This window comes from Pteronotus mesoamericanus, unplaced genomic scaffold (assembly GCF_021234165.1).
Source record: "Pteronotus mesoamericanus isolate MK-2021 breed Mesoamerican mustached bat unplaced genomic scaffold, CSHL_Meso_final contig_433, whole genome shotgun sequence".
Lineage (NCBI taxonomy): Eukaryota > Metazoa > Chordata > Mammalia > Chiroptera > Mormoopidae > Pteronotus > Pteronotus mesoamericanus.
In genome coordinates this window covers 1-144,179 of record NW_026555163.1, presented here as the reverse complement: position 1 = coordinate 144,179, position 144,179 = coordinate 1, and the positions used below count along the sequence as shown (strand labels likewise).

At 41.2% G+C, this 144,179-nt stretch overlaps 1 protein-coding gene across 2 annotated transcripts; it reads right to left on the bottom strand.

Moving 5' to 3' along the window:
* Positions 1 to 31,130: 31,130 nt before the first annotated feature.
* CRYL1 (crystallin lambda 1) lies at positions 31,131 to 143,594 on the bottom strand. 2 transcript variants are annotated; one of them, XM_054577441.1, is made up of 8 exons: positions 143,470 to 143,594; positions 135,348 to 135,455; positions 114,083 to 114,209; positions 63,155 to 63,316; positions 55,573 to 55,767; positions 39,078 to 39,183; positions 33,223 to 33,329; positions 31,131 to 31,676 (listed from the first exon to the last, which is right to left on the bottom strand). In XM_054577441.1, the coding sequence occupies exons 1-8, from the start codon at positions 143,508 to 143,510 to the stop codon at positions 31,563 to 31,565; spliced, it is 960 nt and encodes a 319-aa protein (XP_054433416.1). In that variant the 5' UTR covers positions 143,511 to 143,594; the 3' UTR covers positions 31,131 to 31,562. The 2 variants fall into 2 exon arrangements, with proteins under 2 accessions (XP_054433416.1, XP_054433415.1); XM_054577440.1 differs by lacking the exon at positions 63,155 to 63,316 and having other exon boundaries at positions 143,470 to 143,586.
* Positions 143,595 to 144,179: the final 585 nt, after the last annotated feature.

Sequence of the window (144,179 nt, the reverse complement as noted above, 5' to 3'; positions counted from 1 at the left end):
AATTCCTAATTCCAGCACATTACTTGAAAGTAATTCATGGGTTTGCCTTCCATGGGTCATTTTAATTACCCCTAAGAGGCAGATCTGGGAATCACACTGCACTGGGCAGTATGATGGTCTCCTGGTAGCAAGTAGGATGACCCCAATGCACAGGGAAGGAACCTGAGTAACTGGCAGGTGGGCCACATCCCAACACCTGTGGTGGTGACATTCAGCACCTGCCTCCATAAAGAGGCCTGTTTTCATGGCGGTTTCCTCTCCCCCAGTGAACCCTCAGACCTCCTCTCTACACTGAATGGAGTGCACTCAGGCCTGCTTGTCCCCTCTGATGACATGTGCAAGGCTTCTTCACAGCCAGCTGACCTTTTCAACTGGCTGGTTACCAAAAGGAGGGAGCCTAGGTCCCGGTCCAGCTTCTGATTTCATACTGGTGTCCTTTGCAAAGCCTCTGCCATCAGATGGAGTCCTCAAGCTTTGCTGAACAATAGAGTCACACTGAGGTCTTAAAAAACACTGATGCTCCCACTTGGGGGCTGTCAGGGGCTTTGGAACTCCCCAGGGAATTTTTTGTTTTGTTTTTTTGGGTGGTGTTTTTTTTTTTTTTTTTTTTTTTAGCAATGCTTAGCCCAGATTGGGAACCTGGGAGCTAAGCTCACAGACCAAAGAGCAGCTGCAGAAGTTGCCCTCCTTTGGACATGTGGGTCACACAGAGCACCAGCCACTGCTGCCTCCAAGAAAGGCATGGAGGGCACCTGTCATAATACCTAGAGCAGTTGGGTGGCAGTCACTGCACAAACCCTTAAACAGAGAAATGATTGTTTGGTGGTGAGGTAGATTTTTCCATTATTGAATGGTACTGTTTGAAAAGCAGGAAAACAAACAAAAACAGGGAAAAGGTGAGATTTAAAAAATTAAGATGAAATTTGCCCCCAGCTTCCACTCTTTGCTCCTGCCTCTATCTGAGCCATGTGGCAGCTCACTTTTCTTCTACCAAAATTCCTATCTTGTGGGACACCAGGAGGAGGATGTGGTTCCTGACTCCAGGGAGCTTCTAGCCTAAGAGTAGAGACAGACTCCCAAAAATGATCAATTAATTCTACATTGTCTGGGAGGTGGGAATGAGTTGCTATGAAGCAGAGGGGGAAGTTAATCTCTGTGAGACCCACTGCTCCCACATTAGCGAGGCCACGTGCTAGGAGCTGTATTTGTGTGCAGGCCACACGGAGGAAGGATGCCAGGTGGTCCCCTATCTCGTCTCCCCAGCCCTGTAGTCAGAAGCCAACTATTTCCCAGAGTCCCAGACAAATCAGCCTGTGCTTTGATCATGACACTGTGGGAAAGCAATATTTCTTCAGTGATTAATTTAGATACCAAAGATACGGTTAAATATCAGATGGAAAGAGGATTCCCCTCTCTCCTAGGCAGTTGCCTTCTGAGAAGTGTATCATTGTGTAGGCCCAAACCAGCCATGAGGCACTAGTGTGGGAGGATTATTTCACTGGTTCTACACAAGGTCCTGGTTGCACAGGTAAGAGGCTGTCTGGGCAGCTGCAGTTCTGGCCAAGCATTGTGAGGTCCTAGCTGGATGATGAACTCAGAAGCGATCATGACAAAACCACTTCTCTTTCCCAGAGGATCAATGTGTTCAGTACCTGACCTCATGTGTGTCCTCCATTGTTGAAGACAGGTACTGCCACTCAGAAAGGGTAAGTTAAGATCTCAGCTGCAGAGAAAAAAATCCACCACAGCCTAGTTTCAGCAAGAAGAGATTTATTCTAGGCTTTCCAACAGTTTACAGTATTAGGTAAGGGTTGAGGAAACAGAGTCAAGGCTCAGATATAACTCCTAAAGCCACAGCTCAGAACCACACCCCCAAAGAGGCAGCTGCCCCTGCTCAAATCGGGAAGTTCCAGCCCTGAACTCTGGATAGATCACGTTGTTGGGGCTTGCAGCAGTTGTGGGTGTCTAAGGACCCAGCTTTCCCCCTCCTCCCAGCCACTGGCTGGCCCCGGGCTGTACTGAGCAAGCAGCCCAACCCTGTGCCAGCTGCAGCAGAGAGGGCCCCACAACCACCTGGACTCCAGAGCCACTTAAGGGTGTCAGATCAACCAAACACAGATCCCAAACTGTAACAAGGCTGGAAACGACAGTCTCACATTCAGTTTCCTCTATGCGCGGGTGGTGAAAGAATGAATGCCCAATACCAGGCTGCATCTCCACACAGGCCCCTGTGAGCTGGGAAAGGACAGAGACACGCAGACCTGGCCTCAGACTTTGGAATCTGTAAAACGGGACATCGGTGTCCTGCTGCTGTCACGTACCAGGCTGATTCCCTCCTGCTTCTCTGTCATTTGTCCCATCCAGACTTCAAAGTACAGCTGAAGTCTTCAGTGAACACTCTTTGACAACTCTGTGCTTTTGAGATCTCTGTCCCCAGGTACTATGCTCTCTAGTCTCCTCCACATCTCTCAGCATGTATGTCCTGTCAGTGGTGAGGCTTCTGATGGCCCTGCAATGACTGCCTGTGTGACCATCATGGATGTCCAGTTAGCCTGAGGACTCCCATGGAAAGAACTTACATTCCTAACCACTGAGCACTGAAAACAGGAAAGTCACTTGACTCCTATCCTTAGTAAGTCTGTTCCTACATCATACAAGGGGAGAATCCTGCAGCCTTGCTCCTCTGTGCATGGGGTTGGACTTGAGATGGAAAGAGCTTATGTACAGGAAAAACACTGTGGTCTCTACTGTGACAGCTGCTGCTCAGACCTGCTCTTAGTCCTTATCACACTCCAAAGGAACCTGAGAATTTGACCAGGAATTTGGGCCTTGAATCACTTTTCAGGCTCTAAGGCCCTATGGAGACAGGACAATTTGCCTGTCTCAGTGAACAGATGAAGTGGGACATGAACACAGGAGGCAGAGATGAGCCACCTGATGTGTGGTCTGGACTTCACTGCAGAAATTAATAACAGTTGGCACAAATACAAACCCTTCTCCAAAACAAACCGAGTTGGGTAAGAGAGCCCCACCCTTAAGACTTGGAAGCCAAGATCTCTTTTCCTTCTTCTCCAGGGAGGTCCCAACTCGCAGCCACAAAAGAAGGAAATGGTCCTGGTGCTCACAAAAGCAAAGGGTCTGATGGGCTTTAGTCCTTTCATTTTATGTTCCAAGCCAGCTGTGTAGATGGTTCAGCCATGCAAGAGGGTGAGTGGTGGGTTCAGATATGACAGCAGAGAAGACATTTTTGTCCCCCACTGAGAAAAGAAGAAGGCAAACTGGTTTTGGATAAGTTCTGTGCACCTATCTCAAACATAAACCCAAATTAACTCAACATCCCTTAAATCTGGAATTACCCTAATTCCAACACCAGACAAAGACACAACAAAGAAAGAAAATAACAGGCCAATATCACTGATGAACATAGATGCTAAAATCCTCAAGAAAATATTAGCAAACAAAATATAGAAATGCATCAAAAAGATCATATACTATTATCAAGTGGGATTTATTCCAGGAATGCAAGGATATGGTACAACATTTGCAAGTCAATACATGTGATTCACCACATAAAAAAAATGAAGGGTAACAACCACATAATTATATCAATAGATGCAGAAAAAGCTTTTGATAAAATCTAGCACCCATTAATGATAAAAATTATCAGCAAAGTGGGAGTAGAGGAAGCATACCTGAACATAATAAAGGCCATCTATGACAAGCCTACTGCCACCATCATACATACTCAATGGGCAAAAACTACAAGTGTTCCCCTTAAGACTGGGAACAAGAGAAGGATGTCTGCTTTCACTTCTCTTATTCGACATAGTACTGGAAGTTCTAGCCACAGCAATCAGACAAGAAGAAGAAATAAAAGGCATCCAAATTGGAAAGGAAGAAGTGAAATTGTCTTTATTTGAAGATGACATGATACTGTACATAGGGAACCCCAAACATTCCACCAAGAAACTGCTAGAACTGATTAAATGAATTCAGCAAAGTAGCAGGATACAAAATTAGTATTCAGAAATCAGTTGAATTTTGATATGCCAATAACAGAAAGGGAAATTAAGAAAACAATATCATTCAAATTATTTCAAAAAGAATAAAATACTTACAAATAAACCTGACCAAGGATGTAAAGGCTTGTACTTGGAAAATCATAAGACACTGAAGACAGAAATTGAAGAAGATACAAATAAGTGGAAGCACATACTGTGTACATGGATAGGAAGAATTAACATCATTAAAATGTCCACACTTTTCAAAGCAATCTATAGTTCAATGCAGTCCCTATCAAAATATCAATGACATATTTCACAGAACTCGAACAAATATTTCAAAAATGTTTATGGAACCACAAAAGGCCCCACATAGCAACAGTAATCCTGAAAAAGAAGAACAAAGTTGGAGGAATCATGCTACTTAATATCAAGTTATATTACAAGGCTATAGTAATCAAAACAGCATGGTACTGGCAAAACAAACAAACAACCAACCAACCAGACACATAGATCAATGGAACAGAACAGAGAGCCCAGGAATAAACCCATACTTTTATAGTCAATTAGTATTCAACAGAGGAAGCAAGCACATACAATGGGTTAAAGATAGTTTATTCAGTAAATAGTGTTGGGAAAATTGGACAGACACATGCAGAAAAATGACACTAGACCTACTTCTTACACCACACTATCTTCAAATAAAGACAATTTCACTTCTTCCTTTCCAATTTGGATGCCTTTTATTTCTTACACTGCAACTATGGGACATTTACACAAGAATAAATTCAAAATGGATCAAAGACTTAAATGTTAGACCCAAAACCATAAAAATCCTAGGAAAAAAACATAGGCAGCAAAATCTCGAATATTACTTGTAGAAAATTTTTGTCAGATACATCTCCTCAGGCAAGGGAAATAAAAGAAAAAAGAAACAAATGGGACTTCATCAAACTGAAAAGTTTTTGCATAGTAAAGGAAATCATCAACAAAATAAAAAGACAACCCACAGAATGGGAGAACATGTTTGCCAAGACATCTAGTAAGGGGTGAGCATCCAAAATTTATAAAGTACTTACAAAACTCAACACCAAAAAACAATCCAATTAAAAAATGGGCAAAGGACCTGAATAGATACATTTCCAAGGAGGACATAGAGATGGCCAATAGACATATGAAAAGATGCTCAATGTCACTCATCCTCAGATAAATGCAAATTAAAACCACAAAGAGATATCATCTTACAGTGGTCAGAGTAGCTGTCATCAATGAATCAGAAAACAACAACGCCTGGTGAGGATTTGGAGAAACGGGAACTCTTTTGCACTGTTTGTGGGAATGCAGACTTGTACAACCACTGTGGAAAGCAGTATGGAGACATCTCAAAAAATTAAAAATGGATCCTCCTTTTGACCGAGCAATCCCACTTCTGGGAATATATCCGAAGTAACCTAAAATGCTAATTTGAAAGTACATGAGCACCTCTATGTTCATTGTAGTGTAATTTACAATCACCAAGATATGGAAGCAACCCAAGTGTCCATCAATAGATGAGTGGATAAAGCAACTATGGGACATTTACACAATGGAATTCTACTCATCCATAAAAAGGAAGAAAATTTTACCCTTTGCAACAGTATGGATGGACTTGGAGAACATTATGCTAAGTGAAATAAGCCAGTCAGAGAGAGACAGATACCATATGATTTCATTCATATGTGGAATCTAATGAACAAACTGGACTAACAAGCAAAAGAGAGACAGACTCATAGATGGAGAGGAGGATGACAGCTAGTGTTGCGGGGTGGAAGTTAGGAGGGTGGAGGGATTGAGCAAAAAGGAAAAAGGACTCATGGACATGGACAATTGTGTGGTGATAGCTGGAGGGTAGGGGTATAAAGGAACTAAATGGTAATAGAAAAAAATAATAAAGATCTTTTAAAAAGTATGTATGTATTTGTGTATAATACACACACATTTACACAAAAACACACACACATAAAGACCAAAAGAAAACATACCATATAAACGCTGATTATTTGGGGTAGTGAGCCTTTGTGATTATTTTTTTTCACTTACACTTTCCTCTGTACTTTTCATACTTCCCTGTACAAAAAAAATATTTCTCCTTCATAGCCATGGTGCTATGCATTTCTCCCTGAAAGACTGAACTTTGAAGAATGAATGGTCTGATCAAGCTCAGTTCCTACCACACTTTCATTTGGTTGAGTGCCAATTATATGTAAGTAAACCCAAGCATCCCTCAGGAACACTTTGTGTAGTGAGGGGGCACAAGACATCACCTGTGGGTGTAATTTCCTTTGTGGTTTTGCCCACCAAGTCATCCTACTCATCCTTATAGTCACAGCGATGTCCCAGTAGGAGGGGCAGAGACACAGAATGGGTGGTCCCACACCTTTGTGTGGTGGTTTAAAATTGGGAGGGATATCTTGGATGCAGAGTTCTGCCTGAGGAGTGAGGGGCCCCAGCCCCACGCCAGGTCCCCCAATCCAGGTTTCCAGTGCCAGGAAGAGAGGTCTCCATGACTTCTGGCTGTGAAAACCAGTGGGGATCGTGGCTGAGTAAGACAGAGGACTACTGAAGTCCCAGGTGATCCTCTTAAAGGGCCCATGTATAGACTTACTGAGACTCACTTACTCTGAGCCCTAGCACTGCAGCAGCCGCTTGAAAGGCACTAGAGACATATGGGAAAAACTGAATTATCTGGCATCAGGGAGAGAGCTAGAGGGGCATCTTTATCCCAGACATAAAGGTGGACAAAGGCCATTGTTCCTTTCGTGAGCCCTCTAAGTGGCCCCAGGCCACACACCTGTGACAGCTGGCCTTGGTTCAGAGCTTGGCCTCTCCTGTGTATCTCCAAGCCCAGCACTAGTAGCAGTCACCTGCAGATCTCTTTGTAGCTCATGCTGGGTGACCTTGGGCAGGGCATAGATGGTGACTGACCTTGGCTTGCACCTTTCATTAGGCCCCAGAGCCAGCACACCTGGTGGACAACTTTAAACCACATCATAGCACCACCCAAACTACTCCCCAAAGGACACACTCAAGGGGTGAACTCAGGAGGCATCAAAGCCTCCTCTGTGTGTTGGGCCCCTCCACAGCTGATCCACCATAGTGGTTGGAGGTTGGTGGTCAGAGGTCACAGCCAGTCCATGCAGCCAACTGGCCTGGCGGGAAAATCCCTCTCATTGAGGTGCCAACAGCAATCAAGGCTCAACTACAACAGCAGAGTATGTACAGCCCATAGTACGGGAAGGCTTCACCTTGAGTTCCCACCTAGGGTGATCAAGGAGGCTGTGGCACTGTGTCCTCCAGAATACCTACTAAATAAGGCCACTCTACCTAGCTTGGGAGATGTAACAACTCTACCTAATACACAGAAACAAACAGAGCAGCTGCCAAAATGGGGAGACAAAGAAACAGGTCCCAAATAAAAGAGCAGAAAAAACTCCAGAAAAAGAACTAAATAAAATGGAGACAAGCAATCTACTAGATGCAGAGTTTAAAACGTTGGTTATAAGGATGCTCAATGAACTTAGGAAAAGAGTAACCTAATTCAGGACTTCAGCAAAGAGATAGGAAATATTAAAAATGGAGATAGAAAATATAAAAGAGAACCATTCAGAAATGAAGACTATAACTGAAATGAAGAATACATTACAGGGAATCAACAGTACAGCAGATGAATCAGAGGATCAAATCAGAGATTTGGAAAATATGGGAGCAGAAAACACCAACTCAGAATAGCGTACACACACACACACACACACACACAAAAAGAATATAAAAAACTGAGGCTAATATAAAGAACTTCTGGGACAAAATTCAAGTGTACTAACATTCAAGTCTTGGGGGATGACAGAAGGAGAAGAGAGAAAACAAGAAATTGAAAACATATGTGAAAAAATAATGATAGAAAACTTCCCCAAAATGGTGGGGAAAAAATAGACATAGTACAGGAAGTGCAGAGAATCCCGAACAAAAAGAGCAAATAGGCCCACAGTAAGACACATCATAATTAAAATGCCAAAGGTTAAAGACAAAGAGAGAATCTTAAAAGCAGCAAGAGAAAAGCAGGCAGTTACATACAAGGGAGCTCCCATGAGACTGTCCACTGTTTTCTCAACAGAAATTTTTCAGGTTAGAAGGGTTTGGCATGAAATATTCAAAGTAATGAAAAGCAAGGACCTACAACCAAGGTTACTCAGCACAGAAAAGCTATCATTTAGAATTGAAGAATAAATAAAGAGCTTCCCAGACAAGAAAAAACTAAAGGAGTTCATCATCACCAAACCAATATTACAAGAAATGTTAAAGGGTCTTCTTTTAAAAGAAGGAAAAAATTATCAAAAATATGAATAATAAAATGACAATAAACATATATCTATCAACAATTATTTTAAATGTAGTTGGATTAAATGCTCCAATTAAAAGACAAATGGAGGCTGAATTGATAACAAAACAAGACCCTTACATATGCTGTCTACAAGAGACTCACTTCAGATCAAAATATATGGACTGAAAGTAAAGGAATGGAAAAGATATCTCATGAAAATGGAAACAAACAAGTAAATAAAAAAATTGGGGTAGCAATACTTATACCACACAAAATAGACTTTAACACAAAGGCTATATAACAAGAGACAAAGAAGAATATAAGAATTCCACTTCTGAGTATTTATCTGAAAAAACCTAGAAGGGTAAATCTCAAAGATATGCATCCTTATGTTCATTGCTGCATTATTTACAATAGCCAAGATATGGAAACAAGCCTAAGTGTCCATCAACACATGAGTGGATGAAGAAGTGGTGCATATGAAATACAATACAATGGAATATGAATGAACCATTAAAAAAATGAAATCTTGCAATCTGCAACAACATGGATGGACTTAGAGGGTATTGTGTTGAGTGAAATAAGTCAGACAGAGGAAGACAAATGCCATATCATTTCCCTTATATGAGGAATCTAAAAAACAAAATAAATGAACAAGCAGAACAGAAGCAGACTCATAGATACAGAGAATATTTTGATGGTTGCCAGACGGGAGGGGATTGGGGGGATAGGTGTAAAAGGGGAAGGTATTAAGAAGTACAAATTGGTAATTACAGAATGGTCACTGGGATGTAAAGTACAGCATAGGGATATAGTCAATAATATTCTAATAACTATGTATGGTGTCAGGAGGGTAGTAGACTTACCGGGGGATCACTTCATAAGTCATACAAATGTCTAATCACTGGGTTTTACACCTGAAACTAATATAATATTGAATGTCATCTGTAACTGAAAAATAAAAAGTTATTTAAAATAAAAAAAAGATAAAGTTGTTCTATTTGTCTACTTCTAAAACTGTTGAAGAGATAGGGGATGTGATACAGATAGACAAACATACACAGAATGTTATATATTATATATAATTATATATGTTATATATTATATTATGTATATTATGTATATATAATTATATATTATACATACTGTATATATAGAATGTTATATAATATACTTATATGTTATTTAATATAGTTATATATGTTTTATAATATGCTATATATTATATAGAGTTTTACCCAATATATATTTTTGTATTTGTTAAGTTATATTTGTTTATTATAGAGTATTTATTATATATTATATAGAGCTTTATATTTATTTTTCTATATTACAGGGAAAGAGAATATGTGTATCATGAGATCTTCAACTATTGGTGAAATTGAATTAAATGTCACCATCCGAAAGAGTTAAGCATCTTTCTAAAATGCTCAGCTAGGAGTAGTTTGCTCAGCTGTAGATAATATTTCGGTGGACTAAGCCATTTTCTGAAGTATTTCTTGGATTAAGCACAATAATAACAGGGGCCCTAATCCTTGGAAGGAGGCCTAGCTTAGGGGGGCTTGTATCTTTCTACATCATGTCAGAGACAGCGTTCCCAGTTCCCAGCATTATGGAAGAATTGCTTAGTTTTCAAAGGTTAACCTATGGAAGCTTTTCTTATGAAAGATGGGCTTTCTCACTTCGCCAAGACTGTTTTCTTAGCATGGCACCTGCACACTGGTTTCCAGATCCCAGACTCATAAAGAAATACACTGCTTCCTTCTGAGGTCATGTTGCCTGAGTGGCAGTTCTCAGATCCTGTAACTATTCAACTCTGAATCAGATCCAGTTGGATAAGGCTTCCACGGCAAGTTTAACATGACGTGACTAAAGGTTTCAAAGGTGCTCCATGTCCTGACATCCCACATCTGTGGAGAATTCCCTTTTCTTCTCAATAGAAAATACCATTTTCTTGAAACATAGTTACCCTTCCAATTGCGTTTGGGAAATCACAAAATCATACTAGAGGGAAAGTCTCAAGCCTGTCATACAAGAAAAACTGCAGGACTGGTTTACACTCAACAGGACATAGGAGGGGTTAAATGACTGGGAACCAAGGCAGAGGCTTCAGGACATGACTTGACTCAACATGAGAAAGAATCTCTTAAATCAAGGTTACCTGCACATCAGCTAGGCAACCTGGATGGTGGTAAGGACTTGTCTTTACAGAGATTTGAGAGAGATCTGATGGGTGGTTGGACTAGAGTGATTAGTGGCTGCTCACCAAATTTACCTGAGGATCCTGTTTAAAATACAAATTCCTGGGTCCTGCCCCAGAGTTTCTAATTTAGTTGGTCTAGAAGATAGGGAAATTATTTCATTTATTTATTTATTTATTTATTTATTTATTTACCTACTTATTATTTTTTATCCCCACCAAGAACTTTTTCATTGCTTTAGAGAGAGAGGGAGAGAAAAAGAAACATCAATGGGAGAGAGAAACAGATCAGTTTCCTCTCATACACACTCTGACCAGGGATCAAACTTGCAGCCTAGACATGTGCCCTGACTGGAAATCAAACCCACAACATTTTAGTGTACAGAATGATGCTCTAACTGACAAGAGCCAGGAAACTTGTATTTTTAACAAGTGCCCTGGTGGATCCAATTCACTTTGGGTGGTAGTTTTAGAACATTGGTTGGTCCTTTTCTTCTGGAAGGTTTGGAGGGTACTGAAGGTTGGACTGGTGGTTGCTAACATGGGGACAGGATGAATGTGTCTGAAAGGAGTGGTGTCATCTGGGATCTTGGGCTCAGCAATCCTGATACCAGGAAATGGGGCATGACTCGCAGGCTGGTGTCAGCTTGTGGTGTACTGATGAAGGTTTAACCACAATCACCACCAAAACAAAACAAAACAAACAAAAAAACACCTAATTTTTCAGCCTTGCCAAATTCTGAATATCTGTACATGCAACACCTTGTAGTGTACATCACAGCCAATTTCAGTTTATCAATTTGTCATCAATAAACATAGAGCTGCCCACAGCTGGCTCACATGGGCCAACATGAGCCAGCTCCAGCCCACGGCTGAGCCAGTATAGCTACCAGCTGGTCAGTGGGAGAGTCTTGGGACCTGCCGTTCATCCAGGAAAGGGTATTGAGAAGACAGCTAAAAGCTGTGTGTTCAGGACTACTCCAGTTGGAGCACCCCAGGTCCCAGGGGGGCTTGTTGTCCATTTGTGTGTGTTCATGTATAATAGGTATGGTTTACCAACACACAAGAATATAACATTTATAACTGAGATGAAGGTGGGACTATGGACAAAAAGGTGAACACAAGAAGTTCTTCTTTAAGGATGGAAGGGAGATCTGAAAAATCTTGAAAAAAGCAATTAAGAGGCAGAGAGTAGGAAACCAATTCTTTGAAGTGGGGTGGGAATAAAAGAGAAGGGCAAAGCTGAACAAGAGGGTCCAGATGGCCTAATACACCGGAAAGAGGCACACAGAAAAACAAGTGATTCAGGATTGAGGACATGTCCAAGTATTGATAAATACTGAGGATAGGTACAGAATGGGAGTACACATAGCTCATCACATTATTTCCATGTTTGTGTATATTTGAATTTTTCCACAGGAAAAAGTGTTATTAATCCCATAGATATACTCTTAAAACCTTTTTATAGGTGAAATACAACCTACATACAGAAAACATAATAAAACAAATGCATATTTAGTATAAAAAATAACTGAAAGGTAAACACACCTATGGAGTCACCACCCAAGTGAAGAACTAGAACATTGATGGCACTAGAAGCACTTACTCCACTCTTTTTTTAATGACTTGTAGAAGTTGCTTATACAATTCTGAACATAAGTCTTTTGTCAGTTTACTTGATTTGCAAACATCTTCTCTCATGGGGCTTGTCTTTTCACTCTCTTTTGGAGTCTTTTGATGAACAGAATGTCAGAATGTTAATGTAATCAAGCTTTGAATCTTTGTATCTTCTTTGTTATTGTTAATATTTTTGGTGTCTTGTTTAAGAAATACTTCTATCCTCAAGATCATGAATATAAGAATATTCTGTATTACCTTATAAATGTTAAATTGTTTCACTTTCACATTTATTTGTATTACCCACCTTTAGCAAGTTTTGTGTATGGCAGGAGTAGAGGTCCAATGTCATTTTTTCATGTGGGTTGCCCAATCTTTCATTTTCCTGTTATTCCTTTATGCCATAAATCAGGTGCTTGAATCTGCTTCTGGGATTTTATGCTATTGCAGTGAACTGTCTATCTTTATGCCAAAATTATGTCATCTTAATTAATAAAGTTTTATATTCATTAATGTCAATACCTGGTAATGCAAATCCTGCTTCATTTTTTAAATGAGAGTGACTTGGGTTTTCTTGTGCTTTGCAAGTACAATTTGAAAGTGTGAGGAGACCTTGACCCGCAAAGTCCCCTGGAGCCATGGATGAAAGAAATCTACCAACACATGATCTATGTGGGGAGAAAAGGCCAGACAATCCGTCAGAGGAGAAGGGCCCTGATCTCCTTTTTCCCTAGGCTTTTATTGAGTTTAGCAGGTAAGGGAGCACACAGCATGCGCATATATCTCATTAATCATTGTTACATAGTGTTGATCAAAGGTGAATAGATATTGTTCAGAAGTAAAAATTGCAAGAACATAGGGGTCTCTTTAAATCAGGGTCTGTTAGACAGCATGATACTAGGTGGTCAGGACAACCTTGTGCTTGGAAACTAAACAACCAATGTTACATTAAGTTGATTAACTAGAAGACATTATTCTCAACAGGACAGGCTTCAAAGGAAATAATGCATTATTCTTCAGGCCTGATTTCCTGGGGGTTCACATGTGCCCACATCACTTCATGCCTCTGCTGGCCAGCATTCCTGGTTTTCCAGTTGAGACTTATAGGTCAGACCTTGCTCATGTGGGGCTACAGTCCCCAATACCAGGCAGGGCGGTTCCCCATATCTCCCCCATTTTGTTTGTGATTGTGGATAAAGTGGTCAAACCAATGAAACCAGCAACCTACTCCTCTCAGACACGATCATGAGAGAATAATTTACATATGCATCGTAAAGTGCATAGGAGAATTAGCACAAGGAGACACCCAAGAGCTCCCATGACCCGAATGTTCAGTCCATCAAACCAGACCTTAGGGTTCAGCCACTGCAGGTTATTACGGAGTGTCTCAAACACCTTCTGTTTGGTCAGGCGTTTGATGTTGCTGAGCTGCTGATGGAGTTCTAGCTGGAGCTGATCAATCTGGCCTCTGAGGTGGGTAGAGAAGGTGTCTTGCAGGTGACGATGGATGTCTTCTTCCCATGAGTGCTTATCAAATTACACATGTACACACTATGCACACAAACACACCTTGACACAAACATTGGGAAGACATCAAATCTATAAGATAAATCTGGGGAAAACTATTACAATATTGAGTTTTCTATACATGAACATGGTATATGTCTTCATATGCCACTAAAGTCTTCTTTAATATCTGTCAATAATGTTCTATAATTTAGCAACAGAGGTATTTCATACCTTTTGCTTGCCTCTTCCTAGAAACTTTACTTTTTAAAATTTATTTTTCAACTTTTGTATTTTTATTTTTTTGAAATTTTTTTAGTTTGAGACAAACTGATGAAAACAAAAGCTCAAGTGCTCAGAAAAATGATAGTTTTGTGGTTTTTTAATACATTTAAAAAATTTATTATTAATCTTTATGCTGTTACAGTTGTTCCCACTTTTTCTCCCTTTCCCCATCTCCACGCAGCCCCATCCTTTCCTCTCCCCAAGCCAATCCCCATATTGTTCTTCATGTCCATGGGTTGTACATAAATGTTCTTTGGTTAATCCTTTCACCATCTTTCATCCTATCTCTCCATTTTCTGGCAGCTGTTAGTCTGTTTTATGTATCTAAGCTTCTATTTTGTTTGTTAGTTTATTGTGTTCATTAGATTCCACATATAAGTAAGATCATGTGATATTTTTCTTTTATTGACTGGCTTAATTCACTTAGCATAATTTTTTCCAGGTTTATTCATGCTGTTGTAAAATGTAAGAGTTTCTTCTTTTATACTGTTGTGTAGTATTCCATTGTGTAAATGCATCACAGCTTTTTTTGTATAGCTAAAGAAACCATCAGTAAGACAAATAGGGAACCCACTGTATGGGAGAATATTTTTGCCAATGATACATCTGACAAGGGTTTAATCTCTCAAATATATAAAGAACTTACACAACTCAATATCAGGAAGACAAACAACCCAATAGATAGTTCTCCAAAGAGGACATACAGAGAGCCCAAAGACATATGAAAAAATGCTTAACATCACTAATCATCACAGAAATGCAAATTAAAACCTCAATGAGATATCATTTCATATCTGTCAGAATAGTTACTACCATCAATAAATCAACAAACAGCAAGTGCTGGTGAGGATGTGGAGAAAAGGGAACCCTGGTGCACTGTTGGTGGAATGCAGACTGGGGCAGCCACTGTGGAAAATACTATGGAGTACCCTTAAAAAAATTAAAAATGGAACTCCCTTTTGACCCAGCAATTCCACTTCTGGGAATATACCCCAAGGTTCTTGAAACTGCACTAAAAAAAAAAAAAATGCATCCTTATGTTTATAGCAGCACTATTTACAATAGCAAAGAGTTGGAAATAGCCTAAGTTCACTCCCCTGAGTATATGAGTGGATAAAAAATAAACTTCACATTTTTGATCCTATGACAAATAATACATCTCCTGTTTAATTTTCCATTTGTGGCTGTTTATGTAAGTACAATTGTATATTGATTTTTATTTCCAGCAAACTTGCTAAACTTTCATTAATTCTAAGCATTCTGTAAATTCTTAAGATTTTCTACTTATACAGTAATATCTGTGAGTAATGGCAGCTTCACTCCTTTTCCAGTTCTTATATCTTTTATTTCTTCTTCCTAACTATATTTGTGAGGATCCCAGGAGCACATCAAGTAGACGTGGTATCCTTGCCTTATTGTCAATCTCAAAAGAAATGCTTTCAACACATCACCTGCTAGTATGATATTTTCTCTAGGCTTTTGTTTATCTCCTTGTGGAAGTTCCTGTCTACTTGTTTGCTAAGAGAATTTTATCAAACACATTTTCTGCAACAATAGATAATCTTCTCCTCCTTTTACCTGCAAATGAGGAAAATGACATAAGAGTATATTGATTTTCCAGTGTTACAACAACCTTGCATCTGTGGGACTGAGTCAGCTTGATAGGGTACATTACCCTGTTCATGCAGCACTAGCTTGGTTTGCTAATGTTCCTGTACTGAGACTGGTAGAAATTTTAATTTTCTCCCACTCTCCATGTCAGGTTTTGGCATCAAGGTTATTTATCTTTTAAACTTTCCCCAGAATAATATATATAAGATTGAAGTTAGTTCTTTCATGAATAATGACTAGTTCCCAGAGAAGTCAGTTAGGCTAGTTAGGCCTTTTGGGAAGGTTTCCATGATTGACTCGTTTTTAATGATGGACTTCAAGATGGCAGAGGAATAAGTGGAAGTCACACTGACCTCCTCCCAGGAACAATCTGGAATTACAACTAAATTGTGGAGAAATCACCTGGAAAACAACTGAACAATAGCAAAAGAGGAGCCTTAAAATCTCAGACAGACAGAAGAATCGGCTTTAGCACAACTTAACTGGTAAGGAGTGCAGTAGAGGCTCGAGAAGGTGGACTAAGCACCCACAGGCAGCAGAGCTAGAAGGATACTGAAATGGCCAGTTATGGTTTAGATCCCCCTGAGAAGAGCAGGGTCTAAACCATAAGCAGGGATCTCCAGCCTACAGCAGAGTCTGAAAAGAACACAGATAACAGCCAGCTGTAAAAAGTGGCAGGGTGCTCTCTGCCAGAGATAGGCGGCTGGAACACAAAGAGCCATTTGAAGGGCCAATGCAAAAATTTGTAGTGGCAGTCACTTACCCTGGGCTCTGACAGAGGTAGGGACAGAGTGGGCTAGAGCCACCTGAGGAGAGGCTGGGGAAGGAGTCTTTGGGAAAAGAACTGAGAAAGTGGACGGCAGGGTCCCGGTGCTGACTCACCCCCCACTCTGCAGCTGCCATCTTGCTCAGGCAGAGGACTCCACTGAGCAGCAGCAGCGTGAAAGGACACAGTAGCCCTGCCCCCAGGAGGCTCTGTCCTGGCCGGGTGTTGCACAGGCCTGGTGCTGAGTGCAGAGCAGCAGTCACAGGTAATACATCCCTGGCTAAAGGGGGCACAGAGTGGTCTAGGGTCACTTGAGGAGAGTCTGGATACGGATGCATTGGGGAGAGAACTGAGGGAGTAAGCTGGGGAAACCCTGGTGCTGACTCCTCCCTCATAAGGTAGCAGTCATCTTGCTCTGGGAGACCACTCCCCATAGCAGCAGCAGCATGAGGGGGAACAATAGCCCTGCCCCTAGAAGGCTCAGCCCAGACTCAGGTGGTGAGCAGGCCCGATGGCTGAGTGAAGAGTGGCAGTCACTGATAGTAGATCCCTGGTTAAAGGGGATGCACAGTGGTCTAGAATCGCTTGAGGAGAGACTAGAGATAGAGGCGTTGGGGAGAGAACTGGGGGAGTAGCCAGGGAGATCAAGATAAATAACCTCCCCCATATGGCAGCAGCCATCTTCCTCAGGCAGACTACTCTCGTGAGTGGCAGCAGTGTGAAAGAACACAATAGCCCTGCCCACAAGAGGGACTCTGCCCTGCGCTGACTGCAGAAGGCAGAGTGGCTAGATTAACAACTGGAGGAGACAGCCACAGAGAGTAGATTGCTGGAAGTCTCTTAAAGACTGCAAAAGGTCAGATAGGGTCAACATCTGACATGATCAGAGGCAGATCCAGAAAGAACGAAGGAAAAAAAAGCAGTCTCCTACCATAGAAGTTTGCATTACAAAGTCAGGAAGTCAAGACAGATCAATTTAAGGAGCGGAAGCAAAAAAGAAGGGTCTCACAAATAATGTGCAGACAAAGAAACACCCCTAATCGAGGGGAAAAGAGGAATGCCCACAAAGAGAACTAAATGAAATAGAGGCAAGTAAACTATCAGATATTGAGTTCAAAACAATGGTTCTAAAGCTCAGTGAGCTTGGTGAGCTCAGAGAGAATTACCAAAAACTACAGGGAAACTATTAGGAACTTACTGCAAATTATATCGGCATGAAAAAGGACATAGAAACTATCAATAAGAGGCAAAGAAAATAAAGAACACAATTTCTGAATGGGAGAACGCAGTAGGAGGAATCAAAAGCAGGCTAGATGAAGCAGAGGATCGAATCAGTGAGCTGGAGGACACGGTAGAAAAAAAGCTCCCAGAAAGAACAAGAAAATAGAAAAAAGACTAAAAAAAATGAAGAGGCATTTTGGGAAATGCAGGACAACCTGAAAGATAATAATATCTGCATAACAGGGATACCAGAAGGAGAAGAGGAGGAAGGAATAGAGAACCTGTTTGAAAAAGTCATGATGGAAAACTTCCCTAGTTGGAGGAGAGAAAAAGTCACACAAGTCCAGGAAGCACAGAGGGTTCCATGCAAGAGGAACAAAGGAGGCCCACTCCAAGACACATCACAATTAAAATGGCAAATATCAAAGACAAAGAGATAATCCTAAAGGCTGCAAGGGAGAAACAGGGAGTAACATACAAGGGAGCCCCAATACGGCTAGCAGCTGACTTCTCAACAGAAACACTACAAGCCAGAAGGGAATGGCAAGAAATATTCCAAATAATGAAAAGTGAGGGCCTGCAGCCAAGACTGTTCTACCTAGCAAGGTTCTCAATTAAAATGGAAGGTGAAGTAAGGAGTTCCTCAGACAAAAGAAAGCTAAAAGAATACACCTCCACCAAACCAGCACTACAGGATATACTAAAGGGACTGCCTTAAGAACATGAAGAAAAAGAGTGAGAAAGAGATCACAGGTACAAAGGGAAAAAATGAATAAGTACCTCTCAATGATAATGTTAAATGTAAGTGGATTAAATATCCCAATCAAAAGACACAGGATAGCTGAATGGATAAGAAAATATGAGCCACACATGTGCTGTCTACAAAGACCCACCTCAGAACAAAGGACCTACACAGACTGAAAATAAAGGGATGGAAGAAAATATTCCAAGCAAATGGACAGGGAAAAAAAGCACGGGTATCAATACTCGTATCAGACAAAATAAGTTCAAAACAAAGGCAACAGAAAGAGACCCAGAAGGACACTTTATAATACTCAAAGGAAGAATCCATCAAGAAGACATAAGCATTGTAAACATACATACATTCAACATAGGAGCACCCAAACATATACGGAATTTATTGGAAGACTTCAAGAAAGATATAGACAGTAACACACTGATAGTAGGGGATTTTAACACCCCACTGTCAACAATGGATAGCTCTTCCAAACAAAACATCAACAAGGATATTGTGGAACTGAATGACACGTTAGATCAAATGAACTTAACTGACATATATAGAACCTTTCATCCCAAAGAAGCAAAATACACATTCTTTTAAAATGCACATGGAACATTTTCAAAGACAGTCCATATGATAGGACACCAAAGAAGCCTCAACAAATTCAGGAAAATCAAAATCATAACAAGCATTTTCTTGGACCACAAGGGCTTGAAACCAGAAACCAAACTCAAGGAAAAAACTCAAAAACATTCAAACTCATGGAGACTGAATAACACGCTATGAAAAATGAATGGATCAATAATGAGATCAAAGAAGATGTCAAAAAGTTTCTGGAAACAAATGAAAATGAACACGAAACAGTCCAAAACCTATGGGACACAACAAAGGCTGTCTCAGAAGGAAGTTCATAGCAACACAGGCCTACCTCAAAAAGATAGAAACATTTCAAATAAACAACCTAACCCTCCAGCTTCAAGAATTGGAGAAACAACAGCAAACAAAGCCCAGAGCAAGTAGAAGAAAGGAAATAATCAAGATCAGAGGAGAACTGAATGACACAGAGACTAAAAGAACAACTCAAAGGATCAACAAGTCCAGGAGCTGGTTCTTTGAAAAGATAAAGAAAATCGACAAGCCTTGAAGCACATTCATAAAGAAAAAAAGGGAGAGGACCCAAATAAATAATACCAGAAATGAAAGAGGAGAAATAACAACTAACACCACAGAAATACAAAGGATTGTAAGACATTACTGTGAACAGTTATGTGCCAAGAAATTTGAAAACCTCAATCAAATGGACAAATTTCTAGAAAAATATAACCTTCCAACACCCAATGAAGAAGAAGTAGAAAGCCTGAACAGACTGATAACAGCTGGTGAAAATGAAGGAGTAATAAAAAAACTCCCAGCACACAAAAGTCCTGGACTGGACGTTTTCACAGGAGAATTTTACAAAACATGTAAGGAAAAGCTAACCCCTGTCCTTCTTATACTATTCCAAAAAATCCAAAAAGAGGGAAGACTCCCAAACTGTTTTTATGAGGCCAGCATCATCCTAATCCCAAAACCAGATAAAGACACAACCAAGAAAGAAAACTACAGGCCAATATTGCTGATGCTAAATATTGGCAAATTGCATCCAGCAATACATTAACAAGTTCATTTACCATAATCAAGTGGGATTCATCCCAGGGATACAAGGATGGTTCAATATTTGCAAATCAATAAACATAATACATCACGTAAACAAAAGGAAAGACAAAAACCACATGATCATATCAATAGATGTAGAAAAAGCATTTGATGAAGTACAGCACCCATTTATGATAAAAACACTTAGCAAAGTGGTAATAAAGGGGGTATACCTCAATATAATAAAGGCCATATATGATAAACCTATAGTCAACCTCATACTCAACAGGCAAAAACTAAAAGCTTTCCCTCTAAGATCAGGAATAAGACAAGGATGTCTGCTTTCACCACTTCTGTTCAACATAGTATTGGAAGTCCTAGCCACAGCAGTCTGACAAGAAAAAGAAATAAAAGAGAGTCCAAATTGGAAAGAAGGAAGTAAAACTGTCATTGTTTGCAGATGACATGACAGTGTACATAGAAAACCTCATAGGCTCCACCAAAAAACTACTTGACCTAATAAGTAAATTTGGCAAAACAGCAAGATACAAAGTCAATATTCAGAAATAAAAGACATTTTTGTACACCGACAATGAAATAGAAGAAGCAGAAATCAGCAAAAAATCCTTTTTGCAATAGCAACAAGAAAAATAATGTACCTAGGAATAAACTTAACCAAGGAGGTAAAAGACCTGTTCTCAGAAAACTACACAACACGGAAGAAAGAAATTAAGGAAGACGCAAATAAATGGCGGATACCGTGTTCATGGATTGGAAGAATTTACACTATCAAAATGTCCATAATACTCAAAGCAATTTATAGATTCAATGCAATTCCTATTAAAATACCAATGACATACTTCACAGACATAGAACAAACATTTTAAAAATTATATGGAAACATAAATGACCCTGAATAGCCACAGCAATTTTGAGAAAGAAAAACAAAGCAGGAGGGATCATAATACCAGACATGAAACTATATTATAAGGCCACTGTAATCAAAACAGTCTGGTACCAGCACAAGAACAGACACATAGATTAGTTGAACAGAATAGAAAGCCCAGAAATAAACCATGTCTCTATGGTTAATTAATATTCAAAAAAGAGCACAGAAGCATAAAATGGAGTAAAAATAGCCTCTTCAACAAATAGTGTTGGGAGATCTGGACCACTACATGCAAAAAATTGAAATTTGACCACCAACTTACACAATACACAAAAGTAAACTCAAGATGGATAAGAGATTTTTATATAAGTCACAACACCATAAGAGTCCTAGAGGAGAACATAGGCAGGAAACTCTCTGATATCCCATGCAGCAATATTTTCACTGATACGTCCCCCAGAGCAAGGGACATAAAGGAAAAAATAAACAAGTGGGACTTCAACAAAATAAGAAGCTAAAGAAAACATCAGCAAAATGAAAAGGGAGCCAACCACATGGGAAAATATATTTGCCAATGTTACTTCAGACAGGGGTTTGATTTCCAAAATATATAAGGAACTCACATGACTCCACTCCGGGAAGACAAACAATCCAATTAAAAAATGGGCAAAGGACCTGAACAGACACTTCTCCAAGGAGGACAAACACAGGGCCCAGAGACATATGAAAGGATGCTCATCATCACTAGCCCTCAGAGATATGCAAATTAAAACCACAATGAGATACCACTTCACACTGATCAGAGTGGCCATCATAAATAAATCAGCAAACAACAAGGGCTGGCGAGGTTGTGGAGAAAATGGAACCCTAGTGCACTTTTGGTGGGAATGCAGATTATTGCAGCCACTGTGGAAAACACTTTGGAATTTCATCAAAAAGCTAAAAATGGAAATGCCTTTTGACCCAGCAATTCCACTCCTGGGATTATACCTTAAGAATCCCAAAACACCAATTCAAAAGAACATATGCACCTCAATGTTCATAACAGCACAATTTACAATAGCCAAGTGCTGGAAGCAACCTAAGAGGCCATCAATAAATGAGTGGATCAAAAAACTATGGTACATTTATGCAATGGAATATTACGCTGCAGAAAAAAGAAAGAGTTACTACCCTTCTCGACAGCATGGATGGAACTGGAGAGCATTATGCTAAGTGAAATATGCCAGGGGGTGAAAGACAAATATCATATGACCTCACCTATAAGTGGAACCTAATCAGCAAAGCAAGCAGCAAGGAAAATATGACCAGCAACATTGAAATAAAGAAGAAACCAACATGGAGAGGAGGGAGGGAGGGAGGGAAGGAGGTATCAGGGACAGGAAGAGGAAGGGTCAGATCAAGGAACAGGTGTGAAGGACACATGAACGAAGCCAAGGTGGAGAAGGATTGGGGTGGGGAGGTGGGGATGGGTGGTGCAGGGGAAAGTCGTGGCGGGTAAGTGGAGGCAAATGTATTTGAAAAATTTAAAAAAATAAAAAAATTTTAATGGTTATACTAGAACCACTTGTTTTTTTGTTTTGTTTTTTTTTTCTGTTTTCTTCTAGAGTGAATTTTGTAAATTCTATTTTTAGGAAACTGTTCTTTTCTCCAAATTTTCCATTTAGTTGGCATAAGCTGTTCTTAATATTGTCCTATTACCTTCAGAATGGCTGCAGACTCTGCAGTGGGGGCTTTTCTTGGGAAGCGCTGCTAAAGGAACCTCATCATAAGTGCTTACATCTATTTTCACATTAGGGTTTTTTTTTGCTGGATGGTTGTTTCATAATTCCATTCTTAAATTAGCAAGTTGAATATATAGAGAAAAATCTACCCTCTTCTGCTATTTGGTTACCCTCAGGCATATATGTGTAGGAAAAGCAGGGGAAATGTTTGAGTTTTGATCATGATGCTCATAATCTCAGTGCTCTGTTGCTTCTCAAAGAACCAACAACCACTGGGGATTGTGTAATATTTATTTATAATCCCTGTCATTGTGCTTTTGCTATTGTGTCTTCTTACAGCATGACACTTCCTTCCCTTCAGAAAGTGAAATAAATAATGCTCTGCCTGTCATCTCAGAGGTGAACTGTTGGGCCATGTCCTTTGGCAGCATTCACAGGGCATGTGACAAGACGTGAGCTCGGCTTCTAGAGCTGAGGTCAGGCACTCCATGCTGCCTACCCAGTGCTCCCCACAGTGAACCTTGGAGGTCCACCGCCCACAGGCCAGAAGATCTTTTTTGTCATAAAGATCAGGGCAGCGGTTTAGCCCTGATTGGTGTGGCTCACTTGGTTGGGCATCATCCTGCAGAGCAAAAGGTCACCGGTTCAATTCCCAGTCAGGTCACATGTCTAGGTTGCAGCTTTGGTCCCCCATGGGGGTGCATATGAGGGAACTGACGAATGTTTCTCTCTCACATTGATGTTTCTTTCCCTATCTTTCCCCTCCCTCTAAAAAAAATAAAATAAATAAAAATAAAAAGATCAAGGAAGCAGTTTAAACCTTCAGCCTCTCCCAGTGCAAACTGGTCTGACCTGCAACCTGGATGCAAAGGTGCTATGGGCGTATCACCCTCCTTCCCACACGTCAGCATCCAAACCACAACTCTGTCTGCACAGAAGCACCCAGTCCCTTCCTGTTCCCTGCGCCCCTGGCCTGGCCTGGCCTGTATCACTTGCAGCCTCCAACATACACCCTAGGCCGTGCTGCCTCTGTAAGTCCTCCAGGTGCCAGGTCTGCCTACCACAGCTTCTGCATGTCCTGTGAGTTAAGAATGGGCTTTACATTTAAACGGTTAGGGAAAAGATCAAAAGAAAAAAACAAAAAAAAGAAAGAAAAAATGAAAAAAATATTTTGTGATATGTGAAAATTCCATAGGACTTCCAGTCAGGGTGGAGTAGGTAAATGCTGTGCTCACCTCCTCCAATGACCACATCAAAATTATAACTACATTATAGAACAACCATCATTGAGAACCACCTGAACAGTAGCTGAATGGAACTCCTTTAACTAAGAATATAAAGAAGAAACCACATCAAGACTAGTAGGAAGGGCAGAGACACCAAATAGGGTTGTTCCACACCACAGGTAGTGTTTGAGGCCACTTTGTTTCTTTTCAAAACTCAAAGCAATTAGATTATACCATTCTCAGGCCTTCCCACTGGAGTTAGATGAAATCCTGAGCTAACCTTAGGAAGTTAAATGAAATCCTGAGCTAACCTAGGGAAGTGCCCAGCCCCACTCTGTCTCCCCCGACACTGCCTCTCTGCAGCTCCTGCCCCTGCTGGGCCCTCCCTTCTGGCATAGGCTACTTCAGAGTGAACAGGGATGTCTCTTTGTCACTCAGGTCTCAGAAAATCTTTCCTAACCATCCATATAAGGCAGACATTGGGCACACACTGTCCCACCACTTGATTTCACTCTCTAATGAGCTCTTACCACTTTCTGGATGTTCCTGTGTATCTATTCTTTTTCAGTCACCTCATGTAGAAAACAGCTCCATTGAGGCAGTCACCTGGCCTTGTTCTGTATTGCATCCCAGGACTGGGCAGCAGAGCCTCAGGCTATTGAGGAGGAGGTGATGGCAAACGGGTTCTAAGAATTTATCCTTCGTTGTAGGCTATCCAATTTATTGGCATACAGTTGGTTTACAGTAGTTTCTTATGATCCTTTGTGTTTCTATGACATCAGTGTGGTTATTTATTTATTTTTTGTTCTGTTTTCTTTTAGAAGCATCTTTCTTACAAGGGTTCTTAAACACTTCTCTACATGCATTGCAGAATGGGTATAACTTCAATTCACTGATATAACACATCAGTTTTAATGTCTTCTCTTTTGTTTGTTTTTGTTTTATCCCTTTTTTATTTAACCTAGCTAAAGATTTGTCAATTTACTTAATCTTTTCAAAAAACCAGCCCTAAGTCTATTGATTTTTTTCTATTTTTTTCAATTCTCTATATTATTTATTTCTGCTCTAATCTATTTCCTTACTTCTGCTCACTTGACCTTAGTTTGTTCTCTTTTGAGCTCCTTGAGGTGTAACATTAGATTGTTTGACCTCTTTCTTTCTTTGTTTTTAAAGATTTTATTTATTTTTAGAGAGAAGTAGACAGAGAGGGAGAAAGTGAAGGAGAGAAACATCAATGTGAGAGAGAAACTGGAGAGCAGACCCACAACCCAGGCATGTGCCCTGATGGGGAATCGAACTGGCAACACTGGGCCTTGCAGAATGACTCCTACCCAACTGAGCCACACTGGTCAGGGCATCTTTCTTCCTTTCAAATAGAGGCATTTATTGCTATAAACTTGATTCTGTACTGCTTTTACTGCATCCTATAAGCTTTACAGATGACATGATCTCACATATAGAAAATCCTAAAGATTCTATTTAAAAAAACTATTAGAACTAATAAATTCAGTAAAGTTGCAGGATATAAAATCAACATGCAAAAATCAGTTGTATTTTCATACACTAGCAATAAACTACCTAAAAAGGAAATTAACAATCTTGTTAACAATAGCATCAAAAAATAATATACTTGGGAATAAACTTAATCAAGGAAGTGAAAGACCTGCACACTGAAAGCTATAAAACACTGATGAAAGAAACTTAAAGACACAAATGAAAGAAAAGAGAGCCTATGTTTGTTGATTGGAAGATTTATTGTTGTTAAAATGTCCATTCTACCCAAAGATACATAGAGTCAATGGAATCCCTATCAAAATCTCAAAGGAATTTTTTTTACAGAAATAGCAAAACAATCCTAAAATTGATATGGAACCACAAAGAATTCACCCTGAATGACCAAAACAATCTTGAGAAAGAACAAAACTGGAGGCACCATACTTCCTGATTTCAAAACTTATTATAAAGCTATGGTATTTAAAATAGCATGTAGACATATCAACCACTGGAATAAAGTGTCCAGAAATTTGACCAACAAATAAAGTGTCCAGAAGAAGACCAACAGGTACCTGAAAGGATGTTCAACTTAATTCACCATCGGGAAAATGAAAATTGAAACCAGTGAAGTACCACCTCACACATGTTAGAATGTCTGTTATTTAAAAGAAGAGAAAAAGAAAAAGGGTAAGTGTTGGTAAAGTTGTGGAGAAATTGAAACTTTTGTACATTGTTGGTGGGGATGTAAAATGGTGCAGCAACTATAAAAAACAGTACAAAGATTCATCAAAAAATTAAAAATAGATTTACCATATGACCTAGCAATTCCACTTCTGGTTATTTATCTAAAAGAACTGAAATCAGGATCTTGAAGAGAAATTTGTACCCCAACGTTCACTGTAGCATTACTCATAACAGCCAAGATGTGAAGACATTCCAGATGTCCATCGATAGACAGATAAGTGGATAAAGAAAATGTGATATATACATACAACTGAACATTATCCATCCTTATACAGAAGGAAATCCTGCCAATATGCTACAATGTGGATGAACCCTGAGGACATTATGGTAAGTTGAACAAGGCAGTCACAAAAAGACAAATATGTCACAATCTATTCATATAGTCAAACTCATAGAAGCAGAGAGGATGGTGGTTGCCAGGGGCTGCAGGAGAGAAAAAGGGGAGTTTCTGTTCAATGGGTACAAAGTTTCAATTATGCAGGATGAATCTAGGGACCTACTATTCAACACTGTGCCTATAGTTACCAATATTGTACTGTGTACTTAATACTTTAAGAAGGTAAATCTCACCTTGAGTTATTTATTCATTACTACAAATTAAAAAAAAATGCTCTCTCCCTAGATGGGTGGCTCAGTTGGTTGGAACATCATTCCATGGAACAAAAGGTTGCAGGTTTGTTCCGCTGTCAGGGTACGTACCAGGGAGAGGGAACAACTGATTGATGTTTCTCTCCCTCTCCCTTCTTCTCTCTCTAAAATCAATTGTAAAAAACCCAAAACTCTCAGATCCTCAGGTAAGGATTGAAAAACAAATTTTAAAAAATAAAATAAATAAATTTTTAAAAATCTCTCTGTCCTCTGTTCTTGTGCAGAGAAAAAGCCAGTCTTCAGACTGAACTTCATGGCCGGAGCTTGCCCTCGGCCTCATCCCTGCTGCTCTTCAGCCCCCAGCCCTGGGCCTATGCACTTTTGTTCCTCTTCCCTGAAGCATTCTTCTTTAGATCTCTCCATGGTGTCATCACTCACTTCCTTTGAAGGTCTCTGCTCAACTGTCATCTTCTCATTGTGCCTTCCTTGATTGCTTCCCCAAAACTGTATACATCCCCCCAACACACACACACTACCTATTGTGCTCCCTATTGTTTTCCCCTGTTGTATTTTTAGCCACATAACAGATCACCTTCTGACATTTTCTACACTTTGCATATTGACTGGTTTATATTTTGCTGTTTCCTACTAGAACTACAGAATAAGCTTCATTCAGGCAGGTAGTTTTTGCCTGTTTACTAGTGTGTCTCCAGCACTTAGAACAGTGCCCAGCACACAATAGATGCTCCATAAATGCTTGATGAATAGATCAACTGAAATCGAATGAAACAACCCTGGCTGGTGTAGCTCAGTGGATTGAGCGCTGGCCTGCGAAGCAAAGGGCTGTTGGTTCAATTCCCAGTCAGGGCACACGCCTGGGTTACAGGACAGGCCTCCAGTAGGGGTCACATGAGAGGCAACCACACATCAGTTTCTCTCCCTCTCTTTCTCCCCCCTTCCATCCTCTCTAAAAATAAATAAATAAAATCTTTTTTAAAAAAAGAAAATAAATAAAAGAGGCATTCTGGTTTTTATTTCAGTCTTGCAAGTTTGATTAGCATGGGAAAAGCACCTTGTATTTCATCAGCTACACATGCACCTACAAACCAAGCAAGACCCAGACATGAATAAGGATCCCACTGTTAGCTCCACCTTTGGCATCTTTCTGCGACTTCCACAGAAACAGTCTGAAATCTGTTCCTTTGAACCTGGAACTGCCTTCGGCCCTGCAGGAGCACTAAGAGGCTAAGCTGAAGCAAGCAGAAGGGGAAACCATGGGTCCTATATTCATGGAACTGGACTGGGGCTTTGGGGAAAAAGGCATTTGGAAGCAGAGATCAACCTGAGAGAAACTATGTATGTATTACACAGGGGATGAAGACAGACAGCTTTGGAATTCTGAGAAAAGGACTCAGAAACCAGTTAGGACAATATCCAGCTGGGCTGGTCCTTCTGATGGCCCCAGAAGTGTCACATAGCCCCTCATAGAAGACACTTCACCTCTGGGGAATTCTTCCCAAAATCTAATTCCAGTGTAGCTAACCATGAGAAAACATCAGACAGTCTCACACTGGTGACATTCTGCAGACTACCTGGCCAGGACTCCTACAACAATCGGGGTCATGAAAAGCAAAGCATGACTGAGAAGCTGTCCCAGACCAGAGAGGAAGAGACAGCAATGAAATGCAGTGTGGCAGAATCCTGGTACAGAAAGAGGATATTAATTGGAAAACTGGTACATGAGCTTACACAGTTGCTAAACTCATGTAAGCAAGTAGCCCCCAAGGATGATAAAATGCAGAGCAGAAAGGAATCCTGCAAGCTGAAGCTGCCCATTTGTCTTGCAATTTATTTCAATGGTTGCTTGGGGTCCTTGGGAGGTCACGTTCACACACCTGGCCCTTCCTTTAGCTCCCTGCTGGACTCATTCCTCACTCTATCCAGCAATTTCCATAATTGTCTTCCTGCCGCTGGTCCCAGAGCCACAAATATCTTCTATGTTGTTCTTGCTGGGAAGGTCCAATTTTACTGCCCTTAGATCAGAGTCAAAACACGGGCTCTCTGGCCTTCTCTCAGGCCATCACTCTCAGTGACTGCCTCATTACACCTTGTGATGGCTACAGGCAAAACCGAGAAGCACTTCTGCTGGTGTCTCTCAGAACAGACCTGATATGCACACAACAGCACTGCACAGCAAAGGTGGGGAAACAGAACTTAAACACATAAATGAATGTGATCCAAACTGTCTGCACCCACCTCACCACAGGGACCCCAGCATGTGCCGGCCTTGCTCTCCTACTGGCCTGGACCACCTTACCTGGACACTCCTTCTGGGATCCGTGTGGCTCATCAGTGCTGAGACACCAACGAGTCATGTCTGTGTGGCACCCGCTAACACCCCATGTCCCCCAGTTAGGTCATCTGTATATCGGTGATCCCAAACCTGGGTCTAGGGTCAGGGGGCAGCCTTTGTGTGCTCCTAAGGGAAGGAATCAGGCAGGCACTGAGCATAGCACAGAGATTTTGAGGAGACAATAGGGGGAAATAAGCAAGAGCCAGAAGCTATAGGGAGAAACAAGGGCTTGACTGTGGCCCAGAGAAACAGCCGGCCAACAGGCCACAGAGGGAGAGACTGAGTCTTCAGAGTTTAAAGAAAATCTACAACTTAATCAGATGAAGAAGGACCCTTTCAGGACTGACAACCTCCTTCACGTTTTGCCGCATCTTTTCCAGGAAGTTTAATATCTGGGACATTCAAATTTCCTGGCCCTCTTGTAACATGGTATTGTATCTGCACAGTGGCAGGAGCTGACACTCTTTGAGGCTCTGATGTCACCTTTCTCAGATTACCTGATGACTCAGTCCTACCTCTGGGATGCTTTCCGCATTCACGTATCAGCCCCCAGGTGGACCACAACTGGCTCTGCCTCCTGCTCAGTTCCTTCCATTGTCAGAAGGAACTTCCTGAAATCCTGGTGACTGGATCACTTGTGACCTAGACTGTGTAGGCTCCCCAAAGCTCTATGTGAGGTCTGACCATTGATGCGGCCCCCAAGGATCTCTGTTGCCTGGGTCTGCCCTACTCCAGCCTCCCCTCTTTCAGGCTGCAGCCACTCCCCCTCCCAGGATGCCTAGCACTCTTCCTTGCTCCCTCAGCCAGGAAGGCTCAAGACTCACCTCAAAGGTTGCCTGCTATGAGGGCTTCCAGGAAACACCCGGGGGCAGGTAGTTGTGATCTCCTGTGAATATGGCCCTGTAGAGCACCGTCCTATTTTATTCTAATGTTTGATGTCTTACAACAAACTTCTGAAAGGCAGTGACCATGTGTGAGATTCCTTGTGCATCATAGCTGCTCAATGGATGTTGTTTCATTAATGGATGTGTGTGGGGAAGGGTGTAAAAGGAAGGGATTAAGAAGTACAAGTTGCCAGTTATAAACACAGTCACAGAGATGTCGAGGACAACACAGGGTAGTCAATAATATTGCAATTACTATGTATGGTGTCAGGTGGGTACTAGACTTATGAGGGGATCACTTCGTAAGTTATATAAATGTCTAATTACTATGCTGTACACCTAAAACTAATAATATTGTATGTCAACTATAACTGAAAATTAAATAATTTTTTAAACTAATAAAATAAAATTAAACAAGTAAGTACATGTGATAGGGGAGTGATGTGCACACTTAGTTGGAAATACCACTTCCACATGGTTCCCAGTTGGGGATGCTGGTTCCAGCACCACCGCAGCCTTGGCTCCAGCTGGGTTAAGCTGGGAAGCTGCTCATGCAAAATAAAAAGGCTGGAGCATCATTTGGGCTGGAAGCTGTCGGGGGTCCTGCAGAGGCATCCAGTGATCGAAGTTACTGTGATCGAAGTTACTATGATCGAAGTTACTGTGACGTGCTGGCCCTATGTGGTGGGGGGACTTTTGTATTATTTCCCAGAGTATTTGGAGAGCTAGTGCTAGGAACAGACTTCCATATCAAAGGAGATGACAGGGTGTTGGGTGAAGTTAAACAGGTATCTTGCCCTTGCTGGGTGGCTCAGTTGGTTGGAGCATCATCCCAGACACCAAAAGGTTGTAGGTTCGATCACAGTTCGGGGCATGTACAGGAGGCAACAGATCAATGTTTCCCTCTCACACTGATGTCTGCCTGCCTGCCTGCCTTTCTCAGATCTATAAAAACATATCTTTGAGTGAGGATTAAAAAAAAAACCAGGTCTTTACTCAGAAGGTGGAGCCCTAAATTCCAACAGATGTGAGTGCCCACGGGCAGGTGGTCCATGGTTTCCCAAACACAGCTGACTGCAGAGCCACAAGGCACTGTGGAACATGCTTTAGGAAACACTGGTCCAAATGCATGGATTTTTCTGAATGAAAGAGAAAGGACCCAGAATGGAGTATTTGCTTCTTAGTCATTCATTAGGTCTCTTTAAAACATGTCGATCATCAGGCTCAAACACTGTTTTTCTCAGAAAGATAAGAAGAAAAAGCACAACTATATGGAACCAAAAACTTTTATTCAGAATAAGCATTGGCAAAATGAAGGTAGGTAGTTGACTCAAAAATGCAGGGCCACAGAATACTCAGAGAGAGATTAGAAATAATCATAAAAATATTTTGCTACAGATTAAAATGATTTGAAACAATCATTAGCTATAAAATGTAGGCTGCATAATCACACTGAAAAATAAAATGTGATAATCTTGCGACGATTTGCTTGCCCAGGTGGCAGGAAATCAACAGCCCTCAGAACCCAAGTGCTGCTTTGACACCCACATCTAGGGCACAATCAGAAGTGACTGGACTAGTGCTAACCAGAGACCAGGTTCAGAACTTGCACATTAAGGCATCTCCGTGGCTGCTACTGTTTCAAGCAATAAGATTAAGTCCTTATAATTCAATCAGCTAGGACTTCCTCTGCGGGGAGTGACAGCATTATAAAATACTTCACTGGGACGGCATCTGACTCTTCAGTTTGGCAAGTCTCATGAGGCACTGCTCCCTCCACTGCCTCCTGGCAGCCAAGTGCTCAGGGTCAGCTGGGACTTTCACACACATGGCCTGGGTACAGGGAAAAGACAAGACAACAAGAAAAAAATAAATGGGGCTATATCAAACTAAGAAATTTTGCACAGCAAAGAAAACCATCAAGAAAACAAAAAGACAATCTACCAAATAGGAGAACATATTCACCAGTGATACATCTGATGAATATCAAATTAACATCCAAAACATATAAATGTTAATATCCAAAATTTATAAAGAACTCATACAATTTAACGCCAAAAAACCCAAATAATCAAGTTAAAAAAAGGGCAGAGGACCTGAATAGATACTTCTCCAAACAGGACATGCAGATGGCCAAAAGACATATGAAAAGATGCTCAACATCACTAATCATCAGAAAAATGAAAATTAAAACCAAAATGAAATATCACCTCATACCTGCCAGGCTGGCTACCATTAATCATTCACCAAACAACAAGTGTTAGTGAGGATGTGGAGAAAAGGGAACCCTTGGGAACTGGCAGTGGGATTGCAAATTGGTGCAGCCATTGTGGAAAACAGTACTGAGGTTTCTCAAAAAATTAAAAAATGGAACTACCATATGACCCAGCAATTCCACTTCTGGGTATTTACCTGGAAAAAGTCAAAACACAAATTCAAAACGATATCCTTATATTCATTGCAGCATTATTTACAATAGTCAAGTATAAAATCAACGCAAGTGCCCATCAATATACGAATGGATAAAGAAGAGATGGTACATAAATACCATAGAATATTACTCAGCCATAAAAAAAAGAATAAAACCTTAGTATCTGTGACAATATGGATGGATCAAGAGGGTATTATGCTATGAAATTAAGTCAGACAGAGAAAGGCAAATAGCATATGATTTCATTTACATTTGGAATCTAAAAAACCAAATAAACAATATAGAAAAAAACTTATAAAGATACTAAAACCATTGGTTGCTAGATGGGCAAGGGACTTAGGGGATAGGTGAAAAAGATTAAGGGGTAAGAAGTAAAAATTGGTAGTTACAAAACATTCATGGGAATGTAAAGCACAGCACAGGGGATAGAGTCAACAATAGTGTAATAACTACATATGGTGTTAGGTGAGCACTAGACTTACCAGCGGGATCACTTTGTAAATGATATAATTGTCTAACCACTATGCTGTCCACCTGAAACTAATATAAAATAATATTGAATATCAACTTTAAGTAAAAATTTTTAAAAATAAAAAAGAACAAAGCAGCATGAAGAGGAGGTAATTTAGCAGGAGTATAATTGTTGGTCCTACTTGTACAAACTGAATTTGCTTTCAAAGACAAAAGGAGAGAAGTCAACCCTCAGTGAAGAAGAGCTTTCTGAATCCAGAGACTCCAGCTCCTGAGAGATACAAGTCACAGTGAACTCCAAGTTCATTGGTCATACTGCTCTGAAGGTCTCTGAGGACCATGGCAGAACTGTGGAGGGCTAAGTTAGGGATGAGGGGCCATCAAAACCAAAGGCAAAGATTCTAGCTGCACATAAAATGTCCCTCCACACAGAGCTTCTGCTCAGCCCACATAACTTTCTGTAGTCAGTCCATGTACCTGATGAACTTTTTCAACTGTGGCCCCAGAAAACTCTGGAATGGGTCCAAAAGTCTTGAGGACACGTTTCATGCTTTCACCATATCTGTCACAGTAGCTTAACATACCTGAAACCATATGAATACAGTAATTCACAAAATTAGCCAGAACATTAGAGAACTCCCAACTAAGACATTCTTTTCCTCCTATGAGTGAAGAAAAGGAGGAGATGGGCAGTACAGAGGATTAGCTGGCCCTGGGGACTGAGGGCCCTCACCACAAGTCAGTCACTCACCAAGTTTTCTCTCAGATCCCAGAATCCTTGGGGCCTGCTAGTCTACCTTCCTCAGTGTACTCAACAGGATTCCACTCAGACTAGTTCCTGCATTATCCCATCAAGTCCTATGTTCACCAAGAATGTGACCTTTAATAATGCATCTACGAGGTTACTTGTATAAATGACTTGGATATATTTTCTAAGAACCACAGGTGTCCCAGCGTACAAATCTTTTCCCATTCCCCTCTGTTCTCTGACTTCTAGTTACCACTTGGTTGGGTGCCTATGAGGCAGTGGATTCTTTTTTTTAAATTTTAGTTTATTTATTTAGTTTTAGAGAGAGAGGAAGGGAAAAAGAGAAGGAGAGAAACATCCATGTGGGAGAGAGACATTGATCAGTTGCCTCTTGCACACCCACAACCGGGAACCTGGCCCACAACCCAGGTATGTGCTCTGATTGGGACCTGAACTGGCGACCCTTCAGTTCCCAGGCTGGCGCTCAAGCCACTGAGCCACACCAGCCAGGGCAGTGGCAGATTCTTCAATGCAGGCTCAGAGTGTGACCTGTGGATGACAACCCTGTCACTCAAGCCCAGGCTGCCCCTGTACTGCTCTCCAACTGCTTCTGCAGCTGCCTGGTCCTGGGGAACCCAACCATGTTCTCAGATGCTGAGATACAGCCCTAGGATTTTGATGGAGAAACCCATGAAGAAGAGGCTCATTCGTACAGGAAAGAGGAGGTAGGAGGTAGAAGCTCAGTAACTTAGAAGCAGCTGTGGATTGTGTGTGGTTGAAGTTGAGTTCTTCAGTTAAGATTCAGATATGCACTGAGAGGAAAGCAGTCTAGTGGCCTCATCTCCCAGCATGTGGAGCAGGCATGCCAGGACAGTCTGCTCTTGGTGTTGCTCCTCTTCCTACCTGGAAGGCAGCAGGGCTGGGCCAGTCTAGGCATGTGTGGGAAACAAGTCCCATCAGAAGCCAGCCCTGCGTGCACATAGAAGAGGCATCTCTAAGTCCTGGGCCTGCTGGGGACACGGCTAAACCACTTGCTATGCCACCCTTGGCCTAGTTCCAAAATCTTTCACAGCCAGAAAGGTTGGTCAGTCAGGCTAAAAGGTAACACAGGAACAAATGAACAGCAGAATTGGCAAAGATCCCCGAGCTTGGCTTTCATCAACTCCAGAGAAGCTGTTTTAAATTAATTTTAAATAAAAATCATCACCACACGATATTCTTAAAAAAAGAAAAACACAAACCTCTTTGGTGTTTAGTTTTGGTGGACTCGCACTATTGTGGAAGCCTGAATTCACTGAATTTCAGTTTTATTTTCCTTTTTGTTTAGTATGCTAAAATAATATCACCCTTGCTGTTAGAAGAGAAATTGTTTTGAAGGGCCAAAAATTCAAATATATCAATATTTATGACATAAGCACCTATAATTAAGTAGTGAAAAATCTCTTGTTAAAATAAGGAGTTTCATTTCATTTAACACAAGTATAACCTGACAATTCAGGATTCCAGAAGACTTTCTAAAGGTTTCAGCCCTGGCCAGTTATCTTAGAGGGTTCAGCATTTCCAGAACACACAAAAAAACCTTTACATTTATTTCCTTTGGAAATTAAGCATTTTTTTAAAAAGATTTTATTTATTTATTTTTAGAAAGAGGGGAAGGGAGGGACAGAGAGGAGAGAAACATCAATATGTGGATGCCTTTTACACGCCCCCAACTGGGCACCTGGCCCGCAGCCCAGACATGTGCCCTAACTGGGAATCCAATTGGCAATCCTTCGGTTCGCAATCCGGTGCTCAATCCAAAGAGCCACACCAGCCAGGGCAGAAATTAAACATTTTTTTTACTTCATCTATGTGTTTGTTTATTCAAACTAAAGGTGGTAAAATTTAGACACAAATACAGCTATTCCTTTTGTGGGGCAGAGATCACAAGAATCAAATAAGTTGTAAAGATATTAAAGGAGAAGAAAATGGGAGGATTGGCTGGAGCTGTGTATGCACCCATGTTCAGGGAGACAGAGGCCTACTGGGACCTGCCTGGAACCAGTTCCGTCTCCTTGTCCTCCCTGAGCAGCAAGACACCATGGGTGTAATTCAAGGACTGTGTTTCATCTCTGGATCACTTCACATTTTCTGAACAAGCATTTACCTTTTAGTGTCCCTGTAGAGTCATCTGAATCTCCCAGGGGCTTTTGAGAACTCTTTCCCCCTGCTTTTTATAAAATATGTGGCTTAATTTAAAAGGGCATTTATTTCTTTAAGATAGAATAAAACACAGAAAAGCTCTTTATAGTGTAATTCATAATTCCCCCGCGCACTTTTCCAGGAAACCAAATTAAAACTTCAGTCTTACAAGTATAAAAACCTCTTCTATAGACACTCAGGCTCATGGGGGGACAAGCCCCAAGTTCATGGTGATGGCAAGAAGCCACACAGTCAGAGTGTGGGTGGAGAATCAACACCGCAGGATGGCTCTCCCACTAGTTTAAACGTACAAGTTCATGGTGACTTAGTATCACAATTATTTACCTTGTCCGAGCAAATTCCTTACCATACTAGTATTTGCAATATCTCCCCTTCCATTAGAGCAGTATAAGAGGAGGACTGAGTGGGAACGTTCTAGAATAACAATTTCAGTGGAAATGAAAAGAAAAAGCCACGTTACCTTCTATCCCACAGCCTGTCCCTCCTCTGTATTACTATGAAGTGAGCCTCCCCTATGTTTTCCTTTTTATGCTTTCGTGCCCTCTATTTTGTTCAACCATGTCCAGTACTTCCAAAAACTCTCAGGAGAGCTTAGCTTTTTAGAAGACTTTGAACCTAATTTCTTAAGAGATGCTTATATGGAATAAGGAAAAACAGGAGAAAGAATTATCATGAGATTGGATTTAGCTTCTCCTGCTGCTTTCTGACTTGTTATTCTTTGGCTGTGAGCCCTGAAGGTGAGACAGTGCCTTGAGCCTTCAGCACAACCCAAGGTGATGGAGTGGCGGAGAGCCTGTCTGCATTTACAGAGCAGGCACCTGTGTGTGTGGCCAATGCCACTGTGGAGGCAGCAGCTGGGACATGACCTGGTTGCTGTTTTTTGGAGAGCCCTCATTGCTACCCACACCAGAGAAGTCTGGTTTTCACACAGCCTACATAGCCACACTCACGTAACTTCACCTGCCTTTAAGAGACAGAACTTAAAAGGGAAGATCAAAAAGGTCCCAAAACACAGGAACATTATCTAAGTGGGTGTTACTTTTAAAAAGTAGCCAAAAGGCAAAGGAAGCATGCTGGCCTCCTCTTTCTTAGGTGCTATTTTATTAGATTAAAAACAAATCGTCAAATATTTTTACCCCTCTTAGATAAACTGTAGCTTTTAAGACAATAACTAGCCTTAACCTGAGATGCTGGCTTTATGAAAATAACTTCAGAAAAAAGAAAACTCCCCTGACTCCAATCTTGATATATCCTGGGTGACACTGTTAAGAATTATGACCATTTCCAATGGCCCCGAGCCCGATCTTATAACTGTCTAACTCTGGTCCTTGGAATGCTCTGAAGTTGAAAACTACATCCGTCCACCATTATCATATTAAGTCAATTAGGTTTTCTTATCAAATCTGCTTTGTGTGAAAAATTGTTATGGTCCACACTGTTTGATTCCTGAGTTTCTGGTTTCATCAGCTTCAGTTTCTACTTGTTTAAGAGTCAAAGCAATTCTCAGGTCTCTCCCGATCTGCTTCCCCTGATACCTGAATTATCTTATTTTTCTCAAGAAAAAAGAAAAACATGGTGATTTTCCAGCAATGTGCTCACATATCTCAAATGCTTCAATATGTTCATCACTTTTAAGGTTCTGGTTGAAAAACATTTAAAAAGTACCCAAGACTTTATTTTAATGACATTTCAAAACTCTGGTTTCACTTCTGCCCTGGCTGGTGTGGCTCAGTGGCTTGAGCACTGGCCTGTGAACCAAGCGGTCACTGGTTTGATTCCCAGTCAGGGCACGTGCCTGAGTTGCAGGCCGGGTCCCGGTTGGGGGCGTGCGAGAGGCAACCAATTGATGTTTCTCCCCCGCTTTCTCCCTCCCTTCCCCTCTCTCTGAAAATAGATAAATAAAATCTTTTAAAAAAACACACAAACTCCAGTTTCACTCTTATGAAGTCTGTCTTTACATTATCCTCCTACACGCAACTGTTATCCTACCACAAAAGTAACATGCAGGTGCCAGATGAGAATCCCTGTTCCCTTCAGCTGGGTGTTAAGGAAGAATCAAGTCACCTATTAAAACACATTTGCATGACACATGACTAATCCACTCAAGGCCCCAGGTGTACACCTGCTCTGCACAAGAATATAGCTGGTAAAACTGCTTGGAATTATCTATTGGAAATTCTATTTCATTAATTACTGTGGTGGAAATTGATCAAAGAATTACCCAAACCTCATGAAATTATAAAATCTAAGGCAGACACTCAGAGGTCATCTACTTAAACTTCTGACCTCAATGCGAGACTCCTGTGAACATCAAAACATCCCACTCACAGTGTCACCTCTCCTTCCACATCAGTTCCACTCACTAGAAAGTTCTCCCTGCCATGTCTTGACCCCAAACCTCTCTGCCTGCCATTTCCAGTCTTTCGCTCTGGTTTAAGCCCGACAAAAGTCATGAACAGACAGATATGCATACACACACATACTATTCTGGTCACTTCTTCTGGACCGTGGAGGTGAATAAAATATTCCTTTTCTCTTTCTGCATATGTTTTACAAGTTTACAATTTAATCATGAAAAATAACATACAATAATTACAGAAATTCATGACAACACAAAGTAAAAAGGTAATAAAAGTTGCTTATAATTTCAACACCAAGAGACAGCCATCATAATACTATTTGAGACACTTCCCCAGATTTTCATCCATAGCTTTTTTGATTCATTATTTTAATTGGGTGTAGGTTTTATTGCCTGTTTTTCAAATGATGTCTTCTTTTTAAATGGCTTAAAATCTGGTGGACAGTTTCATTCTTAGAAGCTTCTCACCTGTCTCAAATGACTCTGCTTTTAGTGTCACCAGATCATGAGCTCGCACCTACCTCCTGCTTACCCTTTAAAGTGGCTTCCAGGGTAACCAATGGCACAACCTGGCCACTTCCCAGTAGAAGCCCCTCCTTCATAGCTCCCCAGCTTCCAGAAAGAAGCCTACAGCTCAGCCAATCACACTTATAAGCTGCCCATATTTAGGCAAAATGTAAGTCTAGCAGAGGTTCATGTGGTTGCTTCTATACTTTTCTTTGTCTCTAAATAATTTCATTATCTTTCTCAGGAAAACACCACTTTATCTTCTCTCAGGCTGGATGATAGGCAGCAAAGTCTCCACAACATCCCCCACCTCTCCTTCTGGTCCTCCCCTGAGTGCTGTCCCACATGGAGCCCGGGACACAGCCATTGTCCCACCTCGACTGTGAAGACCAGGGCTGGCCACCATCTCTTGTACATGATACTGTTTCTATTCAGTTGTAAGAAAAGGCAACCTGTGATTGTTTATGAAACCCATAAAAACACTACACTGCACAAAATTCCCACCTGAGCCCCTACCTTCTGCATTGAGATGCATGGTTTCCAGGGGTCCCATGAACGCATACCGCAGGCCCAGGCCGTGAGACATGACGAGGTCCAGGTCACTCGGAGACACTATTCCTTCCTAAATGGAGGAAAAGGGGCAGTACATGGATGAGTCCCCTGGAAAGACCATCTTCCTATGGTCACTCCCATTATAACGGGGGCAAGATCCTAACATACTCTTCAAGCACTCTAATAGTGTTTTCATTGAATTTTGCATGACGAAAACATAATATATAACTGAATCTTGAAAAGAGATTTGCGAAATGTCAAACACCAATTCACTTTTTCCATAGCTGCAATCAACCTTCTCCCATACTGTGCCCAATTCCACTGTCAATCCCTCCTCCAAGCCACAACCCATGTCTCACTGGCAACTCTGGCAAAGGGGGAGAGGATGAAGGGAAAGGGAAGAAATAAACGGAGTACTGGTGGAAAAGGCCAAGAAGGCTTTTCTATCCATTTGCTAAGATCTGGGGCTGTAAGACTGGAGCCATCGAAAGAACTGCAAAGTTGCTCTTCGTGCTGCCTGCAACCCTTGCCTTGTTTAGCTTCTAATGAGTTGGTAAAGAATGATATTCTTTGATGAAATGCTGCTTAGAACTGGGTGTTTGTCTGCAAAGGTGAGGCCCTAGAATCTTCTGCAAATGCGAATTGCAAAGCAAAAGGCTCAGTTGTTAGGCTTTGAGGTTGTATGTCAAATTGACCATTGGTGTGACTTGGTCTGTTCCTCACATCCTTCTGGAAGGAGGAGCGATGCATTAGAAATATTTGCATCATTGGGTCCTTCACTGGCAGCTCAGTCTCCTTCGAGGGTTATTTTCACCTTGGCCTGTCAGCTGCAAGAAAGACAGACATAGGGGACACTGTCCTGTTTTTCCCCTAGGTTGTTGTTGGTCAGAGAGGTGGAATGACTGGCACTCTCCAGCTCCTACCTCCTGGGTGGTCTCTGTCACACAGAGTACTGTGCACACAGATGTGGCTCCTGTCCAGTAGCCAGGCTAAACCGCTTCTGTAAGAGACCACGCGCTGTGCTGCCATTCTGACGCCTCTTCCACTGGCAACCTGGGTGGCCCTGGTCCCCCAGCGAGAGGAGGAAGAGCTCGGCTGTGAAAATCTCAGTTTTGCCCCTACCCCAGGGCACAGCCACACACTCTCCATCCAGCTCCTTAGAACAGATTCAGACACATGGCCTACCCTACATGGCCTGTAATTCTGAGTTACAGAGCAAAGCCTTTACCTTTCCTTGAAGGGTCGTGTTGTTGGGGACAGTGTCTGGGGTGGAGAGGGGATGTTCATCACAGGTTTACCATGGTCTTGGGGGTCTCCACCCAGCCCTGGGGGGGTCTCGGCCAGGTAACTTCTCAAGTCCTGGACTTCAAAGTCACCCAAGAGGCAGAAAAAGGATTTGTACCCCCGACCTCCAAACTCCATGACCTGCAGCCCAGCGGCTGAGGGAGAAACACCAGACCTCCCGAGTGGTGAGGTGGGGAAGCAGGGGGTGGCTGGACTGAAGAACCACGGAGACAGAACCACCCACAAGGGGCAAGTGTGGTTTAGGTGTAAGGGGATACTTTGTTTGAGGGAACCATTCTCCATCTACTTTTGTGTATGAGAAAAACAAAGACGTGCACAAACCATGAACATGTGGTTCAGAGAATAATTACAAAGCAATCCCTCCAATCACTGCCATGTCTACCTTCCTGATCATATCATTCCCAAAGGCAAACATCTGACTTTTGTAATAACCATTTCCTTTTAAGATCTGCCATCTATGTTTACATTCCTGAACAACAGGGTGTGCTTTTCACCAATTTTCATCTTCTTCGAAACTGAATCACACTGCATTCTTTTGTGACTTGCTTCTTGCATGCAAATTCATGCTTTCAGGCTCTGCCATGTGCACAGCTATAGTCTATCAGTCCTCACTGGTGCATGAATACCAGAGCTGAATCACCCGTCCTGCTGTGCATGTATCTCTGGCTTATTTCTAGTTTTTCAAGTGCTGTCAACAGGGCTACCGAGAAGGGTTCGTGTCTAAGACATAACTGCTCTCCTCAAGTGCACACATCACTGGCTGTGTGAGATAATGCTGAGCTGCTTCCTGAAGCAGCCGCACACATGTGCCCTGCCTCCAGCAATGCACAGGTGGTCCCATCACTCCACATCCCTGCCAGCACTTGGTGGCCTCATGCTTACAAACTTTTGCCAATCTCGTTGGCTACCGTGGTACCTCACTGGGTTTTCTATTAGTTCTAAATCATCCTACCATGAGTTCTTCTGGACTGCTCATGAGAGCAAATTAATTTATTGTTTACTTGAATGCTGACAAGTTTCACCTCCCTTCACTTCTGATAGCAAAGCTGTAAGGAGGGAAGCACAACAAAGGGAGGATATAATACGCAGAAACTCACAGTGATGCTCTAAGTCCCGGGGGCAGGAAGGGTGGCTCTGACTGCCTCTCCAGGCTTCTCACAGGCATCTGCAGTGACACCCAGCCCCCATGGGCTCCAGAATGCTGGGAAAGGCAGCCAGGCAGGGACCCTACAGACTCTCCCTTATCCCTGGCTTCCAGGCCTACATTCCGCAGCCTGAAGTTCACGATGGCATTCAAACTGTGAGGGATGTACATAGGAAAGCTGTCTCACAGTTGCAGTGCTGTTTGCCTTGGCTTTTTTTATAATTGTGCTTAGTGCTTTTAGGGTTGTCTTCAAAAGGATTTCAAAATATCCAGGAAGGGAACCACCCAAGGGTGGTTAGTTTTTGATTTGTAAGTATCATGTGAACTAACAGTGGCCCCGACCACAGAAAGCCTCAGAGGGACTCTCTTCCTTGTATCATCATGCAGGGGACGAGCCACTCCTTTTCCCAATTCCCAAATGTTCTCTGCTCCCTCCTGGCTCGTCTGTGAAAGGGCTCTCTACTTTTTTCAGCTACTATTCATTAGCTGAACAAGTTAAAAAAAGGAAAACATTTTACTATCTTCTCTTCCTAATTCATTCTTTCTGCTGCATTTGCATTGTTGAAGTAGATTTTTCTAAGCGTGAGTGTTTACACAGAAACTAAATCCAGAGAAAAGAAATGGAAGGATTAAGCTGAGATGCTCACTCATTAGGATCTCACCTCACTGAGGCAAACAGTTTACCCTCACTACACTCCGCACTGAATGAAAGGGTCATGGGTGGGAGGTTTTGAAGCTCAAGTCGCTTAATTTTGCCATTGAGCTTCATTCCTCTGTGTGGAACCAGTTTGCCATCCCAAAATATACCTTTTGGGATACTGATTATTTTAAGCCAATTATTTTTAAGAAACAAAAGACTCAGAAAGAAACTTTGATCCTCCCCTTTGAACTTCTAAAAGAAATTCAGATGGGAAAATCTGCTTCGGGAAGGGACCCTTAGCATATGAGCAGAGTCACCTCAACATATGAGAAGTTGGCACATTTGCTCCTTTTCATCTAACCTGTGAATTGCCTGCTTTCCCTGTGAAGTCCCAGACCCCTGCTTCCCTTTTCTTGGTCCAGAACAGCACATAAGCTGCACTGCCCCATGTATCTTCAGGTCCCACATTCTTGTGGAACCCACATATGCACACCCATACTAAATCTGGTCATTTTCTCATGTTAATCTGACTACTAGGGCAGCCAGAAGAACTTAGAAAGCTGGGAGGAAAATTACTTTTCCACTCCCACAGCACCGAGAGCCTTAATGACGTCTAAGGCCTAAGTGTTAATATTATCAGGATTAATTACAATAAATACTCACAGTGGTATAAAAGGCAGAAACAAGTGCTTGAGCTGAGCCCATACATCTGATAAATGATTCCTTGGAAATACTACACTTTAGACTGTTTGAAGGTTAAAACCAGACCTCACTCCAGGGTATCTGTGATTCAACCAACATTTGTCAGTATAGCTATCAGTAGTTCCTCCATTCCATGGTAAAATTCTCAAGTCACCCGTACAAAGAGAAGCCCCATGTGGTTAAAAGATTCCTAAAACTCATACGGAGTGACCAATGCTAAGATCACTGTTAATTCAAAACTTGGTTGCAACACATCTCAAAAAATCACTATGCATAGAGCCTGGCCCAAGTGGTAAGGAATCGCCTTTATTGAAAAAAATTCTAACTTCTACTTCCTTTAGTTAAAATCTAAGACTTACCACAATCAATACAAACTCATGATCGGAACACATGCTTTGCACCTGGCATGCTTGGGGGAGGGGAGGAATGGCACAAAATTACCACCCATGAGTAAGGAGGAAATTTAAGACGCTTAAAAAAGTGCTCAGTTACTGTGACACAAACTTTAAGTGTAATTTAAAGTCTGGGGGTGTATCGGTCAGGGTCCTACCAGAGAGAAACAGTAGGTTATATACATGGAAAAAGATTTATTCCAAGGAATTGGCTTTTGCAATTGCAGGCACTGGCAAGCCTGAAATCTGGGGCAGGTACTGATGGTTGAAACCTCAGTTATCCTCCTTAGGCCTTTCAACTGATGGGATGAAGCTTGCCCAGATTACTGTGAATAATATCTTTTAATTAAAGTAAATGAATTATAGAGGCACTCTAGCCTAGCCAAGACAATTGTCACAAGAGACAGAAGTTCAAACACAGTCCTCACCTTCAGGTATCTTGGGTCTAGCACTTGGTTTGTGGGGGCGGGAGAGGAGGAGAGAAGACGCATCTAATGATTACCAATAGTCAAAAGGATGATGGGTGCAGTGGTTCTTGATCTTTCGGATGGACACAGAGAAAAGCAGAGGCGAGGGAGTCTTGCAGAGTTTAAGGGTGTGATATTTGATGAATGAACCTCCTGTATTTTATTTCCTGTATTGATTATAAACTCCACAGAATTATTTCCCCTTCTCTCTAATCATCCTATCCTCATATTAAATTTTCTTATTCACTTACCATACTTTTTGCATGCCCTCATTTTCATTTACTGTTCTCATGTTTCTTCATGCCATCTTTCCTTGTCTAGTTCTTTTTTCTTTACTAACCTCCAGCTTTTGATCTATTTTGTTTCACTCTACTTTTTACCACACTTCCACCAGGAACACAGTCGTGCTTCCCAGGAACGTGGACTAGGTCATGTACAAGTCCTCCCACTCCTCCCAACAAGAGCTGCCAGGCATCAATCCATTGTCCTAACTGATAAATGGGAGCTAGGAAAAGCTGTATCTCAGGTAAATGTTAGATAATGAAATGTTACATACAAAGGCATGAAGGAGGCAATGGACTTGTTCAGTGTCACTGCAGTCAGAAGCCAAGGAGAAAGGGGCTACAGGAAGAGAGCTCAGCTCAGTCTCTGGTTACAACAAGGATTAAACAAACTAAAACTTGGGTGAGCTTCCCATCTCCAAAGACATTTCAAAGATGGGCTGGGTGGGAATAATCACTGGTGTAGAAATAACTCAAGTAGGAGTGAGGGGTGCTGGACTCTTTTTTGAAAATATCCAGCCCTGTGGTCAGAGATAATACAGTTACAGATCTTGATATTAAATTAAGAATATCATGACGATTCATGGCTCTTCTCATGAGAAACTAACTAGAATGTGAGTCCACTCCCCCGATTTACATAGACTTATTAAAGATCTTTTTTCTATGCTCCTCACCAAGCATTACTTCTCCTACAGTCAATCCAAATCTGGTTGCAAGCGAGAGTGAAAAGATCTGATCCAACCCACCTACCCGCACTATCTTCCAGGTGAAGGTGAGGCAAAAACAAGACTTTAATAAGCAGAAAAGACAAGACTTTTAAGTGCTGCCCACTGTTGCTCAAAGCCTGTGGTTGGGCAGGCGAGCTGGTCAGCCTCATGCCAATGCCTACAAGTTTTCCTAGATGTGGGACACAAACATTCCTGCCGAACAACTCAGGCAAACTTTGCTAAGTCATAGGAGAGCTGACTGAATACCCCATTTAGCTGACAGAACAGGATCCTGAGTCAGAGTCAGGAAACATCCACTGTCCAGAGACCAGGGAGGCGCTCAGGGAAAGAGACGGAGTGCGAGATGGATGTGCCACCAGGCTATGGGACACTGAGGCACATATTCCACTGACGGCCAGAGGTGTGGGTCAAACCCTCTGCAGGCATTTTGGCTATACCTATCAAATCACAGAAATACCACAGGGAAACTCACTGCCAGGAATTACTCCTTGAGAAGACTCTAGAAGGAGAGGCTGTGCCTGCAAAGGGGCTCACAAAGCATTATCAAAGCAGAAGACTTGAAACTACCTTAAAACAAGATTAGAGTTTTTAAAAAGTCAACTGAGTGAAATTCATGAAGCCATTAAAAAAAAGAATACCTGAGAAAAGTATTCTTAATAGAATCTAGACAGGAACACAGGAAAATAAAAGCCATTTGACTTAGGCTAGGGAAACACAGGTGGTATTTTTCTCTTTGAATATTCTTTAAAATAAAGCTCTTCACAGAAACAAATCAAAAAAGGAAAGGGAAAAAGAGGAAAGACTTTGTCCTAATGCCAGGGTTGCTTCAGAGCTCTTTAGGCCCCAGGGGTCACACCTGGGTGTGTTTTTTCGTGCTATGCTGTGCTTGCAACAATGCTTTCAGGGAGAAAAACAGTACTATAGAGTCCGAAAGAATGGAAAAGGTCTTGAACTTAAAAACAAACACAGCAAAGAATCCATCCTTTTGTGCAAATGTGAAGAAGGACACGACCGTTCAGCAAGGGCAGGGATCCCTTCATTGGCAGATCTTCTGGGAATAAAATGTCTTACAAAGCTGTCTGAACCAAAGCATATAAACCCCACTCCAAAACCGGAGGCTTTGGACTGGGTACATCCCCCCTCTGTGTACCCAGTCCCAAGTCCCAGGCCATAGAAGCAAAGAGGACCAGGCAGTTAGGCTGCACAGCATGAGCTGTCACCTGCAGCTGCCCTTCTGGGCCTTTTCTTTTGAGAACCTCCCGCCCTCCTTCAATCTTCAATTTCAATGGCCCATTGCCTCCTCCTGCCTGTTAACTTTCCAACTCACAGTGGAGGAGCTGAAATCTACTATTTATACTCACTGATGAATTATCTGTTGGTGGTTATTACTAGTCAGGTGTCAGCATAATGGTCTTTTCATTTACTTTTGTTTTAGAGTTAAAATACTAACGTAGAAGCTCTAACTTTAAACACTACTAAAGCAATCCCAGGCAGGCCAAGCAGGTTTTTTAGAAAGATGTTTTCATTAGGCTTGTCTATTAATGGGACTGGAGGTGTCTCTCAAGTAATAACTCTCCTTTCAATAGGGCTTTGTTGCTCACCAATTTGGCTACTGAGAAAGTTACCGCCCATGAAGTAATAAATACAAATGGTCTACTTCTTAAAGACACCAGCTACCAGAAGGAGTTCTAATTGACTGATGACTTCCAGCCAGCAAATCATGTTTCTAGAGAGAAGAGAATTCATTGCTGCAGCACTCACATCCTCGCCAACCACTCTGGAGAGGAGTCACACGCTATGCACACCTTCTTCAGCCACTGCCACCAGCCTTCTTGGGAGAGTCCAGCGCTCCCCGAGCTCCACATCCCATGCATGGTTTCATATCTTGAGTCCCATCTAGAATGGGTCTTCCCAACCACACGGCTGACTCCACGTTGCCTATGAATGGCCTCTACTTAACTGACTCCCGTCCAGTGATCAGAGCTGCACCATGGGTGTGGGTTCTGATACAGTTCTGAGACTTCTTAAAATGCCAAGACCCTTGTTGTACGTTCAGTGCTTCCCTGTAGATGAAAAGCACCACCCTCTCTTCGAACAAAAGGTCATGGATAGAAAGCTTTCTCAATTTGAAGCCAATGAGGAAGCAGGTCTCAATCTATGGGGAGGGTGGTCATGGAGACAGAGGTAACATATGTTCTCCAAAGGCCCTGAAGTCCACAAAGGTATCCTGATGGAGCTGGAACACAGAAGTGGGCGGAGCTAAGGAAAAACAGTCACGATGGGCGGGCTTTGATAAACTGCGTGGCCTGAGAGAGCTGGAGGAGTGAGAGCCAAGAGAACTCCTTAATGTCCTGGGCTGATGAACTCGCTGCCACAGACAAGCCAGGCCCCAGGCTCTGACAGCAAGAAAGATAGAGGCCAGGTGAGCACAAGGACAATGGACCCAGGGGTGTGAGCGAGGCAAAATGGTCAGCATGTTCCACATGCTGGACAGCTGGAGACAGTTCCTTCAGCCTCATGCATACCACTGTCTGGGTATATTTCCAGGAGACTGAATACATAATGCAGAAATGGCAGAAAAACATCTTGGAAAAGGTTTTTCTGGTGAATTTTTGACCAGGAGAGAAGAGGAAAAGAAAGGCATGGTAACCTACAGCAAACAGAGATGGGGACTTGGAAAACTCCAAGTCCACTGTTCCTGAAACCTGAGCAGAAGAACACAAAAGAAGGAACCACACAAAAATAAACAAACAACAACAAAAGCAAAATGAATAAAAGCAACAACAAAAAAAGAAACAAAACATAAAAATAAAGAGACAATATAGAAAAAAAGAAGGAATCACAGGCTATGGACAGGGCTGGCAAGAGTGCAACAGGACCCGAGTTTGGACCCAGGGTGGGACCTACTGCGGGACCAGAAGAGAGAGAACACTTACTGCCTTCCTTCAGAGCCCTGTGTGAAGCAGGGACAGCTGCTCAGGTGGATCCTAAAGGGAGGCCCCTGCCAGGGCTGGAACAGGGAAACAGAGGTGACTCATTCCTAGGACATGCGGCTTAGGGCAGGGTAAGGGAAGGTGCTCAGAGATTCCCACAGCTCAGTGGGCAAGTCTGCTGCTGGCTAGCTCTTTCAACAACTCGAGATTCATTCGGACACTTTATATATGACTTCTTTAATAAAATTAAAACCTTAAGCTCTTAGGTTTAAGTTTTAAAATCCACAATATGCAGAAGCTCCTACAGCTGAGGGTATGGTGTGGGGGGCCTTGCTTCTCTCTTGGCTCCTTTAACTCCCTGTCATGTCCTAGCCAGTTGTTCCACATGCCTCTTCTTGCCAAGCACATAGATGTTGCCACTGTCTGTACCATAATATTTAACTCAAGCTTCAGCTTTTTCCTGCTGGACACGTGCCAGGGTAGCCATAGGTGATGGGTTTCTCCATCACCTCCCCCCAAAGAAAAACTTCAGCACAGCCCCACTTTCCAGCTGCCTGGAAGCAACGGGCTGCCTGGAATGTGCTTTCTCTTGTTGAGACTCTGAAGCCACAGGACAACTGCTGACTCCTTGGTCCCAAAATCTGAAATAAGTGACTGAGCTGCTCTAATTTCTTCTTTTCATCCTCCCTGCCCCATTTTGTACTGTTTTTCTTCCAAGAGTAGAAGCCTGAGTAATGGGCAGGTAATGTACTTAACTGGGTCACAAGGCACCTATACTCAGGGTGATATTTAAGAAAAAAATGCCATCAATGGAATGATAGGGCCTCCCCAAACTGTCAGAAAAAGACAGGCCGTGAAGGGAGGCAGCATGCTGTTGGCGATGTGTGAGAAGGAAACATTCTGGGGATTAATGAGAACTGGAGAGCTGGACACAGCTTGATACTGGTTTATGAAAGGAGAGAAGACCAAAGACCGCCTACCTCTAGGTGGCCTCAGCACATGTGAGGGGAAATGTTAGAGGTCATGATAACAGTAAATTTACAATTTTAGGTCATCTTACACCCCTGAAATACGTTCACCTCAGTGGTCAGCACCCTTTGTGTCACCTCCCCTCCATAAAGAAGTCCGTCGTACATTCTAACTTAAGGGTAACAATTCCTAATGTGCAGGTTGCTCGTTCCCTGGCCAACAACATACGACACGAGGGCACCTGACCCCCAGCCTTGCAGCAGGGGGATGCAAGGCCTCTTGAATACAAGGACACTGCCTGTTCCACCTCATACCCTGGAGGAACCTGCTTCTGTTCACACAGGCCCATGACTAATAAGAGGAAACCTGACTACAATTCGTATCCCTGTCCCAGAGTCGAAAGGCTAGATGAGGGTGGCTGGTAGTGAATGTGCAGCCAACATGACAACACCATTTGGGGCCTGGGGAGGCCAGTTCTGGTTTGGACCAGCAATTCACATCCTCTGGGCAGTGATAGCCTCACATTCGTTTGTTCTGATGTGTTTGTTTTATTCAAGAGTGAATTAAAGAAAATTTTAAATTGCTGTTCACATCTTGGGGGGATAACAAGAGGTATTCAGTGTCATAAAACTAGGACTGAAAATCATTTCTCTAAAGTGACCACATGAAAGCCTTTCTACAAAGCAGAAAGAAGCTGGTTAGAGCTGCAGGTTTATCTAGCATGAGCCTGAGTCAGAGGTAAAGAGAATCATAAACAAGAGATACACAGACACAGGAAAACATGGAAGAAGAAAAGAGAAATAAGAGATGGCAGAATATACAAATCTCATTGAAATTAAGATTAAGACTCAGGCAGTTGAAAGTTAAATTGGTATTTAATGTTCCATTAAGGAAGAAAAATGCTGCCAATAAAACTAAGATGTTGAAATGTAAAAAAAAAAGAAAAGAAAAGAAAGAAAAGTTTATCTTAGAACAGATGAAATATAATACATTGAGACTTTGAAGCCAAGATCTCCCTAGGCAGCGAGCCAGGACTTCTCTGACTTTAATATGCACACAAACCTCCAGTAAATTCATTTCTGAGCAGACTCCGATTCTGCAGGTCTAGGGTGGGAAGCTGCATTTCCAACAAACTCCCAGGCCAATGCTGCCATCTAAAAGCCTTGGACCTCAAAGGTGTAGCACAGATGTGAGCATTTCAGGTCAACGAAACTCACAGGTGACAACTGTTGTACACACACACACAAAATAACACTGTTTTCAAGGACTCAAAAAACACTGTCATCACCATGATCATGATAATCCATAATATTTACTAAACTGTCTGATATGCCAGGCATGTTCTCGGCCCTTTACATATAATAATCCTGTCCAATCTTCATCATATCCCAAGTCCATTGTCACATCTATTCACAAATGAAGATACAGAAGCACAAAGGTGCACAGGTTTGAATCCCTGACTGTCTGTGGAATATGGATCAGACCGCCAAACTTCTCAGGCTAGTGTCTTCATTTGTAAAGGAAAAAATATCATGGTTACAGGATTGGGTGATTGGAAAATATCTGAAAATTCTGAGAAAGTAAAGTACTCTGTAAACTCTGAAGATGCACAGGCTGAAGTCACTGATGAATAAAGGATTCAAGTCCTAATTCCTAGGTCATTCTCATCAGGTACACTCAACAGACAACCCAAATGCATGTACTACCACCAGCCTCACTGTTAGTATCATTGCGTGATCTTTGGGATCCACTTTATTAACTGGAAAAATTCCTCATAACACTTGACATTCATGCATAAAAATAAAGCTCAAAGACAAAGTTCTGGAATCTCAGAGTCCCTCTGGATCCCACAGATCCTTCCCTCCCTGACAAGAAACCAAGAGCTGAGCTTCCACAGCTCAGGACCCAGGAAGCAGAGATCCAGCCAAGCAATCCCATCACTCAGAAGGATGACTAAAACCTGCACTCAGACCTCTCCACATACCATCACCAGCAAGCACATCCACCAGGCTGAGAACCTACTCATGGCACCATGACTCATGCCTGCTCACCTCCACTTACCTATCTTCCATGGAACAAGGATTTATGGGCAATAAAAGTTCAGCTATTGTCTGGGTGTTGAGTTCATCACTACAACACAGCTTTCCTAACTGTGCTCATTTGCTTAAGAACATCAGTGTAAAGTCACATTCCTGGCCAACGGGGTCCTGTCACACAGTGACCCAACCTTGGGCTGCTACACTGTAGCCAGACTTGTCCATCTGGCATTTCCAAACCTGCAAGGGCAGTTCCATCCTATTCTAAAGCCAAACTGGAAGGGAAAAAACAGAGTGAGTGTCTGTGAGACAACAACACAACCCAGCTTCCACATACCCTCAGATTCTTAGGTACCACTTTGCTTGTGGACAGTCCCTGCGTTTGCAGAGCTGTGTGGGGACTGACATATGCACAGGCGATCACAGGATAGTGTGTCATGGTCTAGAATGCAGTAAAGACAAGGTGCCTCATATTTCCAGCACTTTCCCTTTCTGATCTAGAACTGAAACCTGTGGCTTGGCTACCCTCTCAAGCCCCACAGCTGATAGGCCAGCATAAGAGCCTCCCCAACCTACCTTTCTTAAAATTTCTCTTCCATGGTTGGCTGCACGTATTAAAATATACCCTTTACATTAGTAAGTAAACTTGAAAACAGGAAAACCATTGAGCAAGCCAATGAAACAAAAAGTTGCCTCTTCGAAAAAAAAAATTAACAAAATTGATAGATGGACAAAGATAAAGAGAGAGCAGACACCATCACCCACTTCAGGAATGAAACAAGGGCCATCACTGCAGCCACGGAAAGGGTAATGAGAGACTTTCACCTATAACTTTACGCTCATAAATTCAACAACTCAGAAGAAATGGACCAAGTCCTCAAAAACCACAAACCACCAGACAACCTGAATGGTTCTAGAACCATTAAAGAAGTCAAATTTGTAATTAAAAAGAATTCTCCAGGCCCAAGTGGTTTCACTAGAGAATTCTGCCAAACAAAGAAGAATTAACAGAAGAGGACAGAAAACTTCCCAATTCATTTTACACATTATCACCTTAATATCTATGTAGTACTACCTTGATAGCAAAATAAAACAAAGATACTAAAAAAAGAAAGAAAGAAAACTGCAGACCAGTATCTCTTCCAAACTTAGATGCAAAAAAAACCTCAACATAAGCAAATCAAATCCAGCAGTGTCTAAAAAGAATGACACACCATGACCAGGTGGGATTTATTCCAAGCATGCAAGGCCGTTCAACATGGGAACTCTGTCAAAGTATTCTCCATATCAACAGAGTTAGCAAGTGGCAAAGCAGCTTCCTCTGTTCCTCTGACACCCATATGAGGGTACCGCAAGGGCCGGGTGGGAATGTAGGCCATCATTCTGGCCAGGCTACTGCCTGTCCCACTCCAGCTTTATAACCCAGTGGCGGGGTGGGGCCCTCGGAAATCCAAGGTTGGATTTGATTTTTGCAGAACTGTTCACACAGCCATTAAGGAACAGTATTTCTTGACCCATTGCTGACCCAGCACCCGAAAAGTCAGGACAGAAGCACACAGGCTCCTGCCCACACAAGACCATCTTAGGGCTCTGGAATCAAGTCACATTGTACCCTTCCTACACAGGCTGGATAGCATACCAGCCCTGGCTGAGGTCAAGGCTCTGCCAAATTTCAATGTGCTTTGTGAATCTAGAAAGTAAGGAACTAGAGGCACCCACAAGTCCTCAAGTGGGGTGACTCCTGCCCATCTCAGCTTACTCTCCTCACACACCCAGGCTGAGCCACAGGGGCTTCCACCCATGCACAAAACCCACCCCAGGAAGAGCATATCATGGAAAGAGATACTCTGCAAGGTCTTTGGGTCTTTTTAACTTAAAATACATAAAAGTCTTCAATTTTACTACTGTAAAACTTCCCCAATATTGCTCCTTCTTCCAATAAAGCTGCCCTTAAATGTTTTGAGATGAACTTGGAACACCCTAAATCCAGTCAAGTTTAACTGGTTCTGAAATTGTGAGTCAAAGGGGTGTCATCCACGCCCAGCCCTGGCTGGCCCGCTGCACACATACAGATGTGCTTAGACGAAAGGGCAGCTCTTAGGCCTTCTCATCTTTCCTCACTCTCAGTACTGAAGTGGAAAAAGACCCCCCCAGAAGCAAAGGTTTTCTTTCAAGAAATTCATGCAATAAAGTCAAGAATTAAACCAGTCCCTCTAATAAGCAGAAATACTGATTTACTCTTCCCGGGGGAGTGAAGCAGGAGGTGGTTCCCCTACTTGGGTGCAGGACCCGGAAGTGGCCGTATGCTCAACAGGAGCTATCCTGCACTAGTGGAGTAAGACCCATGGCTTCTCTGCCCTGGGAAGCAACTACTTTGGTAACAGGTGCATGTCCAGTGTGCTACTGGCCCTCCATGTCCAGGAGGCCAACGGAGAAGTGGCCCCTGAGCAGTGATAGTAAAAGCAGGTATAGTACTGGTGAGCCCACCCTGCTTCCATATTCCCTCTCCTTGAGCCCTGGCCCCCACAGGAGAGACACTTCACTGTCACTGTAAGTCTTCCCAACAGAGCTCAGGGATGCCCCACAGCTCTTCCATTCCACCCTCACCCCAACCTAGACAGACGGACCTCTGGTTTCCACATCTGCCTTCACTCTCATGGTCTGTAGATCAACTTTATTTTTTTATTTAGTTATTGTTTTTTAATCTTCACCCAAGGAAACATTTCCATTGATTTTTTAATAGAGAGGAAGGAGGGGGAGGGGGAGGGGGGAGAGAAAGAGAGAGAGAAACATCAATCAGTTGCCTCCCATAAGTACCCCAACTGGGGATGAAAACTGCAACCTAGGTATATGTTCTGACCGGGAATCGAACTAGCAACCTTTTGCTGCATGGAACGATGCTCCAACCGAGCCACACAGCCAGGATTCAACTTCATTTTTTTAAATGAATTATCTCCTAGGCTTCCACCAAAGGCAATTCTTTGAGTTCTATTTGCGTCCTTTGTTAATCTCATTTTTGCGGCCTCTTCTCATTTTGCCACATTCACACTGAATGTGTGAAAAAATCTCCTTAAAACCACTCAGCATTTGGTTCCTACAGGGACTCCAAGCACGTGAATCCCACAGCGGCCACTGTAGAGACACATGTGGGACTCCCTTTCTCAAAAGGTGTATCGCCCCTGAAAACCAGCAGACCACACTCTGTCTGCCACTAGCCCCTGCAGACAGGAGAGTCAAAAGAAAGGTGGGCAAAATGAGGCAATGAGAAGAACTGACGAAGCAGCCATTCTATGGCCACTCTACCTTCCCACCTCTCCAACCAGTGAAGGGGACAGCAGAACCCTCTGTGGCTCTTCCAAGCTTAGGGCTTCCAAATTGCAGCCAGTTTCACTTTGAGGTCAAAATAGAATCCTTTGTGCATGACTCCCACCCCAGTTCCCTTACCAGACTCTCCAAGTTTTCCCTTGAGGTGTCTCACATCTTTCAGATTGGAGAAAGCAGTATTTAACTCAGAGCTTTTTTTCCTGTGTTCAGGGCACTAAGATACTGTACAAATAAAAGTAAAAATTACCTTAAAACTTCCCACAATGTTTTACTGTAATACTGAATTTTTCCTAAGTCTATTATATTGTTCCCCTACTCTAGACAAGTAGAAATAATTTAAATAGATCTCCAAGTGGGTGATCTGAGTTCAGCGTTTCTTTCAAATACTCTACCACCAACTGATGTTCAAGACATTCTACAATTGCTAAGAAATTAAAACTGCAAACTTAATGATGGAAACCCCAAACTCTTGCAGATATAAAAGAATTAAGTAGATTTAAATTGTGAAGACACAGAGTTGCAGCTGTCATGTGGCAAATGTACTGAGCAATGAGGTCCAATGAAGAGCTCCACAGGGCTGTGGCAGAATGCCGAACAGGGAGGTGGGAGGGTCACTGCACCCTGCACTGGGTAGCTGTGGAAGTGGTGTCCTTGTTCCTGTCACAGGCTGGGACCCGCAGGCCTGCACAGGAGTCAGACAGGAGCAGTGGGCACACTGCAGGTGGCAGTGCTGTCATCCTCCTGAGCCCAAACCCAACCCTGCACTCTGAGTCCTGGGGTACAGTGTCCCCATACAAATGTGGTTGGGAGTGTGGGCAGTGAGGACACTTCTTAGGTCAATGCAAGATCCTTCAATTACAGAATGAGGTTACATGTAGATATAAATAATGACTGTTTCTATGCAAGACAAGCCTGTTACTAACATGTATAAGGATTATAATTCTCTCTTCCTCAAGCTCTTGAAAAAAATTTGGTTTCTTTAGTGGACACACGTGTACTTTACTTGAAATACAATTTTTTTCCTCCCAAAAATTATAACACTGGAGGCATGGAGTCTGAGTCTATGGGAAATAGAGGATGTCTCCTGTAGACAACTACGTGACAATGACAGGTAGGGGCAGAAAAGTCCATCATCGTGTCCGGTATCAGATGATTCCATGTAACAGAGTGACTTTGAAACAATGAATACTACACTGATGGTTTATTTTTGTTGCTTTTTCACTACACCTGAGAGGACAGCTGGCTGTCAGTTTCCAGAAATAGTAAGAAGACCTGAGCGCTGACTTCCCACAGCTAAGGCAGCTAGGAAGCTGTTTTTGCTCTGCTTCCACTCTTGGCTAGAAACCACCTCCAATTCTGCCCCTCGCTCATCCCCACTTTCACTTCCACTCACACTGGCCAGGCTTCCGCTCTCCATTCAGACCATTCCGACTTCGGCCCTCTGCTTATCCCTGCTCCCACCCTCTACTTATCCCTGCATCTGCCCTCCCTCAGAGTGTCCCTACAACTATTCCCACTGGTCAGCACAGCCTGCGCACCTGCACCAGCCGCCAGGCCTCACTGATGACCGCAAACTGCAGGCGATTCAGGACAAAGCCATCGACCTCCTTCAGGATCCTGACCGGGGACTGTCCGATCTTCTGCATCAGGGCATGGGTTCTATCCACTGTTGCAGGGGCTGTCTCTGGATGCGGGACCAGCTCCACCAGCGGGACATAATATGGCGGGTTTACCTTATGAGACACAGGAGGGGAGACAGTCAACAGAGCTCCAAAGTTTGTGCATCGTTCTTGCAGACCCCTTTCACCTATATCGTGTGGTCAAACAGGCAGATCCCTTACTGGAAAGGCCCCTGGACTCAGCAAATCTGTTGAGAAACAGAGTAGTTCACAACAGAGAGAGGGAAAAAAAGGTACCCCAGCACCAGACTGTATGGTTTTGTTTAAAGAATCATGACCAATGTAGGAGTTGAAATCTGGAGGTTCAGACTACCATCCTATCCATTACCAAACCCCTGACCTCTAGGGGCTTTCAATGCTAATAGCTGTGTAGACTTTACATCAATCCCAGACACCCCTGTTGAGTCATGTCTTCCCAGGACAGTCACTGCAGGTCCTGTAATGCTACTGTGTCCGTTAGACACAACTGACAGCATCTTCCCAAAACGTGGTGTTTCCTTAACCTTCCCATGTTGAGTCTTAAACATCAGCCTCCCCATTTGGATCTCAGCTACACATTGCACAGCCCCAGAACCCAACCATAGTATTGACCTGGGTTCACGGTCTGGGACAGGAGGGCCTGTCCTCAGGATCAGGTCCTGACAGAAATGCGTGGCTAGGCCAGCACTGAAACATTGGGCTTTGGTTTTCTTGGTTGACTTTGAAGATTACCAGAGAATTATCAGATGTCTAAAGACAGAATCGCTTAACACAACCCAACTAGCTTAATGCACTGCAGTAAACTGTTTCCCAAGTGCTGCTTGTAGGTTGTTTTTCCTCTATACATGGGTAAAAATTGGTAGAATCTCCTATTACCAAAAAACAAGAAGCATCCATTTTAAAATGACACAACAGAAAAGGAAAAGAAAATATATTTCTCCTAGAACACTGCCTAGAAGAGGTGGCTCATCCACACACAGCTATACTTCAAAGGTTCCTGTTCTTGGCCTGTCCTGGTCACACTCCCTTCACCCTCTTAGAAATGCAGATGCTCTAACCAGGTAGCTTAGTTGGTTAGAGCATCGTCCCAATATGCCAAGGTTGTGGGTTGATCCCTGGTCAGAGCACATACAAGAATCAACTAATGAAGGCATAAGTACGTAGAATAACAAATCAATATTTTACTCACTCTCTCAAATCAATAAAAAATAAATAAAAAGAAAGTGAGAGAGGATGGCACCTGTTTTCAAATAAATTAAATCAATGCCTCACTTGAGTCACTTGTCTCCTGTCTTAATCATTGAATTCTTATAAAAAAAAGTTTTCATCTTGCCTTTTCAAAGATCAGAATTACAAGAAACGGAAGCACGTCTGTGTCCGATGAACTTTATGTCACTGTGCAGCAGGGATGCTGAGCTTACGGTCTCTTCAGAGTTGTAAGCTTCATGTAGCAAAACACAAGTGGAGAAAAACAGATAAAAAACATTACATAAATTTGCTAGTTCTGGTCTCCATCCTCCTTGTAGGCTCTCCTCCTGCCCACACTATCTCTGAGTGATGGTGCTCCAGTTTGCATCCCTGGCCTCTCAGGAGGGCTTGTCAGGGTATCAGCGCCACCATGATGCTGAGACCTCACATGGAACACACCTCCCACTCCAGGCCCACATTTACAATTGTGTACTGAATACCTTCCCTTGGGCATCTTACAACCTGTCATAAATTAATCTCAAATCTCCCCATCCCAACACACGTTCCTCTTCTTAGCTCCCTATCTTGATAAGAATACCCAACTTAGTACCACAAGAAGCATCCTTGGTCCTTGCCTCTCCCTCACCTCCCCTACTTTCTATCAGTGACAAAAGTCCACTCAATTATACTCACATCTCTCAAAAGAGCACTCCCTCTGCTATACACTTGGCTCAGGCCATCACTTCCAACTTGAGTGCTGGCACTCCCCTCTCCTCACTGGCCTCCCTGCCCCTGCCAGGGTGACCCTTTATAAGGTGGAGCTGTTAAATCCATAGGGAAAGAAAGAATGGTAGTTGCCAAGGGCTTTGGGAGGGAAATTGGGAGTTGTTTACTGGTGACAGAGTTTCAGTTTTGCAAGATGAAAGGAGTTCTCAAATTGGATGGTGGTCACGGTTGCACAACAGAGTGAATGTACTTAATGTCACTGAACTGAACACTTAAAATGGTTCAGATGGTAAATGTTATGTTATGCGTGTTTTATCACAATGAAAATGTTTTTAAAAAAATTAAAAGCAGGACGCTGATCACACCACCTCCAGCACAGAATTCTGCAGCTGTTCCCCAGCACCCACTATAAAAGCCACAACTACATGATTTGGCTCTTTGCTGTGTCCCCAGGCTCAAGCTGATAGGCTGCTGAGAAAGGAGCCTGAGGTCATTCTTGCCACAGGACCTCCTCCTGAAACAGGAAATTTATCCTATTCAAGGCTCAGAGGAGGATCCTGACAATCATGACAGGTGCCCCTTAAATTTAAGGTAGTTTAGATGAGAGAAAGGAAGAAGAGAGAAAACCAATGTAAGTGATTCCTCTAAACAGGAAAGAATGGCTACTTTCTGAGATATTCTTCCCTTTCTGACAGGGATGCAGGACAGGCCTGCTGCTGTCAGCTTATGAGGAAGATAGAGAAACAGGCCCTCAAGAAGTGGGAAAAATGGTCCTGACCGGGTGGCTCAGTTGATGGAGCATCACCTCGTATACCAAAATGTTGTGGGTTCAGTTCCCCGGTCAGGGCAAATACGGGAGGAAGCCTATCGAAGTTTCTCTCTCTCCGCCTTCCTCTCTCTCAATAAACATATCCTCAGGTGAACATTTTTAAAAACTTGAAGGAAAAAAAAAAAGAAATGGGGAAACAAAGGAGAAAAGAAGCTGATGTCTTTAAAGGTTAACCACAATGGTCTCCAGGCTGAGCCCTGCTGAACGCACAAGAGGGGACTGTCTGGGAGCTCAGGTTGAGCTGGGTGGCACGGGGGCCCTTCTCCATTCACCTCGTGAAAAGCCTTGCCTGAATCTGGAACCGAGCCAGAGGCATGTGATCGGGCGATAGCACAGCCCAGACACAGAGGCCTGTTTATTCTCTCTGCAGCTGATTAAAGACGTTAACCTCACACAGGAAAGGCAGGCTGTCCCTTCTCCAGAAGATCCACTCACCCCCCCAACGGTGGGGGCACTCTTGTCCAGGTGGAACTCCTCTTCCTCTTACGACATGGGTGCAAAAACGAAGGGGTTCTTGTTTATAGCTGGTTCAGAGCATTTCATCTCTCAGTATTTTGAAAATTTACACAGTGAAGTCCTTTCATCAGTGACAACCACCCACCTTCTGAACTTGCCCTACACAGAGCCAAAAAATAAAGGCAGCCCCTATGACTAGAAAGCTGGAAATATGGAACAGGCAGTACTGTGCAGTATGTGGGACACAGGCATGCACCCCTCCGCACACAGCAAACCCAGAGTGCAACGCTTCAGTGACCACCACACGAGAACAAACAGGCTCAGGGCCAGGAGGGAGAATGAGGCAGAGGAGGTGCATGCATGGCAGTGAGTGCTGGGTGGGAGCCCCCTGGGCGCCTGTGCAGGCCAGCCTGATTGAGTCCCAGCGGCAGTCCAGCTCTAGCCTGGTACTGAAGTTAGAGCTGTGCCTTTGGAAGCTGCTTCCCCGCTCAGGGCTGAAATCCTTGTGGACCGACATGCGTCCTTCCAGCTCAGCAGCAGGGTGGCACTGAGAGCACTGGGTGCACTCACAAGGCCCCATAAGCTCCATGGAACCATTATATCCCCAACTGGAATAAGGAAGAAAAAAGGGAAAGCCTTTATTAAAGTGTGGCTGAAATCCTCAGTGCAAACCTGGGCTGTTTTTGTGGAATCTGATGTAGATTCTAAGTGCCAAGAGAGACTGTACCAAACTTGACCTCCAGAGGGTCACTAGCAAATATTTCCCCACTGCCAAATGGCCATCCCCAAGCCCTCTACACCTCTGCAGGAGGACGGGCAGATAAGGAAAAGCATAAAAACATCAGATAGGAAGAATGTCAGGATCTGGAGAACGGCTGTATCTTCGCCCCTCTGTACCTGTTACTGTTCCCCCTCTAAATCCCATTTTCAACTACTTGGGAGCTGAGAGAGCATTACCCTCCACCAGTGCTGAGATGCCCACCAGAAAGGTGCCCAAAAGAACATGTGTGATGTCAAAACTGGCTGGCAGGTGGAAGGGTGGAGGCGACAGTGTTTCAGGGCATGAATAAGTTTCCTCTTCATATGTCCTATTCCCCGTCGGTGCAGAGCATCCCAGTGATGAGCAGCGAGCTGAGGGCAGTGGCCTGTAGGCTGACACTCTGAGCCACTTCTGTCTGGACAGCAAAGCTGAACAGAAAACCCTGTAGCTCCTCAAAGGTGACCAATATTCTGGGTTCTGTAGGTACTGCCAGGCCAGCTAAAATTGAATTGTCCAAGATGCTTTTTGTCCTTTCCAGAGGTCAGTGGAATGATCCAAAGGTAGGTGACACCAGCACAGAAGAAAAAGGTGGTAAAATTCTAAAGACGGTCAACCTGGGTGATTTGATTTGCTCTAGTAATGTCAGTTTTCATTTAAAATAATTTATAAAAGTAATGAGAAGATAGTTTTTACAATGATGTCTGGACTGACTTTGACTATGCTGTCTGTCTTTGAGTAAATGAGTAAAGCCAAGCAATATTGAAACGGTTTGAAGAAGAGAAATGTCATTATTATTCAATAGTCACTGACCAAGCAACTAGTCAGAGGTAATGTGTTGGTGGGAAAGAATAAAGTAAGGCATGAGTTCACCCACTGGTAGTTTAAAACGGAACAGATGCGATAAAAGTCTCCTTTAAATTATTCTTTATTTAAGTATACTTGGTATACAATCTCATATTGATTATATTAGTTTCATGTGTACAACAAAGTGATTCAACACTTTTATACCTTACAACATGATCACCCCACTAATTCTGGTAGTTACCTGTCACCATGTAAACTTACCATAGTATTATGACTATATCCCCCTCACCCTGTTCACCTCCACTCAACCCCCCCTCCTCTGGCAATCATCCCTTTGATCTCTGTTTCTTTGAATTCGTTTCTGTTTTGTTTGTTCATTTGTTTTGAAATCATATGGTATTTGTCTTTTCTGCCAGACATATTTCATTTAGCACAATGCCTTCTAGGTCCATCCATGCTGTCACAAATGGCAAGATTTCAATTTTTATGGCCGAGTGATGTTCCATTCTATATGTGTGACCATACCTTCTTTATCCTTTTGTGTACTGATGGGCACTTTGGTTGCTTCTGTATCTTGACTATTGTAAATAACGCTACAATGAACACAGGGGTGCCTATATCTTTTCAAATTACTGGTTTGGATTTCTTTGGGTAAAATACCCCAAAGTAGGATCACTGGATCATATGATAGATCTATTTTTAATTTTTTGAGGTATCTCCATACTGCTTTCCAAAATGGCTGCACCACTCTGCATTCCCACCAACAGTGCAAAAGGGTTCCCCTTTCTCCACATCCTCGCCAGCACTTGTTTGTTGATTTATGAATGATATTCATTCTAACAGGTGTGAGGCGATATCTTATTATGGTTTTGATTTGCATTTCCTTGATGATTAGTGACACTGAGCAAGTCCTGTCAAAGGATTTAGGAGGTATTTTCTGAACAATTTGATTTAGTTTTTCTTCTAAACTGCTTCAGAAGTAAAAACGCTGGTTAAACATTACAAGCTTTCAAGCAAGAGTAAGTTTCATTGCTTGAACTTCAATGAAGCAATTGAGTAACAATCTAATAAGTGGTTTCTGATTTCTAAGGGTTTTTATGGACATGTAAATGTCACAAAAGCAAAGACATGACATGCTTCATGGTTTCGTGGTTCATGGGACGTGGTCTTGAGGTCCTGTTGGTGCTAATACACCTGTATTTAATGATAAGTAAATATGACTGGTTTGATTCCATGTTCTATGGGTCCAAGTCTCATTTCATAGTCACTCTTCACACTTTCCATTATACTTCTGTAAAAGGACATCTAGACATCTCAAACCACACAGTCCTGTAAGGGGTGGTCTAAGCTGTCCCTCATAGCATATAAAATCTAGCCTTCATCTGTGACTCACTCTTTTCCTTTACCTCCCTGACCCTGGGACCTCCTGACTCTAGACCACTTTTGCTCAGAAAGAACTTCCCTGCTCTCAATTTCATGGGCCCCAGCCTCCCCTGTGGTCAATCATGCATGGAATGCTGTTCCAGGTTCTGTGAAGTGGCTGCCCTTCTCCGAGCCACCTTCAGACTACTCTCCAAAGGCAGTGTCTGCACCATATTACCATGTGGCTCTGTACCTGAGCCTGTCCCAGTTCCTCAGAGTAACTCTGTTTCTCCACAACCCAACTCGTCCCAAGACTTCCCACTTTTCCCTCTGGCTTCCCAGGTATAGATGCTCTTCCAGTCCAGCTGATCCCCCTCATGATTCCACACACCCCATACTTGTTTTTGGCCTAGGGCCTTTCTTACACTCTTTCTCAGACTCAAAAAATTCCTCTCTCTCATACGCCTGACCAGACTATACCTGGTCTGCCCAGGTTCTTGGTGTAGCCTCTCTCTCCCAAGCCTTAACCTCTAATGGCCTGATGGTGCCAAAGGTTTGGCCATCATCTTATACTGTCATACTTCTGATGACTTGAGCTAAGCTAGCTTTTCTGTCCTAACAGATCATCTGGGTTCTCCAGGGTCATCCTGAGGTCACAGTTGGAACTCAAACATCTATCAGGTGATCCATGCATGACTCCCCTCTCTGATTGCTCATACTAACACATTAATCTCAAGAAGATTTATTTGGTGCTTGCATGGTAACGTTAAACTCATTATTCAGTATGCCTCATAATGCACATCTAGTAAGTTTGTCCAGGTAAATTACAACGATGGGACAGGACTGACAAGAAGGGAGGGTTTCTGCTGAACTGAAATCTGAGGAGTGAGGCTCAGAATCTGCATTTTAGCAAAACTCATCCTACACAGTAAACTACAAAGTGTAAGTTACAGGTCTATAAAATCCTACTCAGTGTACACATTATCTTAATGTGGACTTTTTCTTTGATAGGGGAATTATTAGTTTACTGTCCTTTCTCCTTGGTTGAACAGTGAGTTACCTGAGGGTAAAAGTCTGTAAGGATTGCTCGTTCTGTCCCATTATGCATTAGGTATGCAGATATAATCCAAAAAATTTTTGGAGAAAATTCCTTTTAAAACTGCTGATAGTGCACAAGCTAAATATACTAAAAACCATTAAGTTGTACAATTTGAATTGTGAGATATATGAATTACATCTTAACAAAACAGTTAAAAAATACTAGTAGATTAAATAAAATGTATTGCTCTCCCAAACCAGAATGAGATGTGTTCAATCTCCACGTTTGATATACTCACAGGATGAGCCACAAGGCACTGCTTCACGTGCACCAGCCCCGCAAACAGCTCAGAAGGCAAGAGGCACGAGGTGGAGCTGCTGAGGACAACGTCATCACCGATGATTCCATCTAACTGAGCAAAAATCTTCTTTTTCAGTTCCAGGTCTTCTGGAACACATTCCTGACAAGGACATACACAGATCACTACTCATGGACCACTGCACTCAGGCCCTGAGCAAAGCCTCTCAAGTTCTATTCTTTCCAAAACTAAACCAATTAGAAAAACCACAAGCAACATTTAAGAAAAAACAAAAAGCTGCTCCCAAATATGATAAATCTTCATAACTCTGGAAACTAGATGATGCCTGTAGGGGAGCTATATTCTCTAGTTCTGTGACCCAGCAGTTCTACATCTGGGTATTTATCCAAAGAAATGAAAAACACTAATTCAAAAAGACAGATGCACCCTATGTTTGTTGCAGTATTATTTATGATAGCCAAGATATGGAAGCAACCTAGGTGTTCATCAATAAATGATAAAGAAAATGTGGTACATACATACCATGGAATATCACGCAACAATTAAAAAGAATGAAATCTTGCCATTTGTGAAAACATGGATAGACATAGACAGTATTAAGCTAATTGATAGCAGTCAAACAGAAAGACAAATACCATGATTTCACTTATATGTGGAATCTAATAATGAAAAGAAATAAGCAAAACAAAAACAGAATCATAGATACAGAGAACAGACTGACAGTTGCCAAATGGCATGGCTGTCAGGGGTTGGGTGAAAAAGGTGAAGAGATTAAGAAGTATAGATTGATAGTTACAAAATAGTTACGAGGATGTAAAGTACAGCATAGGGAATACGGTCAATAATATTGTAATAACTATGTATGGTGCCAGGTGGGTACTAAACTATTGGGGGGATCACTTTACAAGTTACATAAATATGTAATCACTATGTTGTACACTTGAAACTTCTGTAATATTGTATGTCAACTGTAATTGAAAAATAAATTTAAAAAATAAAAATTCTCATAATAAAAAAGTCCTCTGACTACACGGGGAGGGGGAGTCTACAAACAGAACACACTCAGCACCTCAGGCAAAGTGCCATGAACATCAGTGGTATCATCAGCACATTTTCCCCTACCTGTCATCTTCATAAAATGAACAAACGTGTTACATTCATAATTCCCCAAAGGCTTCTTGAGCACCTATAGCTCATTGGAAATCCTTTGGAAAAAGAACTTTCTAAAAAGCTAAAATTACTTGAGTAGGGGTTGAAGAGGAGGATAGAGACACAAAGTTGGAATAAATATTGCAGATAACAATCACACTGAAATTCTCATGACGTGCAAGGCTGGGGTGTGAGTGAGATGACACTGTCAAACAGCTGGTGCCTGCCCCCAGTGAGGCATGTCCCTGGGAACGGGATGCCAGCCGTGGAGCCCCACCTCAGAAGCAAGCAGCACAGGAGAAGGATGCTCACTGCTTCAACCCTACAAGTACTAGAGGCATCTTTCTTTGCCTATCACCCACAGCTCTGGGAAATCACACCAGGGGGCGCTCCACCCAAGGTGGTCCCCACTCACCTGGAGGCAACAGGCCCAACAGCTGGGATATCACTGTTCCCAACATTCCCTGGTGAATTTAGGATCATGGTTCTCAGTATGGCCCACGACAATCAGCATCAGAATCAACACAGTGCTTGTTAAAGTGCACATTCTCAGCACCCCCTTCCCTTGCCAGACCTACTGAATCATGGTCTCTGGGGATGGGGCCCAGGCATCTGCATTTTTATCAAACATTGTGACAATTTTTGTTCCTAATAGTTTGAAAGCCACTATTCTGAGGTGTGGTCCAAAGTGTGGTATGCTACCAAACATATTCCCAGGACTCTGCCCTCTCTTCTCCCCCATGCAGGGACTAACCAAGCATGCCCTGGCCAGTGTGTTAGTGCTGTGTTACTAGAAATAGCATGAACACCAGCAGATAACCAGAAGTGTGCAAGAGTGGAAGTGAAATGCTGAAGTACTACTAGAAATTGTATCAAAACCTCCCTCAAAAATAAAGAAAATATTTTTAGGCCTGATTTAGTAATATCTAATAGTAAATAATAATGTCCAATGTTTTTAAAATCAGCTGTGTAAATATTGTCACATGAGTTCCTTCTCTATATATCATCTACAAGATTTTAAAATTTAACTCAATGGGTAGGGCATCAATATTGTGTTTGTTTATACTTTAAAAAAACATAATCAAACCACGTGAAATTTTATTAAGAACAAAAGGTCATAACAACACCACATCTGAAAGACGGGGAAAATGGAGTCATTTAAGAACTGTAAAGCACATTGTATTACATCCCCTTATCAAACGGGAAAAAAGGCTACAGTAGCTGGCTGGTTATATTGAGTAATTCCTGGATCAGTTAAGTGTGCAAGTTGGGTTAAGTTTAAATGGAGCCTTGTAGTAAAGCCAGAGACTAAGAATGATGCAGATACTGTGTAAGCTACTAAAAGGGCCCTTTGTAAATGGCTCTATTGTGAGCCCATCATGCAGCTTCTCCCCTGAAACTCTATGCCTTTCTTCAGATCGTTTGATTATCAAAGAGGCAAGAAAACTTGAACCAGAAGAAACCCAAACCTGCTTCAGTGAGTTATGTAACCCGTTGTTTTTTTTTACCAGCACATTGGCTTAAAGTTTTGTTGTTGTTGTTGTATTTAATAGTAACCCAATTGTGGTCAATTTGCTGAGCCAGGGTTACGATGCCTCCTGCATCCACATCAAGTTCATTTCCACTCTTCACTGGGGAGCTGACCCCCCTTGTCTGAGAAAGGGAGTCTGACATACTGGTAATCAGGACTGACATCACTTGTGGCAATTACAAAACTAACAGAGGCTACAGGCATTCTTTCCATCCTAAGGGGGCTAGGAAGAAAGGCAGGGAGAAGATGAAACGAGGTGGCTTACAGCCTAGCAGTAAAGCAGCCTTGCTCTGTCTAAACCACAGCATTGTGACTAGCGAGAACACCCGACCCAACCCCCATGCATTCTCAACTCAGTAGTGTCTTTCAGGATCCTTTCTGGAGAAACCACCAAATGTGAAGTATTAGCCAAAGCTCTATCACTATGAAAGGCAATTAGCTAGACTGCTTAATTAAACTCTGACAGCACTTTTTCAAAGCAATGACTATTATTTGTTTGTTTTTATTTTGTTTGTTTTGAGGTGGGAGGGAGATGATATTCTCATGGAAAAACCCTTTGGTGGCATGCTCCAATTTTTACAAACAATACAATACCAAACTTTAGGGATGAGGAAAAGGCAGTGTAACTTCCCAAATATCACATCAATTGGAGTTCATTCATGTCAGGCAGCATCAGATGGTTAAAAGGTGAGGCTGAGATTAACAATCTTTTTTTCCTTCTCATAGTGAAAGGAAGAAATTGAATGATGGCATTATAGGTACTTACTTATATTTTAAAAAGTAAATCATTTATAAATGTCCTGTTTTATTATTAGTAAAGCTTACCTGTGACGGCACTCAGCTCATTACAGCTGTTTCAGGAAAGCAGCAGGGAGGGCCACAGCAAGCCAGCCCTGGATCACTCCCCGAAAGGAAGTGCTGGATAAGAACGCATGTCTGAGCTTTACCCACTTGCTGTGCAACAACATACATTTTCCAAAATAAATATTTTCATGTGGAAAATGAAATTTCATTGATTTTCTAAAAATCAACTCAGGCATTTTAGATAGGTGTCCTGTTGCTAGAGAAATCTATATTCACCAATGCAAAATATCTGGAAGCAATCTTCAGTGTGCTTTCCAGAAAGAAAGAAAAACTAAATTAGAATACTTTAGTACCAAAGGTATTTTACATGCAAAGAAGTGTGTTAGCCAATTTCAGGGAGAAAGCCATGGCAAGAAAAGAAAACATGAACTCAAATCCTGTTGTAATCATGGCAAAGGTCAAGTCTTTCTCAAGTTGAAGATGGAAGGTTCCACATGATAAAGTCTGTCTGTTAGCGCTAATTAAACCTCTGGCTTCATTCCGCCTAATCATCACCAGCAGTCTCTCGTCACTATTTCTTACAAGAGCACAATCTTAAAATCTATCAGATTAATGGACTGTTATGACTATACTTCTTAAGAGGTGAACACCTTAACTACATAAACAAAGGCAAATCTTGCTCTAGAACAAAAAGTATGTGTTAAGGAAAAAGAAAGAGAAACAGTACAAGGTTTCAATATCACAGGAAATAAATTGCACTATGCCCTGACTGGAGGCCCATTTATTTATTTCCTTAAAAATCAAAATGTATTTTTAATCTCATATTATAAACCTAAACAGAGTTGTACAACAATATAGAACAAATTATACCCAATCAGAAGAGAACTTGCCAAAGTAAAAATCAGTGTAGACCGAATTTGGGACATTACTTCCTGAGGCTTAGGAGTTAAGGTTAGCATAATTACTGCAGTTTGCATTAAATAGTAGCCCTTCCAGCACTCTTTATAGTTGCCGGAACAAAATGTTTGCACTAAAAAATATTGACTATGGGAGCAGGGGAGGGGGACCAGGCAGAGAGCAAGGGGGGAAAGGTGGGACAACTGCAACTGAATGTAATATTTTTAAAATAACTTTAAAAAGGTTCTTAACCATTAAAAAGATACACACACACACACACACACACACACACACACACTTTTCACACTGGTCAGAATGGCCACCATATACAAATCAACAAACAACAAGCTGTGGAGAGGCTGTAGAGAAAAGGGAACACTAGTACACTGTTGGTGGGAATGCAGACTGGTGCAGCCACTATGGAAAACAGTATGGAATTTTCTCAAAAAGCTAAAAATGGAATTGCCTTTTGACCCAGAAATTCCAGTGCTGGGATTGTACCCTAAGAATCCTGAAATGCCAATTCAAAAGAACCTACGCACCCCAATGTTCATTGCAGCACTGTTTACAATAGCCGAGTACTGGAAGCAACCTAAGCGCCCAACAGTAAATGAGTGGCTCAAAAAACTGGTACATTTACACCATGGAATACTACACAGCACAAAGAAAGAAGGAACTCCTGCACTTCACGACACCATGGATGGAACCGGACAATATTATGTTAAGTGAAATAAGCCAGGTGGTAAAAGACAAATACCATATGATCTCACCTATAAGTAGAACCCAATCAACAAAACAAACAAGCAAAATAGAACCAGAGGCAGGGAAATAAAGAACAAACCAACAGTAGCCAGAGGGGAGAGGGGAGGGGGATAGCAGGGGAAAGAAGAGGAAGGGTCATCATGGAACATGTATAAAAGACTCATGGACAAAGCCAAAGGAGGGTAGATTGCGGGTGGGGGGGTGGGAGGGAGGAGAGTGGTGGGGGGAAAAATGGAGACAACTGTACTTGAACAATAATTTTATATATATATATATATTTTGTAAGGTAAACTATATATATATAAATGTTATATATATATATATAGTTTACCTTACAAAAAAAGATATATATATGTATTTTAACTAAGAATACAGGTTTTCAATATTAGCTGGCTTACAAACTTCAGGTACAAATTTTATAACTTTTTTAGAAGAAATTATGCTATTTTATTATTCTAAAAATAAAAATAATGACCTTTTAAATACATTTGTTTTATTTTGCTTTGACAATCAGACTTTACATTTGCCTCTTCCCGATTCCTTCTTATCCACTCAATCTCTCTTCCTTACCTATGTCACTGAGGTGAACCACAATCTTCTATTATTCTATCTATAAGAACAAACACTCATTTCATTTTACTTTAAATTTGTTTTCTTTTTAAAAATGGAATTGAGTTACTTTTTCTGTAATGGTCCTTATGTGATCTTTTCTATGTCAATGGTTGCTTAATACACACACTTGTGTTAAATAACCTAGCCCTCAATTTCTAATGTAACTCTGGCCCGTGGCAATATAACATGAGTATACCTTTATGGGGTCATACGTAAATTATTGGGAGTAATTTGCTTGCTCCTTATTCTACTAAACTTTCAGGAAACCACCAAGCAGTGTGCTGCTTGCCAAACATTGTATAAAGAGGCAGGTTCTGTGACGCCTAGATTCTTAAATGAGTCCTCCCTACCCCACAAGCATGCAGTTTCTTATGAAGTATTACAATGAAGGTAAGGTGTGGTGGGACTACTACTTCAATGACCAGGATTGCGAGGCCATGTAAAACTTGTAAAGAAATGCTCAGAAACATCTCTGTTTAATAGCACGTCTGACATTTTACTTCCCATTCAGGGACAAAAAAATAGGTAAATTTAGAAAGATAGTTAATATAAATGTGCATATGTATTTGTTTGTTTATGTATTGGCTTGTCTTGTGTTTATTGAAAAGTGACCTTTGGCCTACAATAGAATTCAGTTAAAAATATCACCTCATTAGATTTTCCCAGTAAGTACAACAACAGCTGTTTAAAAAAAAAAAAAAGTAAACATATATAACACTGAAAACAAAGGTAGTTAAACAAATTCATGTCTAATTTTTTTTAAGTTAAAAATATAGTGTCTATGCTAATAAAAATTTCTCCAATTAAAATGATAGAAACTTCCCTTGGCAAATACTGGGTAATTCCATATAAAAAAACCCATCCATTTAAATGAATAGCTGAGCGCTCAGGTAAGTAAGGAGAATCATCGGGTGAAATAAACAAAGAAGGTCAAAGCAGCCCTGGTTGGTGTGGCTCAGTGGATTGAGCACCAGCCTGTGAACCAAAGGGTCACTGGTTCGATTCCCAGTCAGGGCACATACCTGGGTTGAGGGCCAGGTTCCCAGTAGGGGGTGCTCAAGAGGCAACCACACATTGATGTTTACCTCCCTCCTCCCCCTCTAAAAGTAAACAAATAAACAAATAAATAAAATCTTTTAAAAAAAGCAACAAAGAGGGTCAAAGCCAGTGCAGCACTAGAGTGATACTGTGATGTTTCAGTGGCTTGGAAAGAGGGTTCAAATACCCTCAGAATGAGATGTAACCAAGAGTGATACCGTGATGTTTCAGTGGCTTGAAAAGAGGGTTCAAATGCCCTCAGAATGAGATGTAACCAAGAGCTGGAGGATTTAGGAAGTTGGAATCAAGAACCCTAGGATAAGACTAAGACCCCCAAAAGGCTATGTTTTCAGAGAATTCTTGGATTAGTTTAAACAAAAAGAGCCCATCTGCTGAGGGCTGGGAAGCTTGTCTTAATCAGGGCTTCCTCTGGGAAGGACTCACAGTGGAATGAAAGATAAACTAATTTGTGAAGCCATATTCATGAGACTGAAATTCATCTAAGTTTGGGGTTTAAAATTATACTAAACATGTAGTCTGGACATTCCCAAGCTGTAAAAGTTACTTAAAAATTCTTCTCAGGCTAGCAATAATCCTGGCAGATGCAAACTCAAAAACACTGGAAGGATACTTGCTCAAAGAAATCTCACTTTTCTTTGGATTCACAGATAAAGAGCCCCCACTGAAGAAAATACACAACCCCAAAGTATGAAACATGAAACCACCTAGACAAAACAAAGACCAGGCTCAGATAACAAACACCAAACCTTCAAAACACTGAAAAATGGAAAGTATAGTAGAATAAGCAAGTTTAAATTAATTAAAAGTAAAAGGAGACTTGACTTGGGATGGAAAACATACAATGTAGTGTACAGATGAAGTGTTATGGGATGGTGCAACCAAAATTTGTATAATTTTGTAAACCAGTGTCATCTCCAATAAATTCAATGAAAAATAAAAAATAAAACTACCTCAAAAATTAAATTAAAAAAGAAAAACAAAGTATAAGAAAGGAATCAAACTCAGAAGTACCAAGTTGATTTTAAAAGCATTAACTAGAATGTTTAGAAATTGAAATTAAAAATAAAATTACTAAATATGTTAAGTGACAGGATAAACACAGCCAAAGAGAGAATTAGTGAACTAGAAGACAGAGATAAGGATATTATCCAGAATATAGAAAAACAAAATCTATTAAAACAAAAATTGACAGATCATCAAGGAGAATCAGACAAACCCAGCACTGCATAACATTTTAACATCTCTCTATTGGTTATTGATTTTAAAAAATCAGTATGGGGAAGAAATAAGCAACACAATAAACTTGATCGACTGGACAAACATAGTCTTTCTTCCAAAGATGGAAAAATACACATTTTCTTCAAGCACAAATGGAACACTTATAAAAGGTGCATATGTAGTAAATTATAATGCAGTATTCAATAATTCCAAAGGACTCGTATCATATAAGTCATCTCCTCTACAACATTGAAATTAAGGCAAAAATTAAAAATAAAAAGTTACCTTATAGACTTAGAATACTGAAAATTAACTTCTAAATAGTTCATGAGACAAAATGAAATCCTTATGGAAATTATAATAGAACAGAGCAGTAATGAAATATTGCATATCAAAATTTGTGGGGTGCAATTTAAACAGTTCTTGAACCGAGATTTTTTTTTATTTTTTAAGAAAAACGGCCTCAAATATTAAGAGGCCAAGCATCCAATTTAAGAAATCAAAAAAAGAAAAGAATAAATCTAAAGAAAACAAAAAGATGATTCTAAAGATAACAGAAGTCAATAAAATAAAATATAGGGCAAGTACAGAGAATCAATATCAAAATCAGTTCCTTAAAAAGACTCATAACAGGACTACTCTTTCGACTTCTGGCCAGGATGGAGGTTTAGGTAGATACACTTTGCCTCCTCGCACAACCAAAAGAAGGACAACAACAAATTTAAAAACAAAAAAACCCCCAGAACTGCCAGAAAATCAAACTGCATGGAAATCCGACAACTAACGAACTAAAGAAACATTCATCCAGACTGGTATGAGGGATGGAGACAGGCAGCCAGGGTGGAAAGGACGCGTGACAAGGTGGTGGCTGGTACACCGGGTGGTCCCACATCTGCGTGCAGATAAACTAGAGGAACAGCTGGGGAGCGAGACAGACTGCGCAATCCAGGGTTCCAGTGTGAGGAAAGAAAGCCTCAAAACCTCTGGAGGCAAAAACCTGTGGGGGTTGCAGCAGCAGGAGAAACTCCCAGCTTCACGGGAGAGTCCGTTGGAGGGACCCATGCGGTCCTAGAATGTACACAAACCCACCCACCCGGGAATCAGCACCAGAAGGGCCCAATTTGCTTGTGGGTAGCGGGGGAAGTGACTAAAAGTCTCCAAGAGCCAAGCGAGCAGCATTGTTCCCTCTCTAACCCCTCCCCCACAAACAGCTTTACAATGCAGCGACCTGGTTTGCCCTGCCCTGGCAAATACCTAAAGCTCTGTCCCTCCCAATGTAACAGGTGCTCTAAGACAAAGAAATATGGCCCAAATGAAAAGAACAGATCAAAGCTCCAAAAATAGAACTAAGTGATGGACAGATAAGCCAACCTATCAGATGCACAGCTTAAAACACTGGTAATCTGGATGCTCACTAAATTGGTTGAATATGGCCGCAAAATGGAGGAAAAAGTGAAGGCTACACAAAGTGAAATAAAGAAACATACACAGGGAGGCCCTGGCAGGTGAGGCTCAGTGGATTGAGCATTGGCCTGCAAACCAAAGGGTCACTGGTTCGATTCCCAGTCACGGCACATGTCTGAGTTGTGGGCCAGATCCCCAGTATGGGGCGCATGAGAGGCAACCACATTGAAGTTTCTCTCCCTCTTCTTCTCTTTCCTTTCCCTTCTCTCTAAAAATAAATACATAAAATCTTTAAAAAATATATCCTGTTTAAAAAAAGAAGAAAAGAAAGGAAAATATACAGGGAACCAACAGTAAAGGGAAGGAAACCAGGATTCAGATCAACTATTGGGAGCAGAAGGAAGGGATAAACATTCAACTAGAACAGACTGAAGAAACAAGAATGAAAAAAAAAAATGAGGAGAAGCTTAGCAACCTCTGGGACAACTTTTAAACGTTCCAAAATCCAAATCATAGGGGTGTCAGAAGGAAAACAGGAAGAGCAAGAAATTGAAATCTTATTTGAAAAAATAATGGAGAGTTGCCCCAGTCTGGTAAAGGAAATAGACTTTCAGGAAGTCCAGGAAACTCAGGGAGTCCCAAAGAAGTTGGACCCAAGGAAGCACACACCAAGACACATGATTACATTACCCAAGATTAAAGATAAGGAGAGAATCTTAAAAGCAGCAAGAGAAAAGGAGAGAGTTGTCTATAAAGGAGTTCCCATAAGGCTATCAGCTGATTTCTCCAAAGAAACCTTATAGGCAAGAAGGGGCTGGGAAGAAGTTTTCAGAGTCATGAAAAGCAAGGACCTCCATCCAAGATGATTCTATCCAGCAAAGCTATCATTTAGAAAGGAAGGGCAGATAAAGTGCTTCCCAGATAAGGTAAAGTTAAAGGAGTTCATCATCAAAAAGCCCTTATTATGTGAAATGTTACAGGGAGTTATCTAAGAAAAAGAAGATAAAACTATGAACAGTAAAATGACAACAAACTCACAACTATCAACAACTGAACCTAAAACAAAAACAAAAACAAAAAAACAAAACAAAAGCAAACTAAGCAAACAATTAGAACAGGAACAGAATCATAGAAATGGAGATCAGAGGGGAGAGGGAAGGGGAAGAATGGGGAAAAAGGTACAGGGAATAAGCAGCATAAATAGTAAGTACAAAAAAGGCAAGGGGACGTTAAGAGTGGTAAAGGAAATGGAGGAGACAAAGAACTTAAGTGTATGACCCATGGACATGAACTAAGGCAGGGGGGATTGCTGGGGGTAGGGACGGTCCAGGGGAGAGGGAAATAAAGGGGACAAAAAATGGGACAACTGTAATAGCATAATCAATAATATATATATTTTTTAAAAGACTGTTTACCTCTCCATCTACTGTCCTACTCAAGACGCATGGCTTTCAAAAACAGGACATTGTAAGGCATCCAAAAAAAGCACACATCCAAGGGACAAAGCAGTCATCAGAACCAGTCTCAGATGTGACTCAAGTGGTGGCATGATCTGACAATGAATTTAACGTAACTATGATTAATATGTCAAAAACTCTAATGAAAAAGTAGACAACATGCAAAATCATATGTGTAGTCTCAGCAGAGAAATGGAAAGCGTAACGAAGTATTACAGAGAACACTAAAAATGAAAAACAAAGTAACAGATGAAGAATGCCTCTGACTGGCCCATCAGTAATCTCAAATAGCTGACGAAAGAATCAGTGATCTTAAACATTAATCAATGGGAATCGTCCTTAATGAAGAAATGAAAAGTAAAAAGGACCAAGAAGAACAGACAGAGCATCCAAGACCTGTAGGAAAAATATCAAATGGCCTAACACATGTCATTGTAACCCTAGAAGTAGAGGAAACACATAATGGGGCAGAAGAAAAATTTAAGGAAATAATGGCTGAAAATATTCCAAAACTAATGAAAGTCAACCAAAAAGCTCTGAGGACATGACCTCCTTCCTTCCAAATCCACACACATGATGTGTACTATATTCGATTTGTTGGAACTGCTTGAAGAGAGGGAAACATTAAAGGCAACCAAAAGGAAAATGTCACATAATATATACAGGCACAAAGGTAAAAATTACAAAAGACTTTCTGGGAAAGATGATGCAAAATAGAAGACAATGAAGTAATTGGGGAAAAAAAGTGCTGTAAGAAATTTTTTTTAATCCTCACCTAAGAATATATTTCTTGATTTTGGGGTGAGAGGAAGGGAGGGAGAGAGAGAAAGAAAGAACATCCATGTAAGAAAGAAGCATCTCTCAGATGCTTTCTGTAAGCACCCAAACCAGGGACCAAATCCGCAAACCAGGTAAGTGCCCTGACCAGGGTTCAAACCTGCAACCCTTTGGTATGCAGGAATAACACTCCAACCAACTGAGCCACCTGGCCTCTGAAAGAATTTTAAAGAAGTCTGTAGGCAAAAGGAAAAAAAAAGAAAAATGCCAGATAGAATATTGGATCTACACAGAAAAATGAAGAATATTGGAAATGGAATAAGTGAAGATATAATAAATGTTTTGTTTTCAACTACTAAAAAATGTAACTGAATAGTGGAAGCAAAAATTATAGTTATTCACCGTAATGGGTTACATTAATTGATTTTCAAACATTGAACAAGCCTTGCATATGTGAGATAAATCCTCCTTGCATGACCTTGCATATATGAGATAAATCCCACTTGATCATGGTGTATTATACTTTTTATACCTCTTTTGATTTGATTGCTAATATTATGTTGAGGATTTTTGCATCAAAGTTCATGAGAGATGTTAGTCTGTAGGTTTCTTGTAAGGTCTGTCTGGTTTTGGTATTAGGGTAATATTGGCTTCATAAAATGAGTCTGAAGTATTTCTTCTGCTTCTGTCCTCTGAGATAGTAGATAACTGGTATAATTTCTTCCCTGAATGGTTGGTAAAATTCACCAATAAAGCCATCTGGGCCTGATTATTTCTATTAAAGGAGATGATTAATTATCAATTCAAGTTCTTTAATAGATATAGGCTTAATCACATCATCTATTTCTTCTTACATGAGTTTTGGTAGATTTTATCTTCCAAGGAATTAGTCCCTTTCATGTAAGTTGTCAAGTTTGTGAGTACAGAATTGTTCATAGTATTCCTTCATTATCCTTTTAATGTCCATGGGATCTGTAGTGAAGTCCTCCTTTCATTTCTGACAGTAGTAATTTGTGTCCTCTCTTTTTTCCTTAGTCTGCTAGAGGCTTATCAACTTTATTGACCCTTTCAAAGAACAGGCTTTTGGTTTCATTGGTTTTCTCTATGGATTTCCTATTTTCAATTTCACTGATTTCTGCTCTAGTTCTTACTTCTTTCCTTCTGCTTACTTTGGATTTAACTCGCTTTTCTTTTTCTAGTCTCCTAAAGTAGAAACTTACATTGTTGATTTCAGATATTTCCTCTTTTCTAATATATGCATTCCTCTAAGCACTGCCTTAACTGCATCCCACGAATTTCAGTAAGTTGTGCCTCCACTTTCATTTATTTTAAAATACTTTTAAATTTCATTTGAGATTTCTTCTTGGACCCATGTGTTATTTAGAAGTGTACTGTTTATTCTCCACATATGTGGGGATTTCCCAGTTAGCTTTTTGTTATTGATTTCTTATTTAATTGTGGTCTGAGAGCAGACAATGCATAGTTTCTATTCTTTTAAGCATTATGTATGTGATCTACCTTGATAAATGTTGTAGATGAGCTTGAGAAAATGTGTATTCCGCTGTTGGATGAAGAATTCTACAGGAGTCTATTATATTCAGTTTTTGATGATGCTATAAAAATTCAGTTATGTCCTTACTGATTTTCTAGTTGCTGGATGTGTCCATTTCTGATAGAGGTGTGTTGAAGTTCCAACTATGATAGTAGATTCATCTATTTTTCCTTGCAGTTCTATCATTTTTTGCCCCACATAGTTTGACTCTCTATTGTTAGGTACATACATATCAAGAACTTCTAGGTCTTCTTGAGGAATTGACCTCTTTATCATTATGTAATGCCCTTCTTTATCCCTGATAATTTCCAAAGCAACCTTTGAAGTCTGCTCTGTCTGAAATTAATATACCTCCCTGGTTTTCCTTTGATTAGTGTTAGCATGGTATATTTTTATACATCCCTTTATTTTTCCTCTATATGTATCTTTGTATTTAAAGTGGGTTTCTTATAGACAACATACAATTGCACTTTGCTTTTGATCCACTCTGGCAATATCTGTTTTTTAATTGGTGCACTTAGATCATTCAGTGAAAAACTAATATAAAAAAATAAAGTGAAGATTAAATTAGAAAAAGTGATTATTGATAGATTAATAATTTGGATTAATATCTGACATATTGATTACTACTGTCTACTTGTTGCCCTTGTTTCTATTTTGCCTTCCCCTCTTTTTCTGCCTATTGTGATTTTAAGTAAGCATTTTATATGATTTTCTCTCCTTTCTTATCATATCAGTTATACTTTGTAAACTTTTTTCGGTAGTTGCCCTAGAGTTTGAAATATAAACTTACAACTAATTGAAGTCCACTTTAAAATAACAGGATACACTACAACTTCAAGAACTGAAGAAACAACAACAATAAATCCCAGAGCAAGTAGAAGGAAGGAAATAATCAAGTTTAGAGCAGAACTGAATGACATAGAGATGAAAAGAACAATTCAAAAGATCAACCAATCCAGGAGCTGGTTCTTTGAAAAGAGAAATAAAATCGACAAGCCTTTAAGCAGACTCATCAAGAAAAAAAGGGAGAGGACCCAAATAAATAATATCAGAAATGAAAGAGGAGAAATAACTGATACCACAGAAATACAAAGGATTATAAGAAACTATTATGAACAATTATATGCCAAGAAATTTGAAAACCTCGATGAAATGGACAAATTCCTAGAAAAGTATAATCTTCCAACACTGAAAGAAAGAAGCAGAAAGCCTGAACAGACCGATAAAAAAAAAAATAAAAATAACAGGATAGAAATACGCGGGTAGTATGAGTACCTACAATAACAAAATAACTCTAATTCCTTCTTCCTGTTCCTTGCATGACTGCAACCATTCATTTCACTTATGTATAAGCATACATATCCAATATATGTCATATATGCATAAGAATACATAATCAAGTACATTGTTACTATTATGATTTTGAACTGTCATCTTTTATATCAATTAAGAATAAAAAATACTGGCTTCAAAATGGTGGAGGAGTGAATGGAAGTCAGACTGACCTCATCCCAGGAACAATCTGGAATTACAAGTAAATTGTGGAGAAATCACCTGGAACAAAGAACTGAACAATAGCTAGAGGAGCCTTATAACCTCGGACAGACAGAAGAATCAGCTTTAGAATAACGTAACTGGTAGGGGGTACGGTAGAGACTCAGGAGGCAGGCAGGGTGTCCACGGGCGGCAGGAGAGGGATATTGAAACTGCCAGTTGGATCCCCTGAGAAGAGCAGGGTCTAAACCATAAGCAGGGATCTCTAGCTGACAGCACCAGAGCCTAAAAAGTACACCAAAAACAACCAGCTGTGAAAAGCGGCAGGATTGCTCTCTGCCAGAGACAAGAAGCTGGAGACGCAAAGAGCCTTTTAAAGGGCTAATGCATAAATTTTTATTGGCAGCCACTTATCCTCGGCTCCAGCAAAGAGAGGGGCAAAGTAGGCTAGAGACACCTGAGGAGAGACTGGGGAAGGAGGTTTTGTGAGAGAACTGAGAGATTACAGCCGGTGGGATCCCGGTGCTGACTCCTCCCTCATACGGCAGCAGCCATCTGGCTCAGGCAAACTACTCCCCTGAGTGGCAGCAGCATGAGAGGACAAAACAGCCCCGCCCCCAGGAGGGACTCGGCCCTGGCCCGGTGGTGCCTCAGCCTGACTGCTGAGTGCAGAGTGACTAGATTAACAACTGAAGGAGACAGCCACAAACAGTAGATTCCTGGAAGTCTTGAACTGATTGCCTAAGGTCAGACAGGGTCAACATCTGACATCATCAGAGGCAGATCCAGAAAGAAAAAACAGTGATCTCCTACCATACACATTCACACTACAGAGTCAGAAGTCAAGACAGATCAATTTAAGAAGCAGAAGCAAAACAGAAGAATCTCACAAATAATGGGAAGACAAAGAAATGCCCTTCAGTCAAAGGGAAAGAAGGAATCCCCCGAAGGAGAACTAAATGAAATAGAGGCAAGTAAACTATCAGATATTGAGTTAAAAACAATGGTTATAAGGAAGCTAAATGAGCTCAGTGAGCTCAGAGAGAATTACCAAAAACTACAGGGGAACTACGAGGAACCTACTGCAAACTATATCAGCACGAAAAGGACATAGAAACTATTGAGAAGGATCAAAAGGAAATGAAGAATACATTTTCTGAATTGAGGAACAAAGTAGAAGGAATCAAAAGCAGGCTTGATGAAGCAGAGGATTGAATCAGCAAGCTGGAGGACAAGGTAGAAAAAAGGTCCCAGAAAGAGAAAGAAAATGAAAAAAGACTTAAAAAGAATGAAAAGGCATTGAAGGAATGAAGGACAACCTGAAACATAATAATATCTGTATAATAGGGATACCAGAAGAAGGAGGAGGAAGGGATAGAGAACCTGTTTGAAAAAGTAATTATGGAAAACTTCTCTAATTTGAGAAGAGAAAAAGTCACACAAGCCCAGGAAGCACAGAGGGACCCATTTAAGAGGAACCCAATAAAGCCTACTCCAAGACCCATCATCATTAAAATGACAAATATCAAAGACAAACAGAATCCTAAAGCAAGCAAGGGAGAAAGCGGTAGTAACATATAAGGGAGCCCCGATACGGCTATCAGCTGACTTCTCAACAGAAACACTACAAGCCAGAAGGGAATGGAAGAAATATTCCAAGTCATGAAATGCAAACGCCTGTAACCAAGACTGCTCTACCAAGCAAGGCTCTCAATTCCAATGGAAGGCAAAATAAGGAGTTTCCCAGAGAAAAGATGGCTAAAACAATATACCTCCACCAAACCAGCACTGAAAGATATGCTAAAGAGACTGCTTTAAGAGGATGAAGAAAAAGAGTATATGAATACTCAGCTCCATTCACAGTAACCAATACTTGATATTACCAATATTTTTAATACTTATTAATCTGACTGTGACAATAATGTGTTACTTTATTATTTGTTGAAACTAAACCTGTTTTTTGTATATTTCTTGCCTATTTCTATTATTTTTAAGAAAACTTGAAATGACTTTTTGACATTCTTTATCCATTTTTGATGGAATGTTTGTAGAATTTTTTCCCTAAAAAAAAACTATTAGTCCTTTTTTAGATGTGTTGCAAATACTTTCCTATGTGCACCCCAACGAGGGACGGTACCCACAACCTAGGCATATGCCCTGATCAGGAATGAAACCTGTGACCTTTTGGTTTATGGGATGATGCTCCTCAGCCACAATGGCCAGGGCTCTGTTTCATTTTTGATGGATACTTTTGTAGGGTACAGAATTTTAGGTTGGTTTTTTTTAAAACATATTTCACTCCACTCTCTTCTTGTTTCCATCATTTCTGAGAATTCAGATATAATTCTTATCTTTGATACTTAATAGGTAAGATTTTTTCCCACTCTGGGTTCTTTGAGAATTGTTTCTTTATATTTGACTTTCTGTAAATGATATGCCAAAGTGTATAGTTGTTGTTTTTTTATAGGAGCCATCTAGGAGTAGGCAGTAAGGAAGAGGGTAGATATCAGGCTTCTGGCTTGAGTGAACCAGAAAATGGTAGTGTCAAAGGAAATCTCTCAAAAATCATGACACAGATTAGTATCTTTTGAATAGGTGGATTTTAGAACACTTTTCAGCACTCATACAAGTAAAAACAATGGCCAAATCTGTTGCATAAAAACAGAGCAACAAAATAAACTATGACAGGTTTGAGCAATGCCCAAAAGAGGTTCTGGAATCCAACCAGGCCTGTTAATGAAGAAAGGGGTATTTTCATTGACTTGCCAACGTGAATATTTTTTTGGCAGCTTCTATTACTGGGTGCCATTACATACCAATGTAAGCCATTTTGTAGCCTATATTTAAAATAATAACTAAGTAATTGTTCCAACTTTGGTCATATTTTCAAAGAAAGACCACAGGTTTCATGCACTTGGCCTTGTGTAGGCTTGTAAGCCAGGGCTCTTGTTTCAAGGGAAAGCCAGGTGGAGCCTCAAGTTTGGCAGTTCACTTAATTCTGGTCAGCTATGGAGAAGAGCCTAATGAGTTTCTTCTCTCCTATAGCAATAGGCAAGTGATGTCGTTTTTTCTAATACTTACAGGAAATGTGCATTCATACAGCCTTCATAATCAGAAATGCAGTTGAAGTCCGTTAAATTGACCTTAAATGTGAAAATGTGTAAGTATTCATCACAAGAAAATAAATTTTGTAACTGTATGTGTTGATGGATGTTGACTAGATTTTTTGTAGAGATCATTTCACAATATTTATAAACATCAAATCATTATGTTGTATACCTACAGCTAACAAAATGTTTACAGTGTTTATGCCAATTATACCTTGATTAAAAAAACTGTCATTTACCTTTTGACTATAACCAAAGCTCTGAGAAACAGAACCATGACTACATGCTAGGTGAGTCAGTTCCTGTTTTCCCTCTCCTAAAATACAAAAATACAAAAATACCTAAAAGAAAAAAAAAGCATAGGTATAACTGTTGTCATAAGAAACTCTAAAAGTAAATCATTATAAGACTAACATTTATCAAGCATTTCAAACAATATTAGGTACATGCTATGGACTTTATATATCTTTTTATTTAATTCTAAGAGTAATCATATATTTTTATTATGCATGTTTTGTAAATGAGAAATCTGTTCCACACAGAGACAAAATAGATTGCCAAAGTTCATGTAACTAGGAAGAAACAGGAGTGAAACAGAAACCGACATCTATCAATCCCCTAAGCCCGGGTCTTGAATGCTACACACCCCATTAATGAAGCCACCACCATGGTGACCTGTGTACCTCAAATCTACCAGAGCATCCCACATGTGAGGCCTTTTAAAAACAAGCATATTTTTATTACTACAAAATGATGTGTTCTTGTTGAAAATTTAGAAAACACGGTCAAAGAAAAAGACAAACCTCATTCAGACTTCCTCTCCAAGAGAGAATCATTGCTGACACTTGTGTTTTTCCCCACTGTCTCCCTGACATATCACTGTACAAACGGGTTTACAATCTGCTTGCTACTTGGAGATCTTACTCCAAGTGAAGTCTAGTTACGATACATTGTGCTTGATTTTATGCAAAAAGGAAATGTAAGAAGGCTCCTCCTTCATGTACATCACTCAGGAAAGGTGACTATTATTATAAAGATCCCAAGGGTGTATGAGGTCTGTCTGGAAGAAGTCCAGCCATTGTTAGTATAACAAGAATTGTTTGCATGACATCAATGTAACTGGGCAGCCATGGAGTGCAGACTGGAATGTGCATATGTGAACAATAACGACTTCATTGTATTAGTTGGGGCGGGGTGGTAGATGCCACTGAGTGAGCATGTGTACAGGGTGGCCATCACACTCAAAATGACTGAGCAAGTACAGCAAAGAATCTGCATCCAATTTTGAGTTAAGCTTGAACATTCCTCCACAGAAACTATTGAGATGATTCAGAAGGCCGCAGCTATGGGCCCCTGGTGATTAGCAGCTTCATCACAACAACGTGCCGGCTCACGCATCACATCTTATGCAGAGATTTTTTGCAAAACATCAAATCAGCCAGGTGACTCAGCCCCCCTACAGCCCACATTTGGTGCCCTGCAACTTCTGGCTTTTTCCAAAACTAAAATTGCTTTTAAAAGGGAAAAGATTTCAGACTGTCGATGAGATGCAGGAAAATACAACGGGACAGCTGATGCCAATTGGGAGAATTGTGTGAAGTCTCAAGGTGCCTACTTTGAAGAGGGACTGAGGTGTCATTGTTCTATGTACAATGTTTCTTGTACCTTCTTCAATAAATGTCTCTTTTTCCTATTACATGGCTGGGTACTTTTGGGACAGACCCCATATGTCTTATGAGCTAGAATTTGACCATTCCCTTTCTGAGCTCTGTGTTAAACCTACTTCAAACTCCCACTTACTTCCCAAGTGAAGTGGAAGCTTCTCAAAGGCAAAAACCACCCACATACTTGCCACACTGAGAACCCTTCCCACTTGTTGTTGAACAAGAGTAGGTGACAACCTGAGAAGATGTGCTCCCTCTCCGTGTCTCTGATCATTAGCTCAGGCAGGAGCCTTTCCAGAGTGACTTACCTACACTCTTCCTAATATAAAAGTTATGACCCAGAAATGGAAACTTGGCTTTTCACTGAAAGGTTCATCAATACTCAATAGCTATACCCTATCAGCTAAAGGGAAAAAGTATTTTTGAATCTCTGAGCACCTTCTTGTATCTGCAAGGACTCTGAACACACAGACTGTCCAAGATGCAGACTCCTCACTCTGAAGGGAAACATGCAGCCAGGTGGTTCAGGTTTCACACTGCTGGCCACAGGAAAGGACAAAGAAAATAGATTAGAATATTTTTGTATCACGTGCAACTTTAGGCCAAGAATTTAAAAATCTAACCAAAACAGTCTTATAAAGCATGTTACTGAAGTCAGTACTAAACTACTGGGGAGACGGGTTAATGGAAAAAAACCAAGTTCAGCCTCTACAAAATCAATAAGGACTAACAACCCAATAGAAAAACGGGCAGAAGACATGAACAGGCAATTAACAGAGGAAACCCAACTGACCAATAACATGTTAAAAATTGCTTAATTTTAGTATTAACTTTGGAAATGCAAATTAGAACCATGACCTATTATTTCACACTCAACCAACTGGCAAAAACTACAGTGTGATAATACCAAATGTTGAAGAAGATAGAGAAATCAAGATAATACATTTGGAAAATGTATCAAATGATATAACCACATTGGACATTATGACAATATGATATATGATATATGACAATACGTAGAAGAGCTGAAAATCCACAAATCCTACAAGCCAGGTATAATACCTCTGAGAATATATGCAAAAAACTCACATATCCATAATGAGGCTACACAGAGCCCTACGTGGTACCATCAAATCTAAATTAAAACAATCTGTGTGTCCATTAAACAGAGATGGTAACAATTGTGGCATATTCATATGAACTGAAATTAAAAAGATGATTAAAATAATCAAAAAGGAGTTAATATGTCAAGAAGAGTAGATTTCAAAAAGCATAAGACTGAGTGAAAAAAGTAAAAATACATTTCTGTATGCATTATGTAAATTACATGTAACATTTTAATACAACTTCAAAGCACACAAAGTTTGTTTATTGTCAGAAATGTGCACTAATGCTACAGAAGTTTATAAAGAAAGAATACCCATCAAATTTGTGGTCACGGTTGCCCTTAAGTAAGGAAGAAGCAGTAGAAATGCTATCAGGGAAGGGTTCCCAGGGAACTTCAATTATATTTACAGAGTTTTGTTTCAAAGAAATAAGGGAAAGATTAGTGAGCAAAGAACAAGGTGGTGGGCATTGTTAGTACAAGGTGGTAGAAGAATGGAAGTTGCATTACTCTCCATATTATTCTGTTTTTAATTTTTTCATGATTGATTAAAATAAGACACTGGGGTAGAGTGTTTGTAAATGAGTAGCAATATAACTTCAAAAACACACAGCTTCCATATCATGCCAGTATTTCAGAGCAGAGAAAGAAAAATAGAAAACTTCCTAACATGGTCTACAAAGCAACCTGACTGACACAACGCCTACCAAGGATGTCACCAGTAATCTTGTTCACACTGTAAAAACAGAGGCCTATCACTTTCTCAACCTATTTCTGGAGAACTATTCCAAGAGTGTAGAGTGGGATTTTTTCATAAGATTTTCCTGTGCTGAAACACAGCACAGACATGTCACATACACATGTGTGTGCTCTTAGGCCATCCTTAAAAACAGTAACAGGACAGATGGACAGATATGAAGACAGAGAGGGGGATGCACTTTCTAGGTCGGCACTGATGGGGCTACCTTCTTCTTAAAATCTGCATTAACATGCCAGTACATAAATTAACTCATCGTTTTCTACTCCCTTTTTTAAAAAACTATGTATTTATTTATTTGAGAGGAAGGGAGGGAGAAAGAGAGGCAGACAAACACTGATGTGAGAAACACCAATTGGTTGCCTCCTGTACATGCCCTGACTGGGGACAGAACCCATAACCCAGGCATGTGCCCTGACTGGGAATCGAACCTGCGACCTTTCCCTTTGTGGGACAATGCCCAACCAACTGAACTACATTGGTCATGGCTCTAATCTCCTACTGAAAGACATCGAGATTGTTTTTAGTTTTCTATTATTACAAACAATGCTGTGATGAACAGCCTTGAATGTTTACTTCTGTGCAGAGGGAGACTATTTCTATAGGACAGAATCCTAAAGATAAGATTACAGCATGTACCCATTTAAAACAAACGCAGTGTTGTGGGTTGAACTGCGTTCTCCAAAAGGATATGCTAAAGTCCTTACCTCTGGCACCAATGAATGTGACCTTATTTAGAAATAGGGTCTTTGCAGATATAACCAAGTAAGATGAGGTGATACTGAATAGCTGTGGACACTAAATCCAAAAGCTGGTGTTCTTATAACAGAAAAGAAAGGGAGATTTGGACAGAGACACAGAGGACACACACAGGGAAGAAGGGCATGTGAGGATGAAGGCAGAGAGTGAAGTGATGCAGCCATAGGGTGATGGCCACCACCGGAAGCTGGAAGCGGTTAACGTGGCCCTGCCAACACCTTGATGTCAGACTTCTAGCCTCCAGAACTGTGAGATAATAAATCCGTTGTTTCTAGTCACCAAGTTTGTGGTGATTTTTCATGACAGCTCTGGGAAATTACCACTAACCCCTCAAATCCACCCAGAGTGGATAAGCATATACTTACAATACTGTTTTACCAATCTTTGATTTTTCCAATTTGATGAGGAAAAGAGACTTTTATTTTCATATTTTACTTGGCCTTTTATATGTTTTTGTGTATGAATCAGCAATTCATAAAATTTGACCATTTTAACATAGGATTTCTTATCTTTTTCTTGCTTCCTGATATTTCTTTGTATATTCACCTTTTTAAAACATTTTTTTCTCCTGCTATGGATGTTCTCGCAATCTGCCATGTATGTGCTTTCTGATTTTGTTCATCTGTTGGCCTCACAGAAGTGTTTAATCTAATGTCCCTTTGTCACTTTGGCTTTAGATTTCACATCAGGCTTAGGAAAGCCTTTAAAACTGTCAAGAATACAAAAACATTCCTTTGGGACAAAATGTACCCCCCATACCTGGCTTCAGGTAGCCCTGAAAGAAAACCTTCATTTTTTCAAAGCAACTTTGATCATGTTTTCTGGCCAGGAATCCCTTTGATAGGAATCCCTTAATCAATTTAAAAACTGTAAAATGTTCATGTCACATTCAGTTTGCTCTTACTTTTAGAAAATATGCACCAACAACACAATAGTTCATGCAGAGGGGCAGGGAAATTTCTTTAGCAGTCCTTTGTGCACCTTTTAAGGCTGGACAACAACTACGGCTTAAGGGAGACCAGACTTTTAAATATCCCAAATGTCACGAAGCATATCCAGAAGTGACCCAAAGCCTAGATAAACAGTTTTACAGAAGGAAAGAGTTTAGGACTAAACAAAAAAATAAACTGGGAGTCATAGCAACTCCCCCCTACCCTCTGATCTGTCATTTCTGAGCATGTCATTTGACCTCCATTGGAGGGAACCTCTGAACATTGGCGAAACAAGCACAGGGTTATTCAAGCAATGAACCAAAACACAGTGATGTCAAAGGTTTCCTAGGGTTGGGCATAGATAAAAAAATCCCCAAGACCTCCTCAGGAGTAATGTGAAGGTCAGGCTTACTTTGCTCGCTTATGGAAGGAAAAGTCCTAACCAAGCAAGAAAACATCACTGTTGAGTCTGTGAGAACCACCCACACGAGAAGCAATGAAATGACACGCCCTCCTGCAAGCACTGCCCAGCAGCCTTCCAGATGCCCCAGTCTGCACATGGGGGTGGGGGTGGTCAGGATTCTTAAACAAGACCTAAAAAGCATAAGATATTAAGGGAGAGAATGGTAAATTTGACTGCAATGAAATAAAAAAATAAGTTAAGTGCATTAAAAGACACCATAAACAAAGCAGGACAGCTGTCAATTGTGATTATATATTAAGGATTTGGTTCCTAAAATTTTAAAATAGTTGCTGCAAATCAGTAAAGAAAAGTTAAAGGGTCTTGTTTAAATGGGGAAAGTGTACAACAGCCACTTCATACAAAAATGAGGAAAAGGAGGAAGAAAGGCAGCAGGGGAAGAAAAAGAAGCACAAATACCTAGCCTCTTAAATAATCAGGGAAGTGGAAATTAAACACTGCACACAAATCAGACTGGCAAAAAGTTAAAAATCTCTCAGATATTTCTGATGAGAAAGTAAATTAGTATACAGTCATGCTCTGCATAAAAATGTTTCCACTAACAACAGACTGCTATAAGACAGTGATATAAGATTAAAATGAAGCTGAAACGTTCCTATCACCTAAAGCAGCAATTTTCAACCTTTTTCATCTCACAGTACATATAAGTTAATTACTAAAATTTTGTGGCACACAAAAAATATATTTTTGGCTGACCTGACCAAAAACATAGGTATAATTTTGATTCATTAACACAAGATGGCTCTCATTGTGCTGGCTGTTGTCATTTTTTAAGTTGACAATCTAAGGGAAAAGGGGTCAGTGCCCCTAACAAGCAGATATTGAATGTTTCAGAAATTCTTACGGCACACCAGTTAAAATTCATATCTGTTGTAACATCACAGTGTAACACATTATTCATGTATCTGTAGTGATGCTGGTGTAAACAGACCTACTGTACTGCCAATCATGTAAAACTACCGTATACTGTACTTTACTGTGCCTTTTCTAGGTTTAAATATGCTTACACACACAAATACTTATGGTGTTATGACTGCCTACAGTATTCAGTACAGTAACATGCTGTACAGGCTTGTGGCCCAATATCAATAGGCTGTACCATAGAGCCAAGGTGTGTAGTAGGCTGTAACATCTAGGTTTGTGTAAGTGCAGTCTGTGATGTTTGAACAAAGATGAAATCATGTAACCATGCATTTCTCAGAACATATTCCCATCATTAAGCAGTGCATGACTATACTTTGGTAAAGTGTATGTGCATGTGTATATAAACCTGATGTTGCATCCGCTATACAAGACAGAAGATGTATGCTTAATTACATAACCTAATTACACACATGAATATAAGAAGAAAGGTACAAGAATATTCAATGTAGCATTCTTTTTATTTTTTTATCCTCACCCAAGGACATTTTTTCACTGCTTTTTAGAGAGAGAGAGAGAAAGAGAGGAAGGGAGAAAGGAAGGAAGAGAGAGAAACATTGATCAGACACTTCCTGTATGTGCCTGGATGAGGGATAGTACACCCCTAGAGTGGGGATCAAACTTGCAACCTAGTCGTGTGCCCTGACCAGGAATGGAATCTGCAACCTTTTATTATGGGTAGACGCTCCATCCAAATGAGCCACACTGACCAGTGTAGGATTCTTTATAATTTAACATTGTTTACAATGTTTATACACCCATCAGCAGGGGAATGAATACACAAGTTGTGGAATATTTATAGTAACCATGGCAATGAAAATAAATGACCTATAGTTACATCTATCAAAACAGGTCTATCTCAAAAACATAAACGTAAAAAAGAGAATTATTAAAATATTATAACATTTAAAGTCCAAAACTATACACAGTGCAATACTACAAGTGTACAGCTAATGTATGCATACAGTAAAAGACATACTTAGAGAATAAAAGTGACAAATTTCATATCTGGATACGTTGTGGGCAAAGGACAGCTACACCAGGGAGCTGTATTTACATTTATTTCCTTAAACTGTGTGGGTATACTTGGGTCTTCATTACACTATTCTGGACATCCTTCTGTATGGCTACAATACTTTATTAAAAATGCTAAAAGGTCCACATTAAAAATACCTGGAAAGATAAATACCCAATACCTTAACAGCAATGCCCTTTTTTATTCTGAATTTTCCTATAGGGAAATATGTAACATTTGCATTTAAAAGGGAGTTAAAGAGATCCAGAATTTTCTAGCTTTATAAATCAGTGAGCACTCTGGTTCAGATATCCCCTCCAGACACCCTTGTGCTGCTGCTGGTGTGTCTTCAACAATCTCCAGCATAAACCAGTAACCACTGGGAAGAGTCCCTCCACTGGCCACCAACTGGACAAGTGAGAAGCTGGCTCATCAGGCTTCTTTTTAGAAACACAAATACTATACTCTCCGTTTACCTTCTTTTCCAGTCTATAGTGCTATGAGCCAGGGATTTCTATCTCCAGTTTCTAGAAATATTAATACGAAATAAGAACATGAAAGAGTTCCAGGAATTACTTCCCTGCTGTAATTCCACTCACATCAGAGCTTTCTTAAGAAGTGCTCAGCATCTGTCAGACACTCAAAATTAACTTACTTTCTGAAGCTGTTTCCGATCTTATGCCTAAAATAACTTTTGGGCCTCTTAAAATGTATATGCACTTCCTTCAGGAGGTGGGCAGCATATGAAGGTGTTCAGGGAAAAAGAAGTTTAAATTTGGGTGCTTTCTTTTCAATTCCTTAATTTCTATCATTTAAATATTGGGCCCAGCAGTCCTTTGTAAATACAAATGTACTCTGAGGTTCTGTATATGAATCTGCAAACAAGTAGTCTCCCATGCCTAACCCACAGGAAGAGTTTAGAGCTATCAGGAAGCCTATCCAAAGTTCAAGTTGAGGTCAGCAAGTAATTACCATATTTACCAGTCAGGATGCTTTCAGCTATGAGCAATCAAAAATAATTCCATATGCCCTAAACCGTAAAGAAACAGGCTTGCTCACATCACAGAAAGTGCAAAGGAGGAACACAGGGTTCAATTAACATATGGCTGAGCCATTTCCTTCTCTAGAAAACCTCTCAGGTATATATTCTTTCTTGTATGGGTTTCAGCCTCAGGCTGGTAGCCAGATGGCTGCGCTATTCCTTGTCCTCAGAGCCAAGCATGACAATACTTAACTTCTTCCTGTGGCTTTCTTAGGTGAAAGAGCCACTATCCCAGGACACTTCTCAGTCTCAACTGAGCCACTTGCTTGGTCTGGCAGCATCGCCTGCGGGACTGCTTGCTGTCATTGGCTGGGCCTGATGTTCGAGTCCCTTGCTGGCAAGGCAGTGGGACTCTGTTGATTTGAAGGTTAAGGCCACTCCTACATCTGACACCACTCCTTTATGTCAAATGCTTTCTCATAACAGAGGTGGAATGGGTTTGGAGGAGACAGTCACAATACATATTACACATCACAGAAGTTCAAGACTGAATTCAATCTTTTATAACTAATGTCCTCAAGAAGACTGTCAACAGCATGGCACCTAGAATTTGAGTATAAAGTTAAGTCCATCTTATCCTGGGAGGTGTGGCTCAGCTGATTAAAGCATCAACGCATAACCAAAAGGTTGTGGATTTGATTCTGGTCAGGGCACATACCGACGGTGCAGGCTCCATCTTTGGTCCAGACATGAACAATCCTGGCCTGGGCACACCCGGGAGGCAACCAATCATTATTTCTCTCTCTCCCTTCCTCTCTCTCTAAAAGCAGTAAAAAAAAAATGTCCTTGGATGAGGATTTAAAAAGAAATCTAAATCTATCTTCTCTATAAAACAGGGTTTCTCCTCTCAAATATCTTGAGAACATTCAGCATTCCCACTAGGCCGCCCATGTCTCCAATGTCACAGAAACAAATGAGAAGAGAAACAGCTTCAGGAGAAACATTAGGACCCTGTCTGGTCCTTGGAAAAAGTGACCACATCCACTACACCCAGGCTCAGCTCTGGCATCAAGTTGAGCTGCACCACTCTGTTCCAAATGAGCAGCAGTGTCCCCTACAGCATATGGGGACCCCTGAGCTCTGACCGAGCCAAGGCTGGGGAGAGTCAGGATCACACAGCCTGGGCTGGGATTTACTGGCCTCCAGCATGCTCAGCACAAGAACAGTAACATCATCAGACCTCTAGGGATTTTCTCTTTCTCCAGTTGGTTTCTGACACCAGAGACCAACTCACTGTTCTCATAACAATAGACAAGAAGAGAACAGTTACATTCAACCCCAAACTTCATTTCTTCCAGTCTCAAAACAACAAACATCAAACCATTACCCTCTGGAAAGTTAACAAGATCTAAAGCCATTTTTTAAAAATAAGAGTACATAGCTTCTAGCCCACAAGTCTCACTTTAAGAAAAATATCCCAAACAAAATTTCCCTCGATACAGAAGGTATCTCAGGCATCAAAAGGCATCCTCATGTTGAAATATCAAACCAGGTACAGTGATGCTGGAATGGTGATGTATTTGCTTAAATATACATGGAACACACATGAAATAATTGTTCACTTTAGTGACAGCTGTGTACTAAAACAATCAAAACACACATGAGAAGACAAAGGAAATCCTAAAATGATGTAGTGCTGCTCAATCACAGCTAACGTTTTAAGCACTTTACCTGCATGAGCTAAGTCTTCCTCACTAGAGCTTACCGGGTTGTTTTTATCATTATCTCCATTTTAAATATGAGAAAACCTCTATTTCCTAAATTTCCTATAAAATTTTTGGTCATTAGTTGGGGCAAGGGGCGGCCACTTAGGGTCAAAGCTCCTCCTACCACTGCATTCTCCCCTAAAAAAGGGTGTTCTGACTGGCTGGGGACAGGGTGGAGTCCTCCAAGACAAGGCCCTGGGTCCCATGGGTAGCCTTCATGAGGAGAGGAAGCTGAGCTCTGCCTCGAGGGCTGGGCTCTATGCAATGCTCCCAGTTCCCAAAGAGTCAGTACTAGACATGGATCTTGGGTTGCCTGGGGGAAAAGGACACATCCAAAGGCATTTGGGACTTGAACTGGGTTGGGCAGAGGGAGGACAGAGGGAAGTGGGCACAGAGTGGAAGCCAGCTGTGCTGTTAGCATCTGGAAGGTGGACCCCTTTTTGGACTCACTTCTGTGCTTCTTGCCAGCAGAATGTGAGGATTTTTGGAGTCAAGATCTAGACCTGGAGAGAACAAAACCCTTGAGTAAGGTGGGAGTAGGGAAGTATAATATAAAATTTTACATAAAATTCTATAAGGATCAGAAGACAACAGAAAAGACAAGGATGGGTAATTTGTGTGGGTAGCAGAACTCAAGAGAACTGTTTTCATTTCTCTTGCATGGGAGACTACTTGTTTGCAGATTCATATACAGAACCTCAGAGTACATTTGTATTTACAAAGGACTGCTGGGCCCAATATTTAAATGATAGAAATTAAGGAATTGAAAAGAAAGCACCCAAATTTAAACTTCTTTTTCCCTGAACACCTTCATATGCTGCCCACCTCCTGAAGGAAGTGCATATACATTTTAAGAGGCCCAAAAGTTATTTTAGGTATAAGATCGGAAACAGCTTCAGAAAGTAAGTTAATTTTGAGTGTCTGACAGATGCTGAGCACTTCTTAAGAAAGCTCATTTTTATCAGTTTATATAATAAAACAATGACTCTTACTTATCCCAAAATCTCAGGAAAGTACCAAAAACATATAAAGTTAATTGGATTATAAGGAACAGAATAATTTAGTCATCAATTCCTGTTGGCAGCAGTGAAAATGGCACCAGATGTTAGACTGATGGAGTCAGACTGGACCTTGGTTTAGCAATCTCAATACTTGAGTTCTGCCTAGGAAAGATGTAGGGAAAATGGAGTCAGTCAGCCTCCCTCACCCAGATGTCCAGGCACCTATGATAAGGAGTATTCATATAATGATGAGTAGGGGCCCACATGCACAGAACCATGCTCTACTATATAATATCTTGGCACCCTGCCAGCTTTGTGTACATTTAGTATATAAGGGAGTCGGGACTTCCCAAGGCACGACCACGGGGCTTGTGGTATGCATGGATCGCCCCATCCCTAAATAAAGACATGTCAGGCATCCCCATCGTTCTGCGAATTTTCTTCTGTCTGCACAAATCCCATGTGAACCTGTCTAGCCTTGAAAGCCTGCAAGACAATTGGCACCATCAGCAGGATTTGTCGCAGTATGGTATGGAGGAGGCATTGGGACCCCCGAAGGGGATTTGGAGGGGTAGCCTGTCACCGGCATGTGGAATCTGGTGGCAAGCCTCCTGGCGGCTTGGCTCCTCCCAGAACTGGCACAATGTCAGTGGCGCACCCAACACAGTAGAGAAGGCCCTGCGGGTGGCAGGAGACCCCCTGAAGGAGCAGTGTCCCCGCAGCCATGGGGGGCTATGGGCTGGGTGTTTCTTTCGGCTTTGTGAACTGATGTGGAAATTGCCCTTTGCAATGCAGCAGTTACGTGAATTCCACGGAAGAGAGGAAGCCTTGGAGGCCAGGATCTGCACCCTGAAGGAAGATCTCCGAATGGCGGAGTCCCAGCGATCCCCCTTCTGGTCATAGTGGACAAGTCAGTGGAGGATGGGGAGGAGGAATGGAGACCCTGTAGACCTGCCTGGTAGTACTACTGAAGATGAAGTCGCATCAGCCCCTGGTGCCTGGAGAGTATCCAACTGGCTCCACCCAGATGGATGAGCACACAATCTATCTCCCCTATGCACAGGCTGAACTAGTTAATCTGGCAAAAGTTTTGCCAGCAGCCCAGGGAGCTCTTAGCAGCATGCCTCCTCTGCCTTTGGGACTTAGGGGTGGATAATATTATGTGCAGTGATAATGAGATGGAAAAGTTAGCTTCCATCACAATTCACCCCTCCCTACACCAATGGCTGAAGAATAGCCAGCAGCATGGAAGAGGACAGGGCCCTCATTCTCTGTTGGAATGGGTCATGGCTGCAATTCAGTCTGGGTGGGTGCAGGAAATGTGCCACACGCTGTGAGCAAAAAGGCAGTCCTTTGCGGACTTAGTGCAAATCCTGCAGGAGTTGGGCATGCATCAGGCTATGTTCAATCCCAATACTCAGGGCCCTGATGATGAATGCTTTATGGCAGGGATGCAGGATCTAGTGTTGCAACACGCCTCTTCCACCTCTTTTGGATCCCTCGGTGGCGACCCTGGCCCTATACGTCAGCCGTTGCATAATGATGTCACCATGATGGTGGCAAGTTTGGGGGAGGCGGAGACTCATCGGCAACAGAAAGGAGTACAGGTGGTGTCCTGCGGTTCCTCTGTCTCTGTCAAACAGTGCCCCTGTGCACGTAACCAGGACACAGACATGATCAGACTTTTTAGGAGCTGGAGAAGATTCAACTAAAGTTGATAGGAAGCCAAATGCCTATTGATTAGAACTCTGGAAACAGCTGTGAGCTGACCAACGATTCCTGAAGCTCCAAAAGTAGTAGGCAGTGAGGAGAAAACGTGGGGATACAACCCAAGAAGCCTGTCCTGTCTGGCTGGAAGACCACCTGGCTGTGTCAAAAGCCCGAGGAGGAGGAGGAGATATCCTTTGGCAATTTGAGTAGGGAGAAGGCCAAGGGATCTGTCTACAGGGGATGGGCAGAGAATGGAGGCCACTTGTGGAACTGGATATCCACTGGTCCCCTACAAATGTCCAGCTGGTCCTGGCTTTTGTAAACACAGGGGCAGAATGTACCCTCCTGTGTGGAAACCCTGACAAGTTCCCAGGGCCTGAGGCCTCTATTGGTGGTTACAGGGGGCCATAGTGTAAAGGTGAAGGCCTAGCAGCTTTCCCTGGGTATCAGGAGACTGCCCCCACTCCCATAAATATACCATTTATGTAACCCCTATTCCTGAATATATCCTGGGTATTAGTGTGCTCCAAGGACAGTGGCTGCAAACCACTGTGGGGTAGTTTCGCCTAAGAGTGCAAGTGGTACAAGCCATTTTGCAGGGACATGCTGAGCATGTCCCCACAATGGGTGACACTGGTGATGTAATACCAGGTGCCCGGACACATGAGTAAATTACAGAAACTCTAGGAGAGTTGGAAAGGGTAGGGATAATTAGGGCCACCCACAACCCTGTCAACTCCCCTCTGTGGAAGCTGGATGGCCCATGGAGAATGATGTCAGGTTACGAGGAGTTGAATAACGTTATTCCGCCGAGACATGCAGCAGTCCCGTGTGTGGTGGATATGATGAACCAGTTAACCAGTGAGCCAGGAACTTACCACTTTGTGACTGATCTAGCAAACGCTTTTTTCTCCACTGATATTGCTCTGAAGAGTCAAGATCACTTTGCCTTCGCAAGGGAGGGCCGGTAACGGACCCTTACAGTGCTCCCTCAAGGGTACTTGCACAGCCCGACCATTTCTCACGGGCTGGTAGCAGAAGACCTGGCTAGATGGCCACAGCCTGCCACAGTGCACCGTTTGTACTACATTGATGATGTTTTGCTAACCAGCGATTCTCTTACGGAATTAGAAAAGGCAGTGCCGCAAGTGTTGTCACACATGAAGTCCTGTGGCTGGGCAGTCAACGAAGCCAGGCTGCAAGGGCCTGGATTATCTGTCAAATTCTTGGGGGTTGTCTGGTCAGGCAGTGATAGATAAGATCCAGGCGTATCCTGCCCCTGCCACTGTGAAGCAGCTCCAGACATTTTGGGGTCTGCTTGGGTACTGGAGAGTGTTTGTGCCCCACCTTGCTCAGGCTGTATGCCCCTGTTCACTTTGGTAAAAAAGGGAGCGAGCTGGGACTGGACCCTGGCCTTGGAACAAGTGTTCCAAGGAGTAAAGCGCATCGTTAAACATGCTCAGGCCTTGCATGCTCTGGATCCTGCCAGACCCCGTGAGCTAGATGTGCACGTGACCCAAGAAGGCTTTGGGTGGGGTCTTTGGCAGCGATCGGAATGGCTACGACAACCCCTAGGGTTCTGGTCCCAACTATGGAAAGGAGCAGAGGTACGGTACTCCCTGATTGAAAAGCAACTGGCGGCGGTTTATGCTGCCCTGTTGGCCACGGAGACAATAACAGGAACTGCCCCCATGACAGTAAAGGCCACTTACCCCTTTGCAGGGTGGGTCCGAGATTGGATAGCCAAGCCTCACAGTGGGACAGCTCAGACATCCACGTTGGGTGAGTGGGGGGGCTTATCTGCAACGAAGAAGTACTCTGTCGACTAGCCCCCTATGGGCCGAGTTGCAGGAAGTGTTGGGACCTGTTACTTATGTAGATGCAAAACCTACTGCGCCGGCCACTATAGAAGAAATGGAAGCTAGCCCCTCCCACAAAGGGCAGGCACCTGTTCCCTCAGATGCATGGTATACTGATGGGACGAGCAGGGGCCAGCCCATTGTGTGGACTGCTGTAGCAATTCAACCAGAAACAGACACAATCTGGTTTGACACTGCAGTAGGTCAGAGTGGCCAGTGGGCAGAACTGCGAGCCGTGTGGCTCGTAGCTGCCAACGAAGCACTGCCCCTGACTGTTTGCACAGATACTTGGGCGGTGTACCAGGGGCTAACGTTATGGATCTCTACATGGCATGCAAATAAATGGATGGTTATGCATAGGCCGTTACGGGAGCAGGCCTTGTGGCAAGACCTACGGGAATTAGGCTGCCAGAAACAAATGACTGTGTATCAGGTGACGGGCATGCACCCCTTGCTTCCCCCGGGGATGATGAGGCTGATGCACCAAGCTGCGATGGCTGGGAACGGTGCCTGCTGGCCTGTCAGGAGCAGAAGTCGCCCAGTGGCTGCACTCTCACCTCTTACATGCTGGACAGAAGACCATGTGGTCTACTATAAAAACTTGGCGGCTACCTATCACCTTAGCAGAGGTACAGGCAGCTTGTGAGACGTCTGTTGTCTGCTCGTGAGAGCATCCCCAGAGGCCTGTGGGAACTACCGGGAAGGTGGTGTGGGGATGAGTACTGCTGACCCGGTGGCAGGTTGATGTGATCGGGCCCCTACCTAGTTCCGAGGGGTATAAGCATGCAATCACGTGCGTGGACACGGCCACTGGACTGTTGGCTGCATACCCCGCATGCTGCCCAGATCAGAGCTGTGATCGCTACGCTTAGGCACTGCTTACAGGTGACCCTTGGTCATTGAAAGTGATCAGGGAACGCATTTTACACGGGCTTTGGTACAGCAGCGGGCTCGAGACATGTAAATTGAGTGGAAGTTCCCTGTGGCCTATCGCCCCTAAGCTGCTAGAATGATCGAACAATAGATTGGCTTATTAAAGCGGGGCCTGTGAGCCACAGGTGCCACCCCTATGTTGGGGGAATTGGACAAAACGTTTGTAGACTGCCCTCCGGACTCTAAACGGGAGAAGTAGGAGGGAGGCGCCCAGCCCCAGTGGAAGCCTTGCTCCACTGGACTGCAGCTCCACTTCAGCTGCAGGTACAGACTAAGGATGCTTTGCTGAAGCCGGGCATGGCAAAACAGGGAAATAGTCTCTTGCCCACCCCCGAGGGCTTAGAGTGAGGGCAAACAGCCACTCGGAAATGGCCTTGGGAAGTAAAAGCTCCCCACATGCGTTGGGTGGCTCTTGTTGCCCCTTGTCCCCAAGGCGTGGAGAGAAACTTGCAAATGGTGCCCTGGGTGATTGGGACATGGCCCCCAGTCTTGCGGGTAACATACCCAGGGCTAGCAGACCACAAAATGCTTCCCTGTGGCACCTTTGGGATATCCTTATGGCCCTTTATGAGTTCTCCACTTTCGTTGGAAGTAGACGCCGGAGCCCCTGTCGAGGTGTGGAAGGTATGGTATTCGCACCCTGGAAGGCCCCCTCTGCCAGCCACTGTCTTACCGGCTGACTGAAACTTGCTTGTATCTTGCCTGAGGGTCATGATTTGCCATTGTTAGTTTCAATAACTGCTCTGTCTTTTCATCCCTAGGGGGCAAAGTAACACCTTAGTGGACTGGGTACATATCTGTGCCTCAGTGGCTAACCAATCAGCATGCTGCGTCTGCACTGAACTCCCCCTGAGCACACCTGCCGGGCTCCCACGGCGCATCTCTCCAGCTTCTGTCTCAAATTAGACTTGGTTACAGAGCCAGCGGAACAGTGCACATCCCTCATGGAGCGCAACCTGGACTGACATCTATGCTGGGGCAACGCAGCGGTATGACTGGCCCTGGCCTTTAGTGGGCTGCTCCATATGGGATGGCTTGGGGTGGCTCAAGGCTGAGGCTGCAGAGTTGGCTGGACCAGCTCTCCTCTGTCCTGAGAACCTCAAGGGACAAGCCCGAGTGGGCTTGACTCCAATAGGTCTGTGTCAGACTCAGATTATGAAGCATTCCTGGGAAGTGCAGAATGACGCGTGGGCTGCAGTTCCCACTGGAGCCCTCTGGGTGTGTGGCTCACATGGGTGGCCTTACTTGCCTGGAAATTGGGCTGGCCGTTGTATCTGGGGGTAGCCTTATCTGCCTGCTTGAGTTCAGAAAACTCTCAGGATCCGGCCAGTCAACTGGGAGGCGTTTTAGGCGTGACGCTGCGTAAAGTACCCCCCTGGTGGTACTACCCATTAGACATTTTTTCTCCTCAAGCTTCTTCTATAGTCACTGAGGCTGAAATAACTGCTTTGGCTTTACACACTTCTCATTCATTGAATGCAACACATGATGCCTTAAGCCTCTTAAATTAGGAAGTGTATGAATTAAGAAAAGTAGCCTTACAAAATCGCATGGCCTTAGACATGCTCACTGCATCAGAAGGTGGAGTATGTGCCCTAGTTGGGGCTGAATGCTGTGTATACATTCCAGGTGTCCATTACAATGTTAACCAAACTCTACGGGCATTAGTTTCAGAGACCCATGGTATCGAACGCCTGACACGTGATCCCCTGCAGGAACGGTGGGCATCCCTAACCACTGAATGGCGGTGGGTCCTTGCTGTCTTGGGTGGCAGTGCTTGTGTTTTGGTTGTGTGTTGCTGCAGCTTGTACTGCTCTTGAGGCACTTGGGTGCAGGGCTCTGTCCTTCTCACCAAGGGACCCTGATGGAAGACACCCTCAATTGATTGTAGGGTGAAGAACCCTGAAGGGGTGAAATGCAGGGAAAATGGAGTCAGTCAGGCTCCCTCACCTGGATGTCTGGGAAAATATGCTTAAGCAGTATTCATATAACCTTGATCCTGCACATGCAGAACCACACTCTATTATATAGTATTTTGGCACCCTGCTGGCTTTGTGTGCATTTAGCATGCAAGGGCGTTGACTTTCCGTGGCGTCAACACGCGGCTTGCGGCGTGTGTGATTCGCCTCCACCCTGAATAAATGCATGTCAGGCATCCCCATGCCTCCGCAAATTTTCTTCCATGTGCCCGAATCCCAAGTGAAACTGCCCGTCCTCAAAAGGCTGTAAGACAAAAGAATTCACAATCCAAGCTATAAGAGAAAATTTATTTAGAAAGTTTTAGAGGTAGTAGAAGTGGGCTTTAACCCTGCAGAGGTTCCAGTCAAAAAAATTGAAGTGTAGGTTGTGTGTATCTGAGAGATACATTCATTACTATTATGTACTGAAATGGAGACAAAAAATTAAAAACACTGCAAATTTGTATTTATTGTATTTATATAATAAAATGCACGATTTTTTATTTTCAGTTACAATTTGGAAATTATTAAACTAAGAAATATAAAAACATAGAGAATAAAAATGTTTCCTTTCAAATACATGAAACATGGATATTCCTACGAAATAAAACCAAAAAATGTCTTTTACATTAATTAATCAGAATCTTCAACAGTTGGCTTTGCAAAATGTTTGTAAAAACCATTGCAAACAATATTGTTATGCTCAAGGTATAAATACTTTTCATAACATTTGCAAAAATATTTTGATAAGCAACTCATTACGGATGCATAAAAATACACTTCGGAGTATGTGGTATCTCTCAGATACAATTTACTATTGAATATCTCACACCCTTAAGAAACATGTATTATATCCAAGCTGACAGTTTATATGTTAACATCAACGTTAACATGGCTTAACATCAATCATGTACAAACGTGCAGCTAGTCATGGCCTTGAACCTTTGCACCAGATACATATAACAATATGTCAGAGAAGAGTTTGTATCTCTCAGGTCAGCCGTGATCGACCTGACCTCCACCGGGTTAAGAAACAAGTTACAGAGGCAAAAGGAGGGCCCTCGGCGCTTAGGAGAAAAAGGTAAGGAAAACACACCTTAGGAAGGGGAGAGTGAGGAAGGGGAAAGGGGCAAGTGAGCTCGGGAGGGAGAGCTCCTGCTGGGTCCTCTGTCCTAAGGGCTTTTAAGGGTGGAAATTTTAGGGGCGGCCACAGCGGGGTATCTGAATATTGTGTCCTTCCAGGGTTGTGGTGTCCACGGAATGGTCGGTGCCAGGGCAGGGGGTCATTAGTCAATGCAGCTGATCCGGAGGTTAGCCATGGGGCTATGGGGTCGGGTCACTTGTCAGGTTTTGCGGCTTTTCAGGGCCTGGAGCTGAGACACAGCTGAGGCCCAGATGTTCTCTCTAGGGAGGAAAGGTCAGGAGAGGGTCTGAACTACAGGATCAGCGATATGAAAGGTCAGGACTGGGCCCAAACCACAGGACTAGCAAGAGATATGGGGGGGGGGGGAATTACCCTGGGGGCAAGGTCATTGTTTTCCCAGTTTTGCCCATTGCTAAGCACCCAACCCAGGGCTTTCTGCCCTGGTGACCTGCTGTACCTGGCCCCTCCTCTTTGCTCTGCTCCATCTCTCTAACTGCCTACCATTCCCATGAGGCTATTAGTAAAAGACATCAGCTTCCATTTCTTAATCTATAAAGAAGGGGATTCCCTATTTAGAGTTTGGGAGACAGCAGGCATTTAATAAAAATATCCAGTAAAAGCACAGGTACATGGATACATGGTCCTAATTCTACAAAGAAGAGCAGTTAGATCTCAACCACAGCTACTGAAAACCGCTACACTGAAGGGCACACAACAGTGGGAGTTTTAAGGCGGTGACATTTTCTTACAGTTTCAGCCATAATAGCAGCTTTAAAGTTCTCACTAGTTTTCTCAGAGCGCACCTCAAGTCCCACACTAGTCGACACCAAGTGGCCTCACAGGGCAACCTGCACTGCCCCCTCCCAGCTTGCTCAAGATTTGGGATGTAATCTTTCCTCTAATTTCTGAATTAGGAAGAGAGGGTGATGTTTGCCAAGTGACAAATTAATAAAGCTAAAAACACGAAAAATTTTGTGTTGTAATCAAAACACTTACCAAAAGCTAGCCCCATCCATATTTGACAATATGCAAAATTCTTACATGGAATTCCATTCATGTAAATGACTGTCATTAGTACTATTTTCCCTCCAGCCAAACTAACTTTCAAGGGTGACTAGAAAGTTGTAAGGAAAGAAAAAGGGAGAAACTTAGGAAGAAATAAGTGCCTCTGGCCCCCCTTTCTTAGACCATGAGGAGCTGCTGCTCAGTGGAGCCAACAGAAACACAGAAACTTTCCTCTCCCCTTCTAAGTCCCTCATAGCAACACCCCAGCCCTGAAAGGTTTCCTGGAGAAGGTCTTTCCCCTCATCCAGCAGGTTCCTGCCTAGGCTTGCCTGGACCTCCTTTACTCTCAGTAAAGGAAAGAGGTGCCTTGGCAACCTTGATTCTTGGGGTTTGCTTACTCAACTCCTGAAGGATCAGGGATAGGGCCACCTTGCCTTGGGGCCAAGCTAGCTCAGAACTCCTATACTGTCTTTTCCAGCTTCTCGCAGCCTGGACCCTGTGCAATGAGACAGGTATTAAGCCTCCTCCTTCACCCCAAAGCTCACCACCCCTTCTGCCAGGCCCACAATAAAGGAGGCAGGAGGCAGCTAAGCCCTCTCATCACACCTACTTCCAAGATAGTAAAGTGAAAAGTTCTGTCTAGCTGACAGGATGGCCTGTGCTGGGCTACCGGAAAGGGGAAGGGCAGAGACACAGGCAAGGAGAAGGCAGAGGCCTAGATGAATGGCCCTAGGTGCTGGGACAAGGCTCTTCCCAAATGCCAGGCCCTCCAGCACTCCCTGGTGTCCCTCCTTCCCCTGGAAGGGTGGTAAAACATGAAGGTTATAACGGGCCTGAATCAAGTGCTATCTCTACCACTTACTACCTGTGGAGTCTTGACTAAGGTCATTAACTTCTCATCTATAAACACATCATCCCCTCAGTCATTGGCAAATGTTAATACCAAGTACATGCCATGTGCCAGGCACTGTTTAGGTGTTGGGGACACAGCAGTGAACAAAACAACCAAAATTACCAAAGAGGTAGGGAGGTTACAATGATGCAGGGAGAGGGAACGGTAAGGAGGACAAGATAAGAATAAATAATAAATACTAGTAGCCACCTCTCAGGACCATTTTGGATATTAACAGCACCATCATGGATAAAGCACATGGCACAGGATCTAGTAAATGGTAAGAGATTGGCATACAGCACCTACCATCAGCAGTGGGTCATTGGCCAAGAGGAGTAAGAGCCATGCTGGCCTTGGGGATCATGAGGTGTTCTAGGGCTCGCTCAGACAATGCACAGTCAGGGGAAAAACCCAGGACCCTTGGAGAGGAAAAGTCTCACCCACCACCTACCAACTTATGTGGTACAACAGGTAGGTAGTTTTTCATTTAAACTTGTAAACAAATGTAAAAAGTCCCAGGACAATTCCATGTAAGATATGAATAAACAGCAGGAAGAGACCCTGTTAAGGAAAGGCTTGTGTAAATTTTCTGAGTAAGTGTGAGAGGTGTAAGGCAAACAGTCATTGTCCAGGAAGGTCACACCACTGCACTCTTGGTGGAGTCCCTTGTCACATGCACACACACTGCAAATGCTAAAGCATTTGCATCAGGCAAGCAGAGGGCGTGCACATCATCCTTCCCACCCTCACTTACAACATACATCATTAGTTAGAGGGAACAGGCAGTAGCTACTCCTCAGCAAAACAACAGGAACAGCCACTCAAGGGTCCAAGATGCATTCCTTCACACAATGGGCAACGTGATACTGGCCAATGACCAGGGCTTCTAGTGACAGGAAGCTCTCCACAGGCAACAGGGACTGACACAGCACAACCCAACTCCTAAAAGGTGAAAGTCACCAGCTTGAAAGAAGCCTTTTGATTCCCACCCCCCCCCTGCCCCGCCCAGTTGTTCAAACAGATATACTGGGCAACAAGTCCTGAATATTGACTTTCAAATGAAAATAAATATAACCACAGAAGTTCAGAGTCAGCAGATATGAATCCCAGGATGCCTATGCCACTGGGCAAGCAGTAAAAGGGCCAAGAGCTTCAGGACAAAAAATTATGGATGTTTTACACAGCACTCGCTCCTCAATGTTGGGGTTCCTAGACTTTTACCCACACAGAGATTTGCCCCGGGTGTTCCTTATTTTTATTAAGTTTCCTAACAGAGTCCCTCATATGGCTTCTGATACACCTCTTACAAAAGGAGGCCTCTATGATGCCTTCTTCATTGTACATGATATCTAATGTTCTTGATAAATAATGACCGCCCACCACCAAAGCAAAAAGTGAAAACAGTTTGGAGAAAATAACTACAGGCTGGTATTCAATTGCTAAAGTATTTACTATTTTCCAAGCATTAGATACTCATGTCATGGCTACTTTCAAATGGATTTATCAAGTTTTTAACTGAATACTAACATCAAAATATTATTTACTTAGTTGGTATTTAATACCCCACTTGGTGGATTTTAGACAATAAAAATGTTTATATTAGACACTTGCTTATTTTGACTTTTGGGCATTAATTTAACAGTCTATAACTTGTAAAGCAAAAGGATAATTAAGTTTATTTCTATGAAGAGATAGGTTTAGATATAGATGGACTGACAGACCACTTTCTAGTTCTATCTATATTACATATAATCAGTATTATATAAATTCTTCCGTTTTTATTATAGTATCACCTCATCTTTCAAAGAGCTATGCAATGTCCTTTTAAACAGAAATTTGAACTTCTTTTTTTTAAAAATTAAGTTTAGAGGGAAGAAGGGTCGCCCATTCAGTTTAGCAGTAATTTGGAAATCAAGAATGTCATTGTTGGGACAATGACATGTTTGTTGTACAAATTTGGTTAATGAGTGTCTTCATTTATCAATTTGATAAACTTCTGAGAGATCTATATACCCAATACTAGCAGGCTTAGACTCAAACTATCTTCATAAGTTGTCTTTAAAGGGGTAAGAGGGATTTACAATGTCCCTTAGCAATATATCACCAAGAACCAGAAAGGGGCTGATATCTAGTAATTCCAATTTTAATGAACCTGCCCTTAAAAAGGTAACTCAAAATATGGAAGAATGATATACAGGGATGATCAACCAAGTTTTGTTTATAATAGCAAAGTACTGGAAGTAGTCATAAGATCACTGTTTTCTAAATTATATTTGATTTTCATTGATTGCATTCCACTGGCTCAGGAACCTCTGCAGAGAAAGAGCATGGAAGACAAACATAGAAAAATGGATTCATTTAGAGCTTCAGAATATGGTGCCTTCTGATATCTACATCTGGTTCTTTTGATATAAAACGATTAGAGTGACATCATCAAGATGACGGAATAGGAAGCCCCACACCTCATTCCCCCAGAAACAAAACTTAACGATAACATATAGTCCAAAAAGCTTTTATGGCGCAACTCCAGGAACCAGTGAGAAAGTCTCAGGAACCCCAAGTGATTAAATAACCCAGGTGAGCACAAAGCCAAGAAGAAGTGCCCTAAAATGGGTAAGAAAAGTTATAGCATTTCACCTGCACTAGCCCTTCCCCTAAGCCAATACGCCTCCATCAATCAGGAGAAAACATTGAGTTCATGGTATCTCCCCTGGGAGGGAAAGAGGCAAGTAGAATGCACATCCAACATTTCAGCTTTTGGGAGGTCTGCCTGAAAAAACTGGTTACTGTCTTACCTGACTCAGCACTAAAGGGGAAATACCATACTTTGGATGCCTGGGGGGTCACAGAGAACAAAACGGAGCTCAGCAGCTTACTTTGGTGCCAGAGGAACTGCAGCACCACAGGCACCATATGAACAAGAGATGACAAGGTCCTGAAAAAGAAGCTGGCAAACCTAACTGAAATTACATGCATGAACCCAGAAAAGACCCATCCCCAGAAAAGGACTAAAAGGCCTATTACAGAATCGCTAGCCAGGATGATTTGAGAAAGTCTTCCCCATAAGGACTGGGAGAGGAGGCTGGTATTTTTGAACACAAAAATCAGAGTAAAAAAATAACAAGGCACATAAAGAAACAGGAAACATGACCCAGTTAAAGAAACAAAGTTAATTTCTAGAAACTGGCCCTTAAGGAAATGAAGATCTAGGAAATACCTCACAAAGAATTCAAAATAATCATCCTAAGAAGCTCAGTGTGCTGTGAGAGAACACGGAGAGACAACTGAACAAAATCAAGAAAAATAATGCATGGGGGAAAAATGAGATAATCAACAAAGAGATGAAAACAAATTCAAGAGCTGATGAATATAATAACCAAATTGAAAATTTCACTAAAGATCAACAGACTTGACCAAGCAGAAGAAAGAATCAGCAAACTCAAAGACATGCCATTTGAAATTCTTAGGTGAGAGGAATAAAAAGCAAAAAGAATGAAGTAAAGAAAGCTAAGGGAATTATGGGACACCATTACATAAATCAATTATGTAATGAGGCAGAAAGCTTATGTGCAGAAGCAATGGCCAGAAACTTCATAAATCTGAGGAAGAAAATGTACATCTAAATTCAAGAAGCTTAAAAAACTGCAACTAGGATGAACCCAAAGAGGCCTCTATAATATAATCAAACTATCAAAAATCAAAGACAAAGAAAGAACCTCGAAAGCAGCAAGAGGAAAGTACTGGTCATGGAAAAAGGAGCCTCCACACAATAGTGAGCAGATTTTTCGGCATACAGGTTAAAAAAGGCAGAGGGATGATATATTCAAAGTCCTCAAAGAAAAAGCTGCCAACCCATAATACTATCTCTCAAAACTGTCCTACAAAAATGAATAAAGAACTTCCCAGATAAACAAAAGCTGAGGGACTTCATCCCCACTAGACCTGCCTTACAAGAACTACTAAACGGAGTCCTTCAAGTTGAAATGCTAGACAGCAACATGAATGCATATAAAAATATATACCTCTGTCCTGGCTGGGTGGCTCAGGTACTTGAAGCAGCATCCCATGCACCAAAGGGTTACAGGTTCAACTACCAGACAAGGCACACATGAAGGCTGCAGGTTCATTTCCCTGTCAGGGGCTGTGTAGAAGGCAACCAATCAATGTTTCCCTCTCACCTCGATGTTTCTCTCTCACCTTTCCTCTCTCTCTCAAATCAATAAACATATATCCTCAGGCTAGGAGTAATATATATATTTATATATAATACATATATAAATAAATATAAATTAAAAATATAATATACATGAAGTCTGTCCAGAAATAGCCCAGCCATTTTTCATATAACGAGAACAGTTTGCACAATGTCAATGTAGCCTGGCAGCCAAGGATAGTGGACTGGAAGTCACATGTGTGAACAATGACAACCTCACTGTACTATTCAGTGGGGGACAGTAGACATCATTGAGTGAGCGTGTGGCCGTCACATTCAAAACGAATGAGCTAGTAAAGCATCCAATTTTGCCTTAAGCTTGAACATTCCTCTACGGAAACTATTCAGAAGGCCACAGCTTTGGGCAACTGGTGATTGGCAGCTTCATCACAACAATGTGCCTGTTCATGCATCACATCTCGTGCAGAGTTTTTTGATAAAATATCAAATCATCCAGGTGACTCAGCCCCCCTACAGCCCATATTTGGTGCCCTGCGACTTCTGGCTTTTCCCAAAACTAAAATCATTTTTGAAAGGGGAGAGATTTCAAAATGTCGATGAGATGCAGGAAAATACAATATAGCAGCTTGTGGTGATTGGGAGAACTGTGTGAGGCTCCAAGGTGCTTACTTTGAAGAGGGACTGAGATGTCAGTGTCCTATGTACAATGTTTTTTGTATCTTATATCTTCTTCAGTAAATGTCTCTATTTTTCATAGTAAATACTTTCTGGACAGATGTTATATATACATATATACGGTAAAAGTAAACATACAAATTCAGAAACCTGTAATACTATAATTGGGAATGACTATATCATTTTTTATTCTGGTGTACAATTTAAAAGATGAAAGCATAAAAGTAATTATAACTGTAAAACTATGCTCAATATACATATATTTGTAAACAAAATACAATTACATATATTTGTAAACAAAATACAAATATATGTAATTTGGAACATTGATAAGTTGAAGGGGATGTGTAAAGGAATAGAGTTGTTTTATGCAAGTGCAGTAAGTTTTTACAGTTTAAAAATAGACTGCTTATTTTATGTAGTCCCAGGGTAACCACAAAGAAAATACCTATAAAGAACATGTGTATAAAAAATAGGAAAAATATCAACACATGTCACTACAAAAAAATTAACAAAACATAGATGAGGACAGCAAGAGAGAAGAAAACCAAGTAAGTATAAGATATAGCAAAAACAACAAATTGGCATACGGCTAGGGAAATGGAAATGCATTGCATTCAGTGCTTATATTAGAAGATACAGGTCTCAAACCAACAAAAAGCTATCATTTAGAATGGAAGGGCAGATAAAATGCTTCCCAACTAAGGTAAAGTTAAAGGAGTTCATCATCACCAAGCCCATACTGTAAGAAATGTTAAAGGGACTTAAGAAAAAGAAGAGGATCAAAAACTATGAACAGTAAAATGACAACAGACTCACAACTATCAACAACTGAACCTAAAAAAACCTCCAAAACAAAAGCAAACTAAGCAAACAACTAGAACAGGAACGGATTCATAGAAATGGAAATCAGAGGGAAGGGGGAAGAATGGGGGAAAAGGTACAGGGAATAAGAAACATAAATAGTAGGTACAAAACAGACAGGAGGATGTTAAGAATAGTATAGGAGATGGAAAACCCAAAGAACTTACATGAATGACCCACGGACTTGAACTAAGGGTTGCTGGAGGGAAGGGGGGTACTGGGCAGAGTGGAGCAAAGGAAGAAAAACTGGGACAATTGTAATAGCATAATCAATAAAATATACCTAAAAATATATTTAAAAACCTAACATCATAATTAGTGATGAAAGACTGAATGCCTCCCCTCCATAATCAGAAACAGGACAAAGATGACCACACTTACCATGCCTCTTCAACATCCTACTAGAGGACCTTGTCAGTACAGGAAGTCAAGAAAAAAAGTAAAATCCATTAGAAAGGAAAAAAACAAAATTATATTCACAAATATAACTATATACACAGAAAATCCTGAAGAACCTACAAAAAAGCTAATAGAACTAATGGATAAGTTTAGCAAGATCACAGGATGCAAGATCAATATACAAAAATTGTATTACTACATACTAGTAATGAATAATTGGAAGTTGAAAAATTTTGCAAGTACCATGTACAAAAGCACATGGTACATGGTACAAAATCATGAAATATTTGTGTGTACATCTAAAAAAACATGTAAAAGACCTGTATGCTGAAAACTACAAAATACATGAGTTTTGTTTGTTCGTTTGTTTTTAAGACTAAGTAAGTGGAGAGACTGCACTATGTTCATGGACTGGAAAATCAATTTTGTCAAGATGTCAATTCTCCTCCAAGTTGACATATACATTTACAGAATCCCATACTCTCAGGAGGAATTTTATTTTTTAGAAACTTACAAGCTAATTCTAAAATGTAAAGCAAAGTAACTAAGAACAGACAAAATAATTTGAAAAAGAACAAATTTGGGGAATTCACACTAACAAGTGTCACACACCCATAAATCAGTGGAATAGAAGAGAGCGTCCAGAAGTACTCCCTAACATATATAACCAATTTTTGTTTTTTTACCAAAATTGAAAGGCAATTCAATGGGAAAATAATAGTCTTTTCCCAAAAAAATGACATAAAAACAACTGAATGACCTTTTACCCTGTATTAAAAGCAACACAAAATGGATCATAGGCATAGATATAAAATATAAAATAATAAAACCCCTAGAAGAAAATATACAAGACAAATCTTTGTGACCTTGATTTAGACAAAGATCCCAATGATAAAACAGGAAAAGCAAAACCCATTTAAAAAATTTAAAACTGGAATACATCAAAATTTAAAATTGCTGCTTTTTAAATGTTACTATCAAGAAAACAAAAATATTGGGAGAAAGTGTTTGCAAAATACACATTTGATAAAGGATTTTTGTCCACAATATACACATAAGGAAGTCTCAAAATTCAGTAAGAAACAAATCACACAATTTTGTAAAAATAAGCAAAAGATTTGAACAAAACTACACCAAAGAAGATTATATGAATGCCAAATAAACATAGGAAAATATACTCAATGTCATTAGTCATTAGTGAAATGCAAATGAAAACCACAATAAGATGCCACTAAATACATATGAGAATGAGGAAAGAACCCACTCTAATAATACCAGGATGCTGAACAACTGACACTCGCATACATTGCAAATAAGAATGTAAATGGTAGAGCCACTTTGGAAAACTGTGCTCTAGTTTCTTACAAAGAAAATATATACTTATCATATGCCTAGCAATTCCACTCCTAGGTATTTATCCAAAAGAAATAAAAACAAATGCCCATTTAAAAAACATGTACACAAATGTTTACACCAGCTTTATTCGTAATTACTAAAAATTGGGAACCCAAATGTTCTTCAACTAGTGAATGGAGAGACAAACTGTTGACTACTACTCATCAATAAAAAGAAACAAATTACTAATAACCACAACATAGATGAACCTAAAATTCATTTTACTCTGTGAAAGAAGCCAAACTCAAAGACGTCATATAGTATGATTCCATTTAGTATACTGTATTTTATTGTGTATACTGCACACTTTTTTGTCCAAATTTTTGACAGAAATATAAGGATGCGCATTATACATAGGCATAATGATTATATACCATGGGTATAATATGCACAAAAATGTGGGTGCACATTATACACAGCAAAATAGAGTAACCAAGGAAAACATGGTAATTATGAAAAAGGAAAAACTATGGGGCCAAAAGACAGACTGGGGATAGCCGAGGCCTAGGGAAAGAGGAAAAGACATTACTTGCAAAGGGGGCTGAGGGCACAAGGGGAAGCCAGGGGAGGCAGAAGCGGGGGGTTGTAAAGCTTTAAAATGATGGTGGCTCCAGGGTTGCATGCATTTGTCATAATGTAGAACCGAACACTAATAAAACTGGTGAATTTTATTGTATGTAAATTATACCTCAGCAAATCGGATTTTATAATTTGTTTAAAAAACACATGGAACAGGGAAAATGTACACTTTTTATGTGCATTTTTTAATGTACAAGTTTTTAATGTTTCAAGTTTTCATGTACACTTCTATATATTCTCAGGGCTGGCATCACACATGCCATTTGCTACTTGAACACCCCTCACCTCCACATGCACGCCCATCCTACCAAAAAAAGGATTACTCTGAGCCTCAGTGAACCAAGACGAAAGTCTACCAAACTTCCATCCTTGAAACAAAAGTGTAAACTTTAAAGTGATGTTAGTGTTTACGAACACTGTTTCCTATAACTACTGACAAAGTCTGAAGTCCTTATCAAAATGACTAGCATTTTCTAAAATTTTAAAGGTAAAGTACAGATGTAAATTCTGATCACCTGCATGGATAATATAATTTGTACTTCTAGATTTCAGCTGTTGTCCTGATTTTATGTAATGAAATACCACTTAAACTTCATAATACTATAAAACATTCCCATGGCTCCTACCAGCCACCGCAGTCTCAAGTCTTAAATTCCAGAGATTAGATAAAGTCTCTGTACCAAAGCTAATGAGCCTTAATGCTCTTTAAGAGTCAATGCTTTAGACAGGCTTTTTAGAATAAACTTATTTTTCCAGAGCAGTAGCTTTTCTTGCCTGGCAAGATTTGATCTCAACATTGCACCGAGTTCTAGCAATTCAGGTTTCATTCTCGCACGCTCCCACATTTCAGCATAGTATTAGGAAATTCTAACCCATGCTCCTGCCCACTGGGGTTTAGATAGAAGACAAATGCATCATGGAGACTGACACTCACATTTCTGGGACTTGCACCCTTGGGGATGCAGTAACATCTACAATTGGACTGTTTGTCTTTGAGGAGCAGTGGCAGCAATGTGGTTTTGTTCACTTAACTCACAAGATCTGCCTCCTGCTTTTGAACAATTCCCTAGAGTAATGATACTTTATTTTCATACAAAAAATGTCTCCAAAATAGCCAAGAATTTATTTTTCTACAATGAGAATTTTTCCTTTTATAAATCATAAAAAGGAGTTCTAAGAGTTGGTAAGAGGGTACAACTAGCAAGGAGTCTCTGGGCACTAAGATGAGGAAGCCTTACAAGGCTTGGTGAGGAGTAGATGCCTGACAGGTGACTGTGGTCTTTTGGTCTTTTTGCTTTAATGTCATTCTTAGGTATAACATCTCATGATAAATATAACAATTATTTTCAGTCCAAAATTTATACTTCTATCTGACAGAGTCCTGGGCAAATCATGCTCTAAGAAATATTCTAAGTTTTAAACAAAATCCTTGATATGAAATTCTACTTAAACAGTATAACATCAAGTATGTCAGAGAAAGAGAGAAAATAAACATGAGAAATGGAAAGAAGTACAAACACAAAAATATCCAAACTTTTTTGGAATAATACCTAAGCAGTATTCTCCTAAACTTTTTCTATATATATAGATATATATATATATTTATTTATTTATTTATTTTTATATTTACATATGTGTATATGTATGTGTGCATATATACACACACACACATACACACACATGGCTTAGGTATATTTTATTGGTTTTCTTTCTTTAAAATATATTTTTAACATTCCTGAATTATTAGAAACTTGATATAATTTAACAAACACATGGTGTACCATTAGGTAGGCTTTGATTTGTGGGGGCTTATATGCTTGTTTGATAAACAAGGTGAAATTAATATTCATTTGTTGTAAAATTTGGAAAATCAAATTTGCTGCATGTCATATATAAGGAAATGTGTAGCCATGCCCAAAAGAAATCAGTCAAGGCAACGAAAAGGAAATCTCAATTTTTTTTTCTTTCCCATTTTTCTTCCCTTCCTTCTTGAGAATTCTAATCAGGATATAGAATAAAACACAAACTCCTCATTTCTTTAAGAGAACACTTAAATAGTGCTGCTGTATGCCAGGTACTTCATATGTATTAACTCATCTCCTCTCCGTAGCCCCCCAGGTTGGCACTTAGCATTCCCAACTTGGCTCCACCTAACCGCCAGCTTTCCCCACCTCTCCAACAGCCACTCTACCCACATTCTGTGGACCACACTCACAGGCACCTCTTCTAAGACACCATCTCCACCTCTGCCCTCACCCCAGTCTCCAAAATGTACCTGTCAAAGGCCCAGGTCAGCTCCAACCCATGTTGCCTCTCCCATGCTTTGTGGTAGTACAAGTACAAACCATTTCTTTGCTTCTTTTACAGAGATTAAACTATAATTTTAATTTTTTAAAACCATTTGTGACGAACACAATCTTTTTACAGGAATTAAACATCTTATTTCTCCAGTCTCCTCACATTGCCTGACTCAGCACAACAGAAGCTGCTCAACAGGTAAATGTTATACGTAAGTAAATACACCAATTTAATCTATAAAGTAAAATCTGGCCTTACAGAGCAGTCTTCAGTACCCAGCACACATAGAACAGCATATGTTATCCCATATCATTTATTTATTGCCAAAATTGTCCACAAATGGCTACATTATAATTTATTTTATAAATTTATTAAGCATATTTTATGTGCTAAGTACTGTGCTAAGCATTTTCCATGCATTATTAAGTTAGAATATTCCCCCAAAATTATTCCATAAAAGAAGGACTAAACTTATATTCAAGTCATTTTAAAGTTATATTGCAGAGGGGTCTCCATTTTTTAAAAAATAATAGATTATTTGAGGAAGAAGCATTAGCCTGTATTTATTCAACCATGCTAGTATAGAAACCATCTGACAGAATCTATTTTTTAAAATGGGACCAGGAGAAAAAGAAATTTAACCTCAGCATATTAATGATTCCTGGGGCATGACTTGACCATTTCAAGGGCTGCAAAATTTGTAGATAAGCTTTACAAATATACTTAAAAAAAAAAAGGTACGAGCAAGTTGTTACGTTGTAGAACCACAACCCACAGGCGGACCGCTGTAAAGTGAAAAAAACACCTACAGGTCTGAGAATTTGTAGTTGAAGCTGAAGATAAAACTTCCAATGCAATCATTACATATGGATTTTTTAAAACTCTGAGCAGCAAACATCTTAGATGAAAGCAAAGATGTTGTCTGGAAAACTCTGCTTAGAAAAGACTCAGTCAACTCTAATGGGTACAAAAACTGGATGTTTTTGTGGGAAATGTGAAATTAGAAGTATTACCATAATAGGTCACATGTTCATATATCAGATCACATTATATAAGTAATTATAGTATTTCATTTCCATTATGTAAATATTACATATCAAATGGGCCCCAAAAAGGATTGTTCTAATCTTCCCACTGGAAAAATGGAGCCCTGCCTTATGTCAGGGTCCCCTTAGACATGAAAGATAGTTCCTTCACAATCACCCAGTGCATAGGGTACGATGCCAGTTTCACAGGTGAGGAAGTAGGCTCAGACATTAAGACACAACACAGAGCTGCAAAATTGCCCAGTCACCTGCCTTAAAGTATGTATTCTCTACCACAGCCGCCACACAGGAGAAATTTTGGAGCCACAAAGTCCACAGCCTAGATTTCCTGTATTTGACCTGAATCTCAGGGCAGCAGCTAACAACAAAACATGTGTGCTCAATCTTTTGGGTTTGTACCCAAATTTTCAGTTATGCTGTACACTTAAAACCAATACAAAATAATACTGAATGTAAATTGTAATTGTAATTTTTTAATTTTTAAAAAGAATATAATCTCTCGTTCAGTAGGAAGATAAAAGTGTTAGCTGTCCAGAAAATCTGTTTTGTTCAAAATCCTAACAGCTCTGGACGGTAACATCATCCCAGTAGTTTAAAGAGAACCCATAAACGATAATGTTTCCTGTCACATAAATATCATAATTCTGACCTTTGGAGTACAAGAGATCCACAATTTTAACTGCCTTTTACCTTCCGCTGTTCTTCTAAGGAGGTAGGAACACTGTCTCTTCCAGCTCTTACCAACCCAGCACAGGTCCTTAACTCACCTGAATGTGCATGGCGCCCTCTACTGCTTCTTGAATATTCGAGCAACCAGTGATTAGTGACAACTGCTGTTCTGCACTGAGCAAGCCTTTCAGAGAACCTGACTGTTCCAGCAACTTCATGTCTTTTCTATAAAGAAGGAAAGGATGATCACTGTGAGTTTTCAAATGCAAATTTTAAAACAAAAAAAGTCATCATCCCTCACCAGAAGGGAAATACCAATAAAAACCGCAAGGGTGACTACTACCAAAAGAACAGAAAATAAACCAGGTGCTAGTGAGGATGTGGAGAAACTGGAACTCTGTGCACTGCTGGTAGAAATATAAAACCTGTGGCAAACAGTTTGGTGGGTACTCAAAAAGGAAAGAAGTCCACACTGGCCAGGTAGCTCAGTTTGTTAGAGAGTTGCCCCATACAACAAGGTTGCAGGTTTGATGCCTGGTCAGGGCACATACAGGAATCAAACCAGTGGAAAAACAAATCTCAATCTCAGTATCTTTCTCTCTCTCTCTCTTTGCCCCACCCCCAAATCAATAAATAAACATTTATTTTAAAAGGGAGGAAATCCTGTCATATGCTATAAAAAGGATGAACCTTGAGGACATTATGCTAAATGAAATAAGCCAGTCACAACAGGACCAATAGTGTATGATTCCACTTATATGAGGTCCCCAGAGTAGTCATATTCATAGAGACACAAAGTAGAAGGACAGTTTCCCGGACTGTTTAATGGGTCAAGTTTCAGTTTGGCAAGATAAAAAGATTTAAGGAGATGGACAGTTGTATAACAATGTGAATGTATTTAATATCACTGAACTGTACACTTAAAAGTTTAAAAGTTACTATGATAGTAAATTTTGTGTATTTTACAATAAAAAATATTTTAAATTTCTTTTCAAAAAGGATGAAACAAGGCTTATGGGAGGTGAAACTGGAAAGCAGGAGCTCTTCATCCTAATCCTCAGTCAGTCTCAGTGGGTAAGGGCTGAAGAAAGGAACCAGTTTCCTGGTGTGTGCCCTCTAGTCACACAGGGCCTGTGCTCAGAGGTCCGCACACTGGGTGTATGGTCAGCTGTCACAATCTTAAAATCTTTGATAAATATTGAGCCAAAGGCCACTCATTTGCATTTGCCTCACAATTTATGTAGTCAGTCCTGCAGAAAATTCATGACAGATTAAATGAACAAGGCATGCACGCGCACACACGCGCACACACACACACACACACACAGCGCCTAAGGAGTAACATTCACACTTTCCAAAAACTTCTGGGGATTTTTTTTGCCAGTGAGTCAAGTAATGTTTACATGACTTTGTGTCATGGTTTTATTTTGAAGCTGTCAAAGTTCTTCAGCCCGAGAACACATCACTTCATCACCTGAATACTATCCATCTTGGTCTGTCGTGAGTGTTGTTATTTTTCAGCTGTGGCATCTGAGCTAGTTCATCAAGAAGCTTATCTTAGTTGTACAGAGGATTTCACAGTTAGTGACAGATTCAAAGTTTAAGATTTATAAGTTTGAGGGGGTGGAGGGGGCCTAATATATGGGGATGGAAGACAGTTTGACTTTGGATGGTAGGCATACAATACAATATACAGCTCTTGTATCATAGAAATGTGCATCTGAAATGCATATGATCCTATTAACCAATGTCACCTCAATAAATTTATTTTTAAAACAACTTATATGTTTAATAGCTAAAATGAAGAAAGAACTGATTTGAATGCCAGCAAATAGATATTTTATACACCATCAAGAGAAATGCAGCAAAAAGGGTCACAAGAAAAGGTTAGCCTACTTAAGATAGCAAGGGGAAAAGGCCAAGGTTTCTAAGTCCTGGGGTTTCTGGAATCACACATCAGTAATGCCCAGGAAACCTCCCTGAACACGTCTGCATTCTTTATTCAAATTAGCACAGTAAGGAGGGCGCCATATAATTCAAAGATTTTTCAATTTCACATGCTTTTGATCAGCCTTTCAAAAATTTTTACAATTATACAACCCTATAAATATACTAAAAACCATTTAATTGTACACATTAAACAAGCTGATTGCATGGTATATAAATGATACCTCAATAAAGCTACTGCATTTATTTCCCATTGCTCCTGTAACAAATTACCACAAATTTACTGGCTTAAACAACATACATTTACCATCTTAGAATCTGGAGGTCAGAAATCTCAGGTAAACCAATGTCAAAGTGTTGGTGGGACTGTGTTCTTCTGTGAGGCTCTGGAGCAGATCTGCTCACCTTTTCTAGATCCTAGAAGCCACCAGCTTCGTGTGGTTTCATGATCCTCTTCCACCTTCACTCCAACCTCTGAGTCTATCATTAGACCTTCTTCTTTGAGTCTCCGTCCTCACTGTTTCCCCCACGAGGACCCTTGTGGTCACATTGGGCCACCCAGATGATCTCCATTTTGATGTTCTTAACTTTATCGTATCTGCACAACCTCCAGGATTAGGACCTAGACATCTTTGGGGAGCTGTTATTCTGCCTACCATGCTCGGTTTTTGAAAACAGTAGAATAGAATATGGAATGTTATTAATTTCCTGTAAAATTACTGTCCAAAGTTGTGCCTAGGGTACCTGTCTATTATGATTGGCTCTATGCTTGGCAGATATTACTCTGCCAAGATGTTCTGAATTCCAGTGGCTATGGAGAAGTCTGTTGTCAATGTGTCATTCTTTTGTAGGCAATCTGTCTTTTTCTCTCTCTGGCTGCTTTTCAGACTTTTCAAGTGTTTCCTAGTGTTTTATAGTTTCACTATGACTCATCTAGGGATAGACACCCTTCGGATTTATACCGTTTGGGACACTTGCTTCTTCCAAAGTGAGGATCCATGTCTATAGTTGACATGAACTTTCAATCATTATATCTTCAAAAAATGCCTCTTTCCCTAGTCTCTCTAAATCTTTCAGACCTTTAATGAACTACTTCTTCACATTTTTTATTGCTTGAACTTCCTAATTACATGCTAACTACCGTATTTTGCCATGTATAATGCGCACCTATATTTTTGTACGCATTATACTCAGGATTACTATACCCATGATATGTAATCATTATACCCATGTATAATGCACATTCTTATTTTTCCCTAAAAAATATGGGTAAAAAAAGTGTGCATTATAAATGGTAAAACACAGTAGTAGCTTCAGATCCAACTTTAAGTCAGTTCACTGTGCTCCTAACACCTGGTCTCTCATGTGTTTTGTGATTTTCAGTTGTGACCTGAACTCTACCTGAGAAAATTCTTTGAAGTCTTGGGTTTAAGGTACATTATTCTAGAGACAATAGACATTTTGCTTCTGGCAGGCACTCGCAGACACTAATAACGAAGCGAACAATCTAAATTTCTTGGCTGGGAGTTTTTAAGACCACACAGGTAGCGGTTTATGGTTATAAACTCTCAGAGACACTCTTTCTACCCTCCACCCAGAGTCAGGTCAGGAGAGATGAGCCTCCACATATAGGTGAGTTATTTTCTTCCTAGTTCTCCATTTCACCAACAATGTAGCCCTTTGAATACTAACTTCATTTGGAGTCTCCAATCTGATCATCCATCATCTTCTACAAACTAAGATTTGCTGTTAGAACCAAAGGTCTAGATTAGCAGGAAGGCAAATAGTCTTCGAGCAGTTCTAGTTTTCACACATTCCTTGGGGTTCATGCTCTCAGATTGGTCTCTGAGAATTTGTTACTTTCTTATAATTTCTGCTATGTACTATTAAGAAACCATAAACTATATATATCTACTCCTTAGTTTTAAGTATTTCAAGTTGAAAGGATTTTCAGGATACTTGCTTTGCCATATGCCAGAAACTAAACTCTAGACTCTTTCTTTAAAATCTAATATCCCTAGATTCTTGGTATATTTTATATTTTATGAGATACGGGAAATTATTCCCTGTCTTCATTTTTGTAATGATGATGTTATTCAATGTAAATACGAGCTCTACTATACAAATAGATTTATAATACAATTATTAAGTGATTTCTTGTGCTTCTTGTTCTCATGTGCAAAATAAAAAAATATTACTGATATTAGGGTATTACTGCTAAAGCCTACCCTTTTGTTTCCCAGTTTTGCCCATTTAGAAAGAAGATATATAAATAATATATCCAATAAACTTAGCCTTAAAAACAAGTATGATAATTCAACAAAATGCATCAAAACACAAAAATGGTTTCTTTTTTTCTTCAATCTAGCTTGTTCATTTTGGTGACACAGAAATCAAGGCCCAAGCTGGTTCCAGACTCGCCCACAGACATCGGGGCTGTGAGAAGCAGGACAGAAAGGAAGCCATCCATCTTCAGACTCTTTCTCTTAAACACATTAATTGGAATCACTTCCTCTTCCTGACCATTCCTATGAAACCATGACGACTCTCTCATTTAAAAAAGAAAATCCTGTCTGGTGGAATTTATTTACAGAACTACATGGCACAATTTATTGCCTTAGAATCTTAAGATTCAAGGTACTCAAAACACTGAAGAGAGTAGAAAAAAGAGGAACTGTGTGCACCACCTCCCTCATGAATGCTGCTAACAGCTGAGTCCCAGCCTGCTGAGCTTGAACTCAGACTGCAGGGCTCCTGTGTTCCCTTCAGGGACCCCCAGTGGACCTAGTAAACCTGCCATCTCCTTTCATGATTTCATTACCAACAGGCTGGGTCCGGGGTGAGCCATTACTGTGACCTCCCCAATTGGACTGGGATGGGAAGCTGAACCAAAGACAGCTGTGCACAGGCGGACCTGTGAAGCTGCGGCCCAGCTCCGGAGGGCAGCCCCGTAGGAGCCTGTGCCAATGGCATGGGAACAACTCATCAGCTCATCCCTCTGGGGCAGTTTAAAATAAGGACTAAGAAAGTAGACTGGTCAAGGGCAGGGCGAGCAACAGATGGACAGCCACTGGCAGGGTCACCACAATGGTGCACCTTAGAAAGGCAGGTCCTGCTATGAAAAAAAGTCTCCCACCCCCAAGAATTGCTACAAGTTACCAGGGCTGCTGTCTGACCATCACAGGCTTGGGTGTCCCCAGAACAATGTCCCATTTCTGTGACAGTGATGACTTCCTGTATTCCTCAGTCTCACAGTCTCACAATTGATCTTTGTCAACAGATGTAATCTGAGTACTTCACCCTTGAAAACCTGAATGGGCCAAGCATCTACTTTGCTTGGAGGTTCAGTGGGCCTATGGGTTGAAGGAAATGGCAGCACAACTAAACCACCCAGTTTCGAACTACATGATTTATATAAATTAGACTTGCAGAAACAATTACACCTAGGAATCAATGGCACTGGTAAAAGTTACCTATGTTGCCCATAAATGTAACCATAATACAAGTGTTCTTATCTCCGTAGAACTGTTTTGTAGCCACCAAACACACACAAAAAAATCCCTTTAACTCAACTGATAAACATGAGACAAATTAACAGAGTACTCTGTTCCTTTTCTAGAACTGTTTTCTTTTCAAAACTTATGTTGAGAAATAAAAAAATAGAGAAAGAATAATAAACATCCCCATATGTCTACCATCAAGAATTAACAGCAACCAATCCTGACATACTTGCTTCTGGACATTTGTTAAATTTAAATTTAAAGAAAGTTCAAGTTCCTTTAGCCTCCAACATCCCAAAACTGTTTTCTGCTGAACTCAAATAGGGTTTTTAATGCCAAAGCCCAATAACATTATGACTAGTCATTTCGCCCTGAGGAGCACATGTGCTCAAAGGCACCTTTTTGAAACTTCAGCAGGCCAAAGCAAACTCTTGGACTTTCTCCCAAATGTCCAGAGTCAGATGAGACCAAATCAGTGGGAGTACAAGGGAGCCTCTTGTTCCTTCGATGACCTCCTGTTTTTAGACCTTCATTGAGACATCTCTATGCAGCAGGGAAGAAGTCAGCCATCTGGGGACAGAAAGCCAGCACCACAACAGCCACAACTAATGGCCTTGCACAAATTAGACTCAAATGAAGAATCTACCTAAAAAATTTGGCCTGAAGGTCCTTTTCCCCTTGGGAAGAACACTGGCAGAGGGGACAGCTGCGGTGCCCATTAACCCAAGGGGCGGCGGCACACAAGAACCTGCTACGCAGTATCCTGAGGGGAACCCAGATGAAAGGCTAGGAGGAGCTTTCAGACACACTCACACAACTCACGTTCCCTTCAAGTTCCACAAAACTACGTGCCACAATCAAACCCAGCCATTTGGCAATGTTTTATCCCAGTTAAGACTAGTTCCAATATTTTTCATGGAGTATTTTGGAAGAGCTTCTGCCTCAAGCTTTGTAGAAGACGTAGGTAAAAACCTAGAAAAATGATATGACTCCCAACTGGCTTTACAGCAGCCTCACATATACTACAGTGTTCAGCCCTACACTATTAATGGCAAAGAATCTTCTAGTTTAAAGTGCACTGGTAAGTGGCTGTCGCATACCAGTGCTACCTCTAGATGTCAGCCTAGCACAAGGACTCAAAATAGCGCTTGCATCCTTGAGTAAAGTTAAATTTTCACTTAAAATTAGAGAACAGGAAATGTTACTGATCAGTGTCAGGTAGGATATGGGTGATATTTTTTATATTTCTATTTTTGAAGTTTTATTGAAAAGCAGCATTATTCATTAAGTTAAAAAGACAAAGGCGATGGAGAAAGTAGAACCATTGTACACTATTGGTAAGATTGTAAAATGGTACAGCTGTTGTGGTAAATGGTATGGGTACTTCCTCAAAAAACTAGAAATGGAATTACCATATTATCCAGCAATCCTACTTTTGGGTATATAGCCTTAAAAAAATGAAAGCAGCACCTGGAAGAGCTATTTGTACATCAATGTTCATAGAACCATTGTTCACAGTAGCCAAGCAACCTAAATATCCATCAGTGGATGAATGGATGAACAAAATGGCATATAAACTTATAATGGAATATTATTCAGCCTTAAAAGGAAATCCTGACACATGCTACAACATGAATGAACCTTAAGGACATTATGCCAAGTGAAATAAGCCAGTCCCACAAAAAGACAAGTACTGTGTGATGCCATTTATATGAGGTCCCTAGAGGAGTCAAATTCATAGAGACAGAGAGTAGACTGGACTGTGGGAGGGGAAATGGGGAGTTGTTGTTTGATGGGTATGGAGTTTTAGTCTGGGAAGATGAGAATTTCAGGAGATGATGGTGGTAACGGCTGCATAACAATGCGAATGTACTTAATGCCACTGAACTGTACACTTAAAAATGATAGGAAGATAAATTCTATGTCATTTTTTTTAACTGCCATTAGAAATTTAAAAGATAAAGACAGTACTTCCTTTTTTAAAAGAGTTGCTGCTTTAACTGTCATTGAATGTTGTCTAAACCTGAATCTTCTGGAAGTTTGTAAAAGAAAGAAGCAAGCAAGGACAAAAATCCATGTGAACTACAATTCAGAAATAAATTGATTTAGGGACCAGCTTGTAGATTTTGTAAAAAATCTAATTTAGCTAGTTATTCCAATTGATTCATATAACAATATAGGCCTTGGAATGCCAATTACACATGGTGGATAAAAAAATAAAAATTTACCTCTGCTCCCTCCAGAAACCTCAATGAAACCAAGACTTAAGGAATCATCCTAACTAGACTTATTGTGGTGATCATTTCACAATACATACAAATGTGAAATTATATTGTACATCTGAAAATAATATGCTATATGTCTATTGTACCTCTGTGAAAAAATTTAAAAGTAAAAACAGAGGGCCACAGGACAGGGATCAAGACTCACAATGAATGAAAGATCAAATTTTTTGGAAGATGGGAAATGCAAAACCGGTAAGGTGAATGACTGGTAGAGTGGAAAAAGCTGATATTTACGTATGGGGAAGAGAAAACACCTGTGAAAAGGAAGTCAAAATGTTTCCCAAAGGACCTAGCAAAGGTCAGGGTCTGCAGACACCAGAGGTGACACGGCACAAGTGAGGAGCCTGGAGCCCATGAATCCCTCCCCTCCCCACTACCACAGAAACTCAGCCAGAACACACCAGACACATGAGAGGGCAGGCATGATATGATGCACAAACAGGGAGTTGAGATCAGGTATATACACTGAATGGTGAGAATCCCCCACAAATATACACACCACCTCTAGGTACTTTCCTTAGATTAGAAACAAGAATGCTGGGTGGAAAGTAGCAGGTCCTCTTCTGGAGACACTATGTGTCAAGGAGAAGAGACACACAGGTACTGATGGCTGGGGAGCTCAGTGAGAAAGTTGGACCCCTGACAAGTACTCTGCAAAGATGCCCCGGGGCTATAGCCCAATCCATAGCACAAATCTCAGAGCTGGTCTGTGCCTCTTTCTTAAGCACAATATATCACTACCCATCACTAGAGGGCCTCTAACATTAAAGGTAGAGGTCAAAACAAAAACAAAATTCAGCATGGAACTATGAGGAAACCATAGTAATACAAGGAATGAAAGGGAGTTTAGAAAAAAACTGTAATATCCTGAGAAAGATTGGAGAAGATATTACATCTAGTACTCAGTAATAAGGTAAGAAATAACAAAAAGAAACTGGAAATGAAATACACAGTAGTTCAAATGGGAACCTTAAAGAAAGGGCTGGAGGGTCAATCTGCGGAAATCTCTGAGGAAGAAAAACAAAAAGACAGAGATGACCAAGAAAAAAAGATAGAAAATTAAAGGACTTTTCTACGTGGTCCAACATCTGACTAGTGGGAGTTCTAGAAAGAGTCCTGCTGGGGAAGAAAAATAAGTAACTGAAATGAAACCATCATTTGAACTCTCCTGATGACAGCCTAGTGACAGCATGATCTGTGTAAAAAATAGGTAAGTTCAGGTTAAATGACCCAGCCATACCCTTGGCCCAGGAGAGAACAGAAAAAAAGGGGTGGGGGTGGACTTTAGAGAGGAACCTAATCGAAGAAATAACAAAAATATCTGTATATCCCAAGCAGCAGAATATGTCTCAGATCAAGTATGAAGTCTACATGTGGGGAGACATGGGACAGGAGATTGAGGGTCTGGCTTATAAGCTTTGTAGTAATAGTTGTCTTTACTACGTATTTCTTTAATTTGAATTTTTTTAGATACAACAATCTAGGCCTTTAGCTATTTTAGAGTGACATTAATGTGCTATCTGTAATTTTGTGACCTCTTTTCTTCTAGTCCCTGGTAGAGTGGTGCTCTATGCCTGTAGTTACTTCCCCCTTCAGCGGAAACCAATTAGGAAAAACTGGTTTCTTTCAGGTGGGGCGACTGTGTGCGTTACCTGCCTGGACGGTGATGCTGCTGCTGTTCCCACCGCCCCCAAACCCCTACCCCCGCCCCCGCCCACCTGCTCTATGGCTGAAGCAGAGGCCCAACCAGACTCATCTGAGTGCTTCGGTGCCCACCACACACTCTCACCACACACACGGATTCAGTTCATGCTCCACAAAATCCCAAATGAAGTGCCCTAAGTATGAAGGTTCAGGAACAACGTCCAACAGTGCAGCCCACCTCCTGCTGTGAAATATCACGTGAATACTTTTCTTTCACTCATTCACCTCATTCTTTTCATTTTTAATGTTTTTGAAGTAGGGGAAAAGGAGAGAACACCAAATTTTATGAAAAATAGAGCCCCAGGCTTTGTTTGTGCAACAGCACAGTGTTTTTAAAATCGTGACTGTCTCCAGTTTGCCAAGAGCTATTCATCCGGTTACCAGCCCAACCCCTCTGACGTCTGAATCTAAAATCCTCAGTGAAGTACAGGTTGGGCCAAAGGAGGTTTACAGTTGTTCACAGGGAAAATACAATAAGTAATAAATACAAGAACAAAGTGTGTTTCACATACAACTGTAAACCTACCCTTTCCCCTCCTGTATATACATTTAAATATGCCACAGAAAGAAAGAAAATTCCCTCCATTTGTCCCCCAAGACAGCTGAGGCTCTGAATGACTGGATCCACAGCTCCCAGTGCTCAGGCAAGTACCTGTCACCACCTTCTCCCCTCTCCTCTCTGGGGCTCTTGGAAGTCCTCTTCCCTTCTGGCTGAGGGTACCATTGGGATTTGGGGAGATCCTCGGGGAGCAGAGGGCCTGCTTAGGCCCCACCTCTGTCAACTTCAGCAACATCTTCACTGGAGAAACAGGCATTAGCCTAGCTAATAAAAATCTATCTTGATTTCCAATCTGTCATTGTCAGAAACCTCACAGGGAGACAATCCACACCCTTCATACCAGGTAAGCTTCACAGCCTACCTTCACTGTTAACATGTACTTGTCTCTATACAGGCACACGGGATCATGATATAAGTGTGTACCCTGAAAATGTTCAACATTCACTCTTCATTCTGCCATACAAAGATAGTCAAAGCATCCTCATGTCCCCCTAATGTTTTAAAAGTACAATTAGCATAAATAACTTTCACAAATCACTCCCAATGGGGAAGAAAAATAAATAAATGAAATGAAGCCATCATTGGAACTGTACTGATGACAGCCTAGTGAACACAGATAAGTCAGGTTGAATGACCAGCTGCACCCCTGACTATGGGGGTGAACACTGAACAAGAGGACTTCTAATCACTTCTGAACTTCTCAGTCCAGTTAGGTTTAGTCAACCCACTTCCCTGTACCCTACCTCTAGAAGCGTTTCAAATAACCCATTAAAAACAGTTTCCTGCCCAGGAACAGGGTATAGTCATCATTCAAGGGAGTTCTGTTTATTGTCCTTCAATAAAACTGAAAAAACCATCTCCATGAATGTCTTACACATTTTTTTTATATTTATACCTAGGCTGAGTACATTTTTTGGGTAATTGTAGCAAATATTTAATTGTTTCCTAACCATATATGGCCAGTTTTTTCTATCTGGCATGTATTTTTCCCAGCCTTGGAATTTTACCAACAAAGTCTATGTTCGAATTTCACCTTTTTAAAATTTCATGTAATAGTAAAGTATTCACTATCAACTTGGCTAGAACTGCTCAACTTTTCCTGGAATCTCCTATTACTCATACATCACTAATCTATGTCCCAGGTGGAGGGGAGAAATAGTAAATATTTTAGGTTTTGCAGTTTATATGGTCTCTGTCGCAAGCACCCACAGCAGCCATGGACAATATGAAAACAGTGGGTGTGGCTGTGTTTCAATAAAATTTTAGTAACGTTATGACAAGGATTGGAACTGACAGTTCTGCCTCACTTCCTATAGACGTCAAATTCCCATGGGAGTAGGATAGCTATAGTAAGACAAAACCAGGAAACCCCAGAAGCTAGAATCAGTAGGTACAGCAACCTAATTACAGGAAACCAGCCAAGGCCAGTGTATCAGTTCTCTACAGCCTACTGTCACAATCCTGGGCATTAAGAATGTTGGCTGGACTCGGCTGGGCTCAACTGGGCTCACTTGCATGGCTGCAGTCAGGTGACGGGTTGGCAGGGGGCTACTGTTCTCAGATGTTTTTACTCATCCGTTGGTGTCAGCTAGTGCTGGCTGACAGCTGGATCCCCGTATGTAGCTGGCTGGGCTGAGCTGACTGACAGGATAGAAGATGGAGGATGGAGGGCAGGTTTGACAGCAAGGTACCACTGGCCAGTGCAAGTTCCTGGCCAAGGCCAGAGTGAGGGGGAACAGCAAAGTCACATGGCAAAGGGGGTTGCAGACAGGGATGACAGCAATGTGTAGCCATTTTGTGATTATCCTCGGTTATTCCAGCCAAAGGTATGTAGGAAAACTAAAAGCCAATTTCAAGCCAGAACAAATCAGTCCAAGGGACTCCAGATCAGTCCAAGGGACTCCAGATCAAAGCTAAGATTGAGATGTTTCGGCGAGTGTGCAGAGATCAGGGCAGCAAGTTAAAAACAAGTCCCAAGGCCCAGTTACTAGGAACATCAAGTTCAGGGACAAGCAGTTCAGTTACTCAGGAGATGGAGTTCAGGGAAGCCAACCTCATTTCAGAGGTCATTTCTGCCAGTTTATTAAATCCATGCCTATTTCAAAAACAGATTCATTTTTAGATGGATTGAACACCACAATGACCATCTTCCCTGGTAGAGAGGTGGCATTAGAAACACTGAAGAGAGTAGGTTTACTAAAAGAGGGCAATTTCTGACTGGGACCCAGTCAGACAAGGCAGCTTGTTCTCTTCCCCACAGTGGATTGGTCACTGAGATGTCAACATGGCCCACACCAGGAAGTCCTGGTCCCTCAAGGGCAATACTGGCTCCGTCTCTACATGGCAATGTGACTAGATCCAAATCATACAAAGTAAAACACTCCTATCTATGGGTCTGTGCAAAAACGTCACTTATTTGATGTTTTTCTTCTTAAAATATGTTCATCCTCTCAAATTCTTACTTGAGACTTAGTATGTACCTGGCGCAGGGCATATAATGCAGAACAAAAACCAAGTAGTAAGGCATCTGCCAATAAGGTTTTCCAAAGTCAAGCTACCTTTCTATTCTGAGACTTAAATGTGTTAAGTTTTAAGTAGAGAAAGACTGGTCTTGGATGACAGCTTTTTTAACTTTTTTAAAATTCACTAAGATCACTGGGCATAATATGTATGAGCTGTGATATAATTTCTTAAACCCTCTAATGTTTTAATATTTTTAAAAATAATCAACCTCATCCAGTTTAAGTTCATTTTTACAAGTTCAGAATAAAGGTGTACCATTTCTACTCATTTAAGGTCAATGTTTAATAGTTCTCACACACAGAATTTTCCATGCAGAGATAATGAATTTCGACATTTTATTTCCTACTATAAAATGTTCAGGAGAATTTGAATATGGCAAGTGAACCAAACTGCAAGAGAGAGATCAGTGGTGGGAAAAACAGTGAAAACCATGGCCAGAAGAACTGCCTCTTGAGACTCTAGAAAAGTTTCTGTACTCAGTTAAAACAGTCACTGAGCTGCTGCCCATGATGTTCCAGACTCTGGGGACAAAAAATGTGCACGTCATTATTTCTGTGCCTGTACAGCTCTCAGAGATCACAGACCATCTGAGTAACAAGGGTACTGAAGTTCTCATGAAGCTCACAGCCTGGTGGAATGGATAAAGACCACCAAGCAGAGTGTCAAAAAGGATGCCCATTGAGCACCAGCTATTCTGACCCATCAGTCAATTCAACCCCATTATTCATTATTTCTAATACATTATTTCTAATTCTTAACAGAAGGTCTCCTTACCCTTTATGCCGAATACATGGTCAGGATCATTTTAATCTTGTGTTCCTGACCATATAAGGACTATAGCCATCACACAGCGCTTTTGCTGACATGTGTGGGCGTCACTGTTAACCTGCAGGCTGACACCGTTTACTGTCTGAAAGAAGTGGCAATAATTCTTTCCTGGCTAAAAAAATTTTGAAACTCAGAACTCACCTTACTGACCAAAATAATTACAAATATAAGGTTCAGACTCAATTCTCTTAACCAGGTCTCTCTCTGTACAGGAAAGGCACATTTGAAAATCTTTTGATTTAAGAAGGGAAAGGAATGGCTTTTCTTAAGGCCAAAAATTTAGTACTCCCTAGGAAGGCAACATGAAACTCTTCAGCCTGAATTTCCTGCAGCTCTTTGCACACAATAACTGAAGAAGAAAGAATTGGTCACAAGATTCCCTACTTCCAGCCAAAAAGGTACAACTGGTTCTGCCTATTTACATTAACTCAGCTTAAATGTGAGTTGTAAAGATTCAGTCTCTGCTATTGAGAGTAAGAGTTATGTGTACTCTTTTTAAGTCTTAGATGGAGAAGAACTCAGTACACTTGCTTTTTCTATAGTAAGGAAGCTAAAAGTAATAAACTATTTTTTAGTTCAAAAATTTTTAGTTCAAAAGACTTAGAAACTGATATCTAATCTAATTGTGCACTAATAACATTAAGAAATATTAGTTTTATCAATCAAAGCAGTAGACTAACAAGAAAACCTTTTTCTGACCTTATAAAAAAGGGAAAATAAAAAAACCTTCCCACAATTTCCCCATGTACTCCCTGATGCCTGGAAGAACTTTAAAAGTAGCCAAAGCTTTTAATGATATGCCTAAAAAAGAAGGCCTAAGATATAAATATTCCATGATATAGAACAAATAACTTTTCAATTAGGCAACTCAGAGTTTTCTCTTGGTCACAACTGAGTTGGAATTGGCTTTATGAAATAAAAGATGAAATGATAGTAGAGTTGAAAAGTGTGGAGCAAAGGTTGGTAAGATGTATATAGCCCACTGACCAAACCTGCACTACTGCCTGTTATATGGCCTGTGACACAGTTTGTGACATAGTTTTTCTATGTGGAATTTTTTTTTAAAAAATCAAAGGACTAATAATACTTTGTGATATGTGAAAATGATATGAACTCCAAAGTTCAGTGTTGATCCATTAAGTTATAATGAAACATAGCCATGCCCACCTGTCTACATATTGTCTACATCGGCTTTTACTCTACAAAGAATTACTACAGAAACCATACGACCTGAAAAGCCTAAAACATTTACTGTCTTGCCTTTATGGGAAAAGTGTATCAACCTCTGGTTTGGAGCCCAGGCTAAGCTGACTTGGTCTCCTCTTCCCCAGGCTGTTCTCTCCTCCAACACCCGGCCAGTTATTGAGCTAGCATCTCTCAGCTCCAAACCCCGCTACCATAGACACTCGCACCAGAAGACCGATTTAAAGTCCAGGCCTTCTGATAAGTTACTTTCACCACCTAAGTGTACAAAGGTCTGTCCAGAAAGTATCCATCCATGCAAAAAGAAAGACATTTATTCAAAAAGATACATGAAACATTGTACATAGGATAATGATGCCTTAGTCCCCTTCAAAGTAGGCATCTTGGGACCTCACACAGTTCCCTCAATCCCCATCAGCTACCCTGTCATATTTTCCTGAATCTCATCGACAGCCTGAAATCTCTTCCCTTTCAAAGCTGACTTTAGTTTTGGAAAAAGCTAGAAGTCACAGGGCACCAAAACTGGGCTGTAGGGGGGCTGAGTCACCTGGGTAATTTGAAGTTTCACCAAAATACCCTCCATGATTTGTGATGTACGAGCACTGTTGTGATCAAACTACCAATCACCAGTTGCCCATAGCTGCAGCCTTCTGAATCATCTGAATAGTTTCCGTGGAGGAATGTTCAAGCTTAACGCAAAATTGGATGCAGATTGATTCATTGCTCTACTTGCTCAATCATTTTGAGTGTGACAGCCACACAGTACACATGCTCACTCAATGGCGTCTCCTGTCCCCACTGATTAGTAAGGTTGTTATTGTTCATGCATGTGCAATCCAGCCCACTCCCTGTGGCTGCCAGGTTACACCAATGTCACACAAATTGTTCTCATTATACTAACAATGGTTGGACTTTTACCGAATGGACCTCGTATGAGGCCAGCATTACCATCAACTACCATTTCCAAAATAGGGTTTGCTCTTCTTTCTCCTACACAAACCACTTAATGTAGGAATAAAAAAATTTTTAACTAAGCAGGTGGAATTTTACTTATTTAGTAATGCCATGAATTCCTTCAGGTTCTGTACAACTGTATTCCCAATAATTTTTCATTACCAATAAGTTACTTCCTATTGTTCCCTACATCTCCTACATGAAATCAAATACCGAGTTCTTCGTGCTACCTTGTTCCCTATCCCTATGCCTTTTAAAAACACTCTGACTCAGTCTGATGAAAGCCTTTTACCTCTTGGTTCCTTTCTTATGATTAATCAAAGTTCTCTCAAGAGGTATGTACCATTGACCCTTGAACAATGATGGGATTGGGAGACTGACACACACACCCCCAGTCAAAACTCCACATACAACTTTTGACTCCCCCAAAACTTAAACCATCCCTCAATATGCATGGGGATTGGCTCTAGGATCCCTGCAGATAACAAAATCTGTGGATGCTCAAGTCCCCTTTATAGTATGGCACAGATCAATGCATACAGTCAGTTTTCAGCATCCTCATACTCCCAACCATGGATCAAGAACAGTACAGGTATTTACTGAAAAAACCTACATATAAACAGATCCACATAGTTCAAACCCATGTTGCATCAACTGTACTTTCTTCTGCATTACAGCAGAACATGTGGCTTTTGAGCTGTTATTATTGAGGTTTAAAATTTATCTAAAGACTTTTCAAGATTTTGACTTACAACATTATGGTGGACCAGAACCTCTGAAGGGCATCTCTTTATAAAATCACAGGATCCTGCATAAGAACAATTTTTATGTATCAGGGATTCACAAGAACACAAGTAAGGATAATTTTCAAAGCTCCTCCTTTAATCAAAAAAAAAAAAAGGAAAATAGAAAAAACTCAAAGAAGATATATAAATGGCAAATAAGCATGTGAAAAGGTGCTCACATCATATGTCATCAGGGAAGTTCAAATTAAAATGTGCTACCACTACATGCCTATCAAAATAGCCAAAATCCAGAATACTGACAGCACCAAATGCTGGGGAGAATGTGGAATAACAAGAACTCATTAATTGCTACTGGAAATGCAAAATGGCGCAGCCACTTTGAAAGACAGTTTGGTGGCTTCTTACAAAATTAAACATACTCTTACCATACGGTCCAGCATTTGCACTCCTCAGGATTTACCCAAAAGATGTGAAATGTTTGTCCACACCAAAACCTGTACATAGATGCTTTGTTCATGACTGTCAAACTTGGAAGCAACCAAAATGTCTTTCAATAGCTGAGTGGATAAGATAACTCTAGTACATCCAGACAATGGAATATTATTCAGCTAAAAGTAACAAGCTAGCAGTCTTGACAGGGGAAGGGAGAGAAGCTGGAGACTGAGTTCAATCACCAATGGCCAATGATTTAGTCAATTATGCCTATGAAATAAAGCCTATATAAAACCGCAAAACGACAGGGTTCAGGGATCTTCTGGGTTGGTGAACACAGGGAGATTTGGGGAGAGTGGCACTCCCAGAGAGCATAGAAGGTCAACACTCCTTTCCGCAAACCTTGCTCCAGGCATCTCTCCATCTTGCTGTTCCTGAGTTTATCTCTTTATAATAAACAGGTGACCTAATAAGCACACTTGCAGCCCATGTTCTGTGAGCTTCTCTAGCAAATTAACTGAATCTAAGCAGTGATGGTGGGAGACTCTGATTTATAGCCAATTGGTCAGAAGCCCAGGTTACAACCTAGACTCTGAAGTGGAGGATGATGGTCTTGTGGAACTGAGCCCTTAGCTTGTGAAATCTGATGCTGTCTCCATGCAAACTGATTGTAAGACACCCAGCTGGTGTCAGAGAATTGCATGGTGGCATGGAGGGAAAACCCACAGGTCAAAATTTCAACCATTTAACATGGAGCTCAAGAAACTTTTTCTGTAAAAGGCCACATAATAATACATTAGGCTTTGTGGCTGCATAAGGTCTCCGTTACATATTCTTCTTTTATTTTATAAACCTTAAAAATATAAAACCAATCTTAGCTCATGGGAAACACAAAACAGGCTGTAGCCCAGGTGTGGCCGACTGCTGGAGTCTTCAAATCCTGATATGACACACCGTATGTTCCAGGAATTCATTTTGGACAACCTACTTCTCACTCTTTCCTCTCCCTGTAGAATGTGAGTCCCCAAGACCAGAAACCTTAGTCTACTGTGTTTACTACTAAACTCCTAGGGCTAAGACGCACATAGGAGGTGCTCAATCAGCAATTTTTAATGAATGAAAGTAGGAATCAGTCAGGAAAAAGAAAATGTTTTATTTAAAGTCCCCAATGACTTTTATAGTGGAGGCCATCTGCGTTCCACCCAAATCTCTGAATCCCTTTAATCAGCAGTGGGTGTCAACCCCCAGCTTTTGAATTCTTCGGTGCTAAAGGTTCCTGCCTGCCCTCTCCCTCTGAGTGGACCTAGACTGGACCTGGACCGGAGGCCTGGAAGTACCTGAGTTCACACCAACCAAGGAAGGTCCATATGGGAATATGAAAGCTAAGCTCTCTTACATTCAGGGGTGACAGGTTGTGCAGAGTACTTCATGCTCCAGAACTACCCTGGGAATCTTGATGAGCCTGGCACTTTGGAAATCAAGCCCTCAGCTGGCTTCTTTGTCTTCCTTATGCTGTCCCCTCAATCCCACACTGGCTTCTCCTGGGAGCACTTCCTTAATCAACCACTGGCTCATGAACCTTCATCTCAGGACCTGCTCCTGAGATTCCAATCTAAGACAACCTCAGGTATTATAGTATAAGACAATGTGTATTAAATGCTCAAAAATCTGAAAAGTGGAACCACAAAGAATGAGCAAACAATGAGAAACTATTAAAAATAAACAGATATATCTGGAAAAGAAGCAAAGTGAACTTCTAAAATGAAAATTTAATTATTGAAATAAACTTAGTGGATAGTTAACATAACAGATTAGACAGCTAAACCTAGAGTGAGTGAACTGGAAGAAAGACCTAAAAAGTGTACCCAGAATATATTCCAAAGAGAGGGGAGAAAGAAAGTATAAAGGAGAGCTTAAAAGATATTAAGTTAGTTCAATACCAGAAGGAAAAATAGGCCCAGCAATCTCACTTGTCAGTAGGTACCCTGTAGACATTCTTGGACTTACGCACTGAGCGACATATGCCCCAAACTGGAAACAGCTCTAATGTTCATCAAAAGGATAAAAGAGAAATAAATTATAGCAAAGTCACACAGTAGAATATTATAGTAATGAAAATAGATGTACTATAGCTGCAAGCAACAACACAGATGAATCTCAACAATATTTTCATAAAGCATAAAAATGAACAAAACTAAACCATATATCATTTAGGAATACCTATATATTATAAAACTATTTTTTAGGCAAGGTAATGGTAAATACAAAGTAAGCGGTATTTGTTGCTTCTAGTGGGAAGGCAGAAAGATCAAACCCACAAAGTGTACAGAGGGTACTGATAATGTTCTCAAGTTGGGTAGTAGGTTTATAAATGTTCATTTTATTGTATTCTTCATAAACTACCGTAAGTGATCTGAGTGCATGTATCATTAAGTTATATTTATAGTAGTAGTTGCAGGATCTCTATAAAGCAAATAGTTGAACACTGAAGAGCTCAGACTCACCCTTAACATGCAAATAGATTGACTCATTTACTGATTGGTACTTAGGCTGTTTTCAGCACTTGGCTATTGTATGTAGTGATGCTATGAACACAGGGGTGCATTAATTCTTTTGAATTGGTGATTCAGGACTCTTAGGGTACATTCCCAGCAGCAGAATCACTGGGTCAAAAGGCAGTTCCATTTTTAGTTTTTGAGGGAATTCCATACTATTTTCCACAGTGGCTGCACCAGTCTGCATTCCCACCAACAGTGCCCTAGGGTTCCCTTTTCTCCACAGCCTCGCCAGCACCTGTTGTTTGTTGATTTGTTCATGACGGCCATTCTGACTGGTGTGAGGTGGTACCTCATTGCGGTTTTAATTTTCATCTCTCTGATGGCTAGTGATGTTGAGCATCTTTTCCATGTCTATGGGCCATTCAGTTATGCCCTCCTTGAAGAAGTGTCTATTCAAGTCCTTTGTCCAATTTTTAATCAGATAGTTTGTCTTCCTGGTATTGTATAAGTTTTTAATATATTTGGAGATCAAATCCTTGTCCGATGTATCATTGGCAAATATGTTCTCCCATACAGTCAGTTCTCTGTTCATTCTGATGATGGTTTCTTTAGCCATGCAGAAGCTTTTTAGTTTGATGTATTCCCATTTGTTTATTTTTTCCTTTATTTCCCTTGCCCTAGGACCCACAGACCTGGATAACAGTGTGGGAACTGACTGTGCGAGTAGGGCTTGGAATGGGCAGTGGAGGGCAAGGGGGGAAAACTGGGACAACTTTAATTACTATTCTGTAACAGAATAGTCATTAAAAATGATTTAAAAAAAAAAAACAAGCCAAGTAGATAGACCAGAGCTAAAATCTTTTATCTTACTGGGTCTGTGAACAGGTTACTGACCATTAATAGACCTAACTGTTCTCATAAAATGGCAATAATATCTGCTTCATAGGGTTTACTATGAGAATTAATATGGTAAGATAACTAGACCATAAGCTCCATGGTGGACAGGACTGTATCTGACTTAGTCCTCTGAATATCCTTTGTAAATAGCACATGCCTGGAATTTAGTAGGTGTTTATGTCAATTCCTCTTCCTCCCATAACAGTTCATAATAAAGCATTGGTGCCGGGAGCAGGGAGGGCTTTATAGTTCTTGTTTCTTTTCTTTTATAGTGGTCCTTTCTTTTTTTTTTTTTTTTTTTTGGTTTTTGTTTGGTTTGTTTTTTTAAATAGACATTTTATCTTGATATTGGCTGCATGTCACTATATGTACGAAGCAATTTGACTTCTCTGGGTTTTAGGTTCTTAATCTGTTACACCACAGAATTGGACTCAGGTATATAATTCTTTGATGCCTATAGCCTGATATCATACCCTACATATTAGTCTTATCATAGAGTAAATGATAAAGCATATTTCAGTTATACAAAAATGAAAATTCAGGTTACATATTCATGGACAACCCCCAAAGAAGGATAATAACCACCTAAACAAAACAACATCTGAGATGGTCAAATTGTGTTCAGTGACCGTCATCTCAGGTAAAGGGAATCTCAGTACCTTGCCTTCCAGCACATTGCATTAGCTTGGCTCTTCTATCTCTGACCTCCCCATTCTCATCCTTTCCCCTTTGGCTCCTATTCTTCTTCAACACCCTATGGTTACATCTAAAATTCACCCCTCAGCATCTGGTAAGCTCATCTATTCTCATACCTTTATCTACTACAGGTATCATGGTTAACCTGAGTCCTGCAGTAATTAGATCAATAGGTCAAAATAAATCTCAGGACCTCTGTTCCCAAAAGGTATTGCCCATGCAGTTGTGACTCTCACTTGGTGAAAGCCAGCTCGCCTGCCCAGAGAGAAGGTAGGACACCCAAACCTGCAGCCCTGTGGAACACAGCAAGAGTTTACAAACCCACTCAGGTTGGCAGCCTGAGATTTATATTCAGTTCCCTTACTCTCATCACACATCTTTACAACCTTAAGGGTCCTTTCCTAACAACTTGAGCCCCTTCTTAAATTCATGTCTCAACTGCTGTAGGCCTGGTCTTTACCAGCTCAATGGCAATGTAACGGCTGTGCAGTGAAAGAGCAAAGTCACAGATGTTGATGGCCTTGGGCATGTGATAAATCTCCTCTGAAAGCAACAGAGTCAGTGCTCCTCCCAGAGGTTCCAGCCACTTACCTGATGTTTTCCAGGGCGTTTGTTATCTGCTGTTGCTCAATGTCATACAGTTTCACCCTGTAGCCTCCACTGGCAAACAACATGGCCCAGCTTCTTCCAATGAGGCCACTAAAGGGAGAGAAAATCCAGGGAGGCTGCCAGTTAACTTAGTAACTGAACAGTTTTTCATTCTTAACCCAGAATAATTTTTTAAAAATTATTCAGCATCCCATTCTTAAAGTATTAAATGTCTTAAAATTACACATTTTGATTCCTGGATTGATTTTAAATGTTTTGTTTCCATGAGGAGCTCCTGAATCCTCGACTCCAGTCCAGCATTAATATTGCACATGGAGCACCATCAGACAGGCAGTTAATATGCACTCACACTGAAACAAAAAGTTACAGTAGGGAGGTGGCAGGGTGTCCTGCACATGACAGACGCCTATGGGAACCTCCATCTGAGCACTGTCTTAGGCAAGTCGCTTACCCTGAAGACCAGGTAATAGTTCCCCTGTCTCTTTAAATAAATAATTAACTTCTATCACCACCGGCACTGGAGCATGTATTAGGTACCAGGCAACATTAAACATGTTATATGTCTCACCTCTGTTAATCTTTACAACAATCCTACAAGGTCAGTGCTATTATTATTCCATTTTATACAAAGGAGAACTGAGGCATGGGTGGATCAAGATGATCCATACAGCCTTTAAGTTCTGGAGCTGAGGCAGCCCCAGCAGTCTGACTCTTGAGTCCTTACCACTACATTATGCCCACTGTTTCAGATATATTGGAAATAAAAGGACAGATGAATGTATTAAATGATATTATAGGGTTACATTCAGCAAATTGCAGAATCCGGGAAATTTACAACAAATGACCCATGTTCTCCAACAAATAAACTGCTAGGTCCCAAACCATTTCTCAAGAGTTATGTTTGCAGAGCAATGTCAATGACAAATAGCAAGCTTGCTTACCTCTTACTATAAAAACGGTGGCTTTCTCAAGTTCAATGTCCCTCCCCTCAAACATACTCACTGAATCTGCAGGTGTTCACCTGGCCCCTCACTTTGCCCCCATGGGACTTGGGGAGAAGGAGGACCAATGTTAAGTGTAATATTCATGCTGCCTGCTGTGCTGTGATTTATAAAGTCCTTTGTCTCTGACCCTGGAGTCTCACATCCTCTGCCAGCATCCAGGAAACAGTAACCAGCTAAGTTTACTTAGCTTGCGGATGGCCTGAATGTATAATAAATGCATGCTTGTCTCAGTTGTGGTGTTATTTCACTGTAGCAATTATATGAGCTGCTTTGGGGAAGGGAGGCTAGAATAGCAGTGACAGGGTGGGCTCCAGAAAGCATTCTCCCACTCCATTCCCCCCACCCCCACTTCCTCTTTATTCAGCTAATCTGTTGTTCAGGTTCCAAGCATAGGAAGGGCCTGGCACCAGAGATAGTTACAGTCCCCACAGCTTCTGTCATAGCTTCTGAGCCCAAGTGATTGAAGGAGAGAGCCTGAAAAATACTAATGCCACAGAAGTGCTATCTGAGCTTCTAACTCTCACATGATACTCACTTAAGTTAAGCCTTTAATATGTATAAGGGTCATTAAGACTACCATGTTCTTAAAAGGTTTCTTATGTGAAGCCATTTAGTAAGAAAGTACAGTAAAAACAACTGAAATAACCTCTACTGAACTTCTAAAGAAGGGAGAGGGATTACACAGTAGATTTTACTCCACATTCTTCTACAATAGTAAATGTTTTAAAATTAAAATTTACACATCAAGTGCCTATAAATTTTTTATGAAATGCTCTGTGCTCTGAACCTGCACTGTCCAATGACAGACTCTAGCCACATGTGGCCATGTAATTAAAAATAAATAAATTTTAAAACTCAGCTTAAAACACATCTCAAGTACTCAACAGCCACATGTGATAGTGGCTACCACCTTGGACGGCAAGGGTATATAGAAGGTATTTCCATCTTTACAGAATGTTTCACTGGACTAAGTTGTCTAGAACACATGAAGAAAAAAAGAAACTCAAGAGTTTTGAGAGAGGCAGTCCTGCATGAACACATCTTTCTCTTCTTCGAAAACAATCAATCTCTCTTTCTCCCCGCTCCCACCCCCGCCCGCCAGAACAGGAAGATGGTTAGTTAGAAGGCCAATTAATATTCACCAGTTGTCCCAATTGACCAGCCATTAACTTTAAACATTTTTCCTCCTATTACCTTTACCATAACAGTTGAAACATATGGTGACTTATTTACCCATAAAAGGAGCCCTTAATGCAGCCTAAGCTTGAATGAAGAATACTTTCACAGTGGGGTTTACAATGGTGTATTCACTGTGATAACCGTCGAGCTTTATATACAGGATTTCTGCACTTTGCTGTACTTAAGACATAGGACATAAAAATATTTCTGAAAAAGGGAATTTTCTTTACTCCAACAAAATGACTCATCCATACATGTAAAAGCCTTTGCCCACATGCTGATCAGACACCTGTCCCTGACTTCCTGAGGAATGAGCGCTCCAACTGGCCTTTAAAGCAACAATCTGTCTATTGGGTCCCCTGGCACCCTGTGTCCACCACACAGTGAAACTGAGAGAACTGGTGCAAAGGAAAAGTGAACTGCAAGTGCCAGGCACGGGGAACTGGAAAAGCTGAACAAAGGTAGAAGAGTGAGGTGCTTCAGCTGGTCTCTTTATAAAAGCCCAAAGTGCTATAGCTGCTGTTAAGACTTTCCATAAAGGAAAACATAACACATTCATCTCATTCAGTAAAACTCCTTCTACAACTTGACTTGCTTTTTCAAGATAAGTCTAAGCACCTCTCAAATGAGTCTGCACTGCAGTGGCAGCCACAAAGGAAGGGGAGAAGGCAGCTTTCTGAAGATCTGCTTTCTTAATTAACAAAGGTTACATCATTACTTAAACCCACATGTCCAGGACAGTAGCCACCAGCCAAATGAGGCTGTTAAGCACTTGGCAAGTGGCTAATGAAAAATTCCTAAACAGAAACCTCATTTAAAATGAAGTTGGGAAGCCAAAGGGGCACTCTAATGCCTGAGATGGCAGAGCCCAACAGGAAGAACTCTTTACAGATCCCCAACTTCCTCTTCTCCTCTACAAAAGAGTGTCCCTCTCCTTTTTTCTCAGGACTTGTCTGTGCTTTGCAAGAAGACCACAGATACTGAATTGCAAGTCTTTGTTGTTCTGAATAAACCTATTTTGCTGGAGAAACATCTGGCTATTTCTTTAAGGTCAAGCACCAGAATGAAGTGAGGCGTATTGCAGGTGTCAAATATACACTGGATTTTGAAGACAATACCCCCCAAAAAGTAAATTATTTTGTTATTAATATTTTATGTGAAATATTAATATTTATAATTTATAAATTACATGTTGAAATAATACTCTGGAAATATTATGCTAATTAAACTTATTAAAATTAATTTCATCTTTTCTTTTTACTTTTTTAAGTTAACTAAGAGAAAATTTAATTATGTATGTGACTTGCATTTGTGGCTCACATTATTTTTCTAAAGGTCAGTGGTCACTTAAACAATTACCTAGTGTTATAATTCATTCATTCCTCTCAGTAGTTAGTTTGTATCAGGAAACCTAGTCCCACTCTCGGCTCTTCTATATGCTAAAATCACCCAGAAGTTTGTCACATCTCCAAGGGGGCTACATGCAGTAGGGAGAGGGGAATATTCACACTTAAACACTAGTTTCCAATATTTCCATCAAAGACATTTTTACAATACTCCAAGCCACGATGGTCCTCATGTTTGAACAGTGTTTGCCAAATAAACTGATCTTAACTTTGTTTGTGGCAAAAAGAGTCACCATAAGACAAATGTCCAAGAAGAAATAATATTTATAATATATAAATATACAAAAGTTCCTATAAACCCAGAAGTAAAAGATGAATGCAACAAACATGAGGGGAAAAGCCTTTAAAAAAGTGTATGAACAGGCAATAACTAAGTTGAAAGCAGATTCTACTGTTAGTCTAATAATAGCAAATAAGATATAGATCAGAATGGCAGAAATTAAAAAGACTGACAATGCTTCATGTTGCTGACATTTCTCCACATGTTGCATTGTGGAGAAATGAACATACAAAAAATCTTGGGGGGATAAAACTGATGTAAAGTATCTGGAGGCAATCTAACACCCCGTATCAAAACTGTAAGCATTTGTAATATTTGACCCAGACATTTTACTTCTGGAATTTATTTTAAGTTCCTATGGGCAATGCACAAAGATATTTATTCACAGTAAAATTTATATAAGCAAAAAAACCCCAAAAAACAGCAACAAAAACCCAACCATCTAATATTCAGAATTGGTGAAGTTGTACATTGAAAAAGCAAATATAACAATTTCTTTACAATTGTTGAATACAGGTGAGTGTGTCGGTATTCTTTTTTCTATACTTTGAACTTTCCTGTGTGTTTGAGAATTTTTATTTAAAAAACTTGGGAAATTAGTTGTAACCCATATAACAGGCATTAAAGACAAAGTAGTATTTATTTTTACTGTATTGCCCACATTCCCCTATAGGACCAAGAGCAGAAGGCCAATTCCCGGGATCCCTTCACCCCACCACACACACATAGTCACTGATGACTGGATGTGAAGTGAACACATGACTTGTAGCAGCCCAAATGGCTTATCAGCATTCAATGATATCTGTAGCCTGGCCTGCATGGAGAAACTGAACCAATCAGGTTTCCTCTCCTGAACACTGGGCCCAAAATATGGAAACTGTAAGTCAGTAACAGGAACTAGAGTTGAAAGATTATGATGTTGGGGTTGCAGAAATATGCAAGATAAAGAAGTGAGGGAGTGGGAAGAAAGGTGAGCATTACAGGCAAGGGGAATGTACAGAGCTAACTAATGCAGAGAGAGGTACAAAGATTGCACAAACTACACAGACTGAGAAGAAAAGTTCATGGACTTGGTTTCTCTTGGGCTTTCTTGTCCTCAGTATTAACTTACATCAGACCCAAATGCCATTAGCTTCCTGTCATTAGAGCCAGTGACATCTTATTAACTTCTAAAACCTTAGGTACCTGGGAACCACATAATGGGCCCTTACCATTCTGGCAATTCTAATATGCTTTAAAGCTCCTAAGTTTATAAAAATTTATTGTTACACTGCAGCAAGAGAGAAAAGTTAAGCAATAAAACTTGTTCAGTTCTATTTTTATCATTGATGGCATTTAGGTTTGAATAAATCCACTCTAGATAATTTTTAAAGTATCTTTCCATTTTACAGCCACTTTATTCACTTGGCAAAAGCTCAAGTAAAACTGTTACTACACTCCTGATCTAAGTAGGTGATGGGATATTTGCCAATAAGAACTATTAAAAATTTCCTAGAAAGAGCACATTTAGTGTCTGAGCTGACTTAAGTAACTGGGACATTCTACAGTTTGCTGTGTGTTTTGTGTGTCTCTATGTGTGTGTGTATCCATGTTAATGCAAAAACTAGCATGAAAATACATAGAGTAGCACTTTGAAAAAATTCATGCCTCAAAAAGCTTCTTACAAAAAATGTAGTTACCTCAAAGTAAAATTTTAGAATAGAAAAAAAAAGGAGACTAGTTCAAGGATGCATTACTTGATGATATAAAACAACATCCTAACAAGCCCTTCACACTGCACATGTTTTTTAAAAATGCAATCTCTGTTATAAACATTCAAACATCTATCTACTAGGACTAGGTATGGTGGATACACAACCAGTGATGATACAGTTTGTACTCTAAGGGGAAGGTCCCAGCAGCAGAACATTTCCTGGAGGAGATGGTCCCTCAGCTCGGTCCTGAAGGAGTGTGCCCAGTGAAAAGGAGGACCAGGAATATGACAAGGTTGATCTCCCCAACACAGATTCCAATTTTAAACCAAGCCCAAGGCCTAAAATTTGGGAAACACAATGCCATATCAGATGTTGACCTTAAACAAATAGTCAGGTATTTCTCCAGCAAAATGGGTTTATGAACAACAAAGCGTTGCAATTTTGGACATGCAGTCTAATGGCAAAGCACATGTAAATCCAGAGGACAAAGGAGAGGAACAGTCTCCTGCAGAGGAAAGAGAGAGTTCAGAGGGACTTGTTGCAAGCGGAGTCCATTGGTGGAAACTGGGAGTTGAAGTGTAGTGGCTTTTCATTGGCTGAGTGGTTGGTTGTTCACTAGAAGATCCTCCTTCCTCCTGAGGGAGTAACAGAATAGCAAAACTTCCGGCTGGAGATGGAAAGTAGCCTCTTCCTGCTTGGGGTAATTGACATTGAATGATAGGGCATGAGAGCTCCCTCTACAGGCTCTCCTGACTCCAGTTTACAGGAGGTTTCTGTTTAATAAACTTCACAGTTACTGAGAAACATGGTGTTATATACAGGAATAAGAACCACTATAGATGTGTAAGGCCAACAGAAATGAATGCCTAAGGATACCACCCAAATGCAAATCTGTCTTCAGGATAGCCATTTCTACTCCCATTTTTTAAAGCTATCATTACCAGGTTTTCTATGTTCTCACAGCCCTAGACCCCTGTCTTAATTCTTTAAATGCACACCCTTACTCTCTCAAGCCCACCATACTGTAGGGACTTGCTTTGGGGTTCACTGAAAAGCTAAGTGGCCCTGAGGAGGCGTGACCTTTATGAAAAGATCAATGAAGAATTAAATAGAAACTGTATTTCTAACAAGGACTTTTAGGAGGGAGTCTGGTACTGATAGAAAAACAATGGCTCAACAGGCTTCTGAAATTGAAATACTTTGTATCGGTCTGTTGAAATCCAAGAATGAAACTCAACCAGGTTTTAGGAATTTAAATGGATGTTTTTTTAAATTACCTACAGGATCAGGAGAGACAGTGAAAGGGGGAGGGAGAGGAGAAAGGAAGGAATGAGAAAAGGATGAAGGGCAGAAAAGCAGCACTACCCCAGGAGCAGAGATGGGTGTCTGCTTAAGTGCTGAGGATGTGGGTATAGATGAGACTTTCTATCCTGTACTAAGTCCTATGGTCATTATAGTTTGTCATCCTCCGTCTAATTCCTTGTCACCTTCCCTCAGAAAATCAGAAATAAACTCACTTGCCAATCCCAACTCCAACCCGAAACTTTGCTCCTTTCACCTTGATTAGGTGCAGACACGACACCACTCCAAGGCATGGTGGGAGACATACAACACTCAACCCTGGACATCAAAACTGTAAGGCAAACAGAGTCACCACACCTGGCACAAAAGTTACCTGACTCTGCTTGCCTTGCAGTTTTTTTTCCCAATAGTCCTTCACTAGGTAGCCACACCCACCACATGCCTGGAAAGGACAAGGGCAGAGTTAATGCCACTTGCTCTGTGATCAAAAGAAAGCAGACAGAAGGTGTCCGGACTCCTTCCTTTAAAGGACTGTAAAACTGATGCGGGGAGGAGGGGTGTCAGGTAGGCCAACACCTTAGAGGTATAAAGGGACACAAGGCCAACCCCAAAAAGGTGCTTCTAACTATCAATAGCAGGTATCAACATGTAGATAGAGTGCAATGAAAGCTTACCAATGGTAAGGTACACATAAATGTCTTTATTTCAAAAAAAAATAGAAGGAAAATAAACGGTGGGTGCACCAACCAGAACAGTTTGGATGGAATTTAGGCTGTTACACTGACAACCTTAGCAAACTGGGCTCCAGCGTTCCTCTCCGGAAAGCGCTCATTCCTCCCAAGAATTAGACATGCCAGGTGTGTTCGAAAAGCACCTGTTCCCGCTCCCGCGCCTCCGTGCGGATCAGAACACGCTCCCATCAGACCCCCTAGCTGGGTTCTTCCTGTCTCAGTCCCTTAATGGCTGGGAACTCGGGTACCTAAACTGCCTAAGCTTGGTTTTCTCTTGCATAAATGGAAATGGTTAACAACACAGTTTTGCAGACAGACTTTATGTTGCTCACACGGAAAGACTGGCACATCTACTTGGACACGCTAGCAGGTGGGATCACCAGGCGAGTCCCCTAAACCGCTTTAGCGCGCGGCCTGCGCAGTCAGCTTTCTGACCCGCCGCAGCGCGGAGAGAACCCATAGCGTTCTCCACCGCACCCCTCCCGCGGGCCCCGCGGGCCCCGTTTACCTGCCAACGATGATCACCGGGCCAGCCGCCGAGGTAGCCATGCTGGGCAGGGCTGACCAGGAGGCAACCACTGGGACGCGACACAGGCTGGGGGCTCCCGGGGCCGCTCCGCAGCAGCGTCTCGCGCTTGGCCGGCCGTGACCCGCTCCCATTGGCTGCGCTCGGAGTCGAGCGGGACAAATTGGCTTTGGATTGGCCCGGGCATGGCCAGGAGGTGGACACAGTTTCTCGGCCCCCTAAGGGGCGTGGTTGCGTACCCAGCCTCCACCTCCCCGGTGCTTACAAAGTGTGCGCAGGGGTGCGGACGGAGCAGGCCTCGCTAGATCTGTTGGATGAAATGCCGGTGAGAAGCGTGAGGACCAGACACTCGGAGTTCAGTAATTTATTTTTCAACTTTTGACCGTGCACCCTAAACTCAGTGTGTATGTGGGGCATTTCCGGAGTTGGCACAAGGGTCTACCCCAAAGGACTCAAGAAAACTATTGCTGGGATTTCCCGTTTAAAGGTCTTAGTAGCTACTCAGTACAACCCCAGCTCCGGCTTAAAACTAAGGAGGTTACTACTGAGTTTACATGCACAGGCCTTCCCCGCGGATGGAACGTTGGGGCAGCAAGGCAAGCTCCAGACTCAGAAACCTGTGAAACAGGAGGCTGTTTTGATTCCATGACAGTGAGTTAAGGGGTTGTGAGCGGTAGCCTGAGAGGGGGACC

Excerpts from the sequence above, each read along its gene's own strand:
- CRYL1 (XM_054577441.1), bottom strand. The coding sequence starts at position 143,510 with ATGGCTACCTCGGCGGCTGGCCCGGTGATCATCGTTGGCAG. Across the intron at positions 114,210-135,347 it reads AACGCCCTGGAAAACATCAG|AAAAGACATGAAGTTGCTGG; the intron begins GTAAGTGGCTGG and ends CCTTCTTTATAG. Across the intron at positions 31,677-33,222 it reads CAGTTGAAAAAGTTCATCAG|GCCATGTGTGTGAAAGTCCC; the intron begins GTACATGGACTG and ends CCCTGTACCCAG.